Source organism: Akebia trifoliata, chromosome 7, assembly GCF_017979445.1.
Source record: "Akebia trifoliata isolate Shusen 1 chromosome 7, ASM1797944v1, whole genome shotgun sequence".
In the NCBI taxonomy this organism is placed as follows: Eukaryota; Viridiplantae; Streptophyta; class Magnoliopsida; order Ranunculales; family Lardizabalaceae; genus Akebia; species Akebia trifoliata.
In genome coordinates, this window is record NC_141381.1 from 28,991,671 (window position 1) to 29,135,849 (window position 144,179).

General features: G+C 34.4%; 4 protein-coding genes across 7 annotated transcripts; 2 read left to right on the plus strand and 2 right to left on the minus strand.

The window, feature by feature from the left end:
• Positions 1-5,424: 5,424 nt before the first annotated feature.
• On the minus strand, positions 5,425-7,956 carry LOC147398849 (dof zinc finger protein DOF5.6-like). Its single transcript, XM_086448181.1, has 2 exons — positions 7,642-7,956; positions 5,425-6,641 (listed from the first exon to the last, which is right to left on the minus strand). The coding sequence occupies exons 1-2, from the start codon at positions 7,690-7,692 to the stop codon at positions 5,772-5,774; spliced, it is 921 nt and encodes a 306-aa protein (XP_086304307.1). The 5' UTR covers positions 7,693-7,956; the 3' UTR covers positions 5,425-5,771.
• Positions 7,957-20,479: 12,523 nt separating this feature from the next.
• ATM (Serine/Threonine-kinase ATM-like protein) lies at positions 20,480-94,935 on the plus strand. Of its 4 annotated transcripts, XM_086448182.1 has the most exons (79): positions 20,485-20,777; positions 20,854-20,962; positions 21,094-21,237; positions 21,370-21,531; positions 21,623-21,818; positions 22,113-22,269; positions 22,348-22,487; positions 22,577-22,664; positions 23,131-23,234; positions 24,171-24,269; positions 24,750-24,806; positions 25,087-25,162; positions 25,980-26,054; positions 30,311-30,352; positions 30,512-30,582; positions 32,490-32,538; positions 32,925-32,996; positions 34,110-34,265; positions 34,363-34,452; positions 40,288-40,475; positions 41,306-41,912; positions 42,022-42,093; positions 42,262-42,426; positions 43,206-43,331; positions 45,991-46,118; positions 50,476-50,632; positions 52,019-52,065; positions 52,138-52,201; positions 52,415-52,489; positions 53,388-53,507; positions 53,805-53,990; positions 54,759-54,880; positions 54,981-55,050; positions 55,173-55,300; positions 58,542-58,683; positions 58,795-58,935; positions 59,107-59,205; positions 59,322-59,368; positions 59,467-59,662; positions 59,777-59,998; positions 63,003-63,074; positions 63,228-63,297; positions 64,864-64,975; positions 65,103-65,226; positions 66,839-66,982; positions 68,377-68,487; positions 71,699-71,746; positions 71,852-71,956; positions 72,161-72,247; positions 74,023-74,340; positions 75,656-75,771; positions 77,731-77,797; positions 77,910-77,984; positions 78,073-78,189; positions 80,249-80,413; positions 80,504-80,608; positions 81,358-81,509; positions 81,604-81,805; positions 81,886-81,933; positions 82,054-82,137; positions 83,317-83,400; positions 83,711-83,791; positions 83,965-84,048; positions 84,128-84,190; positions 84,414-84,554; positions 84,650-84,706; positions 84,866-84,925; positions 86,180-86,274; positions 86,384-86,492; positions 86,754-86,843; positions 89,303-89,382; positions 89,497-89,581; positions 90,806-90,852; positions 91,073-91,172; positions 91,830-91,961; positions 92,093-92,227; positions 92,308-92,373; positions 93,127-93,270; positions 94,617-94,935. In XM_086448182.1, the coding sequence occupies exons 1-79, from the start codon at positions 20,691-20,693 to the stop codon at positions 94,692-94,694; spliced, it is 9,129 nt and encodes a 3,042-aa protein (XP_086304308.1). In that variant the 5' UTR covers positions 20,485-20,690; the 3' UTR covers positions 94,695-94,935. The 4 variants fall into 4 exon arrangements, 1 of the variants encoding a protein (XP_086304308.1); XR_015180055.1 differs by lacking the exons at positions 83,711-83,791; positions 83,965-84,048; positions 84,128-84,190; ... (13 more) ...; positions 93,127-93,270; positions 94,617-94,935 and having other exon boundaries at positions 20,480-20,777; positions 42,262-42,441; positions 81,886-81,937; positions 82,058-82,137; positions 83,317-83,372; XR_015180056.1 differs by lacking the exons at positions 83,711-83,791; positions 83,965-84,048; positions 84,128-84,190; ... (13 more) ...; positions 93,127-93,270; positions 94,617-94,935 and having other exon boundaries at positions 20,480-20,777; positions 42,262-42,441; positions 64,876-64,975; ... (1 more) ...; positions 82,058-82,137; positions 83,317-83,372.
• Positions 94,936-125,107: 30,172 nt separating this feature from the next.
• On the plus strand, positions 125,108-125,932 carry LOC147398851 (uncharacterized). Its single transcript, XM_086446769.1, has one exon. It carries the CDS (start codon positions 125,108-125,110, stop codon positions 125,930-125,932), a length of 825 nt encoding a protein of 274 aa, XP_086302895.1.
• Positions 125,933-126,897: 965 nt separating this feature from the next.
• On the minus strand, positions 126,898-130,486 carry LOC147398852 (uncharacterized). The gene is made up of 2 exons (XM_086446770.1): positions 130,316-130,486; positions 126,898-127,374 (listed from the first exon to the last, which is right to left on the minus strand). Exons 1-2 carry the CDS (start codon positions 130,484-130,486, stop codon positions 126,898-126,900), a joined length of 648 nt encoding a protein of 215 aa, XP_086302896.1.
• Between the last annotated feature and the right edge of the window lie 13,693 nt (positions 130,487-144,179).

Consider the following 144,179-nt stretch of genomic DNA (forward strand, 5'->3'; position numbering starts at 1 on the left):
AAAACGAGACAAAATTGATATTTGAATGGGTTAAGAAGCTCATGTAAGCCTTCTAAATGAGCTCCCAACCCTATGATATTTTTGAACATGGTGTTCCGTGTTTCATTTCTCATACCAATTCCACGCTTTGGTCATTAAGTATGCGTTTGGCTAGGACTCCGTGGGTGCTTCTTGCTCGTGTGAGGAGCTAAAAGTACTTCGGCCCCAGTTTGGATAAAAATTTTGCACCGAAAGTTACTTCACGCTATAAGCACGTCCCGTGAGCATCTTATGTAAAAGTCACAGTACCCATGGCAGAAAAAAGTCTGTTGTCATACTAATGAAATGGGCCCATTTATGCATTATTGTTTGGAATTGGACGTAAACAGATTACCTGATTATTTGATTTTATAATTTTTCATAATTGATTTGATTTGATCTTACATATTCCAATCTAATGTTCCTATATCCACAATAAAGATTTTTTTTTTTTTTTTTTTTTTGTGTGGGGGTGGGGGTGGGGGTGGGGGTGGGGGTTGGTTTCCAGGTATATCTAGGGACAACCACGTGCAGTTTTTTCAGTGGACATCACGCCTTCCACATTAATGAAAATTGCAACCCCAAAGGAGTTGGCTTAGTGACAATTGGAGCCTTAAAAAGCACCTGAGGAAGGGTAGGTCAAGTGTTTGTAACCCCACAAAGAAATGAATTCCTTGGAGTCACACTTAGGGTTCAATTGACCCTTGATTCAACTAGTAGCAAGTAAAACTTTCAAAGGAGGCAGGGCGTGTGACCGTGGGATTAGTCTCACCCAAAGTCTTAGTTAAAGTTTTGTTCTATATAGACTAAAAATTTTAAAATGGGCTGATTTTTCTGTGAGGATGATCACTATAGTGGGAAGATCATCCTACGAAAAAATCAACCCATTCTGAAACTTCTAACCCTATAAAAAGTGATTTACAAATTAACGGTAAAAATTGACAATTCATGATTCTTCAATTTATAAATCGGGATTAGAAGTTTCAAAGTAAGCTGTTTTTTTGTGAAGGTGATATCCTCACAAAAAATAAGCCCATTCAAAAACTTTTAGGTCATATACGACAGAACACTTTGACTAGAAATTTGGGTGTTGAACCCGAATTATGAATTTCCCTCATGTCAATCTGTGCAAACTTTGCATACTTTATTTTATGCAAGGCCTTTGCATCAAACTCAAATCAGAACATCGTTGCGAACTAAAATCTAGAATCAAAAACCGTTTTTCCAAAAAATAAAAATAAAAAACTCATTCCTAATTAGTAAGTCGATTGGGAACTTGGGATATGTTTGTTAGAAGTCTTAGTAAGGCTTCCGGGTGCATCACAGAAAATCAACTATAATCAATTAACCCACACCGAGTAAGCTGCTATAGACAGTTTTCCCTCCACATGACATACCCAAACTTGAACAATGTTATGTTTTGAGAAGGAAAAGGATTTAGTTACAATTTAGGTAACCAGAACGGAAAGTTGATTTCAGATTGGGAAATCTTCAATTTTATGAGTATGGACCCTAAGGAAGCAGATCCTCTGTAGCACACATTCAATGCTTGAAAGAGCACTACATCAGCGATACAATTGGATCCGACACTAAAAATATTAGGAGTTTTAGTAGCCGATCATTTTTAAAGACATGGATCTGCATCAAAAAACACGTTTTTTTATTTTGATTTTTTTTTTTTTAAATCAGATCTAAGTCATGATCACAAGAGGCTGAGATGTAAATTTTTTTTCTAAGAATACCTCTCTCTCATCCATTGAAAGTGTGCTTCCGACTATAATCATTCTCAAAGGTAACAAAATTATATCCAAACAAACAAAATTTTATAAAATAATTTTGGCCTCAGCTATGGTTCAAAGGGAACACATGGTAAGATCTTTTTTAACAATTAAGGGCCAATACTACCCACACCCCATGGTGTAGCTCTCATCATCAATCGCTTATTAAGGCCTAGTATACAACCCATGGAGTGATTAGGGGGTATATGTAGGACTCACATGATGTGATTGGACACAATGAGATACACCCATGTATTATTTAGAATAATGAGGAAGTGACCTCAATATTGGACCTCACATTGCACGCCATGACCCTGATGTGAAAGTGTATGGGAATCATAGATGTTTTTTTCTCGAGATATGAGTGAAAACAAGTGAAAAAGCATTTATGGTTCATATCCACTTTCACGTCAAGATGTGCGATATGAAGTCCAATGTTGAGGTCACTCCACCTCGACTTTATTATTTATGAGACCCACATATATAGTAAAGACATTATTGTGAATCGTAAAAATTAACAAAATTAATCAAGAGACCACATTTGATTGATAATGAACCCATATCCCTCATCCCCAATTGGCCAACCAAATACGTACCATATGTGAAATTATTATATATATTTTTACCAAGTTATATAATCAGGTTGATAAATTTTAAAATTCCATCTAAATTTTGGTGAACATTAGAGATACCCCTTGTTATTTTTTCAAATTGAAAATGTAACCTTTGACTTGAATCTTCCATGCAAAACTAATGTAAGTTCACTGAAATGCCCTTACCTTCAATCTTTACCAAAAACACTATAATTTTTCCAAAACCCATCGTCTTCAGCTTCTACCCATCTCCTTCAACCATCAAAAGAATAAGATAGGGTTTTGCGGGAGATTGAAGTTTTTGGGACGAAAAAATTAGGGATTTTGCTAAGAGGTTGAAGACATAAGGTTTTGTTATAAAAAAAAATGGCATATGTCATGTGGTTGAAGATGAGTGCCTTTTGGTCAGTCTCTCATGCAAGACTCAAATCAAGGGGTATGTCATTAGTTTCAACACATATGCTGTGTATCTAAGGTTTATTAAAACTCAGAGAGTATGTCAAAATTATCTTCGAGGTTCGAATCTGGCCCACCGATAGAAAACAAAAACAAAAAATGTTAGGACCTTGATCTTGAGCTTGCAAAGGTAGGGTTGGGTTGAAAATTTTCCTACTCCCTAAATTCAGGCTGTGATGAAGCCCAACAATTCCAAGCCCAGCCCGACTGGCTAATATATTTTTTTATATGGTTAGTCGACTATATGATTTTATAACAAAAGTATGTAATACTAAAATATAAAAAATAAAATAAAACAAAGCTCGCTCTCATTTCTTAGCATTTTTTTCAATTAGTTAGGATAGAGATTGGAGCTCTATTTTTATGATAAACAATATCAAACAACTCCAAATATTTTGAAAAGTACGTGAATTATTTTATAAAATCCAAAAATCAACTCTATTCCAACCGTTTATTAGGGTCTTAGGCCCAATAGAAGTATAGGACTTATCTGAGTACAGCCCACCTCTTTAGCCCTTGGTTAGTACTCGACCAAGCCCATCCATTAACAGCCCAAGTCGTTTCTTTGGTGGTGGTCTTAATTTTATGTGTCTTGTTAATTAAAGTGCAAGAAATACACTTTAGAAATTAGATTTTGTATGGAAAATGTCCTTAAGAAAATCTTTTATTATCAAAATACCCTCGTATGCTTGATCCCAAGGTGTATTTATTGCATTTTAACGTGTGTGCTTGATAAAACTATAATTTTATTTCTCTCTACTTAAAAACATGAGTAGTGATAATCTGACTACCCCACGTGGCATACTCAATCGACTACGTGACGTGACAAGTTCGGGAACCTTAGATCTGTGCTCCTTGGGATACACGGTTCCCTTGAGATACACTTTTTTATGGGAAAGTGTAGCCGTGTATCCTGAGGATAAGGCTTAAACAGGTCGGTTTGGGCCGAATATGTGTCTACCCATATCCATATCTTGATTTTTTATTCAGGTCCAAATCTGGATCCGAATTCAACTCAAATCCTACTAGTTCAAATCATATCCGATTTTTTTACTTTCATTAAACCCATATCTGTATCCGACCCAATTGAATTATTTTATTCGGGTCGGTAAGGCCCGATAATTTCAACAATTACAAAGTAATTTATTTTTAAAAAAATTACTTCCATTAAACCCATATCCGAATCCAATCCGATTGAATTAATTGATTCGGGTCAGATAATTCCAAATCATTACAAAGTAATTTATTAAAAAAATGTAGCTTAAATGTACTTTGAACTCAAGACCTCTCATCTTTTGAAAAGAAACTTTGACCACTACACTTAAAACTTATTTGTTGATAAATGATAAATTAAAAAATATAAAAATAAAACATACAACATACAAAATAATATATCATTCGAATATAGGGATGGGTCCGTATCCCACTCGGGTTAAGGGATATCAACTCATATTTTAATTCAGATATACTTGAAGAAACCTAACTCGCTAAAAATCAAATTCAGATCACTTGAATTTCATATAAAATCCAACCCATTTTAAGCCCTACCTAAGGAGTGTAGATCTACAATTCTAAAAACATTTGGATTGGTATTTAGTTACACTGCATTGGAGTGGTAATATAATAGTTCCAAGAAAATTACCTTTCCACTGAAATTGGACACGTATGCAATGAAATGAAGTAAAATATAAATAAGAATAGAGTCGTGATTTTTTTGCTCCTCCTCTACTCACCTGATGTGGCATGTACATAGAATGATATAAATATGTGTAGTTGTGTGTCTCCAGGAAACAATTTATCTATGCACATGCCATGTCAAGAAAGTAGAGGGTGGTATTTTAGACGAGGAATCATTTATAATTAGAGACCTATTGTTGCCAAACTAACTTTTATTATTGCCACACCAATTCTTATATAAATCACTAAATAATTTTATATAGTTGGTGCAGTGTTGATAAAAATTGGTGAGGCAATAACAACTCTCTTATCATTATTCATGAGAATAATGTTTAATTGACTTTTAATATATAATAATAATAATAATAAAACATTTAAATATGACGTGGAATGTAAATAAAATCAAAGAATTTTTTCTTGTGCACCTCCAAGAAAAACATCTATGTTTCATACACATTAATCCACTTCACTTGAATGTAGTTGAGTGTTTTTTTTTTTTTTTTTTTTTTTTTTTTTTTTTTTTTTTTGGGGGGGGGGGGGGAGTCAAGTTATCACGACACATAAAGTAAGAGAGATTTTATTGCCACACCAACTTTTGCTAATGCCACTCCAATTCACATGTAAATCACAAAAAATTAGCACACATCTTGTGATGGCATTAGCAAAAGTTGGTCTGACAATAGAAGCGCCCTACCTAAATGACACAAATTTCTGAGAGATAAATGCTTCCCTGGAAGAATCAATTTCGTTCGTATTAGAGTCTGATCTGACACACTTCTTGCAATCAGTGGGAGGTACTTAAAGTACACACTTGAATCACATGCACTGACGCACTCATCACGGCTAACAGATTTTTCCTTCACTGCTCTCTCTTCTCTCTCAACAATCATATATAAAGAGAAGAACCAAGTACTAATTACTCACTAACACATTATTATTCTTATAAAAAGCAAAGTTATATCTTCCTCGTATAACAACACCAATAAAGCAGTACTGAGGCCTTGTCTTACTCCCAACAACCAAAAAACCCTAAATAGTAAAAAATTAAAATAATTAAAATTCAAACACAGAGTGAATTATCCTTTTTTTTCTCGTCTCTCATAATCCTAATTCAAACTCCTTTCTGGTCAAATCAAGTGAAATTGAAGACCAGAAGATCACCTTCACTAAAGCAAAAAACATAAAAATAAAATAACCTTTCCTTGAATGTACTTATATTAAAAAGTAGCTGGAAATTGGATTAGCTAGTCTAGATTAATGGGTTTGTTGCAGAAGATCCATAACTGTTCATCACGCCATTCCACGATCCCATACCGTTAAAATACCCGAACGAATCTTTCCCAATCTCAGAGTAACCTTGATCTTGCCAATCAAGGGACAAAATCTGCTTGTTTGGCTTCAATTCAAATGCATTTGGTTCCTCATTTGCTTCAAATGGAAGCATTAGTCTTTGACTATCCATAGAAGTCCCATTTTCCCAATTAAGTGAAATCCCATATGGTGAGCAAAGACCATGAGAATTAGAAGTAAACCCATGACCAAGTCCACCCACTAGACCCAAGTCATTGTTCCCCATGAAATCATGGTTTCTAGGATTTCCCAATCTGGTATCAAACTTTCTCTCCATGAAATCAACTTGTCTAGGATTCTCCAAGAAATTATCATGTCCAAGATCTCCATGATTCCCTAGTAAATTGGTGAAATGTGACAATTGTACATCGGGATACGAAAGATGTAGATCGGTCGCATCCGCATCCGCGTCAAGAGACAATGAATTGAGATGATGATGATGATGATGATGATTAAGTGGTTGATGATCATCATTTGACTTCTTAACAGAAACCCTTTTGTTCTTTCTACAGCCACCACCAACAGGTATGTTCCTGAGGGTCCCACCTTTGGTCCAATACCTTCTACATGTCTTGCAGAAGTATCTTGGTTGAGAGAGACTATAATTATTGTAGTAACAAAACTTGGTGTGTGTGGAATCACACCTTGGGCACTTGAGCGCTTGGTCAGGTTGGGGCCTCAATTTTCTCTCTAACATGGGTCTTGAGCATGTGATCATGTCCCCAGATGGTGGAGAAGAATCTATTCCACTTTCCTCGTGCACCGCACCCTAATGTCACAAAGAAAAAATAGAACAATTATAGATTCGTGATCTCGATAATGCGCTCTATCGCGCTATATTAGACACTTCATGTCATTTCAAACATCAAATCAGAATGTCAACAATGACAATATGGTGGAATTTATTATCGAAACACGGATACCGAGAAGATATTAAGAATTCTCATTTCCTACTTTTTTTTTTTTTTTCACCCTCATGACTTATATTAAATTTATTTGGTAATGCTTCTAAAGTTTGAAGGGAGGTAGTCCACCATTAAAATTCAAACTTCAAAAGTTTTATTAGTTTCTTTTGTTTTGTTTCAAATTTTAATATTCATAATCGAAATTTAAAAATTTTAAGCCAAAGATGGGGGGACACTGGATGAAACTTCTAAAGTCTGATTTCTAATTTTAAAACTTAAGGAGTGTTAGCAAACATAGCCTAGGAGGCCTATAACTCGTATAGAATCTACAATTTCACTAATCTCATAGTATTATTGCTGATTTTTACAAATTGAGCATTATTATACACTTAGTTTTGTTGTCGAGATTTGGTATTAAATATTTAAGTAACATCTACCCCTCAGGATAATGTTGCATAAAAATGGCCCTAATATAGTACACACCCCCATAGTGATTCCGTGTATGTCATGCAAATATTTTGAATACACCTCTATAATCTAATAATATACACTTAACCAATCAAAATAATAATATTATTGTTAATAATAGTAACATACACTTATACACACAAATATACTACATTTCTTTGTATTTGGTTAATTTACTGTATATTTTCATGAAGATAGTAAGAATGGGTTTTTAATATTCAATAATTCGAATATCACAATTAAGGTCCCAAAATATCTTTCCCATTATTAGCCCTTAAGACTACTCAGCAAAAAAAAACATGATAAAAATTTAAACTATTTCCCCTCCTCTTTAAAAGATATATAATGGATTAGTTTCTTTAAGTAAGATTCAAAACTAATGAAAACATGATTTACCTGTAACCATTCTGATGTATCCATGCTAACTTGGAGTGAAGTGAGACCCATTCGACAAAGTTGGTTACAAAGAATGGATATATGTATATAATCAGCTTTAAAGTTTAAACCAACGACTCCATTTTAACTTATTCAATCTTAGTAGAGAGAAAGAGAGAGAAAGAGAGAGAGAGAGAGAGAGTTCAAGGGTAGTGTAAGAAGAAAGTAGAGAGAGCGAGAAAGAATATGTGTGTGAAGGGGAAGAGTTGCAGATAAGAGAAGAGAGACAGAGAAGATGAGAGAATTTGGTTTGTATGGCTGCAAGGGGATGTGAATATGAAGGAAGAAAAAGTGGGCTGAGGGGACACTGGGCTGTGCTCAATATAGTCTTCGTCGGTGGAATAGTCTTTGTGGGACCCGCCTTGTCTGACAGGAGATGTGTTTCTTGACCCCACACGATTAACCTTCATCAGCACGCTAGTAGTCAACGGCTGTGATTTAATCCCTAAGTCTTGACATGTCACAGTAGGCTGAGCCGTCGTTTGTGTATTTGGATTCTCGTTGGGACACGTCAGAAATCACGGCGTCGTCGCCATGTGACGTGACAGAAGAAATTGGAGAATATTTGGGTCCTCGAAAAAGAGCAAACCGAAAGAGCACTCCATCTGGGCCCCACCTCTTAATAGTTTTAATTTTTAAAGACTTGAGAGGAGCGAGAAGAAGAACCCTGTAAATCTCTTCCTCCAAGCAAGGGATAGATTCCCCCTCGTTTCACGTGTTTTCCACATCCGTTAAATCTAGTCCTTAGATATTTGAAGTATCTCCCCTGAATTATAAAAATTTTGAGTCAACTCCTTAGACTTTTGACCCTTATGATTTCCATGAATCTGATACCTGGTTTTCCATCTCATTTGATTCACGAATAATATTGAGACAACTTGAATCAAATATCTCACAAAATTTAATATTTTTCTTATGAGTCGTATTTTCTGACTCTCCCTCTACTCTTGACGTGATATGTGCATAGAATTATAGATTTTTTCCTCACGATACACAATTGCACATATTTATGGGAATGTGCAATTGTATATTCCGACGAAATCTATGATTCTATGCACATGTCACGTCAGGAGAGTAGAGGGCGAGTCAATTTATCATTATTTCTTTCTTATATCTGTGAACTAAAAAGAAGAAGAAGAAACCAAATCTCATTTGTAGAGTAATGTCTTGTCCATGAACAAGACAGAGATGATTCCAACAAGTCGTTTTGGTCTTGAATGATTTTTAGAATAATGCTTGTATGCGTAAGAGATGACTCACCTGATCTATTTGGTCATGTAAAATACTATTAAGTCTCAAAAAATAAAAAATAAAAAATAAAAAGAACAAACAACTTACTAGTGATTTCTAGCTGCACGTGACTATCTTACCCATTCACCTCTAGGGATGACTCATAAATGATCATTTTTCATGATGTGGAAATATTATAAGTTATTAATGATAAAATAATTTAACAAATTAATTAATGGATTACAAATTTTCTTCTTATTTATATGTGTGTACCAAGATGAGCCAAATATTCAGATTTAATGGTCTAAACTCTAAAGATAGTGGTGTTCACCTACCCACCTAGCAATCAAAAATAGTAATGTTCTAAGGCCTATTAGCTACCATTTGATGGTCCCAGCTAAAAGATATTTTTTGCCCAATAATATATCCACTCAACGTGATCCTAGCTTCCTGTCTAGCCCATTTAATTTAGACCTTAGGGACATTATATCCTTTTCAATAATCAAATGGGTTGATTGATAGAATAAGGCGATCCTGGATTGAATGACTGATTCAATAAATAAATATTTGAGGAACCTTAGCTCCATTCATGTTGAGGTTATCCATCAAACAGGCAGTTGAGAGACTTGGGATTCCCAGGAAAAATGTATCCCTAGAAATGAACTATACCAATGGTTGGAAGAAAAGCATCGACCTTGGGAAATCTATGATGAACCCATGTCGTGTATTAGTGTATCCGTATTCAGATTCAAATTTATTTTATAGATATGGATCTGGATCCTATTGACTAATTAATATTGTATCCGAATCCAACTCAATTCAGTCGAACAATTCTGACTAGTTTTGTATAAAAATCAATTTTACTTCTTTGCAGGCATATAATGGTATTCTATTTTATATTTTAAAAAACTTAAAAATAAAGTTTTCAAGGTCATGTATGAATTAATCTGGGCTGACATAGGGATGGATCCATATTCTACTTGGGTTAGAGTCGCGTGAATCATATTCGACCCATTTTTTATTCATGTCTACTCCAAGGATCAAACCCGATAAATTTGATTTTTGGATCACTTGGGTTTTGGGTCAACTCCAACCCATTTCATGCCCTAGGTTGAGGATAGTGAAGATCATTGATTGAATACAAATAAGGGTAAATAGGTTAAAAATAATTTACTTTGAGGTTGAAGAGCTAGAAAATTGCGGATTTTAATTTTAGGAGAAAAGAAAACCAACTGTTTTCAATTGAAAATGAGGGCATTTAGTTTTTGGTCAACCTTTCTAACTAGACTCAGGTCAAGGAGTATATCATTAGTTTGAAACCATGGGTTATGTCAACTATTCACCCATAGACATACCACTCCATGTTTTCGCAAATATTGATTAGAGGGAACCAAGTTTTTTTAACTAATGACATATCCGTTGAACTTAATTAGTCTATGTTCTAAGACTAACAGAAAATTATCTAAATGTCCTCCTCTTCAACATCTAGCCAAGTGAAAAAGCTAGTGACATGAGGTCCAATCTTGAGTCATTCCAGCATGACTCTTTTTTCAGTTAACACTTATACGAAAGTGTCAAGTAATTAATTAATAAATAATGTAGATTTTTTAATTTCATCTTGGACTTTTGAGAGGAAAAGGACTGATTTTTCATACACAATTCCCATGATATTAGTAATGATCAGTTTAATCAGATTGCTCGATAAGATATCCATATTGGTTTTATGAATAAAAGTACAAATAGATAGCAAAATTGAGAGTAATTGTAGATTGACGCATTTTTATATGTATGTAGAAGGGCAAAAATAACTCGGTTATCTAATTGACCTGATAACCTTTAAAATGGGTAAATTGTTTTAATAGCCTCTAAAAGATTGGGGTCTCTATGACTTAGAAAAAGTGAAAAATATCCTAAAAACTCAAAATCAAATGGTCAAGTTTTATCTTAGGTAACATATCCTTGAGATACATGTTTTATCCCAATCATTGAATTTTTATATTTTAAAAATGGGGATTTTCATTCATTTTCGGAAGTCATCAAATTCTTATTCACGTCCCATACCAATTTGTTTGAATGACCCGAATAGTTTACACGAGTCACGCTTAGACGTCATCATTGCCAATGTTTTGAGTCGTGCCGGAGTAACATTGAAATTCGTTTCACACATTGGTGCGCACAGAATCATTGACGCTTCTTTGTTAGATCTCGATGAAAGTATTTATGATTTTTTACACACATCCACATCAGCAATGTGTGAAATGATGTCAATTTCAATGTTACTGCAAAGTAATAGTTTGGTTAGAGTTTAAGAGATCTTGTTTCAGACAAATCTCGAGAATAATCCATTTTAGACCTTTTGGGACTTGGAAGGGAGGGGGCCATTTTTGTTGTAATATCTGTCAGGGGTTGATGCAGATACTGGTAAAGAAAAGGTCCTTCAATGTAAATAAAATATGTGGTCCATCACCAACTCACCTTGATCCCCACCTTTTTATGGCACATTGTCCCAAAATACGACCAACTCTAGACCATCTTTCAAATCTAAAGCTACAATCTCTGACCAATTAAAACCAATTATCACTCAAATAATTCTCGCGGTCAGCAATTACGGACCCGTTATCGGCTTTAAGTTGTCTCCAGTCACTCGCAATGCACATTCTTCGAAGTGAAATTTCGTAGACTTTTAAGTATAGAATCATTAAGTAGGAGCCACGATCTTTGCCCCTGCAAGTGGAACTTTAAATCATTCGAGTCATGATTTAATAAGCCCTTTGGACCGTTCAAATTCTTTCTAAGATAGGGATTGACATTTTTTCAACATGACAGAATAAAATCCAACCACTTGACAATTTCTTTTTATTTGTTGAAATTATGAATTTCTAGGAGGGGAGATTTGTTGTGAACAAATGAGAGTACTAAGTGATTAGATTGAAAGAAACTTTAAATTTTTTTTGGGACAAAGTAAAGCTTGTTCGATCTTGTTAACGTGTATCAAGGGCACACTTTAAAGTGCAATAAATAAACTTTGGGAATAAGTATTTTGGGTATTTTGATGAAAATATAATTTTTTAGAGATTTTTTTCTTACAAAATTCAAAATTTTCAAGTGTAATTAATGAACTTTAACATGTTCCCATATGGCACATATTAACAAACTCTAAGTTTACTAAGCAAAGAGCCCTAAAAAAAAGAAAAAAGAGCGTGGAAAAATAGGGATAAAATGGTTTAGTGTCTTGAATTTTATTTTTTAAGTATACATGTGGCAATTTTTTAGTGATTGAAATCTTTTTTAAATATTTTATGTTGGTAACGATAAAGTATGGTAGAACATGGATAAACATGTAAATGTCTCGAATTTTACTCATTGAATATATATGCTATAATTTTCTATTGATTTAAGAGATTTTTTAGTGATTAAATTTTTTTAACACATTTCTGTTGGTAACGATAAAGTTTGACAGAACATGAATAAACGGATAAATGTCTCAAATTTTACTCATTGAATATACATGCAATAATTTTATGTTGATTTTAGAGAGATTTACCCGACTGGACTAATTGTTGCATTTTTATAACAAAAACTCTCTTGGAGTTTTGACAACTCCGAGGGAGAAGTTTATTACCCACCAAACCTTACTTTATCAAGCTTGTTACCCAACAAACCTTGGAGTGGGGATCCATGTCATAAAATTCAAATTTTTGTTATGTAATGTATGTTTGGAGTAGATCCTAACCACATCAATTTGTGACATTCAAAAACATGATATGATGCCACAGGGTTATAAAAGACTAAATTCTAAGAACTTTGGAGAAAAAAAATAGATTAACTTTTACTGTTAAATTTTAGTTTTAAATTTGGGAGTTTGGTAACCATCCATTTTCAACACGATTAATCAAGCTTAAAAAAGGTTCGCTCTTTTTTCTGTTTTTTTATTTTATTTTATTTGAGTTTTACCATGAAGTCTATAAGTTGGTGTTGTTGGATTTTCAATTTGATAATTCATATGGGCACAATGGCCCTCAGTAAGATGTGAAATTTTACTAAGCTGTCATGCTAGTCTCATTCATAAGGTAAGGTTATGTTTTGTAACAAACTTGCTAAAGTAAGTAAGAGAGTTTATGTAATAAAATTGCAACAAATAAGTCTGCTAAAAAAATTTTGTATTGATGTAATAGTTTAACACCTTTTTGTTAACAACAAATTCAAACCCAATTTCAAGTAATCAAATATAATCTTATTCAAATATAGTTGTTTAGCTATTAAATAAATTGTTGGGGTTCACTGACTCGTGAAAAGAACACAACATTTTATGTGGTTGAAACACGAAATCCAATTATTCTTATATATCATAAGAATGCATAATGTATCATTAGGATACATCTTTAATCTCGAAGAATATTGGATTTCATGTTTTAATGGTCAAGATTGTTAGAATTATTATTATAAAATTCACTCAACATAAATTTCATCGTCCAGAATCAATCACATATCTCAAGATTTTGCCATGCTTATGATTTAGAATTTAAAAGGTTGTATGGAAGTGTACCTTGTGACATTGAGTCAATAAACCAATTAGATAAAATCTGGAGGAATGTAATAAACTTCCCTCGCGCGAATTAAGGCATTCATTTGATTAGTAGACTCACATTCTTCTCTCTTTATTTGTTTGGATCGGTCAAGGTTCACAATTCTTGATGGATTAAGATTTAAGACCAAAATTACTAGAATAAGTGTTCTAATGTTTTTGGTTAATTCCTTAATAGGGGTGTTATTCCATTATTATATGGATGAGAATAGAGGACCTAGAGTTCCTCTTTTGTTAGGATTCCTCTCTAAGAAGGTTTCCTAATAAATCTCTAATGAGGATTCTTTATTTAATTTCATCGTACTAGGATTTTTCAAAATATTGACATTCTTAAATTAGAATCCATTAATCCATTTGATAGCTCTAATATTGTTATTCATGATATTGATTTGATTCAATATAATCATCAGGATGCAATTCATCCCATTGAATTTATAGGAGAAAGATATATAATCTTTATGGGATTTGATCTCAAGTTACTATGAAGTAAATGAAATGGACAATTTTGTTTTCTCCTAGAGGAATGCTAATTAGGGTTTAGAAAATTATTTTTAGGATCCTATTTATAGAGACTTTAAATACGAATAATACATAAAATCTCCTAATAGACATAATATGTGATAGTCCATAATTATTATTATTTTTGAATAAATTATAATTTTTCGGATTAATTATGGTTATTTTTGTATAATAGGTCAAGATCACGAGAGTCAAAAGGTGAACCATGATAAAAAAAAAGATGCGCAATATGATTAAAAATCGAAAATAAGACCACGAATCGAAAACCAAAGTCAACGGGCTCACAAACATCGTGGTGTGGTGAACACCTTGGGCGACGCGGTGATGTTAACAATATTTTCTCGAGATTCGTGTAATGGTGAAACTGCGTGATTTGTAATGTAATACATTAGGTTTCAAAGTCCTTGTAAACACATAAAAGTATTTTGAATTCTAAAGGAATCCTACTCTAGTCTCTATAAATAAGAGACTAGACCAGAGCCAAAAAAAAGATCTCATCTCTTCTGAGATCATCTTTCTTTTCTTGATTCTCTTATATTTTTCTAATTTTTTAAAGTTTACTTTCTGTTCAAACTTTGTAAACAGAAGGAGTATTTTACCAGATTTAAGTCAAGATTAATAAAGGATCACCACTTTTCTTCTCTCTTCTCTTTTTATTTTATTTTATTTTTATTATTTTTGCTATAATCTGTAGTTAGACTTTCATTAAAGAGGCGATGAAACCCAAGAAAAATCATTTTAAATAATTATTTGTTTCAATCATACTTTAATGTTTTAGTGTGATACCAAATTCTTAAGTATTAATCATTGAATATAATGTTTATTCTCATTATTTTGATAGTATAATCTTTGATAAGTTCAAGTTAAATTATGAATTGTTAGAGATTGATATTTAACCTTTTAATTTCGTCTTATTAAATATAATCACATAATTTATAATCAATGGTTGGATTAACAAATTTCATCTTCTGATCCAGTAACATTAGTTTTGTTAATTGGATTGAGATAATAAGTAAATAAATAAATTGATAAGGTGACTTGTTTTGGTGGATTTAACTGATCTAATTATTTACATTGTGATTTTTACTACTTGTTTATCTTAGGATAGTTTTAATTCAGTTTCCATTAATACTTTGAACCATGATTGTTTTTAAGTCAAAAATTGATGGATCAACGTTGCCTCTGCGGATTGACCCTTGTTTTTCAAAGTTTTTATATATTTTTAATTTATTTTTATTAATATTGATAATTTGCACCGAACAAATACGATATTGAAATCTTTTTCTAGAGCGAGATTGGTTTCTAAGATCACTTTCGAGTCTAGGCATTTTACTAGTTAGCCATGGTAAAGGTCCTAGATGACGTATTTTTTTTTTAAACGAGACCCTGAATAACATGATATGAAGATTATTTTATTTCCAAGAAAAGGTATTTATATTTTGCATGGTCCAACCATTGATCCCAAAAATTTATACAATAAATCAGGTAGATTAGTAGCGTAATATAGTTCCCCACCCATGATTTTGCTATCGTAATTAAAACACTTAAAAAAGTGTGTAGATCTTGTGTGTGCCACACCAAAACATGGTGTGATAGAATTTTTGTATTTTTAAAGAGTCAACTGGATTCCGATCATTAAATAAAATACTCTGTCTTAGGATTTTAGGTGACTTATGAAACGAACTTAGACATTTGTCCCTAGGAGTTGGAGTTATGATAGGATACTGAATACATAAATGAACGGAGAGGTTGAAATGAGGCTCATGTTTGCTAGTAGCACAATATGAACTTTTAGTCGATTCCTTTATGATGTAATTCTATTCTGCCAGAGCTTACATTTGTAGTATCCAATTCTACATCATTCTCTCCAATTAGAAACATCGACTAGAATGGATGAGAAAAAAAAAAAAAACACAACACCATAGGATGACCTGGATTGTTACATGGGGATAGATCTTGTTGTAACACATTATTGGTCACTCTGAATTGAGTAAATAGAAATAGTGTGCAAGAAATATAGTTGTAACTCCAATCCTTTTAGGCGAGTGTTGCAACTCTACCAAATGTGGAGTTTGTGAGTTCAATGAGTTATAATCTTATAATTCTCGACAATGAATTAATATTGGATAGTGAGAGTTAGAACACCAACTTCTTCCAAACAGACCCTAACCTATTACATTCGACTAAGCTCAACGTTTAATATTCTCTATTTTATTAAAAGAATGAGCTAAACCCAAGATTTTTAAATATAATACCTTGATTAAGATTGTCTTGTTGAAGCTAAAGATCTCGTAAGACTAATGAGTTAAGCGTTATCTGCTTTGTACCCCATGAGTACGATAGATTCACATATCATATTATTTATTCTTACTCACTACCTATCTGTATCATGCGCATGCGGTGTGAGCGAGACAAGTAAACAACGGCGCATTTGAAGCAAACGACATCCTCTGACATTGACGAATCTACTCGGGCGGTGGACAGGATCTTAATAGCACCATAATTTAACCCAATCAGGATTCTTTTTGTTCTTTGTTGGATTCTTCAATTATAATGATTGGTGTTTCTGGCATTTAGTTCTAATCAGTGCTCTGTGGGGCACACCAGTTCTTTGTGGAGACACACCAGGACACATAGCAGCCGACCAATCGACCCCATTCACAAGTATTTTGTCTCCCTCTTTGTTTCTTCTCAACTTGTCGCATTTGAAACTTTGAAAATAAGGACAAAATAGTTTTTGTTTGTTTCTCTAATTATTTATTTGATGTTATGTACAGATGTATAATAATGATTTGTACTCGGCTTACATTATCATGCCAAGATCATAACTTGTGTGTAAAGTTTGATTTAAATATTTTATTTTTTGGGTTAAAAAAAAAAGGTGTTGTTTGAACAGAGATTTAATGCCTATGACTTCATGCGTGGGAATTGAGTAGATGCTGAGTCAGCATCAGGATCTGATATTCAACCAGAGTTCAAATTTCGGTGGCAACTCTGAAAACCGTTGAAATCACTTTACATCTCTAATCAGAGACATGTAATTAAAAAAGGGTTCTTTCGAACAGACTCCTCCACGTTTTTTTTTTTTTTACTTTGACATATCTGAATTTTCAGACTGATGGAACACCCCTAAGGACTGGCAATGATCTAATGTCTGAACTGATCTGATTCAGAAAACATTGAAAAATCAAAATTTCGAATTGGATTCTGATTGAAATATCAAATCCAATACGATTTCGGACGTACTCCAATCTGCTCTGGAAAAAATCTGATCTAGACATATTTTAATATTTTTTTATTATTCATAATTACATATAAATATATAGATAGAATTGGATAATCTGACTATCCCACATGGCAAACTCAATCGACTATCCTGACATGACATGTTTGAGAATCGTATATGTGTGTTCCTCCGGATACACAACAACACTTCCCCATAAAAAAAGTGTATCTCGAGGGAATTGTGTATCTCAAGGAGTGCAGATATATGATTCTTAAACTTAACATGTCGGGTAGTCGATTGAGTATGACACGTGGGGTAGTCAAATTATCACGACTCATATAGATAACTCGTTTTAATCTTGTAATTGAAAAATGCTCCTTTTAAATTTTATATATTTTAAATCTTTTGAACATTAATCATTTGAAAAAAAAAAAAGAAAAGAAAAAAGACATGAGTTCAAATCAGATTAGATTAAGGATGACATGAAGCAGGTAGTGGGATCAACTCTCCGTACAACTTTACCAACTTAGCTAAGTTGGCACCTTTTATCTTGATAACTAACCTACTAAGTAAAATGACGATCAAGAAACGAACCAACAAATAATAAAATCCATTATAATTGACCCAAATCGGGTAATAGATTTCGAATGCATAGTGGTGAAAGAATTCATTATGTAGAAAATTACGATAATATGTGCTAATAATCTTCTTTTAATTTATAAATTTAAGATAATATGTTGGTTAACTTTTATTTTCATTTTGATTGATGAAGAGAATTGTTTGAAAAAACAAGATACACGCCATCAGTTTGTCAAAGTTTGCAATAATTGCTTATTTACCAAATGTTGCTATCAAAACTTGTGAATGTCTACCCATATTTTTATTTTCGTAAAGGAAAATTGTATTGTACCGTCATTATTTAGGTTTTACATTTGGTCGGTAAATGATGACCAACGAATTAGAAGTGAACCCTATCATGATCAAAGCACTTTTGTTAGCATCACCATCATATAGACGTCGAGGAAGGATCTTCGATCCAATCACTCACAATGAATACAAGTTGAACACATATTTAAATTTATAGCCGTGTGTTAAAGCAACGCCAACTATCCTTTAAAACTCCAAATATAAAGGCTTTAGCAACCGAACCAAACTCCAACCATCATTTATTTTGAAGAAAGCATCTTTAAAATCACTATTCACTGCTTAATATTTGAAGGGGAGAGAAATTTTAAAACTCCACCTTTATCACTATTTGTATTTTCCAATAAATCCCACTGTGTTCCGTTTTTTTTTCATGTAACATGATTTAAATGCCATTTTTGTCTCTTACAAGTTTGAAAGTCTTTTCATTTAATAGTTTAAAAATCAAACCAAATCAATTAATCAATCAAGCTCAATGAAAATTTGTTACAAATTATGTTTGATTGTCTTTGACTATTTAATCTTTGTGAAAAAAATGATTTTAAACTCATCATCTTCAATTCTTGATATATTTGGCAAAGTCATTTAAATTGAATAACTTAAATTATTTACTTCAATTGATTTAAATTTGAAACAAAAATCATTTTGTGTGGATAACAAAATGTGTGATCGCCAAAACTGGAAAATTGTTCAGATTATAGATTATTATTGGGAAAAAAATCAAGTGATTTTGGCAAGCTGTGAAATATGAGTTTCGGTCTTTTTTTTTTTTTGACCTCCATAAAACTGGGATAAGGTGTGTAAGTTTGAAAATGTAGAGGTATCTCAAATACACACCAAAACCTAGAAGTGTAGTTCTAAATTTCTCTATTTATATTTAATTCATGTACCTAGTTTGCGAAGAAAATGAGCCTAACTTGGGGTCAACAAATCCAATCTGTGCATTGGGTTAGTTTTGGGCTAATCTTTTCTTTATCGACTTGAGTCCAATATGGCAATTCGTAAGTCGTAACCTGATCAATGCCCACATCAACATATGTGTATACACATACACAAACATATGCTAGTAGGACACATGTGTGACATGGAAGGAGACTCACTCTCACATCCAATACCTAGAAGTCTATGTAAATCACCAATCATTTTTATAGTTGGGATGAAAGTGAATCGTGAGATCAAGGCCTTATTTTAGAATGCGGTGTGTTTTATAGGTGCAATTCTATGGAAGCAAGTCTGTTCTGAGGCCCTTTTGTAGTTTTGTGTAGAAGTATGGTAATTGCAAAATTATTGTTTGGTGAGGGGGATTATTTGGGAAATAACTTGTTTGGATATGTGATTAATTATATTGAAAATTTTGATTTTTTTTAAATATAGAAAAAACCTATTTTTCAGGAGTTCAGTAACTTGGTGTTAACAGGGTTTGAACCCATGTCTTTGTATCATCACCTAAAGACTTTACCAACTAAGCTAGTTGGTACTTACGAATTTTTGATCTTTTTGGTCTCCAACTTATTCATGAAAAAAAAAAAAAAATTCCTAACCATTAAAACATGAAATCCAATGATCATGTTAAACGTAAATCTCGACATGTATATCTATGGCAAATCTCAACTATTGGATTTCATGATTTCACAAATGATATAACTCTTAAGTTCCATTGGATTCTTGCAAATGTTAGAAGTAGTAAATGAATTTGAGCTACTTCTCATCTTTGACCATTGTTGTCTTCATGTAAGAGAGTGGAAATCGCCTCAAATGTTTTTTTCTAAATGATAATTTGAATCCCAAAAATACATTTTAGTACAAAAAACAGAAGCGCTTTCCAGATGCATACCCAAACAGGTACTTAATCCACATGTGGTCAATGGATTGGTTTCTTCTTTGAAATTATAGAACTATCCTTAAGTGTGGGCTTGGATCAAACATGGACATTCATCCAGCCCATGGTTCTGTTTATGAATTATTATTTGCTGATACAATGGGCCCGTGGCCTACCCTACTTGCACCCCGAATAATAATCGTAGGACTATCAATAATGAGCCTTTGTCCAGCCCAAGAACATACTAAAAAAGTGAAACATCACACATTCTCAAGCCCACAAACCTCATATCACCTGGTCTACTTTTTGTGTCCTTGATAAACAGGCCCATGGGTTGAATCCAAGCCTATGGTGCAAAAACCTTGAATCGAGTATGATCTTTGGTCGGCTACATCGGCCACCCAAATGTGGCCCAATCATGCGACACGTGGACGTGGGAGATGAAACTACGAAGGGATGTTCTTAACGACCCTATTTGCTCTCACTGTTAGTGGGCATAAAAACCACTTTAGGCTTTTAGCTCGGCTTTTTCCCTCTAAAACCCTCACTGAACCGATTTAGATTCTCCTCCAAAACCTCCTTCGCCATTTCCCGCCATTTCCCCATTCTCGCAAACTACCTAACAAAAGAGTTGCACAAACCCTAATTTTAATGGCTATTTCTTCACAAAATGTACTTTAAACCTCTAATCAAGTTGCAGACTAATCATGGCTACCTCAGTGACCGTTGTTACTTCAGGAGACATTGATCAGATCATCTCCAAGCTCTCATCCGAGAAAGCTAAAGCGCGAGAAGTAAGTTAAAACAGTTAAAGCTCGAGACATCGATTCAAATTCGTTCATTTTTTATTTGATTTTGATGAATTTTTAGGAAGGAATAAAGTTGTTGCATAGCTGGTTAGAAGGAGAAAGATCAATCGAATTCTGTAAATTTCTCAGTAAAAACACCGCGAAACTCAAGCCTAATGAGATTCCTCATCGTAAGTTTGAATTCTACTTGATATATAATCCATTTTCGTAGATTTTGACTGCGATACATGTATTCAGAAAGAAATTTGAAGATTTGAATTGTTTTTTTTTTCTTTTCCAATCCGTTGTTTGGTTTCCACAGCCGAAACATGGCCATTTCTTCTTCAAGTGCTTACGGAATCGATAGCATTGGAAATATCTGCAAGCAAGAAGAAGCCACCAAAATTGATTTTCGCAAAAACTCTTCGAATTTTCATTCATCGAGCAGAAGATCCCAAATTTTCAGGTTGGTAATGTTTCAATGAAATTACCCAATAAAAGAAGCAGAAAAAAATAAAATAAAAATTACTGCATAGGATGAAAATTGGTTGTTGTGAGTTACAATTGTGGCATTTTCTCTTCCATTGTTATCTATCAGGTAAGATGTTGCTTCTGCTGTCCGTTGTAAGGTCATTTTTCAATCACATATGTGATGTCTTAAGGAATGTCCCAAGCTTCCAGTCCGAATATGGGATCATTCTTCGGAATCTTTTAGCAGTAAAAGATTATCGCTTTCATATGAGGAAGCGAGTCTATTGTGGTGAGTTATAATTTTGGAACACATTTGCAATTCATCTAGATATTACGTAACATTTTGTCACTGCTCATATTCCTTTTGTCTTCTTTGGTAGGTCTAGTACTTCTGTACATGAGCAAGATGAAAACAAGCTTGATGGGGAAGAATAGTGTTCAATCCAACACTAAAGAGGAAGTATTTCGCTGCATCATTACTTTCCATTCCTTATTGGAAAACCCTCCTGGAGACTTCCCTGATAATCTTCGAGATGACATTGTTGAGGGATTTGTTGCAATTTTCTCTAATATAAGGTGCAGTATAAACTAACCAGCTTGGATTCATTTCGTTCCTGTTGGCTTGTTGGTAATCCTATCATGATTTAAAATGTCGGATTGTATCGGTCGATACGTATTGGTATTGGTATTGATCAAGACCAATATGAAACATTGACCCCAGAACATTGAATGTTTCGGGTATATATTGGAATGTATCAGTTTTTTCATTAATCGAAACATTCAATTGATATGGTATTTTAAACCTTGTTTGTGGAATTCACTTATCATGCTTACATGCATTATGTACGTCATTGTTGTGAAAATTATCAGGGACGAGGGAAAGGTTGCACGCAAACTTATCGAGTGCATTAATTCATACTTGTTAAAGGATGGTCCAAATTTGGACTGTCAATCGATGGAAATCCATTCTGCTGTGCAGGAGTTCGTGTTCCGTTGTTGGCTCACAACCCATGATCGTGTGTTGAAGGTGTCTTAATTGAACATATCCATATTCTAATCTTACTGTTTATAGTAGCATTATTTACTCAAGATTTCTCTTTTGCAGGAATCACTTGTTCTTTATGCAAGGTTGCAACTAAAACTAATTAGAAGTGGTACTGATGGGAGTCATCTGGTTGAACCACTTCTTGATGTTGTTGGTAAGGAATTAGATCAAAGCAATTTTACAAGCACTGCTATTCTCTGGTGAGTGTCAGTGTCTTCTCAATTTTATCTCTTTGGAGTTACATGGTGTTGCTCTGACTGTTGGTTATGCGAATTGGTACTACATCCAGGAGTGACACAGTTAGGGATGATAAACTTGGAACCTTGACGAGTTCACAGTGTGGTTTGATGGAGCTTGCAGCCTCTGTTTTTTACTGGGTAGTTATTCCAACGACTAGTATCTAGTATTCAATTTTTCTGCTGCAAGTTGTGGACATTGTAATATGCCTTTTTGGTCTTATATTGTGTCACAAAGATCTTGAATATTTCTGTGGAATCTCATTCGTTTTCTTTATCTGGTTTGAATTGATAACACTTAAATTGTTTTGAGAAGATATCTTGCGAAGTTAGTTTATTTATTTATTTAATTAAATTTCCACAATTTTTTTTCTTCTATGGAAGTCTCTTGTAAATGTGATTTCGATGGGTTCTGAGGCAGTTATTTAATAAATCATTTTTTGTATTTATTGGTTTTATATTTTATTTTCACATTCTTTCTATCATTTCACGAGATTTTCCAATAATCATGGGGAAAGCATAAAAGTTGAAAATTGTAAAGATTTCTTTGGTTGGGAAGAATCCATTGGAGAGTTTTGAATCATGCAAATGGTTTTCCTTTTCTTAGGCTTGTGTTAAAACTACCAAAGCACCATCTTCAGAGAAACGATCTAGGAGGGAGGATGCTGCTTCCCGTCTGAAGCAGGGGCTCATGAAAGGAAAATGGTTATGGTGAGTTTTAAATTTAAATTATTTATATCGATCAAAAAAAAAAATTTAAATTATTTATGCACCTTATGTCCTTGATATTTCATTCACGAATCTTTGATAAGCATTTTGAACAACTTTTGTGAAAGGGGATTTATTATGTTAAACATAAGAAGGAGATGTAACAACTTTGATTCATTATATGGTTGGAGGTGGTGTAAACGGAGTTGAGTTGATATCCATTATCGTTGTTGCACAATCCTGTATCTGTAGGAAGATTAGAAGGAGCTTCCTTATTTGTATAACATGGATGTCCAAATAATTACCTGTTACCCATGAAAGATGATGTTCTTTTCATCCATGATTCCAATTCTTAGTTTGATTGAATTTGTTTTTTGACAAACAATGCGCTATTGACCCTGGATCATTGAGCATTGAATGGCACCACATCCCAAAGTTACATTGATCACATGAATATTTGGTGAGCCTACATACCAAAAGTCTGGCTGGATATAGGAAATTTTTTTGTCAGATAATGTACATAGACGTATAATTTCAGTGATAAAAAATTGGTATATGTGCATATTGCAAATGCATAATCAACGAAGGCTTGTGTATTTTACTTAGGAATTTCTCTAAACCACAATAATTTTCTATCAATTATTTGGGTCGTCTTTTTTTTTTCTTTCTTTTTGTTGTTGCAATAATATTCACTGTTGGTTGATAGGAGAAAATTATTTATATTCATCCTTGTTTGAATTGCTTTCGGCTGAAAAGATGAGAATGTGCCTCTGTACTGCCTGTAATTATTACATGCTTTCTTTTATGATATATTAGATTTTTTTTATCCTTTAGAAGAGTTCTATGTCAATATAACTTGGGATGCATACATTCATAACTCCGCCTCTAAATATTCTGTTTGACACACTCCTTTGCTGTTACTTTCACTGTGTGCTACAGGAATTGTGCCTTTTGTTTTCTTATCCACAACTACCACTCCCGAATCTGTAAAAATCTTCTCATCTACTGGTTTGAGGGCATATGCCAAAGCTTTGAGAGGTATTCTGCATGCCGTCATATATGTCCTAAATATTTCACCTACATGGCTACATGTATCCTCTTGGTATAATTTTCTTTAAAATATTCTAGATGTATGCATTTGAACACTCATATTTATTTTATATTCACTTTATGCTCGCACTTCCCCTAAATTTAGGTTTACAGCATTCAATCACATGTACCTAAATATGTATGCATGTGTATATTCACCCATATGAGGATATGATTATATTCATTCATACCAAATGCGTAGAAACAAAAAAATGCAAAGAAAAGAAAAGAAAAGAAAAGAAAAGAAGAGAAAAGAAGAGAAAAGAAGAGAAAAGAAGAGAAAAGAAAAAAGGTTTAAGTGTCACATATGCATGTGCAGGTGCCCCTGCTGCCTGTATGTATAGTGTAGTTGTCAATGCAGAAACGTATGGGATCTTGTAAATTCTTCAAAATTCAAATCATTGGATGACTCGTGGGTTGTCTATGCAGGATTTTGAATGGCGGGAATTCAGAACATGCTTATGATGGTTTGCTGTGGGTTTTGCGGTATGCTGTCAATTTCATCGTAAATAGTGTATTCTTGTTTATTAAGTAATTTATTTCACTAGTCTTTAGAGCAGTTGGTTGGTACCTTTTGTTTTAACCAAAAAGAATTTGTTTGGAAAAAAATATAAAAAAAATAAGGGAAACAAGATTCTATGTACATCTCTCACCTTATACAATCAATTTGTCTAATCTTTCCATGCTCATTGTATTGTTTGTTACTTATACACTTTTATGGAATCCACCTTGTAGAGTTACCTGTTTCCATTTTTTCCTCCACCAGGAGCCTGCAGGAACTCTCTTCTGTGCGTTTGCCTCTTGTTTCAGTGGTGGAGACTTCACCATGCTCCACGAATGAGGTATTGACTGTTTCTTAGTTGTTCTATTTTACTTGGTTTTTGGCAACGGTAATAGAGTTCCCAATATAAGAATTGTCTCTTTATAAGCCACTTTTTGCTAGGTAGCACGCTAGATCATTTTCATCTTTTAACATATGAGAGAAGATCATAGACCATCCTCCCCTACCCCATTCTTTAATATGATCAAGCAGATATGCTAATTGTCAATGGCTCACTGCCTACTATTCTCATCCTTTAATCTTTTAAATAAAATCATCTTTATTGATAAAAAAAAAAAACTATTCTCATCCTTTCCCTGTTGAATGACATCAGCCACGTCACTTTCCAACTTCAAGGTACTGGAAAATTGTGATCAAAGGCCTTGAAGGGAGAGCTCTTACTTCTGCCTCTCTAGAATCAATTGATTCAAGACTTCAGTAGGCTTGAATAGGTTTTAGTGAAAGCCCGAGCAGTATTTCTAAGTTCAACCCTATAGGGGTGGACCTAGGTTTCCCAGAGAGCTATCGTCCAATTTAACTTGGTTCAACTATTCCTTGGTCTAGTACATCTAATCTTCTATCTACCTTTCATCTATTGATTGAAAATGATGTTGGTTCAGTTATTAAGAACATGTGTCATCCTAGAATTCTTCTATTACAATAACTCAATCTACTAGAATTCTCCTCTAGTCACAATTTTGTGTTGCTATCCATTTCTAGACATTTTTTATAGGCCAATAGTTAAAAAATTGTGTTTAGTTTTGTTCTTAAAATCTCTTCTTGTTAATTTATCAGTCACAAATACAAACTAACATTTTTTTTTTGGATAACATTTACAGCTTGGTAGCGGTTGGCATACAATATGGAACTATTTGATTCACGGGCTACCTATATTCAGTAATGTGACTGCAGTTGTAAGTTTTCAGAGCCATCAATCTCAGTGCTTGATTGCTGATGCTAATTCCCTTTTAGCTGTTGTTTCAATCGCAACATTTTTTCATTCTCTTGAAGCATCGGTTTTAATCAGATTAGGTTACAAGTGGGTGTGAATCACAATCTCCTAAATCCATTAAAATTTGAGAATATGTGGATCCTTTAACACAACTTCAAGGATAGAGTGGGAGTAAGTACACTTCTGGCAAGATGGGGAAAAGATAAATGGCATTCTTACTGAAATAGAAATATGGGACTTTAAGGAAGAGGCATCTGGTCTGTCCATGGAGAAAAGAACATAAACAAATAACCTTGAAGTTGAATTTCAGAAATTGACTGTGATGAAGGAAATTAGTTGGTGACAGAAATAAATGGCGAGGATTGAGGTGGTTGAAGGAAGGGGACAATAATAAATTTTTTTCATAGAATGGCTATAGCTTCCATCAGATAAATAGCAGAATATCTCACATGAAAATTAATGGGGAAATATTAGACAATGAGGAAAAGATGAGGGAGGTGTGTTTGAATTTTAAGAATTTATTCTACGATCCCCTCATAACTTGCTGACCTTGGACAACCTTGCCATTGATTGCAATGTAGACAAACAATTGTGGTGGGAGAGACCTATCGATGAGGATGAGGTATACTACTCTATTGTTGGTATGAATGGGGATAAAATACCGAGTCATGATGAATTCTTGATGGAGTTTGTAATGGTCTGTTGGGATATCATTGACAAGGATCTGATGAAGGTGATAAAGACATTCAAGAGGGAGTTTTCCTTGACCGTAGTTCGGATACCACCTTGCATTGTTTCCTAAGAGGATTGGGATGAGACATTTTTGATTGTCATCCTGTTAGTTTTGTTGGGGCTACATACATGATCATATAAAAGGTTTTGACTAATAGACTGAGATGCCTATCTCTTCGGTGATTGGTCAAGAGCTAGGAGCCTTCATAAAAAAAACACAAATTTTAGACGGTGCTCCTGCTAATAAATGTATTGATTCGAGGCTCCAAGAAGAGGTGTCGAGGTTGGTGTGTAAGTTGGATCTTGACAAGGCATATGATCATGTAAATAGATAGTTCTTCAAATACATGGTGTTGATGATGTGGTTTGGTTAGAAGTGGATTGGGTGGATCTGAAGTTGTTATAATGACATCATTTTTATTATGGTGAATGGGAGTCTAGTTGGTTTCTTTTGAAGCTTGAGAAGATTGAAATAGAGAGACCCACTTTCCACTTCTCTTGTTTAATAATTTCATATAAGCACCAAGGGGAATTATCAGAGGGGCAGTGGAGAATGGGGATTTAGGGGATTCTGGAGTGAGGGTTGAGGGACCGAAGATCTCTCATTTATGTTTAGCAATGATACTTTGATCTTCCTCGATGCTTCCATAGACCATGTTAGATATTTTAGTGGTTTGTTATGTTCTTTTGAACTTGTCTCAGGTCTTCCAATTAACCTGTAGAAGACTAAGCTATGGGAGGTTGATCAATTCCCAATATCTACATCTTGACAGATATATTGGGTTGCAATCTAGATGCACTATCAACATTGTACTTGAATCTGCCCCTAGGAGTGCCATATAGATGTAAAGCGAAATAAGACATGGGATCCTGTCATTGAGAGGTTGTATGGACGATAAAGCTCATGGAAAAGTAAATATCTAACTAAATGGGGAAAATGTACCTTGATAAAAAGTTCTGTTGCTTGTATCTCAATTTGCTTTCTATTTACAATTCATAGAAGTGTAGAAAAGAGATTGGATAAGGTGATTCGGGATTTTCTTTGGTATGATAAGTTTGAAAATGCAAATTCCCCTTGGTTTAGTGGAAGGTAATCTGTAAACCCAAAGAGAAGGGTTCGGTATCTGAAAGTTCAAAGAAATGAGTGTGGTATTATTGAGAAAATGGTTGTGGAGATTCGGGGTGGAACATTGTTTTTTTGTGGAAAAAGGGCCATCAAAGCTAAGTTTGGGGAGAGACCCTTGGGTGGGAAAATGGATAGCAAGGTAGCTTTTTGAGTGCACAGAGTATGCAAAGTTGTTTATAAGATTATCCTCGAGTTCAGGAAAAATATATCATTTATAGTGGGGAAAGGCAATAAAACTCTGTTCTGGGTGGATAGTTGGTGTGGCACAATGGCACATCATTCATTCCTGACGGATTACTTCCCAAATCTGTACTCTATATTGTCTAAGAAACAACTATTGATCTATCGTGGGACTTTGGCTTTAGAAAAAATTTCAATGATTGAAAAATCCAGAAGTCCCTTTTGTTGCCAGTCTCATGGAGTAACTGTCTAATGTAACCATATCCCTGAGGGATGTGGATCATAATTTGGGCAAACACTAAGGACAACACATTTTTGGTTGAATGATTCTTTAAATCCATAGTGCAAGTCTCATGCCGTCATGGTTTTTAAACTCGGTATCACGTCTCATCTCGTTCAGCTCCGATACCGAGTTGACTCGGACGATACGTCTCGTCTCGTTCGACATTGAGACAATGGTTTTTAACCATTTAAAAAATCTGAAAAAATCTGAAAAAATTCAGAAATAATTCCTATTAAAAAATGAACCCAAAAAAATATATAATTAAAAATAAATCGATTTGGGGGTGAAAGAATAGAGGGTTGAGGCTTTAACTCATTTTTCTCGATTAACTCGGACGAGATTTTGAAAATCTTGTCCGATATGTCCCGTTTAACTCGCAAGTTAATCATTTTCTGCGCTGTCTTGTTTGTATGGCCCGAGATATTAGAAAATATCGTTTGAGATGACTCGTTTATCTCACGATACGTGGTCGTGTTGTCTCAAAATTCCTTGTGAGTTGGTCTCGTTCAGCTCCGATACCGAGTTAACTTGGGTGATACGTTTCGGTCTCGGACGAATTTAAAAACCATGCATGCCGGTGGCTGCCATTTGGAGCAAAAAAAAAAATCCATTTGATAGCCTTTTTCATTTGGTCAGCTAGTACTAACAAAATCCTAACTCTTGATAATAGAAAGAGTTGTGACATAGTGTCAATTAACTTTTGTTCCATGTTCAAGGCATTTGAGGAGTGTAAATCTTATCCTAATCCATTATGACGTTGAGAGTATGTCATATGCTTTCCATTCGTCTATTTATTTCATTGCTTTGGATGTGTCCTCCATCAGTCTGATATCTTTTTGAAGACTACTTGAGAAAGAGTTTGGAAAAAAGGGGTGCAGTTTTTGATGTGACACGTGCAAGTGTTATATAAATTCTTAAATATCTACTTTCCTTCTTTACTAGATAATTCATGTATGCATTTATAAAACATTGGGTTTTATTAAGAAAATGAACTATTACAATGAGGGGAGGAGATTTCCCTATTAGAAGAAAACTTAAAACGAAAAAGAATAGAGGGCAAGAACCACAGCCCAGAAAAAGAGAAGTGATTGTCAGTCTAAATTAAGGAGATTGAGTTGTTGACAAGCACACTGACTTTCACCTATCTGAACTCTGCCATTGATACCATTCTATAAGATACTGTGTTTGCTTATCATGCCAATTTTGTGATTTTCCCTCAAAACCTTTGCTTGTCACTTTTTTTTAATATACCTTTTCATTATGGAAAAAAAGGATCCCAGAAGTTCTTATCTGTGTGATTAATTCGTTTGTTATGGGTGCATTTCAACTGTTAATTGAAATGTTCATTTTTTGGTGTCTAAGGTGAATCTAGCTGTTATATCTGCTGAGAAAGGAAAAGATCAAATAGGAAGATTGGTCTCACTAGTTTCTTACTTTAATTGCCAAAAAATATGTTTTTCTTAGCATTTCATTGCTCAGGTTTTGCTTTTCCAATTTCAGTTTAGTTTGTCACTGTTACCACCCTATAATATGTCACTATATGCACATTATTCCATCAGTTTGGCTGTTCTTATTTTTTGGTAAGTACAGGAATTTTTTAGGATTTGGCTTTGGATAGAGTTGAATGGAGGATCATAATTTATTTATCTGACCCCAAATCTTTGGGATAAGGCTTTGTTGTTGTATATAATTTATTAGAAAGAGGAAACAAAGTACAAATGAGCTGAGGATATCTACCAGCGATCAAGGATGTACTTTATTTCCAGTGTGGCATTTCTCTTTAACATGAGATGCATGTTGTTTTCCATGTATCTTTTCTTTTCTTTTTTGCTATTTTGGGAGGTAATTTTACTCTAAGCTACTGTTCTAGCATGTTACATTGTTTACTGTGGTACAGGCAGATGCTGCTTTGACACTTCTTGGAAACATTATTTCAAATGTAAGTTTTTGACCTTCTATGAGTTGGTCTTTTCTTGCTGTACTTGAGGATTCTTCACCTTCACATAGAAAGTCTCAGATCTTATAATAATATGAACAAACATCAGCATATGGGTCCTTTCATACCTTAAAAGTTCTAATGTCAACTTTCATCTTTCAGGATTTAATCGACATACCTTTTGTATCTCAAGATGTATGGGACCTCCGATTATTTAAGCATATGCCGTCAGTGTAAGTGCTTGACTTGGAGGATACCATACCAAAATTGCATAATGATGTTATGTGATGCACAATTTTTCATTCCCATCGTCTTCTACTCCTAGAAAATAATCAAGGAAAAGTTGTCAAGCTTCCAAACATACAATTTCACTGAAATGTTATCTAGTAAAAAGATGTTAGACATAGGGAAAAGTAGACCTGTGATGAGACGAGCTAAAGCATATGGGCTTCAAAGACAATCTCTTTCATTGTCCCATGGTAAAACCAACGAAGAAAGAGGAGTGGCGGTGGTAGGCTTTTGATTTTTGATGAGGATGAGGACCTAAAAGAGAGGGATGGGATCTACTCCATTAAAGAAAGCTGTCCCCAAAGAGTCCCTGGGAATGAAGCTATTTATGTCGGTCGGTGTCGACCGGGAGTCAAGCAATCGCTTCTGGGTCCCCATAGCCGATGTAGTTTATTAAGCATAAAACGGTACCCGGGAATAAAGTTGAGAACATCTGGAAAGTCTAAATGAATGAATTGAGCTGCTATTGCGGTAAGGAAAGAGAATTAAGAATTTCTTTCGACATCGACCTCAGTATTCAGTTGAGAAGGAACTCCTATAGGGAGGGGTAATATGTAGGAAAACTTATGTAGGACAACTTAGAATTGTTCGATTCTAAGGATGTTCTACTTGGGAAGGGTGGTGGAAAGGCTAATTAGAAGGTGATGAAGAAGAAAGAAAAATTATTGAAAGGTTTCTTTTTAAGAAAAAGTTTCCAAAATCTCAAATGACTATATGTTGAAAATATAAAAAACAAAGTTTTGCAATTACGATATGCAATTAGGGTTTGAGGAAGGTTTTGGGTATTTGGTTGGGGTTAGGTAATAGAGTATAGGGTAGATTTGGGGAACAAATTAATGATATAGGTGTTTGTTGTTCTGATAGGATTTGATGGGGATTAGAGGATTCTTGATGGATTGAAGAATCGAGAGTTCAAGATTTCTTGAAAATAAGAAAACATAAAAAAGATAGGAAAGATATAAGATTTGATGAAGAAGAAGATGAAAGAGAAGAAAATATATGATACCTTGGTCTCATACGATAATCCAATCATTGGAGAAATCTCAAAAAAGAGTTGTAAAATTTCTTTTATTCCATTAAATTATTAAAACCCTGTTACAATGCCTTATATGTAGGCTCTCTCATATGACTCAAAATCTTAATCCTAAAATTACATAACGATTGATGCTTTTGACCTTGAGAGGTGAATCTCGTGTAAAATTGATATCCCATCAGTATTTTGGCCATAACTTTTCAAAACTTGTTGGAATTGCGAAATGGAACAAAAATTGACCCAATTGAACAAGTTTTGAGGCCTGAAGAAAAATGACATGAATAGTACCTAAACTCATATATGACTTCTAAAAAAATTAAAAAATATCTAAAAATAAAATTATATAATCTAGAACAAATCTCAATAAAATAAAAGGGATAAAAAATAACTCCAGACCCAAACAAGCTACAACCTAAATAATTAGAAAATTTCTGTTGGAACCAGTTATTGTTGGCTTGATTTGCATTCCGCATTAAGAACAACTATGAGGCTTGGTAGTGTCCTCCAATTAAAAAAGGAGAATGTTAAAAGAACCACACAGGAACATTTGAAAGGTCAGGAAAAGTAAATTGTCCAGTACTATATGTTTGTTCATATGTAACAATCAATAGTAGTTCTTTTTAGCATTAATAATTACCATTTTAATTTCTAGATTTTCAATTATTGTATAATATTTTCTTTGTATATATGCTTAATTTAATTAATCTTTTGAAGCCTCCTTGAACCTTGTTGACTTAACTGTATAGAGAAGGCAAGAGTAGCTGATTATTATTATTCTTATTATTTGCTATATGATTTCATGTTGTGGCCCCTCCCCAGGTTTGCTTTAAACTTCATCGTGTGCTATTTTACAAGAAAAGGTTCTCAGGTACGTGACTTACTGTTATGTTATATTGGTCAGGACTGTGTCTTTTAGGAATAGAAGCATTCATCTATCTACCTATCCGTGTTTTCCATTTTTTATTGGATACATTTTTTTCGGAGAATGTGACATTGATCACATCTTTATTTTATCTAGGCTTAGATTCTCATGCTTTGACAGGGATGGGCCTTTTTTTTCTTTTTTTTAATACAGTTTTTTCCTTATTGTGGTGTCTTTCATCTTTAATCATCTGATCACATCTTTGACATCTTTTCCAATGCAATTTTCTTTCAATGCTTCTGTTCTCTTTGGATGTCCTGAAATACATTTTGAAAACTTTGGCAGTACATGGCTAATATCAATTTGCTGCTTTGTTATATATACTTATGTAGGGTGACCTTCGAGACATTTTACATCTCAGGCAAAATCTTTTAAGAGCAGCTTTGGGATTACTAAATTGGAAGGTTGGTTGCTTCAAAATCTTTTGGATTTGCTTTGTATAATTTTACATGATTGTTATAGTTTTTTGTTATTTCTTGTATTATTTAAAAACAACTGATTTTTGTGAATGTCGAATTTATGAAATTTCATTTTCCAAAGTCAAATATGATATATATTGTATAAGGGAACTTGTGAAGGGAGTGGTTATTATCTTTTGACCTATCCTGAGAAGCTCTCGCAATGTAGCGAATTCATAGATAAAATGTTTTCCATAGGGATCCTTTATTCATTGGGAAAATTTTCTGTAAAGTCTGTATCTTTTCTAATGTAATATTAACAGAAGTCACCACTAATTATAAAAAAATTCTTTTCCATCATCATTCAAACTATAGATTGGATTTCCATCATCACGACACACGATGCACCTTTCTCTATTTTCTCCTTTTTTTCTCTTCTTTTATTCTTTAACCCTACTTTTCCACTGTACTGGGAAGATTTCTGTACCAAAAGTGGACCTGATTGGCTCCGCATACCTGATCTATTTCATTCTTTTGGATGATCATCACTAACGGTCCTCAGAAAATAAAAGAAAGTGTATATATCTGATGGTCCAATACCCTTTCTTTCGTGTAGGCTCTAGGAGTAGACCTTCTATATATATATATTATAAAAGCACTTTCCAATACATATATTATTTTATTTATGAGGGACCAATTATGTGCTGTACATTTAGCATTAATTTTTCATAATTACAGTTTTTTGGGGATTGCATGAGGTGATGGCAGGGTTTTCATAATTGCATAATTGTTATGCATACTGATATGTTCTCCATATCCAATAAAAAAAATGCAGATTCAGCTTTACTACTTGACCACTGTGAGGTAACCTGATTTGCTACTTGCAGATGAAAGAATGCTTGCGTTTCTTCTTATCAAGTGCCGTATGCAAAAAATGCTAGCTTTTCTTCCTCTCTAAGGGTCATATTTATTTCTGTTTTCTTCGTCTTGCTCACTTCTGGAACTTTATTGCCTTTGCAATTTGCCGTCTTTTCTAATTTGAAAATCCATCTTAATGCCTCTTCAAGATTTGGGGCTACGTTGCAATTTTTATAAACAAGATTTTTTTTTCTTATATAGGAATCTTTTGTGCTGAACGAAAGTGTGATCACCATGTTGCCGGCAGCTATGTTTTCTCTTTGTGCTGGTTGTGCTCCATTTCCACATTGTTTCAAGGGACTGTCCATGTCACACACTTATATTGATGTTGCTGAAGCTGTAGAGGACCTGGTTAAGGTATGTTTAAAAAAGTTGCACTTACTGTCAGCATTTTACTTTGGATTTTCATACTGGCAAGGTTGAATTTGGCTGATCCACTTGACTGTGATTGCAGGCGGATAAACACAACAGTGAACTTCTATATGAGCTTTTTGAATGTTCTGTGGAAGTCGTAGCTAAAATTGAGCCTGGTTCTTGTGTAGAGGTGCTAGTGGTCCCTAATATTGGAAATAATGTTTCTTTAGTTGCTTATTTTAATTCTATGTAAGGGCATTTATGTCTATTTACATTTTAGGTTATATATATATATATATATATATATATATCTATTAAGCTCTCATTAATGAGACTTGAGAATCGCTTTCTAAAATTCTTCTTGGTATCAGAGCTATAGAGGATGTCCCAAATTCTCTTTGGGTTCTTCTCTTCGATTCCTCTTGGGACCTTGAATTCATTCTCTTCTCCTTTATTCCCAACATTTCTGGATCTTGAGACCTAATAACCTAGTTGAAGCTTCGTTAAAAGGTCTCCTCCTTCGGGGGCTTTTTTTATTTTCCTGATTCATACTCCTTTATCGCATGTTGCGATAGGATTCTTTTCTTAGTTTCTTCACATGCTGCAATTCTGCATTGTGCATTTTTCTACCCTTTGATAGGGTCCTTTTTCTACCCTTGCTGTCTTACAGAATTTTTTGGGGACCTACAACAGTCACAAGGTGCTGTATAGATTGGTGTGGCTGCTGGGATATAGGAGAGTGACATTCTAGACTTGCGGCAACAACAAATTGCTGTTTGTGTGTCCTATAACAGCAAATGTATTTTGGTTCTCTGGACCTGCAGCAACAATAAAAGTGCTGTGTGGGTGCCCTACGACTTCAAGAGCAACAACAAACTTCTTTTTTGGACATGCGACAACAACACATTGCTGTTTTTGTAATCTAAAACAACAGTAGTAACAGGAGTTTGGTCCTCTAGACCTGTGACAAAAGCTGAAGTGCTGTGTGTGTGCCCTATGACGGTAGTAGCAACAACAGATTTTATTTTTTGAACCTATGACAACAACATATTGCTGTATTTGTGATCTACGACAGCAGTAGCTCGTTGTACAGGTGCCTGCGATAGTAACTGGGGGCTACGTGAAGCTTTGTGACCACAACCAACCTATTTGGGTGACCTACGACAGCAACAGACTCTGTTTCTGACCCATGACAACATACTATAGCAACAAGGAAGCTTTTTTTTTTCTTTGTGTCTGGGACAATAGTGACCTCCCTTCAAATCAAAATTTAGATCACTTTATTCGCAAAAAAAACAATGACGTCGCATCAAGAGACCAATGACTCCAACATTAGTCTTGGAGTAAATCTGTCAGCCCAACGCATTACTGTACCCTATTAGATGGTAGGAACTTTCAGTCTTGGTCTCGGTCAGTTAGACTTAATTTAGGGAGTAGAGGAAAATCTGGATGGTTTGGGGCACCATTAATAAGCCATCTCTTATTGATCCAAAAATTGAACAATGGGAAATTGACAATTGCATTATCCTTGGATGGATTTTTAACTCCATGGAGCAGTGCATCTACATCATGTTCATGTATCATGAGATAGTCTCTTCGTTGTGGTTAGCCCTCACTTAGACATATGCGCATACTTGGAATGATTTGAAGATCTACGAACTGTATCGAGACATCGCCCAGACTACCCAAGGGACTCAAAGTGTAGCTAATTATTTTACATTCCTTCAGTCTTGCTGGGAAGAACTCTCTCACTATGAGTCTATGTCTGAGTTGTCTGCAGAGGCAGTTAGGTATGTGGTTACACGGATTACCAGACATCAGACATACCAGTTTCTCATGGGTTTTTGTCCAGAGTTCAAGGCACTTTGGACTTAGATCCTTAACACCACACCTTTACCCTCTTTATTCGAGACATTTGCGATTATCGATAGTGATGAGCGTCGTCGTGTAGTTCCTTCTCAGACTCAGGTCCCTGGGATTATTTCTGCTCCAGCTACAGATTAGATGGCTTTAGTAGCCAATTCGAGATTTTCTGACTTTCGTCCTCAGGGATCTGGTAGTTGAGGTCGTGGAGGCTGTGGCCTTGGTAGAGGGAGTAGCCTTACTTACAGCCATTGTGGGAAGATTGACCATGAAAATGCCAGCTGCTTTCAACTCTATCCCCATTTGTTGTGATCTTTTTCGGGACAATCTGTTTCCCATACTACAGCTGTGAAGTCATCATCAGTTCCTCCTATTGATACTCCTGCTTCCCCTGACACTATTGATTTACAACAACTTCAGACCTAAATTGCTGTTATTGTACGGGATCAGATCCATGCTCATACTCACTCATCCTCGACTGGTATCAGTTACTACGTCTCCAGATACATCTTTTGTATTTCATGTTACTCAGTGTAGCTCTGCTCTTCTGACTTGGGTAATTGATTCAGGTGCCTCTGATCATATGATCAGTGAATCTAGTCATTTTACTTCTTCTATATTTTCTGCTACTCATAAAGAGGTTTGACTTGCTGATAGGTTCCTTACTCTTATCCACAGGAAGGGTACCATCCCCTTATCTTTTGATTTTTCTCGACTCTGGACTTAATGTTCCTAATCTATCTCTTAACCTTTTGTCTGTGAGTAGTATTACCAGATCTCTAAACTGCTCCGTAACCTTTATTTCTAGTCACTATATTTTTCAGGACTCGACTTCGAGGAGGATTTTTGATAAGGGGTTTGAGAGAGATGGGTTGTACCTGTTTGGATCCCAACCTACTACTGTTCCAGCTTCTATGTTTCTACTCTCTGAGAGCTATATTTTTTCTTCTCAAACTTTAGATTTATTGCATGCTCGCTTAGTACATGCCAATTTTTAGCACTTATGCTCTTTATTTCCTATTTTAAAAATTTCTTGTAGTGGACACAAATTCCAGTGCTCTGTGTGTGAGCTTTCTAAACACACATGTATTTCTTATATTCCTCGCATATATTGATTTAATAAATTATTTGATTTAGTTCATTCTGATGTATGGGGGCATTCCCCTATTATTGCTTTTAATGGTCATAGATTTTATGTTACATTTATTGATGACTATTCTCGTTGTACTTGGGTTTACTTGATGCGTTCTCGTTCTAAGGTGCTCCACATTTTTGTTAATTTCCTTAAAATGATTCAGATCCAATACAACATCACAGTTAAATCTCTTAGGTCTGATAATAGAGGGGAATACATTTCTGATGGGATTCGATCCCACCTTCATGAGCGTGGTATACTTCATCAGTTGACTTGTCCCTACATTCCTGAATAAAATGGAGTTGCAGAATGCAAGAATTGTCACCTTATGAACATTGTCTGTTGTCTTTTTCGAGGTATGCATGTTCCCAAGTTATATTGGAATATGACAGTCCTTACTGCGGCCTTTCTCTTTAACCGCGTTTCGAGTTGCACCTTAGGCGGACAAGTGCCTTTTCATGTTCTTTGACCTGATAACACTCTTTTCCCCATTACACCCAAAGTCTTGGATGTACTTGTTTTGTTTAGGACAGGACTCCTCTACGAAATTAGATGACAAAGTCATTTGTTGTATTTTCTTGGGATACTCATCTATGTCAAAGGGGTATCACTGTTATGATCATCTTTTTCATCGTGTAATTTATTCTTTGGATGTTATATTTTTTGAAAATGTTTCTCTTTTTTCGCACTACATCATATTTGCAGGATCCTTCTTCTATAGTGCTATCCTTTTCAGTTTTCTCTCCACCTTCATCTCCTTTGTAAGACTCTTCTCCTTTGTAAAATCCATCTTTATCTTTGCTGCCTCTTAAGGTCTATTCTCATTGTCCTCACCCCTCTCCAGGCTTGCCAACCTCTTCCTTGGACTTAGATATACCCTCTTCTACTCTTACACCTATTCCTTCTATTTCTGATTCTCACTTGCCTATTGCACTTCACAAAGGTAAGCGAGGGTGTGTTACTGACCATCCTATTGCCTAGTTTGTTTCCTATGAGGGACTTTCTCCTTCTTATCAAGCCTACCTTGCTGCTGTTGATTCTGTTCAAGTTCCCCAGTTTGTATCAGAGGCTTTGTGAGATCCTAAGTAGATTGGAGCCATAATTGCTGAGATGGATGTTTTGTAAAAGAATCACACCTAAGAGCTTGTTCATCTTCCTTCTAGGGAACAGACTGTTGGTTATAAATGGGTTTTCACTGTCAACTATCTCATGGATAACACTATTGATCGATACAAGGCCCGCCTAGTCGTTAAGGGATTTACACCGACTCTAGGAAATGATTTTGGTGCTACATTTGCCCCTGTAGCTAAATTTTCTACAGTCCGCTTCCTCATCTCTTTAGTTGTTTGTCATTCTTGGCCTCTTTACTAGCTTGATGTGAAGAATGCTTTTCTGAATGGGGATCTGACTGAGGTTATTCATATGGACCCCCCTCCCAGATTTCGTCTTCAGGGGGAGTATTATGACAAAGTATGTTGCCTTATTAAATCTCTATATGATCTGAAGCAGTTTCCATGAGCCTGGTTTCAACATTTTTCTAAGGTCATTTTATCTATGGAGATTTCTAGATGCCATTCAGATCATACTTGTTTTATTCGTCGAGGAGTGAATGGTCGTTGCACTATTGTATTGGTATATGTAGATGATATAATAGTAACTAGAGGTGATGCACAGTGGATTGATAGGATTAAGATGATATTTGGTCGTGTGTTTGAGGTTAAGGATTTGGGTTCCCTTAAGTACTTCTTGGGGATAGAAGTGGCCTGTTCTCGCCGTGGTATTTCTCTATCTCAGTACAAATACACATTGGATTTCCTTCAAGACACTAGTATGCTTAGTTGTTGTCTTGCCTTCTCCCCTATGGATCAGAATCATCGTCTTCATGCTGAAGCTGGTGATTTATTATCTGATCCTTCTTATTAGGGATTTATAGGCCTCTTGATTTATCTGACTAACACAAGACCGGATTTGATCTTTGCGGTTAGTATGGTCAGTCAATTCATGCATGCCCCACGCACTTCTTATCTTGATGCAGTTTATCATATTCTTTACTACTTAAAGTCTCGTCCTGGTCTTGAATTTTTCTACGCCTCCACTGTTCAACCACATTTGTCCTGCTTCACTGATGTTGATTATGCTGGTTCTCTTACAGATAGGAAATCTACCTTTGGGTTATGTACTTTCCATAGTAATAACCTGATCTCATGGAAAAGTAAGAAACAAGGTGTGGTTTCCCGCTCTTCTGCTAAAGTTGATTATCGTACTATGGCCCTTGACATTTGCGAGCTTATTTGGATTAGATTTTTGTTGATGGAGTTAGGTTTTCCGGTCTCTAGACCTTCTACTTTGTTTTGCAATAACAAGTCTGCCATCATGCTTGCTTCTGACTCAGTCCTTCATGAGAGAACCAAGCATATAGAGGTTGATGTTCACTTTCTCAGGGAGAAAGTTCGTTCTGATACTCTACAAACAGTTTTTGTATCTTCTTCAAAACAACTTGCTGATATGCTTATGAAGTTTGTTGGTCCTTCTGTCACTAACTCTCATCTTGTCAAGTTGGGTCTAGTTGATATATTTGGCCTAGCTTGAGAGGCAGTATTGGAAATGTAGTTTCTTTAGATGCTTATTTTAATTCTATGTAAGGGCATTTATGTCTATTCAAACTATGTAAGGGCATTTATGTCTATTCACATTTTAGGTTATATATATATATATATATATATCAAGCTCTCGTTAATGAGACTTGAGAATCACTTTCTAAAATTCTTCTCCTAATACATTTATACACATGGTTCAAAGTATTGTGCTGTCTCGAAATGTTTTCGGATCATGCCAGTTTTGGCTGAGAACGGCATGAAATATTGACCGTCTGAGTGTCTTGGAATGTTTAGGATAGGAATGCTTTGGTCGAGACCATCTCGGTTTCTGTTGACCGAAACATTGTATTGAAATGAGATTTTATCCCTTGGTAATAATGCCTTTGATTCTGTTAGATTTCTAAGTTTTCTCGCATTTGATCATTTTCAGGCATCTCAATCTCAATGCCATAGTGTTGTGCGTCTTCCTCGTCAAATATGGCATCCACTAATGCATGAAATGGAAACCTACTTTCTTCTAGCTGTAATGGATAAGGAGACTGAAAAAATGCTTCTGCCAGATCTCTTCTTCCTATGTGCTCTCCTTTGTAATTGCATTTATGGTTCAATATTAACCAGGTATTATCATCATGTTTATTTGGTTACACTGAACTGTTTTTTTTTTAATTGTAATTTATGATCTTTGTGTTATAAACATTTTGTGACAATTTTATGCTTCCTTTCATCTGCTTCAGTAGACAGCTGAATGTTCTTGGAGTGTTAAATTGGTCATTAGAAGTGGTTGATTTCATTTACCACGAATTCTTGCTTCAGAACCTATTCCCTGTTATTTTCTTTCACATGTAAGTCCAGCATTGATCAATTTATTTTTTCTTGGGGTTCTACCATGTAAATCATGGTTGCTAATCTTTGTCTATTTAGTCCTACATCTTTATTGATGATGTATGATCATTCTATGGTTTGCTTTCATTTCTATCCTCATTTTCACTTTATCTCTTCGTGCTTGTGTGTTGCCTAGAGATGTCAACTTTAATGTACGAGTCTTAGATGGAGACAATTCTAGGTAAAGATTGTGGGCTTCTTCTGAGTTACCAACTCTTAAACAACCTTGGTGACGAGTGTGTTTAGTTGTTGTGGTTCTCAAAGGTGCTGTATCTTTGGACTCCATCCCTCACTGACTTCCAGCTTTCTTCTTGCTGGGTGACTTTGATGTTTTTTTTTTTGGTTTGATAAAACCATTGAATGATCATACACCATCAATCAAGATGTAGGACTAAATAGACAAAGATTAGCAACCATGATTTACATGGTCGAACCCCAAAGAAAAAAAATAATTCAATCAATGCTTGACTAACGTGTGAAAGAAAATAGCAGGGTATAGGTTCTGAATCATGAATTCGTGTCTTTGGTGTTTTTATTTCTCCTTTATGTGTTTCATATTCTTGCAGGTTAAGAGAAGAAAATTTATCCTTCCTCACTAAAATGTGCCAGCATTTGTATAACTTGCTTCAGCATGCCGTTTCTGTCATTGAGGAAAACAAGAATGATATTCAAAGTCGAGGTTGTTTTGGAGCTAGCCCATTTCCTGATGGAACAGTGTCTACTCTTGCTTCTGTTAAGAGCTTCGTTTGCTGTCCACTTTTCAGCATTTGGAGAGATCAAAATGTTATAGATGATGTCCTCTCTAGAGCTATAATTCAAGTTGTTGAGAGGCTTTTGAGGTCTCTGGCTAAACTATTTGAGGAATGTTTGGATGGCACAAAGAATGCTCAGTCTGAGCCAGAATTCTTTTCTTCTTCTGCAACATGTCCACAAAATTCTTGTCCACCTGATAGCAGTAAAGCTAGGATTGTTGATATGGAGTTGGATGTTAATGAAGATTCCACAGATATGGATGTTTTAGCTGTTAGTGGCCAGGGTCCAATTGGCATTCCCTTTTCTTCTTCCAAGTGGAAGTTCGACATGATTTCAGTGATTTCAAGCTTTTTCTTTGTTTTACCTGTTATTACATGGGAAATCATGTCTGATCTAATGGAAAAGGAAAATGACCATAAGGTGTGTTACGAATCAATGAACAAATTCGATGTTAGATTTATGTTTGTTTTGGTTGAAAACTTTCTGTGTTTTGGTTGAAAACCTTCCATTAATGTGATTGTTTTTACAGGTCCGTGAAAACATTTTATACTGTCTCTGTGAACACTTCTCCTGGTCCTCTTCAGCAAATCTTTCGGACTTGGTAAGGCTATTAGACCAAGATTTTACCATAAAACTTCAAATAGTTCTGTATGCTGAATTTTAGGCTATTCAATCATGGCTCACTTCAGGATTCCATTAATTACTTGAGCAGATTGCTGCTTATCAGTCTGATTATTCATGTTTTATGTTTCTCTTTTCTTCTTTTCAGGTCATTTCAATGAATAATATGATTGAATCACGAGTGTCAGCTAAGCTTCATTGTGCTAATATTTTAATTGCCATCCGGTCTTTGCTTGGTACTTTACTATCCTCGGTTACTGACAGAAAGGATAAAAATGTTAATCCATCTGTGCAAGGGAGGGCATCTGAGCAGGTTTCTTTACATGAAGTTGAGATTTGAGTTATCTCCTTTTGGGAACCTGATTTCTTGTGGTCTTTTTATATTTTCAGTATTTCTTGTTCTTGTTCAATATTTTGTGTTCAAAAAGAGAATTTTTTGTGGACTTGACTACTGTAGCTCCTCTGGACATATTGGGGCAGTTTTATTATATAATTTTGATAAGGAACTTAAAATCAGAAAAATGGAACAAGGAACTTAAAACCCTAACTTAGTGGTATAGTAACCTACCAAAGGGGAATGGAGAAGAAACACACAGCCATGGGGGCCAATGTTTAGTCTGAAAGTTGGGTGGAGAAAATTTATGATCACATGGATTGGTCTTTCCTTGTTTATCTTTCGAGAGGAATGGGCTTTGGGGAACAAGAGAAGAAGATGGGAATTCACATTTGCACTCCCCTTAATGATTAATTATATGGATTTGGAGATTTTTGGTCATATTAATTTATTACACTTTCTTTGAATCGTGCAATGCTTATCTATGGAGTAAAAAATAGATGAGATTAGTATTGATTGGATGATCATATTTGGGTTGTTATTTGATGTCCCTATTACACCTATTCTACTTTAAGAAAACTTTATTTGCCAAAAAGGAATGCAGTTTTTATTCATTGATCACTATTTGAGGACTGAGGTGTTATTGGATGTCCGCGTGACACTCAATCTGTTTTATGAAATTTTTATTGTCATTTCATGTGTCCTTTTTAGCATTGACCAGTTTATGTTTTAACTTCTGTCTGTTGTTTGATTTGCAGGGCTTAGTTTCCCTTGGAGATTTGGTAAACAAAATTGCTGAGGTCGATATTCTTGATTGGTCTGGACGTGTTTTGCTGATTGAATGCATATGCAATTTTGTTAAGCTCGATCCTCGCATTGGCCAGGTGATTCTATATCATATTTAAGACTCTTATGGAACTTATTTTGCTGTTTGACATTTGAATGCCTATATCTTTTTATATCTCATACATTGTTCAATGCCTCAGTTGGTTTTGGGATCAGCCAATGTGGAGTTTGATTCACTTAGGATGATCCAAAGTTGATACACTTAGAGGAAAACCCGAAATGAATGATACACAAACAGTAACTTGCCAGTCCTTTTTTTTTTTTGATTAATAAGAATTCATTTATTAAGAGGGTACAATCGAGATGACCAAACCAAGAAGGAGACACTATAAACAAGAAAAAAAAACAGGGCATAACAAAGCAAACCGGAGAGGAGGATTCCATTACACCGCAATAAAACAAACCCACTCCCATCTCCTCATGAGGTATTCGAAGAAAATCCGCTTGGTTTTCCTTAAAGATTTAACTCCAAGGGAATAGGAGACCCAAAGTAAAGATAATAATTTCTTGGACCAAAATTTCCTTATCTTAAAAAATCTGAGCATTCCTTCCTTTCCAAATCCCCCCAAAATGGAAGGAGATGATGCTCCATAACTTCCTCTTGAATGCCACAAGTCTCAAATCAAGAGAAACCCAACTTTCAATCAATTCTTGGATAGGGAGCACCAAGAGAGGCTGAACATGCTTGAGAAGTGAGACCAAATCTCTCTAGCCAAATGGTAATGAAGTAAAACGTGATCGATTGACTCCCCATCCATCTTACACATACCACAAAAATTTGCTGAAATAACACGCCTCCTGATAACATTTTCCATTGTCAAAATCTTCCCCAAAATAGCAGCCAAAATGAAGAAGGAAATTTTTGGAGGAACTTTTGGGCCTCAAACTTCCACCGTGGGAAAGTGCCAAAACTACACATGGGAAAGGCCAAGATATTAAGATTTCACCAAAAACATCCCTTTCCTATGAATCACCCAACGATGAGTGTCCAATCATTAAAGCCCCTCCTTAAACCAGTCCCATACCACCATACATATGCATATATGATTTAGATGAGTTCTACTTGAAAATAGTAAATAAACTAATTAATAATATATTTATTTGCTTAAAAGTACCAAAAAAATGGAAATAACTTTACATAAAACAAGTTTTGTGTATCTCATTTATACCCTAGATACATATGTATTGAAAGACGCCAACATGGCAAAGCCAAGAGGAACAATATGAACCAGGGGCTGTGAATTGCAATTCAAACATTGATTAGGCTTGGTCCTTTCCTTGATAGAGTCATAGAGATGATTCGAGCCATCATATGTATAATGTAAACCTGAACATAAAGAGCTTGTTAAGTTGGTCTTGAGATTCGATGTAAGGTCTTTAATTACTAAAAACAGATAAAAGTAAAATAAAGCTCAAAGCCAATTTAATTTTATGCTGCTATCTTTGATTTAGACTAGAAACTCAATGAGAAATTGAGGCATATCTTTTTCCTCCTTTCTCTTCTTAAAAACCGTTATAGTTGCTCGGTGCAGATTATCAATAAAAATAAAAGAGAACAAAATACTAAAAACCTTGACAAGCAAGGGTCGATCCACAATTTCCTTGTAAGATGGGATTGGGTATGTATCTTGAGGTGAGGTAGTGTTGGGTTGGGAGTCTTTGGGTAGTGATCGTTCCTTGTTTTTTCTTTTTGCTCTTTTTCTATATCCTTTGGGTTGTTCATCTTGACCTTCCTTTTTTCTCTGAATAGACTATTTTTACTTATAAAAAAAAGTTGATGGGTTTCTTGTCTATTTAATCCATCTTCTATTCCATGTTCTATTTTCTTTTTCTGTTTTTATTTTTTGGATGGTTTGTTGTCTTAAATAGGTGGATGAATTTGCTAGGGTTGGCAAGGCAGAAGAATAGATTCGATTGATTGTGTTTTTTGCTTTACTCATTTCATATTAACCTCTAGAGGCATTGATAACCTAAGATGCTTATGTACAAATTCCAGTGCAGACACTGATACAAGAAACAAGATATTTCATTTCCTTCAATCCAAGATACAGATACTGACACAGATAGCTTATCTAATATGTTTGTACTACGGTTTAATTTAGCCCTTTTAAGCTAAGTATAATTTTCTTTGTACTTGCATCATGTTAGATGTAATGCAACACATGATATTGCAAAGTCTTGCCCTATGGTTTGTTACAATATGATGTATATATTTTTATGGATAGATTATACAAGCAAATTTTTAAGAGCCAGTAAATTTAAGTTAAGAAGGAAATGAGAAAACAAAAAGGTTGAAGTACCTGTGAAATATTGGGTATCAGGGTCAATTTCATATCATGTGGGTATGGATATGCTATGTAGATTGAAGTATCTGGGTTTCGTAGTGATAAAATGATAACGACATTTATTCCTCTAACATGTTATTTCCATATAAAGCCTCATGTTAAATGGGCTTTAATTCACTGTGATTTCAAGGAAGTGCTTTCTTAGGTTTTTGTTTTATATTTGCAACTGGTGATGTATGGGGAGGGAACGGTGCTTTTTCCCCTCCTCTTTCTTTTTCTCATCTTTTAATCTCCCTTGGTAGGTCAGATTGACCTCCCGGTAGGTTACTTCGTAATTATTATGTTATCTTGATTCCACACCCATAAAAAAAGAAGAAGAGTTATTTGGTTACTGTGCTTTATTTCTGAACAGGTGATAATTGAGAGACTTTTTACGATGCTTCAAGACACTGACTATCGAGTCAGGCTCTTCTTGGCTAGACGTATTGGCATTCTTTTCCAGACATGGGATGGCCATGATGAGCTCTTCAAGGATATTTGGTGAGCATTAAATTACACGTTTCTTGGTTTGAATGGTCACTGTATAATAATTTATGAGTTAAGATCTTGTGACTCTTAGATGCCTTGGTTCATAAATTTGATGATTCCTTTCTTTCTATTGTGTACTGTCTACCAAATCTGCTCAGGCACCTGCTCCTATTCTCATTCACATTCTGTCTCCCTTTCATCGAAAATTTTCAGCTCGAATGGAGATAACTTAAATTGTATAGTTTTGATTTCATTTACATCTTTTGTCTAAAGAGAAGAAGAAAAAAACTGTCATTGCATTTTGGATTATAATCCTCTTTACTGGAGTCTGAATTCCCAAGACGAATGTTATCTATTCTGTACATGTAGATTTTGTTTTGTGTGCCATTGATCAAAATTCCTTCCTTTTCTTTTTTTCTGAGAGTGTCGATGCTGCCCATTTGGTCCTTTTGGAAGCTGGTTCAAAACTGTGATGATGGAATATAAGTTCGGTGAGATCCTTCTGCAAAAGATTGTTTTATCTAATCGTTACTCCTCCCCTGCTAGAGCTTTTTGGGATATGCAAGTTCCCTCCAGTGGCATTCTTTGTTTGGACTAACCATGTTGGATAAGATCGTCACTATTGAACACTTTATTAGCCTTGGTTTTAGAATCCCAAAGGTGTGCCAAGTGTTGAATTGTGAAGTAGTCAGTGGATCATCTTCTCAAACACTGTCCATTCTCCTGGGACGTTCGGATGTTTATTTGTGTAATTTTTGATCTGATGCACAGTCCCCAATAGGTGTTCCATTCATAATTTTGAGTTTCTTTCCCCCGAACCTTCCGAGGCATGCACAAAATTTCCCTGTTGACATAGTGATACTTAGTGACATCTTTCTTGTCATTCCACGGAAAGTTTTGTAACAACATACTGATTTCTTAATAATGCACTTTGGGATGGAAAAAGCACATACAATAAACAGGAAGATTAGACAACTTGGTTGTATGCTTTAAATCTTAAGCAACACCACCTTTCCCACTTTTGGATAAATAGCATGACTTCCATGGAGCCAACCTCTTACAAAATTGCTCAATGATTGGATCTCAAAGAGCTTTAGAACGACAGCTGACTTCTAACGAGTTTCGAAATATTGGAAAACTGCCTATGCCACACCTTGGGATTTTGCAATGTTCCCATTATTGTTTACCACTCCTTTCTTGATAACTTTACTCGTGGTCAAACTTATCCTTGATGACAAATCTGCTGCAAAACAACAAGATAAACCTGCCAGGAACCTTATCTGAGTGTGGGATGCTATGATGAAAAGTAATGTATCATCTGCAAATTGTAAATGACATATCATCGGACCATTAATGCCTAACCAGGAATTTACGATTGACGTGGGAAGGAAGTATGGACTACCTGTAATCTCACATAACCAATAAAATCGAGCTGAGCTTCTCACTTTGGGCAGTTAGCAATAATTTTTGTGTGGACTTCTGGAAATCTTTTTGGCAAGGAAATTTTGTTGCTTGGCAGGGAATTTGGAGTCATGGGTACATGACACATGTAAGATCTATTGCTCATGCAATTTAGGATTCTCATTTTGGTCAACCGGATGCGGAAGCTTTTACTTGAAGAGTGCTCTTGGCCTAGTGAATATTGCTTATTCTGGTGTTTTTCGGTGGTGGTTAAAATTGGCGTTCGAACTGATGGGTAAAGATAATTTTATTAAGAAACCAGCTTGCAAACTAATGAAGATCTTTATGCTGGAGCTCTAGTTTCCATTGCTTTAGATATCATTCTCCCCATAGCATTTGCCACCAACACAGATCAAGAGAGAAAACAAGTCACTTTTCCTCAAATGCTAGAAACTCATGAAATATCCAGTTGGAGCCTCATTTGACTGCATACCTTGTGCCAAATACCATCCTCCTTAGGATGTATTCTAAAAGCCATGATTTACATGATCGTATGCTTTATACTTGTCTGTTTTGCTCACAATTCTCGGGACTCCTTGGAAGCTACATATTCACTAGTGATAAGAACCCCATCAAGAATTTTCCTGTCCATAATGCCCTTTGTTATGGTGATATCACTAGAGGTGAGAGTAGCAAGGTTTAAAATCTTGTTTGGAGGCAATGTTTGGGTTAGGAGAAAAAGTGAAACCAGGTTGACCGAAATATTCAGATACATTCGGAGACAATCTGTAACATTTAATTTTTTGGAATAATGTTTTGGTTGAACATCGTTGAGACCAATGTTTTAGCAATAATCTTATACACACTTCCTACCTCATTGATAGGTCTTAAATCAGAGATATTTTTTGTGCCTTGCTTTTTTAGGAATTAAATAAATTCAAGTGTTATTAGAGCAATTATCAGGATTTGCATCTTTCTAAAATTCTTGCACCACCTTCATAAAATTCCTGTGTATCACTTCCTAGCAAGTCCTTGTATTCCTCTGTCAGTTTGATAGAGCCAAGGATCTAAAGGCCTTTCTGCCCATATAAGATCTGAATTGATGTTACTAAAATATAAGCCATCTATAGATGGTGGTCAGTTGATAGAAGAATCTAAGTTCAATTTAGTGTAAAATCCACCACCGTTTCCCTATCTTCCTCAATTCTTCTAAATATCTACCATAATTTCTCCTTGGCTTATTGTTGCATCTTCCTTGAGCATTACCAATCCATTGGAAACAATGCACCCTTCAACCATTGTACCTTCGAATGCTATCTCCATTTTTCTCCTACAACGTAAAAGTTTTTGGTAGTCCACCTTAAGAGTAATCTTCTTACTTTTCTCTTTCAAGGACTGATTCTGCCCCCTCTTCCATCGATAGGACTGATTCGGTTCCTTTCTCCGTCTATCGATGATGGCTATCTCTTCCATAATAGATTTCATTTTGAGATATTCTCTTCATAATTTCATTTTGAGATATTCTTTAACTCCTTCCTTTGAGTGACTGTAACTTCTTATTGAGCACTTACCTAGCTCTTCCTTCCAAAGAAAATGAATACCACTGTTTATTTTGTCTAGGAAGTATGGAACCTTAAGCCACATTTATTCTTGAAAAGTAAAATGGATGGAGGAATATTGGTACAGCCAGAAGGGAACATGATCTGAGCCTTCCCTCCCCCCCTTTAAATCACGAGCTTAGAAACATTATAAAAATGATCCTCCGAGCTCCTAATTATCAAGAATATATACAATAAAGGAACCTTTTGTGCACAAGGTACTTTCTTCCTAAACCTAATTTTTCTGATAATTTTTTTTTTACTTGTCAAGAACGGAGGGAAATTGCTTGAAAGGATAATATTGGAAGAAATACCAATTTAGGGCAGTGATAAATAAGGCCTCTAAGGATTGTCTCCATATAATATTTATGGATAAGAGCCTCTCTCTCACATTACACTTTTAGTTCTGATTCCTTCCATTCAAACTCTTTTAAGAACACAACAATATTTTGTAGAAAAAGCGCAACACTTTTGTTTGTTTTTTTTTTCTTGAAAATAAGTTTTGGTTCTTGTCTTGACATTTTGGGTATTTCCAACGCACACACAAAAATTGTAGACTATGTTTTTTAAATAGTATAAATGGTAGTGGTGGGTACGAATGTAGAAAAGTAACCTAGGGTTTAGAGAGGATAAAAGAGAGAGGTGAAGAGAAGAGAAGAGAAGAGGAAGAAAATGTACCTGAGAAAAAGTACTTTTTTAATTCCTTTCATTCCTATTTATATTAGAGACATGATAAGTAGGAAAAGACGAAAAAGGACATAAGGATAAAAATAAACATATGTAATACCATACAACAGGAGCTAAAAGTAGGATTCGAGGAAAAATTGACTTAAAAACAAATATTTTGTTTTATGTAAATCTTTAGGTGTCATATTTTCAACCCACCATCCTTGCTGGGGATTCTAGTAAACTTCGTTTGTCAGTTACCTCAACTTTAAAAATATTGTCCTTTTCTAGATCCCCCTCCAAAAAGAAAGAAAGACAAAGTAAACTGAATAAAACAGGAAAGAAAGATAATGATAAATGAACTTGTTGTAGACAACTTACAGTAGTACCGTGCTGACCTTTTCTTCAAGTATGTGGTAAAAGGCGATGCAGGTTTGTTACTCAGTTAAGTTTTGTATCAATGGATTTATGCATGGCCTGAACCCCAAATAGGCTGTGCAGCTGTGTTTATTTTCTTCAAAGTATTGTTTATGTTGTTCTGTTATTGTTTTGGAATTCATCTTGTAGTTCTTTTTAAAATCTCTTTTGATTGTATGAGGATGGTAAGTTTTGAACTTTTTTTCTGAAACGTTGTACGACTTTCCAATTTTACCTAGTCAAGAGGCTTATTTCCAGTACTGAATTTACTTACCCTATTTTTCCAGTTCCAACTTTGGTGTCAAGTTGGTGATGTCCTCAAAAGAAAAACTTGTTACGGAAAGGGAGGTCTTAGCTGCTGGTCCTCAGACCCGTCCAACAATGGAGACTATTATTGTTACTCTAGCACATGTTGCATTTTATAGTGAAAAGATAGAAGTAGAGGTACTGAAAAATGCTGTTGAGGTTTGATGCATGATTACAACCTTTGGGTTTCTTTAAGTTAATATTGTAGACGAAGCCTAATCTTTGTTCCTATTAGTGCAGGATATTGTTTTTCGTAAAGCATTCTTCTATTGTGCATAATTTTGAATCACATTTTTGTTTTTTAGAGGGGGGGTGGTTCAAATTATACTAGAATTTCTCTACATGTTAATGTAATTAAAGAATTTATGAATAACATAGGAAAATAAGGCCAAGATGGCTTCCTTACAAAAAGGAAAATAAACAAAGTCACTCCCTAACATGGTACACCAATTCCCACCTTAAAAAGGAGTCCTCAAAAAAGACCTTTTGAACTCATTGAAAAGTTTGCACAAAAAAATAAAAACCCTATAATGGAGTTATTTTCCTTAGATAATGCTCTTTCTCTTCAAAGATTATGCTGTTTATTACTTTCCAGAAACCTTAGCAAATAGCAAAAGGAGTTAAAGACCATATGATCCTCTCTTTGTGCGACAATGCCCTAGTCTGCTTACTTTGGAAAAAGGGCTGTAATCGAGCTTGGAAAACACCAAGTGGTGTGGAAAAGATTAAGGAAATGCAACTAGACCTCCCTAACAAAAGAATAGTGAACCAACTGATGATGAACTGATTCTGTATTGGATTTTCATGGAGAAAAAAATTTCACTATGATAGTACTCCTAGCAATAATTTGGTCATTGTGAAATTTGCAACCATTCCTTTATCCGTTTCTCTGAATTCACTTTCATCTCTGTGTCATCATTTCTTACAGTTTAAATAAAATATTTTTCTCCATATTTTCGTTATTTCCGCAATTTCAATCATTTTCTTGTAGATTGTCCGCAGTTCTATCTTCAAATGTTTCTACAAAATATTTCCAGTTTCCAGGCTGACTGCAATAGACATCGAGAATGAAAATTTAAATTTCTCTTGCTTATCAAAAGAAAAAAAAAAAAAAATTCAAGTTTCTCTAGTTAGATTAGATAATACAACTACTTATGTAGCCATTACAAGCCTAGTCATGGTGATCCATTTTATATAAAAATGAAATTGGGAGGTAGATGCCCAGTTTTTTTAAATAACTTCACATAATAATGATGGTATAAGGAGGGCTCCTCCATGACCTGCTGTTTTTTATTTTTCTTCTGTAATAAATTTTTTCTACCTATAAAAAACCTTCTTAATAGCATAAAGATTTAGTACATAGTTCTACACGTGTGAGCTAAAGAGTGTAACAAATTACAGCAACTATTATATTTCATGACTTCGTTATAGAATATTTATTTTGATATTACCTTTTCTTTCATTCTTTATTTCTCAAGGATCTATATTGTTGTTTTCTTTAGTGACATCCTATGGAATTTGCAGGCTATTTTCATGATATGTGTAGCTGCAGCAATCAATCCTTGCCAAAGGTATCATCTTTCGCAAATTTTGCTTACATACAAATCTCTTGGTTTATTTTGATTCCTGTTATTTTTCCACAGGGAACTGGTTTATGCAGTACTTGACAATATTTCAGGACGCCTTGAGTACCCAACTAGGTCAAAGGTGAGAAATGTTTCTTCTCTTTACCAATTTTTTTTGCTTATAGTGAATGGATTGGTTTGGAAACTTTCAGATTTCATGAGACAGATTGAATTGCTGTGTAGTTGGACATATTCATATTCTAAGTACATTCATTTAAAAGTTTTAATCAATAATTTGTGGAAGTTCATGTGGTTGTTTCTCACTGCATTTTGGGATGTTTTGAGTTTTTTGCAGTACTTGGAGGAACTTTTGGGAGTGATTCTTTTTTCTTGGGTCTCTTGCGGTGTTAGCATAGCGGCACTTGTGGAAGTATGTGCATTTTTTTTTCTGGACACTTTCAATTTGATGGTAACAGTGAATAGAAAATTAACAATTTAATGTGTTATGCAATGCAATATTCTGTTATTTATTTATTTATCATGTTGATCATCATTGTTGTCGGCAAACTCTTATCCCCATTATATGGGCTCTGCTCAAGGAATCTTGTTCCTTCATTTTGTTCATCCCCAAGCTTGGGTGTGGATTTGTTCCCTGTGTGGTTATTGAATAAGATAAAACATGTGGTTCAACACATTTTACATATGGGATAGGCTGATATGAAGCTTATTTGTTTAAATGTCTCTCTAAATCTTTTTGAGGCATTATTTCCATTTTGAGTTATAATTCTGTTATCATGTGATGGAAATATTTTACAAATTGTGAAAATGATGAAAAGATTGTGTAAAAAAGGCATTGAAGTTCTTGGAAATGATAATATTGACTAAAAATATGGCTCTAGATAGAATTTAATGGTGAAATTGGATTCGTGTTACCAACCCCAATATCTGGTTTGAGGCACAGATGATGATGACATTTAATGAGAAATGTAAGACTTATTACAGCCTCCATCCACACAATATTTTTAGTCATCATCTTTTTAGAGCCTTCAAATGCGCTGAAACAGTCTTCACTTGTCCTGTCAATGGTCTTAGTTGCACATACCTGTTAATAATAGTCTTAGTTGCACTTGCTTATGCAATCTCAGTCGACTTTGCTTTATATATTGTCCTATGGGTAGTTGGAAATATTTTTAAATTAAAAAAAAAAAACTGTTCATGAATCTTTTGTGTGATTTTGCATCTTTGAGCAGATTTTATGTTTTTTCTTGTGGTGTCTAATAGTTTGCTTGATTTTTGTTATTTGACCATACAACTTATGTTCATTGCAGATACGTAGTCTTTTTGTTCTTGATTCGGAACCTAATTACTTCATGCAATATTGCTGCCCATGGCTTCTTCCCGCACTAGTTTTGAGTGGGAACACCACTAATGTAAAGTGGATTGCCACGGTAGGAAACTTGGACTTCTACATGTACTCTCATCATAGCTTTGGAGCTATATTCTTTATAGTCTTTTACTAAATGTTGGATTTGAATAGAACTGAATAAATTCATTTTTGAGACAATTTTTTACACTATTGAACTCGTGTCTTATGTGAAATATCCTCACTCTGGAGTAGGGATGTTTTATTTTTCTTTTTCTTTTTATTTTTGTAACAGTCAGTATTCATTTCCCTTAGCTCATATACATGTTTCCTTATTGTTGGTGCACTTTTATTTTACTGATCTGTAGTTTATTTTCAATAGGTTGTTGGTCAACCATTGGCAGTTCTTGCAAAAAACCAATTTGTGCCAATTTTTGCAGTATGTATGGCATTGCATTGCAGTAAGAAGCCAGGGAGGGTTAATGGAGCACTGGTACTTCAGGATTCACTGTTACATATTGCAGAAATGTCTGAGCATGAACGAGATAGCCTCATTAAGAAACATATGGTTTGCATTTTCTTCCTTCATAGAATATTTCAGAAAATGTAGAAATTGGAAGAGAATTTTGATGTAGTGCTTAACCATTGCTTTTAACAATTTCTTGCTAGATTGAAATAATGAAGTATTCATTTGAATAGCCCATGTTGTTAGAGTTGGAATTTCTTTTGTGCAAACATTATTATATGCATTACAATAGGAAATAAAATTCAAATAGTTGTACACGTGGTTCTATTGTTTTTTCAAAGAAATTCATTAGAAAGTTATGATGAACGTATCTCTGTTGAAAGAAGCTCACCAAGAGTTCTTGCATCATAGTCTCCTGTTAGTTGTACTGACTGCTAGTCTTCCACTGGCTTTTACATGTTCCTTGACAATTTTCTCATCTTATTGAAGAGTACGAACGATAAATTTAATAAAAATTCTAATTACTAATTAAAAAAAATACAAAAAGGCTAACATATCTATACTGCAATTTTGAAAAGAACACACCATGAGGCATCACTCGTGGTGAGGCTTCTTTTGCCATCTTTTCCGCCCCCAAAAAAGGCTCTATACTATCAAAATATTATAATTCTATTAAGTGTAATTTTGCAATTTTATTCTAGGGTTATTCTAATAATTGCAAAGTTTTCCTATTTTTTGATTTTAAAAAAAATATTTTTTCTATTCTTTAAAGAACAAAAATTTGTGCTACGCTACTGCATATGCTATTCTTTACTAGATTGTTACCTTCCATTTATCTTGTTCATCTTTTTTTCCTGCTGTTGTTTGTAGGTATCGATTGTCAACTTCATTTTGTCACTTTCCTCTTCTGCTTCAGATCCTTCAGTCCCTTTTTTTTCCAGGGATACAATTGTTCTTACAATACAAACGGTCGTTGATGGATTCTTGGAGATGTACTCAAATTTCTCTTTTTCCACTTACAATTTTATATGTATTGGTTGATGTCGATGAAGATCTCATGTTCCAGTGTTCTATTTTACTTGATTTTTGCAGGGATGACCACCCTACAAATGTTGGTATTGTTGATAAAATCAACATATTTCGTGCTGATAGAGTATTTATGGTGATATTTAATTTCCATCTATGAAACGTTTTGTCTTCAATGTCAACCTGCCAACTATCCTTTTATTTAATCCTATCATTGTTATTCATTTCCTAAAATTGGCTACCATTGCCATTTTGCAGTTTATAGTAGAAATGCATTACAAAATTTCTGCAGCAGCTCATTATAGGCACAAATGTCAACGATTATCTGGAATTGAGGTGCTTATCAGTATTCTTGGGCATAGAGCTGCAGTTTCAAGCACTTCTAAGTAAGTAGTTAGCTCAGTTATCCTTCAATCTATTTAATTGCAACCGTGGTTCCAAATTCCATATTTTCTCGTAATGTCACTGTCAAGATGTCTTGGTCTCGGTGGTGACCAAAAAGAGACATTGGACTTTTGTCTCAGGTTTGTCTTGGATTGTCTTTGTATTTCTCATAAGGTATTGAATCAGACACATAACAGTCTTGGGTTTTCCCTTGATTGAAGCAATGCCTTGATATGAGATTTTGAACCATGGCTACAGCCATTTAAACCTTTGAAATTCAAGTAGGTGTTTGTTCTTTCTTTGGCATCTATTGCTTCAGTGTATTGAATAATTTCCAATATGGCTTTTTAAAATATTGCAGTGTTATGCATTTTTTCTTGTCTATAATTTATGTGAATGTATGTAATACATTTGGTACTCGCAGTATGTAAAAAAAGAAAGTATAGTTTTGGCTGCCTCAATGTATTATTTATTCCAAGAACTTGTCAGGTTATATTATATTATTAATTCGGGAATATGTTCTAGACTTTGTTTTATTAATTTTACGCGTACAAATTCTATCCACGATAGTTCATTTTCTATCCTTTTTGTTTTTGTTAGCTTAGTAAGAGGATTAAAAATAGAGTATAAACAATAACCGTCTGATTTTGGTAATTGCTCAGATATTTTGGGATGTTCCAGAAATAAAAGAAACCATTACAACAATCAGTCAATCTACTGACATTTATAATTTTGAAACTTTTTCTGCAATGGTTTGATTTGTTGAGGCTATTGAACCGATTGGCTTGTCATTTTATGATGCGAAATGGAAGAAAAAAAATGAAAATTTTGAGGTTGGGATATGTGGTAAGTATTGCAAGTTTTTAAAAAGTTCAACCTTGACGTCTTAGTTTCTATGAGATGTGCTTGATAGTTATATGGTTGTGTTAGTTTTTAATTTTACTTTTGACATATCTGACTAGTGTATTCTAAAATATTTCCATAACCGTAATTGTCAAATTGATTGAAACAATGCCAGTGTATTTCCATTCACACTGTATATATATATAGGGTAGCGTTCAGCAGACAAGGTTGGGAGAAAAAAATGGTTCTATATGGCTTAAAAGTTTCGGATTGGGCTGATTTTTTGTGAGGATGATCTCTATGGTCAGGAGATCACCCTCACAAAAAATCAGCCCAACCTGAAAATTCTAACCCCATCAAAAGTGATTTACAAATTAATGGTAAAAAAAGGACGGTCCGCAATTCTAAACCACTTTTGATGGGGTTAGAAGTTTCAGATTGGGCTGATATTTTGTGAGGATGATCTCACTATAGAGATCATCCTCATAAAACATCAGCCCATTCAGAAACTTCTAACCCATATAGGACAATTATTGTCTCCCTAATGTTGTTTGTCGAACGGGACCCATATATATATATATATATATATATATGGGGTAGCGTTTACTGGACAACGTTGGGAGACAAAATTTGTCTTATATGGCTTAAAAGTTTCGGATTGGGCTGATTTTTTGTGAGGATGATCTCTATGGTGAAGAGATCATCCCCACAAAAAGTCAGCCCAATCCAAAACTTATTACCCCCTCAAAAGGGGTTACAAATTAATGGTAAGAAATCAACGTCCACAATTCTAAACCACTTTTGATGGGGTTAAAAGTTTCAGATTGGGCTGATTTTTTGTCAGGATGATCTCCTCACCATAGAGATCATCCTCATAAAAAATAGCCCAATCTGAAACTTTTAATATAGGAAATTTTTTGTCTCCCAATGTTGTTTCCCTAACGTTGTCCCCTGAACGGGACCTATATATATATATAGGGTGGCGTTCGGAGCCCCGAGAGCCAAACATTGTGCCAAACATTTTTTGAATGTATGGGTTAGAGGTTTCAGAATGGGCTGTTTTTTTGTGAGGATGATCTCTATGATGAGGAGATCATCCTCACCAAAAATCAGCCCATTCTGAAACTTCTATCCCCATACAAAATTGGATGGTCCACGATTCTTCAACTTGTAAACTAGGGTTAAAAGTTTCGGAATGAGCTGATTTTTGGAGAGTATGATCTCTTCACCATAGAGATCACCCTCACACAAAATCAGCCCATTCCGAAACTTCAAGCCCCTATTTTGAAAAATGTTTGGCACAATGTTTGGCTCTCTTTAGGGCCTCCGACATTTCCCATATATATATGAACTCAATTAATAATATTGGTAGTTTGTTATATTAGTAGTTTACGGAATAAGACAGTTGATGGAAAACCAATTTCATATAGCATGTGGATATGAAACTTTTGAGCGTGAAAGTGTGAATTATTATACTCTTTTTTTTTCCCTTTCCCCCTTCTTTTATGAGTGTTTTTCCTGATTTTTTTTCTATATTTAAAATTATGTATCTATTTAGTTATAAATGCTTATGAGAATTAGAATTTGAGGATTTGGCTAGAGAAATTTCCACACATTAACGTTTATTACCTTTGTCCAGCCAGCCTTGGGGATCTGTATGGCCTGTGGTTTTTTGCTTATGGGATGGGCTGGCCCTGTTGCACTCCAGGCCTGTCCCTTGGGTTCCCTAAAGTTACTGGGATGGCTTCACAAATGTTTGCAGACAGAGTTTATTGATTTACATATTGACTACTTGATTTGTTGTTTTTAGTTTCTACGATTTTTTTAAACATAATTTCTTGATCTTTCAATTGCATAAAAATATCCTTTTTAGAATGGGCAAATATTCTTCAACCATTTGTACGGCATTATGTATCATCTATGTTTTTCTTTTTTAGACCTTCGGGGTATATGTTTCTAGTTATAACCTTGATAAAGAGTTTCTTTCTTCGTTTAACTTCATCATTTAATAATTGAATATTTATCAAAACTATTTTTATTTCTGATAGTATGTAACTGTGTTTGTATTGTTATAATCATTAATCACTAATAAGTAACACAAGTATAGAATGTGGTGTTGTTTACGTGATTTAATCATTATTTTTCAAACGTCAAATTAAACAAGTGTTCTGAATGATCATGTGAAAAAACAACAAAACACACAAGTGTTCTTTGAAATGCTGGATAATTGCAGCTTCAAGTTTTACAACCTACATGAATTTTCCTTGCACCTTCAAGCTTAATACTTCATATATATTTATATTTTTGATACCTTGGGTATCTGAGCATTTAGAGCACCCGACTAATCCCATGGGGCATGCATGTTATATGATTTCAGATTTAATTTTTGGGCTTTTGCAGTTACCTGTTCAACTTAATTGGGCAATTTATTGGTTGTCAAGCTCTACAAGATCAATGTTGTCTTATTCTATCGAAGTTACTTGAAGCTTTTAAAAATAGAACTACAAAAGATGTAACCAGTGTGCTAGGTGAACAACTTCAGGTCTTTTCATCTGCCATTTAGTCGTTTAGAAACTATGCTTTAAGTATTTCTAACCTAACTTCTTAATTTTTTTTTTATATACTAATCGACTGTTAGTTTCTTGTAATGCAGTTTTTGGTATCAAAATTGGTTGCATGTTGCATTCCTTCCGAAAATAGTGAAGGAATTTCTAGCATCCCATCTTCTCAAGTTGTATCTTTGCTTCACCAGTTAACCGTGGATTCAGATCCTTCTATTTATGATTACATCCGGGTATGTTTAGATGGAAAATGATTTCTTTGGTCTTTTTATTACTTGGCATTTGTATGTGACTGTTTATTAGCGTGATCTCTCTGTCTTTCTGAACAAATATAAACATTTTGCACTTCTATTTTCTTAAAATTTTAGTGGCATACTTTTTCCTTTGATTATTACCTTTGTCAGGAATTGGAACCCTTTCCCGAAATTGATTGCTTTGATGGGATACGGAGGTTTCATCAGGAACTTTGCAAAGCCTACTCTCCAAGGGACCACTTTTTGAAGGTAACTAGGTTTAGACATCAGACAAGATTATATCATCTTATCATTTAATGAGGATCATGTTCTTAAACTTTACTATTCTTTACTTTCCTAACTTGCATGATGTGCTCCTTTTTTAGTTTGTCAGGCGAAGTGCTCATCTTCCTCAGAGATTACTTTTGTGGAGGTGCTTAGCCTTTCTTTCTTATTTGATGTGAATTTCAGTATTTATGGATTTGTCATGTAAACTTCAGATTAACATTTTCATTTAATTTGTTTTTACAGTCTTCAAACACTACACAAAAAATTAATCATGGGAGAAATTATTGGGCCGGAAAAGAATGTGGAAGACAGGGTGGGGCAGTTAAATAGTTGGCATTGTCAACCTGAAATTGTATCTGCTGTATGGATTCTAGTCGGCATCTGTGGTTCGAATGATGCGAATAATATTAGAGCATTGGTGTCCGACTTCATTTCTAGGGTATCCTTGTGATCAGTGTTTTACATATTTTATTTATCCTTGCTCTAATGCTTTATTTGTATGCATTTTGGATTTGTGAGGCATCTTTTCTCTTTTTGTAAATTGTGTTTGCAGGTTGGCATTGGGGATCCACATTGTGTTGTTTTCCATTTGCCAGGAGATTTTAGTCAAGTGCCTCTTTTCCAGCTACTTGGTCATGGTGGTTCTACAGAAGTCAGTTTTTATACCGATACTGGCATACCAGAAGAACTTCTGGTTACACTTGTTAGGCTGTTAAAGAAGTATTTATTGGATGATTCTGTTAAGATAATTGATATGGCATCACGAGCTCTTCAAGTAAGTCCATTGAAATGAATTTAGCATTTACCTTCTCTTGTTAGGCTGTTAAAGAAGTATCTATTGGATTGTTCTGTTACGATAATTGAATGATATCACAAGCTCTTCAGTTAAGTCCATTTAAATGGATTTAGCATTGAACTTCTCTTGAAGGTTGTCATAGACTATTCTAATGCTGTCTTCATGGAGCTGTAAAAATTGTGTAGTATTCCTGGTGATTTGGTTGTAAATTAGACTTCTTAATATGTAAATAGAGAGTTCCACTAATTAATAAATTGTGGCATGTCAATGCTACCATATAATTTACTTGCCACGTTGGTCTAATTTTGTATTGATATTTCTTGTTTGATTAGTGAAATAGTTTGACTTTATTTCTTCCCTTCCTTTTTCTAATGTTTTTTCTTCAAGTAATAAGAATGCCATGTGTAATTTGCCCCAGTTCTTTTTTGGTGTTTCTTTCTGTCTTCCTATGTCCACTTGGGAATTGCTTGAGAGTTGGGCCAGTTTGACCTTGGCTTCCCTTCCTTTTTCTAATGTTTTTTCTTCAAGTAACAAGAATGCCATGTGTAATTTACCTCAGTTCTTTTTTGGTGTTTCTTTCTGTCTTCCTATGTCCACTTGGGCAGTGCTTTAGAGTTGGGCCAGTTTGACCTTGGCTTCCCAGCATTCAAGAGGAAGCTGTGGAGTATCATCCCCTTCACTATTTGCTGGAGGATTTAGAAGGAAAGCAATGCTTGGGTGTTTGATGATAGGGAGAGACCATGTTTTGAGACACTTATCTCCGTATTGGGGTTTTATTTTCTTTTGGAGCAAGGTCTTTGAGGAAGCAACGGGAGTTTTCTTTGATGATTTTATGGGGAGATGGGATTGGGTGTGCAATGGAGTGGTGTAGTTGGGTTTTGTGTCCCGGTTGTTTTTGTTTTCTTTGGTTTTTTGTTCTTGTACCATTCACAGTCCTTGAAGTGTATGAAAAGATAACAGTGCATCTTATAGCTAACTCCCTCTCATGGTCTATCAATTAGTTGCATTTATCCGATGACACGAGTTCTTTTATGTAAATGTGCAATTGATGTGCTTCAGTCTCTCTATGACATCCATAACTTTGGCCTGGGTTTATGGCTATAGAAAACAAGCTTATGTTGGTTGAAATTATGATTTACAGTGGTATTTTACTTTAGTATAAATTTACAGTAGTATAAATTTACTATAGGCATTGGGGATGGAAATACATCAAATCTAGGAGTTAGAGGAAACCTACTAGGAATTACATGAGAGGAAGCCAAGCCTTCTACGTATCCCATCTAAATACAAAAACTTCAAATAATATCTATCTATAGTTATTGATTTAACTTTGCCAACTTATACATAACAGCTTTAGTGTTGAGGATAATATCTTGGACTCTTCCACCAATTGAAAATCCTCCTATTTCTCACATTTTGTAAGCTCCAACAAACTGCAAAGTTTTTGTCTTCCTAACGGCCAACCTTCAAGTGGAAAAGCAAACATGGACCAGCACTAGAAGACATCTTACGCTGTGAACCCATATAAGAATTAGACCAGACCTTTCCATCCATGTCAGTTGAATAAGGATATGGTCCACAGCTGCTCAAAGGGGAAGGGTCTTAGTATAAAAACCTTCATTACGAGGGTGAATAGGTCTTTGATTTATTTCAGAGAACTTTCTTCTCCTTAGTGATGATTGAATGTTTAAGTTATATTTATATATGTTGGGGGAGTTATATATAAATAATAAGGGTAATGAGGGTATTTCTTGGACTACATGTCGTGTAAATTGGATTTTGGGGTTGGGTGGGGAAGGTGGATAAAGGTACGTGTGCCAACTGCTTTTGTTTCAATATTCGGAAATGGGTCACTAGTTGGATTCCTCCAAAGTTCTAGAGGGTTAAGACAAGAAGATACATTATTGCTTTTTAGTGATTTTAGTTGTAGAGAATTCTAGTAGAATGATGGGCAAATCAGTAAAAGGTGGGTTGATGAAGGATTTTAAACTTTGTGGATTCAGGGTCATCTTAAATATTTTAGCATTTGAGATGTTTCAAAGCAATCCCTGGTCTCTTAATTAAGTTGAGTAAGAGTAAGATCTTTGGGATTTATGTTTGCGGCGTTCTTGGGATGATCAACTGTGTTGGATTCTTGGGATGATCCACTGTGTTGAATACTTCCAAATCAGTCAATCACAAAATTGAATGCTGGTTCGCGGAGGCTTTGTCTGGGAGAGGAGAATTTCTATGGAATATTGTGCTGGTCCCTTTGGAAGGAAAAAAAAAGTAGAATAGTGCTTGAGAGGAGGAGAACATTGATGCAAGAATAATGATGATCAAGACTTCTTTTTTAAATGAAATTTGGGAATTCATCTTTGCCTGATTTCTGTGGTCTTTGCTTCAATGATTTCATTTCTAGATGGCAAAACTATTTTGGGACACTTAGATTTGTACTCTTATTTTATTTTTTTTATCTTTTCTCTGGTGAGATATTCTCTCATTGGATATATTGTTTCTCTGTCTTTATTTATAAGATTTTCTTTTTATGGATTACAGAAACCATTGGCATTCATTTTACGAGTTCCTTACTAGAATTGCATTGCTCATGTTTTGTCTTGCTCCAACCCATCTTAAAAGAAAAACCTTGTTTTATCCTTACGTAGTTTCTATCTTGCATTTACTCCATTTATAGTTTCACCAACCAATGAAATAACGTACACCAAGGGTCATTCCTAGAATGTGAATAGTTAATCCCTCTGTAACTTATAATAGAAAGCATGGACTTAGGACTTGGTTGGTTGCTTTAACCACTGGCATGTATATGTTTTTGAGATTTTTCTGTTTTATAATATACTCATTTTACTTATTGAAAAGAAAAAGAAATTATTTAATCAAATTTGTTCCAAAATTGAAGTTATTCTTGTTAATTTTACTCTGTATGATCCTATATTGTGAAGTCTAGTTGCTCAGGAACGCTTAACAAATGATTTGTTGCCATCAGGGCATACTTTCAACTGAAAGGGGTCAAAAAGCCCTATTATCATTTGATTCTTATGAGAGGTCTCTTATCGAGGTATGTTAACTTTAGTCCATGATCATAAGTCTATTTGTATTATGTTGCCAAGTCATTAGGATTTTCAATTTTTGATCATGTAACATACTAAACATCTTATGAGGACTTTGTGATTGGAGTTATGTTTATAATTTTTTTGTTACATTATTGTAGGTTCACTCGAAGGGTGTTAATATCGAACTAGTTGAGAAGTTGTTATCCAACTCAGAAAGAAAATCTAGTGGTAAACCTATGTTTCTTTAAAACTCCTTTATTTTCGTTTAGTCTTTTTAATAGGTTTAAATTCTTTTCTCTTCTTAATTACATTTTTCTTAAATTCTCATTGCTCGTGGAGCGTCAAACTAAAATAAGAAGTTATATGCAGAGGGTAGCTATTCCATTCAAATGCAACTAGAAGAATGGTGGCAAACTGTAGAACCTTTGATCACAATCGCACTAGGTTTCTTCGAGGGAAAACTGTATAAATTTTCCTTTTTTTAATATTATAAGTAATGAGTAATATCATGTTGAAGCATACAAAATACAAAACTTCACATAGGGAAAATGCGTTCTTCAATTTTCTGGCCATATTTTATTGAAAATGCATCAATGGAACTAAATAGGCTTAGTGTCAAGGTTTATTTCATGGGCCTCCTTTTCCTTGCCATAAAATATTCTAGTATTTCTCTTTCCCTCCAAATTGAGAACATCACAGATTTCAAATTCACTAAAGAAAGATTCTCAAATGTGTTTATCAAGATCACAATGTTGATGATTGACATATTCATCATTGGATTTGCATATATAGCACAATAATAATAATAATATTTTTTTGGATGAATGTAATGATTAACAATAAGGATTTAACCTAAACAGCATTCCAATAAAAAAAAAATTCTTTTGAATGAGTTTGGAACCCTATGCAAAGTCAGCTGGAAACACCATAGTTATAGTACAGTGTAGAAGGTAGAAAGATTTAGCAGAAAAGATATGATCCCAGCTTCCTATTTCATTCCCCTAGAGAAGACATATTTTAATTGTTAATACTATTCAATAGATTGATCTCCCACCCTGTGTTATGTCCTCACCGTTACAAATAACAAAGATCCATGCCGGATCATTTTCTAACTAGTAAGGAAATAAGTTAAAGAAATTGCTAGTTGAGAGAATTTCACCACACCAAAGCCTAGAAGAGCTCAGTTTTGATGCTACTTTTGACGCTATTTGGTCATTCCCTTCCCTTTCAAATGCTGGAAATGAAGATGTTGCTGATGAGCTCAAGTCTGGAGGTTCATTGGTTGTTGTTAGCTCATTGGGATAAGAGGGATTGGGAGAAATGGATGGAGATTAGCTTCTACTTGATGGCTTGCAGATGGATCCGTTAATTAGTTGGGATAGCCCTTGGAGTAGACTTGATGGAGCCAGGTTTGGTTTATTAGCTTGCCCCTCGATCAGTGTATGATTGTCATTCTTAGTGTGAAAGTTCTCACTTCCGTTATGTCCAAAATCCAAACTTTCAGACTTTAGGGTTTATGCTATGAGAATTATTTTTAGGTGGGATCTTATGATCTTGGAGGTAATTGGTGTTTCCTCATATTCTTTTTCTTTTTCATCTTTGACTTTGTATGTTATATGTTATTAGGTAGGTCTCATGCACATAGTTTTCCCTATTTTTAATTTTGTTGAGAATTTGTGCTACTGAAATTTTTTTCTATATTTGGTTGGTTTTCGTACCTTTTTGTGTGTTTCTTACCTGGTTACTGCACTGACTTCTTGTACTTGTATCTTCTAACAAATTTAATACCGGAAGTGATATCAATAGAGGATTCTTTAATATGGAAGACACATGGAAAGACTTATGAGATGTGGATTTGCCCTCTCGTTTACTCACTCATCAATTATAGCAATGATACGGTTCTAAGGTACCATATTCACTCTCAAATCAGCATGTTTAGCAATTTCCAAAAGCCATCATGTGGACTTAGTGAATTATTGGTGTTAGTTTTTTGATTGACGAATTGATTCAAGAGGTCTATTCTCCATTTTCAGATTATGTCAAGATATAGCGTCATTGAAGGCTGAAGTGGCTGAGCTTTTATTCTCAAATGTCCTTGCTAATCTAGCTGGAAGGAAGGATTTGGATGTTAACCTGTGCAAAATAATTTCATCACAGGTTTTATTCACTAGCAATTTAACTAAATTTTTTTTTTGATATTCTGAATTTGTTTCCTCCTCTCCCTTTTTAACAGCTTTATAGGTATCCCGTAAATCTACTCATTATGTTCTGCTTCCTTGTCATATATATGTTGCAATATTCTAGGTAATTATATAAATGGAAAATTGACAGTTAAATGGACTTTGAGGAGTAGGATTTTTTCTCTATCTTCAAAAGTAAGAGCTCATGGAGATATGGCAGTTAATATTTATTCCACACTTCCGTTTCATGCTTTGTTTGTGTTCTTCCATTTACTAAAACCTTGAGTATTTAGGGGCCCATTAAGTCATTCTTGTCCTTAATATATGACATGGTTATTGTTGATTTATTGGAGCTGAAAGATATCCTATATAATTATGAATAAGATTAGAAGGCCTTGAAGCCCTGAAGTCATACTACCATATGGCCATTTCTGCCACTTTTAACTTTAATGGAAATATTAGAATTGGGCCGGGTTCTGGTGACTCATGAGAAAACACATGATCCAGACTCTGTAAATACAAAATCCAACGGTCAAGATTTATATCTATCCCAATAACACACATCTTGGGGATACTTGTAGCAAGGATAAATCTCATTCGTTGGAGTTTTTGTTTAAATGGTTCTAGATCATGTGTTCTTTCCATGAATCACTGGAACCTAACTTTATAGAATTATATCGTATCGTACTGTCTCATTCCTATTATCATCTCTTACTAGAAAAAAATTGAGTTTCTTTCAGTGATGATTTAGTAGTATTCTGCTAAACATCGTATTTTGTTTAATCTGAGCATGAAGCATCATTTAAATGTAAACATTTTTACATTGGCACTGCAGTAGTGCTTCTGAGATATGTTCTATATTCTTCCTTATCATGTAGTATTTCTCATTCCATCGCTTCCCCCTAGAGTGGAGGCATTTGGTTGGTTGGTTGGTCAGATTAGATAAAATCTAAACTGTGGACCACCTTGTCAACCGTAAGATAATTGTTTCAAATAGATGCATTATGTGTGAGGAAAGTGAGGAGAATATGATCCACTTAATCGTCTATTGTTAATTAACTATGGCATTGTGAAGGTTCTTTCCCTCGATGTTTGTATCATTTGGATTTTTCCAGGAGAAAATTGGGGAAGTCTTCTCTTTGTTGTTTGGTGGCCATGTTAGTTTTTAGGACGAAGGTGCCTTGGGAGGTGGGTCCCTACTTCTTTGTTTGGGCATACAAAAGGAGGGATATTGAAGAAATATATAAATTTCATGGCAATTCAATTGTAGATGTTTATGATGGTATTATGATGCTACTGCTGGGGTAGTCAAGCATTCTAAAAGAGTGTTGGGCATTGTTTTAAAAACTGGATTGGACCAGTGGTCCATCCAGGTTCCACTGAATTTTGTTATAAATTGGTTCCGGTCAGTGAACCACCAGTTTTTGTGAATCGTTTTTATTTTTTATAAAAATAAATGGAGGTAGTTTAAGGAAAAAGCTACTTTTATTTTATACTTAACATAGATTGAGATTTTTTGTTGAAGGAAATTGGCATATTTCATGGTTTATTGTGCATTAAAAGTTACTGTATGTTTGCTTAATATACAGGTTCAAGAAAATATCTTTACCGAGTCCAATGAATTGTTGAAGTCAATTCAGGTTATGTTGGATGCACTAAATGAGCTGAGATTATGTCATGTAAAGGAAAGAGCAGCCCCTTCTTCAACATCACTGAGCCGTGAAAGTTCAAAGGTGATTTCATACTAAACAACCTTCTTAAATGTCGCAGATGTTATTCTGCCATCCTCCATCTGCATGTTTTAGTTTGTTCGGTACTTAAAAATGGTGAAATTGACTAATAACTAACAAGATGCACTTTTTTTTTCTTTTTCAAATGCACTAGTTATAATAATTCACTGTGACTTTACTTGTGCTAATGTGTGTTGAGTGTTGTGTTATCCGCCTCTGCTCCCGGGTGTCATGTGCTCACGTATCGTGCCCTAGTTTGACCCGTGACCCTCTTATATTCATAGTTGCACCTTCCCCATTACATCGGTCTTTTGGGGTAAATGATTGTTAACATGGTATCAAAGCGCTAGTTTCATATAGGTCATAGGTTCGAGTCTCCTCGAGGGAATTTCCACCCTTATGGGTGAGGGTGGTGTTGAGTGGTGTGTTATCCGCCTCCTCCCGGGTGTCACGTGCTCATGTATCGTGCCCTAGTTCGACCCGTGCCCCTTATATTCATAGTTGCGCCTTCCCCATTAGATCGGTTTTTTGGTGTAAATGGTTGTCAACAATGTGGCTGGTTAAAGCTTGATGACACTATGACCCTTATGTGTACAACAAATAATTCAACCTTGAATTGCCCCTTGTTCTTGAGTTTTTGTTGGAGTTCAAGGATTTTAACCTGGGGTTTAGGTTGTTCTTGGGGGGTTTGGAAAATGTTTTTTTCAGCTTTGTAAGCTCTGTATTCTACTTAGTTGAGTGCTTCACTCTTGTATTAGCAAGTTGTTTTAGTGATATTGATATATGTTTAAAACCAAAAAAATCTTATGCTAACCATGCTTACACCGAGCTCTTCAAACTTGATTCTACATATAGAACCAAAGGGATTGGCTAGGGACGTCTGTAGCACATTTTCTTTATGTTATACTTGTATTCGATCATGCCTATAAGTGTAGTGAATGTTTTCCAACCTAGTTCAAGAGTTCTCAGTCTAAGGTGGTTTGGTTACTACATTTTGCAGTTTGTTGGATTTGTTGAAAGAAAAGAATGTAATCATTTTGTGTGTGTGTGTGTGGGGGGGGGGGGGGGGGGGGGGGGGGGGGAGAGAGAGAGAGAGAGAGAGAGAGAGAGAGAGAGAGAAGAGGTTTATTTGATAGTTTCTAATATTAATGTCCTCCTCTGCCACTAATTTTTGGTTGTCTGACTTTTTCTTGAGAGTTTTGAATTAGGATGGGATGTAATTGTATATGGTTGGCATCTCATCTTCTCTATGAAATATAGCCTTTGATGCTCTTCTTCTACATTGTATTCTTTGGATGGATCATCTCCTTTAATTTGAATACTTGTAAACAAATTTACTCACCATGATGTCGTTATGCTGTTGATCTACTAAAGATAATAATACCATGGTTGTGCAGTATGATAAGCCTTCCAGTTACAGCTCAAGGTCTCGTTCCATGTCTGAAAAATCTAAAAAACCATCAGCTGTATCAAGAGCAATGGTAATGTCTACTTCATTATGGGAAAAGGTAAGGTTTCTTATATAATATTTTCATTTTCCTGTTTTGATCTTTATCAATTCTTTTAATCATAGTGGTTGTTAATCACTGTAAGAATTGAAGTAATACTATTAGTGGCTTGTTATACTAAAATTCTATGGGTTGGAGGGTTATGCTTTTACAAAAGTAAATAATGACTAGAGAGGACATAAACATATCTTTTCTTTTGATCGATAAAGATGATCTTATTGAGAAAAAAGAAAACAAGGGGGTCGAGAAGACCCACCCAATACAAAGAAAAAAAAAAACAAGAGAGCAAAGCACGAAAAAAACAACAATAAAAGCACGACCAACAATTACTCTCGCGACAAGGAACACACCCTATTCCATCTCACAATAAAGTCTTCAAAGAAGATCCCCTTGAATTCCTTGTAAAGTTTGCACCAAGAGAACATAAATTCCAAAATAGAAAGAACTAGTCCTTCCAACGTGGATACTTTCCCTTCAAAAATGCATTGGTTTCGCTCTTTCCAAATACCCCAACAGATCACAAATGCAGCCAAGAACCAAAGAATCCGCTCAGATAACAAGAATGAACCTCCCCACGACAACCAAACTTCCAAAGTTGACTTGACGGAATGAGGGAAACAGCCCACTAGACCGAATAAAGACATGAAATGCGACCAAATGTGATGAGCTACCCAGCAATGAATGAAGAGATGATCCACTGTTTCCGCCTGAGAGCCGCACATACAACACTGATTCGGAGAAATAAAGCCTCTTTTGATTAACTGATCCAACGTTGCGAGTCTCTCCAAAGCCGCCAACCAAAGGAAACAAGATATCTTAGGGGGTATCATACCACCCTAGACAACTGAGTGAGGGAAAGTAGATGCGCTCTTTGGAGCAATACCATTGTACAACGGTTTAACCGTGAACCTTCCATCCTTAGTACCTTCCCACAATCTCTTGTATAACCCATACCCAAAGGTAGCCCCAAATACGTGGTTGGAAGAGCCCCCATCTGGAACTCGATCAAAGCCGCCACTACCTCTACCCCTTCCTCTACGCCTACCGCAAACAACTTGTTTTTGCAAAGATTAACCGGAATACCTGATATCGCCTCGAAACACCCAAGAATGCCGCTTATGAAGCTCAATTGTCTCGGCGAATACTCCAGAAAAATTAAAGTGTCATCTACAAACTGGAGATGAGAAATCATAAAGCCACCCACGCCGGTAGTAAAACCTGTAAACTCCCCCTCGACTGCTGCCTTAGACTGCATTCTTTCCAAAGCTTCCATGACTATCACAAATAAGAAAGGCAATAGCGGATCTCCTTGACGTAGGCCCCTAGTACTTCTAAAGTACCCAGTTGGAGATCCATTCATCAAGATCGAAAATGTAGAAGTGGAAATGCATTTCATGACCCATCTAACCCACCTTTCCCCGAATCCTATTCTCCTCAAAAGATACTTCACCAGATTCCAGTTCACATGATCATAGGCTTTTTCTAATTCAACTTTGCAGACTAGCCCTGGATTTTTTACTTTTCTGTACACAATACATTCATTTGCTATAAGAACCCTATCCAGGATTTGTCTCCCTGATACAAATGCCCCTTGAGCTGGGCCAATGATAGTGCTTAACACAGTCTTAAACCTAAAGGCCAAAACCTTTGAGATGATTTTATAAACTAAACTCACCAGACTGATCGGTCTAAGATACATAATGTTTTCTGTACCCGATACTTTAGGAATCAAGGCTAAGAAAGTACAATTAGAACCCAGATCTAAGAAACTATCTCTGTAAAAGTCCTCGATAGTTGCCATCAGATCGCCTCTCACAGTCCCCCAACAAGCTTTAAAGAAACCTAGAGAGAAACTATTTGGCCCCGAGGCCTTATCGCTGGCTAACCTGCTCACCACTCCCCACATTTCTTCTAACTCAAACGGTCTTTCAAGCCAACTCTGATGTTCTAGGGAGATGCTGTCAAAATGTAAGGAATCTAACGTGGGTCTGACCACATGATCCTCCGTATACAGATTATTATAGAACTGAACCACCCCCTCACACACCTCCTAAACGCATAACCAGACATAAATTATACTACCCTTACTATAGAGACTTCTAAATGTTAGGAAAAGGCATCCAGATTTATAAACCAATGAAATTGTCTAAACTAAGAAATGTCCTAGCATGCTTTGAGGCCACACCTACATTTTTCACTAACACTTTCATTTTTTAATTATATCTTTCTTAGTCCATGTCAACATCCCATTTTTGCTACAAGCATGATATTAACTTGTTTTTTGATTGCTCAATGTTCAGCGCTATAAAGCATAGCCGGTCTTCCTGTCATCTTATAAATTTTTCCTTTTAATTTGATTAGAATGACTTGGTTGAATAGCATGCCGAAACATGTTATCAGATAGAGATTATTTTTATTTTATTATGTTCATCCTTTTGAGACTTTTCCTATTTATTATGTATCTCTATTAATAGGATTGAAAGAATAAAGAAATGTTACTAAAAAGGACATGAACATAATAAATAAAAATAATCTCTATTTGATAACAAAGCATATCTCCAATTTAACCTTCTAGCTCTAAATCTATGGACAGCATCATCTCAATCTTTCCATCCTTATGGGTTACAGAACCAAGGTAACTAAAATGGTCGTTTCAGGGTATTTCTTGCCCTGTCCTTGCTATGGGTTTCATCACTAAAGTTGCACCCAAGATACTTTGTCTTGGTTGTTCTTATTCTAAAGCCCTTGGACTTAGAATCAGCTTTCCAAGGTTCTATTTTGTGTTGATTACCTCCTTCATCTAATCAACTAACGCTATGCCACCTACAAATAACATACATCAAGAGACCAACTCATTAATGTGAGCAACAATGTTATCTATAACTAGAGCAAACAAATAAGGAGTCGAAGTCAATGACAAATGTAAACCAGTTGTGATTGGGAACTCATTTGTCTCCTCTACATTGTGACTTTTTCCCTGATCCCTGAAGAATTCCGGTTGTACTTCCAATTATCAATACAAAGAAGTTTAGCGATTGACTTTTGAGTTCTCTGCCAGTTGAATGATTTATATGATTATTGTAACTGATTAAGGCCAAAATTATTGTTGTAGGTTCTTTTTTTCCTGATTCTTAAAAATCGTTTACATATTATTTTTAGTTATCAAGTAGTATTGAGTTTTATTTATTCTTAAAAGTTAATATTTTGCAAGGTGTATTGGCTTTCCATCGATTATCTTCTGGTTGCTAAATCAGCAATTGTGAGTATCAAACTCTAACCGCTGCATTTGTATGCCCTAGTATTCTTGGTTGGCATGAGATGTATATGATAACATTTTCTCAAGTTGGATATATTTAATTGGCAGCATTGTGGCTCCTACTTTACCTCCGTTATGTATGTTGAGCATTGGTGTGAAGAGAAATTCAACAGCCTCTCTTTGGGAAACCCTGACTTTTCTCCTCTTGAAACGGTAAGTATAGAAGCTAAATGCATAAAAGAAAAAGTTTAGAAGCTAAATATTATTTATTTTGGTACAAAAAACATCTAGAGAGATTATCGAGGAATTAGATAATTGAACTAGATGGGAAAACATGACAGCTTATTGTTTTATATTATCTTACCAATTTATTTGAAAGAATGATTGTGTTAACTACCTCCTGTTTGATTTTTCCAGCTATCACCTCAAATTGAAATACTAATTTCAGCAGTCACACAGATCAATGAGCCTGACAGCTTATATGGCATCATCCAATCACATAAGGTTAATCCATACAATGCTGTAACTTCTTATTTACTTGTGGTCACAGTTGGCTGCTGCCAAATAGTTGAATACAGTTTTGTGATTGATTGACTTGGTGCAATGATCTTTCGCGTTGAAATTTTTGAAATATAATTGTGGGACATAAAGCTTTATGTTATTATTATTATTAGAATAATGCTGAAGTGACCTCAACGTTGTACCTCACATCGCACTTTCCTGACGTGGAAGTGTGTAGGAACCATAGATGCTTTTCATCGAGATACTAGTGAAAAAGCATCTATGGTTCCTACACGCTTCCAGGGCGGAGCTAGGATTTTCTTATAGTGGGGGCAAACTATGGTTAGTTGTATAGTTGAAGAACATGAAGATGAATGGTTTTAGGGAGAACTTGAGAGGTTTTTGGTTAGAAGTTGATGAAAAGGATATTTAGGTCATTTTCAATTAGTATATGAGAAGGCCTGGTCAAGAGGCAATGTCATCAACAAAAAATTGAAGGGGGGCGCCGGGGGGGGGGGGGGACTGCAAAAATTGTAGGGAGGTGAGGATGGGGGGGAAAATGGGGAGAGAGGTGAGGGAGTGGGGACAAATAGGGCATGTTATTAGTTGAAAATATAGGGTATCTCAAAGTTCTGTGGGGGCAATTGCCCCCACCAGCTCCTTACTAGCTCCACCCCTACACACTTCCACGTCAGGAAAGTGCGATGTGAGGTACAATGTTGAGGTCACTCCAGCACGACTCTTATTATTATTATTATTTATGTGATTCTTAAGAGAGTCGTATTTTCTCTGAAATGGGGAAAGTACATCTAAGGTGCAACCCAACCTAGGCCGGATTTGGGCTGGTTTGATGCCTGATCTTTGGCCCTGTTACTCTAATGACACACCCTAGGTACAGACACTTCATGAGCGACTGGATGTGCCTCTATCATTCATGTTTATTTCCTGTGATTCAGTGGTGTACGCTCATTTATTTTGCTCCCTCATAAGCCTATAAATGGATACAGACATGCATATTTTATGAATGCACACCTTATACTCTTGTGGTAAACCTTAACTTGTGAGATAATATCTGTCTTAGTGCCTTACTATCTGCCTGTTTATTGTGCCTGCTTGCATCTTTGCATGTAGAAAAATATGTGTGTGCCAAGGATATTCAAGAGTACATGCCTCCTTTTATGGTGTATCTTTTTTTTTTTTTCTTTTTGAGGGGGGGGGGGGGGGGGGGGGGGGGGGACTTATGGCTAATGATTGTGGCTGCCCTTTCTTTGTTTAAAATGGAAAGGTAAGATTTTACTTCATTTCTTCTCATGTTTTAGAAATAATCGTGATACAAAACGTGTTTGGATATTTCCATGACTGAACATTTTCATAGAATTTGGTTCTTTTCTTGGTTTTAGATTTCATAATCTTCGAGATATTAGAAATGGTTATCCTTGTTTTCGTTTGTTTTTCTCTTCTCCAAAAAGTCAGCGTAAGTTGAAAAATCGATCAAAGTAGCTTCAGGCATCTTTTGGGTATGCAAAGGCAGTCCAGGTTCCTCTTCCTGGTTTTGTGAGATTGAGGAACAAAAGTAAGCAGATCGACTGGAATAATCATACCATCATCCATGATAATCATTTTCTGTTTCAAATTTCCTCAATACAAATTATTTTGTGAGAAGTTTTGCCATATTGATTAAGATCCTTATATAGAACTTGTACATAAAGCTTACTTGATTGTGTGCATGAATTATTTCTTAAGGTTGTTTTTTCTGATTTGCTTATACCATTTAACAGTTGCCTTCTCAAATCATTACCTATGAACATGAGGGAAATTGGAGCAAAGCTCTCGAGTATTATGATTTACAAGTAAGATCTGTAGCAGGCGTACAAACAGATGGCATTCCAAGCAATTTGTGCCAGGAAAAATCTCGGGGAACCCATCAAACTTCCTTTTCCAAATCACTAGATGAGGTGAGGCGAAGGAAATCTTACAAAGGGCTGATAAGATCCTTGCAGCAAACTGGTTGCACTCATGTGCTTGACTTGTATTGCCAAGGATTGACCTCTCAAAAAGGCCAGTTTCAGGATGATTCAGAATTCACAGAATTACAGGTTTGCATCATGTTATAACTTATTGCTAGATTAGCTCTATGTTGTCTTTCAATTTCATTGTCTATTTTGGTCAGCTTGGAAATGAAAATATTTCAGTTAACGTAAAAATTAGTACAGTTTTCATGGAAATGTTGTTAACATGATGGAAATATCAAAGATTTTTATTGAAAATATAAGAAACTATAATACAGATCACAATATTATGAGTCATAAACATACAATAAGCAACCATATGAAGTGTGAAAAATAAAGATCAACAATGTTCCATTGCACGTACGCTTAAATATTTGAAAGCCCGAGGTGAGAAGTAACAATATTGTACACAGAAATGTGAAGAATAATGTTAGATAGCCACATGGTCCTTGAAATGTAAAAACGCTTGCTCAATGGACAAACTATTTAGTGCTATATTAAAGTATTATTATGTTTTTTAAACAAAAAAAAAAAAAATTAATGTATCCAACTAATTAGAATGTGGACATTTGTATGTGCCTTAAAATGTAAATACTTGCTTAATGAACAAACTTTTTAGTGCTATATTCATGTACTAAATGAACTATATTCATTGTACTAATTAGAATGTGGAAATTTTTTTGTCTTAATGAACAAATTTTTATTTTTAAATATATATGAGGAAGATATTATTATAACCAACTAATTAGAATATTGACAATTGTATCTACATGCTTTTATGGATTTACTAATATGTTAGCAATACATCAATATAAGATGATTTAGATTCCTAACTCATACTAATTCATTTATAGTATTAATTGAATAGTATGCATAATTTTTAATTAGTGATTTAATAATATTATATTTGTAATTACAAGTGCCTTTTTGCAAGAAATTATGTTTTGTTATTGTTATGAATTTTATCAATTTTTGTAATAAATTTTCAATAATGAATATTTTGGTAAAAGTTGATCAAAATATTTCCACCAAAATCTAGCTTTCAATTTGATTATTTCGTTTGAAATTCATTATTCATCAAAATATTTCGCGAAATGAATAGTGATTTTCACTGAAATATATACAAGAGGAAACTGCCAGTTAAATTCATGTCATAGCTTATGGAAATGGAAATATTTCTGTATATTTCCTGCAAATATGCCAAAATTTTATTTTTTATAAGTAAATAGTTATTAAGGAAGGAGGTAGAGAAGACCTACTAAATTACAAAGGGAACTAAACTAACCATAACCCAAACACATAGGCTCCCAGTTAAGTAATTAACAACAAAATCTTTAAATTTAATACTATTCCTCTGATATGTTTGACATTTTTTTTCCCGTTTTCTCTGTATTATCTTCAGTATGAAGCTGCTTGGCGTGCTGGAAACTGGGATTTCTCGTCACTTAATGTGGAAGTTGATTCCTCATCTTCTAGAAGACACATTAAAAACAATTATTTTAATGAAAACTTGCACAGGTAGTTCCTTCTAATTCATTAGTTTAATATTTTGGCACTGTGATGCTACACATCCTACTTTTGAGTTTTTTCAATGCATGGATGTAATTTCTGGATGGTGAGTAACAGTAACTGCTGCAAAAAGCTTTTAAATCCTGCATCTTGCTTCTAATCAAGAGGGGCTGACATATAATTAATCAACTATAGTGCTGCTATTACTGTTTTTGGCTTCACTTGGCTCATTTGTCATGTTTCTATTCCTTCTTTTTTCATAGGTAAATGCACATTATAGTAACAGTGGTCAAGATGACCAACAAATTACAAGTACAAGAAGTCTTATGAATACCACCCCAACTAAACTAGGACAATCTACCAACCCACTCCCCTCTTCCCCATAAAATCATAAAAAAGAATACACCTTTGAACTCATTAAAAGATTTACTTGGCCCATTTTTCAGTTTTCTGTTACTTATTCATTTAATCTTTTCTATATAAGATTTTATTTCTGTTGTCTGACAATTTAAGCCCCTAACTTTATCCACAATTTTTTTCCTTTGTATAGGGAATTTATTAGAAAAAACAAAAGTATTACAACAAATCCAACCTGAGAGGTCAAGATGGCCTATCAAGGGTGGATCAAAGAAGAAAGCGATAAGCATAGGAGTCAAAAAAACAACTCTACGAAATATCTAAGAATCTACGATCACTTAAACATGAGATCTTTTATGGGAAAAACCATATTCTGAAGAGTTGCTTCATTCTCAGCCTCTAAGAACCCCCAAGGAATAATCCTCCAATGCAGGTGCCTACCATGAGGAAATGACTGAAGTTTTTCAACTCTGAAAAGCATCTAAAAGAAGAGGCCCCATATTCTCTTAGCCAGATTACATTGATGCAAAATATTGTTCATAGATTCATATCTAGCTTTACACATTAGATAAAAACCAACACTAATCCACTTATGATGATCAAGTGATCTACATTTAAGGTTTTATTCAGAAGTGCAGACTACTGAAAAAAACACCGTCTTAGAAGGTACCTTACCACCCCCAGACAGAGGAGTCTGACGAATCTAAAGTAGGAGTGGACTGTATGATGTAGTAAAAAATTCTCACTGGGAATATACTATTCTTATAATAGGCCAAAATCTTTTTGTCTTCATTCAAAGGAGATATGAGAGGACCTTCAAGGAAAGAGTGCAAGCAAAAGTAATCATCTCCCTGAATCATCTCTCAGAGAGAGAGAGAGAGAGAGAGAGAGACTCAAAAAACTCCCCACACTTCTGTTTTTGTTCCGTTCAGGGCTTGGAGGAATGATTACCCTTATTCTTATACAAGGTTGAATGGGATGATCTAGCCATTCAACTGAGGTTTGATGGGGCCATGATTAGTAGACCGTTGATCAAGGCCATGATGAGACTGGAATTATGATTTTAAGGAACTGAATCAAGATTGGCATTTGTGACTGCTGTAGGGAAAATTCATATTTATGTAGGACTAGTAATAGGGACCAAATATTTGCAAAATAAGGTTCAGCTATATTTTATTGATTGTTTTAATGGATTTGTTTTAGGGAAGTAGTATGAAATGAAATCAAGCAGAAATTTGAGTTAAATTTGGAATGGAAAATCAGGGTTGAAAGGAGGTTGCTATAAAACAGAAAAATGGAGTAGAGAAGTTGTAGAAGAAACAGAGAAGGATAAAATTGAATGAAAGATGCTTACCACTTGAATGAGCACCAAGACAGCCTCTATAAGTTTTCTTTTGTTTATGATTTTAAAACTAAAATATAAAATGAAACTATGTTTAGAAAAACTCTTCTTTTCAGATAATCAAACAGATTTATCAGCACCAATGAATGATTATGTGACCACTCAGTCTTATAAATGTTATTAAAAAGAATGTTTCTACTACTGTTATTCTTGTTAACTTGTTACTTATACAACCTTTTCTTTCTTTTCTTTTTTTCTTGAAATACTAGTTGCTTGAGGGCATTGCAAGAGGGAGATTCCAATGAATTTCTTATGAAGCTTATGAATTCAAAGCAGGTGATAATATTGCATTGCGTATTTTTATTTCACTTAAAGGTCTTTTTCTTTGACTAAACACTGTTCTCCTTTAGTTATGAACCCGTTCATATTATATTATCCTTTATGATAGGAGCTTGTGTTGTCGATTCATCATGCAAGCAAGGAAAGTACTCAATACATCTATTCGTCAATTATTAAACTTCAGGTACATAATCTTCGGAAGCATGTAATTGCAAGCCTCTCAATAACTGCTCATGAAATTTTTGGTTGTACTACTTTCGCTCTTTTTGCAGATTTTAGACCATCTTGGCATGGCTTGGGATTTACGTTGGAAGCAATCTCAACAACTAAAATACCATCCAGAGAAGCAAAATATTTTTAATGAACCTGTTATTCCTACCATGGATCAGGTATTGCTTTCAAGTTTATCCAAACTTGCTTTCACTTTTTGGACTTCATTGTAAGATTAGTAACCTTCTCATGTCATGCCAATTTTATAATAATTATTTCACTTCTTGATGTATAACCACATTGATGATATTAACATTGTAGAGGTTCTTGATGATGATTATAAATTATTGTCACTATACTCTCTATTAGTATTTCAAGGGCCTCACTTGATGTGTAGCATTCCATAACCTAATATGATTTTGTTTTTGGTCTATTTATAGTTTAAATGTAAATTATTAATGTCTAGTCTTTTTTTTTTTTAATTTTATTTCTATATATATATCAGGATTTCTCACATCCGTATTGGGATGGTTGCACTCCTTGACCACACAAAGTTTCCCAACGTACAACATGATCCCATTAACTTTTGTTTTGATATCCACCATCCAGGCGAAGACCTAAATATGAAGATGGAAGTGAGTCCAAATTATACCCAAAGTACCTTGCAAAGAATATAAATGTTTGGAACTGCTCCAACTTCGAAGATCTTACTCTTTTTTAAGTTGATGGCCAAACCAGAAATTGCTTCAAAACAATCAGTGGATCATAGATGAATCATAGCTAATAGATATTCACATCTATAAGGATTAGAGTATCAGCTGTGAACCGAAGGTGGGTCTCCATTGGTTCTTTGATTGCTAATGCAGTAAAGCCCCAATTGAATCCACTTTAGACAATAGGCAACTCAAGGCTTCTGCAACTATATTTTTTTGATCGATAAAGCTTCTGCAACTATCACAAATAGAAATGGTGAAAGTGGGCCACTCTCTAAAACCTCTAGAACTTCTAAAATATCCCACAAGACCACCATTGATGAGCAATGGAAAGGAAGTCGACGACACACATTTCATGATCCACTTATCTCCAAAGCCCATGTGACCCACACATTCGAGAAACTCCCAACTCACATTGTCATAGGCTTTCTCTAGATGAATCTTACAAACGATCATGTATGACTATATGTAAACTTTAATTCAATACTTCCGTTCGTGATTGGAACCCTATTCAAAATTTGATGTCCTTGGAGATCCCATGATTATAACCGATGATGCTCAACAAAACCTCCTTAAGCCTTGATATTAGAACCTTTGAGATTGGCTTGTACATGGATTCCACTAAGTTAATTGGTCTTAGATCAATGATATCCTTTGCACAATCCTCCTTTGTGGTCAACGTGATGAAGGTACTATTTTAGCAATAATAAAAAATTCTTTGCAACAAGATTGAGGTCATCATAGATGATATCCTAAGAAGCTTTCAAGAATGCCATAAAATCACTCTGCCCCATGATCTTTTTCCTCATTCATTGTAACAATGGTTTGGCAAACCTCATCAATGTCAGATGACCTTTGCATCCAAGTCTGTTGCTCCATCGAAATCTTATAGAACCCAAGATAGTCCAATGTTGGAGCAATCTCTAATCTAACAATCCTCTAGGAGACGAATTGGAAATATACCAGGTTTGGAACTGGTCAAACACAGAAAAATTCAGCAAACATCAAACTGGCTAAAAAAGATGTTTCAAACAAATTTAGCGATTTCCCAATGGATGGGGAGATTGTTGACTGTTTCACTCCTTTACACCTAGAACAAAATTCAACAGTACACCTGGAACAAAATTCGACAATAATTCTTTTGAATAAATTAAATTATTATGGTAAATATTTTGTGGAAAGAAACAAACCACACAAAGAAAACCACTTTGGACCGGACCTTGGAAGCCCAAGCAATTGAGACCAGAAACCATGCCCAATCATGTCATGTTTATAAGTTTAAGTAGGTTGTATTTTGTATGTATTTTATCAGATTTTGGTTTTAAGATCCAGGTACTTTGTAATAGGTATTGTATCTATATCGTATACTTCTACTTCAGCAGCATCTCTTAACCGTATCTGACATGCCAGACAAGTATCTGGGTTACATAGATTCTAAGTGTAGCAGTGAAACTAATTTCTGTCTTCTATTTGCCTCCAAAAAACAATGATTGCCTGAGTAATGATATTTGATTTGTTAATTCAGTTGGAGTGGCTGAACACGGATTGGAGCTTCATTTTAAAACAAACACAGTTACACATGAATTTGTTGGAACCATTTGTAGCATTCAGGCGAGTTCTACTTCAAATTTTGAGTTGCAGGGACTGCACAGTACAACATCTTCTGCAATCTGCTTCCACTCTTCGTAAGGTTGTCATCACTGTGTAGAAAATGGACATTTCAGAATTCAGGGAAAGGAGACCTCTTCCTTTTTTCTAATATGTTTTTGATAGCTTGCAGGGATCCAGATTTTCTCTAGCTGCTGCAGCTTTGCATGAGTTTAAGTTTCTCACTGCTGGAACTGAAATTCAACATGAAATCTCCTACACATGTTCCCTTGGAAGGGTACATAAAATTCCCTTGTATTTTTTCCATATTACTCTTGAACAGTAAAAATTGCAGTTCTGTTAACAGAATGTATAAGTCATAAGCAGTTATTTGAACAAGTCAACAAGTTATGAGATTCTTTGGTACTTTGGTATTCTAGGTACATGGTAGGTCCATCTGTTTTCATGTTGGGGTAATTTTGTCGTGCTCATTGTCCCAGCCTATTATGGGAATTGATAATCATTCATCTCAATATAAAAAATGAAAAATAAAAATAGACAATAAAAGACATTTTCGGAGCAAGGACTCTTCCGCTTTATTTCCACAAAATACTGAAGAAGTGATAGCTAAGCTTGAAATTCAAACCATGGTATCAGTCTATGTTTACTTAGGTACATCTGATACATGACCAGGGCATGTCATGGACACTGAATTTACACATGAAAATTGAAGTGTGCAAGTAACATAGATATAAACAAACAAGATAGGACTCCAATGACTGGTTTACTGAATCATTGTCTTGGATTCAAGGAAGCTTAAAGTTGTATCCTTCATTCCCGTATTGTCTGTAACTGTATTTGCTCATCTTAATTTGTTCTATAAAATTTTACTTCTGTTACGTAGTATCTTAACCACTCGGGGATCTAGATTCTGTTATTGCTTCCTACATGCCTCTTTTGAGATCTTATTACATCACTCAGGTCACAAGAACAGACCCTTTCACTTTGTTTTCTTGATTATTAACTTAAATATTTTTATAAAAGCAGCTTGAAGAAGCCAAGCTTCTGCGTGCACAAGGTCAGCATGCGATGGCTATCAATCTTGCAAAATACGTCTTAGATCATTATCAGTTGAATGGAGAGGCTTCAAATGTATATCGCTTGGTTGGGAAATGGTTGGCTGAAACACGATCTAGCAAGTAAATTTTAAATGATATTTTACCGTCAATCCCCCATACAATTGTCTCAGAAATTCTAATTTCTTCTCATTCATTAATTATGATGACTGTGCAGCTCAAGAACTATTTTGGAACAGTACCTGAAACATGCAGTGGAACTCGCTGAGCTTAACAAGAGTGCAGACAAGAAGTGCATAGCAAGACAGTGCCAAACACATTTCCATCTTGCACACTATGCTGATGCTCTATTTAGGAGTTACGAAGAAAGGCTCACCTCTAATGAATGGCATTCTGCAATGCGATTGAGGAAACACAAGGTACCTGTTTGAAATAGGAAATTGATAATTTATGGTAATGTTTTGCATTTCATTTATGTGGTTGTTACAAACTGGTACAGACAAAAGAGTTGGAGGCACTCATTAAGCGACTAAAAAGTTCAGCAAAGGCATGTACCATCTTTTTGAGTCACTTTCTTTTGGTGTATCCCCTTTCATTATATACCTACGAAAAGAAAGCATCTTATGTTATTGTGTTTCAATTTGGCTTTTCCCGTTGTGGTTCTTAGGGAGAGAAGACTGACTATTCAGCAAAAATACAAGAATTGCAGAAGCAGCTTGCCATGGACAAAGAGGAGGCTGAAAGATTGCAGGTCTTTATCAGATACATGATTTTACAATTTTGTATTCTTTTACATTTTTGTGTCTCTTTTTGGAAGTTAGCATTCTTTGGAAAATTTATTGTTCATGATAATGATGTGCATTTTGAAAACCATGATTTTAAATATGTTCTAAGAAAACTGATGGCCTGGAACAACTGATGTAAAAATTGTTTTATTTCAGGGGAAACCACCTTTAAGGTCGGACTTTTCTATGAAATATTTCATGAATATATATATATATAGGATGGCGTTTGGAGGCACTAGAGAGAGCCAGACATATTTTCAATGTATGGGTTGGAAGTTTCGCAATGGACTAATTTTTTGTGAGGATGATCTCTATGATGAGGAGATCATCCTCACAAAAAATCAGCCCATTCCAAAACTTCTAACCCCATCAAAAGTTGTTTACAAAAATTGGGCGGTCCATGATTCTTCGAGTTTTAAACTAGGATTAGAAGTTTTGGAATGAGCTGATTTTAGGTGAGGATGATCTCTTCATCATAGAGGTCATTGTCACAAAAAATCAGTCCATTCCGAAACTTCTAACCCCTATTTTGAAAAAAGTTTGGCACAATGTTTGGTTCTCTTTAGGGCCTCCAAATGCTTCCCATATATATGGGTTGGGATCCGTTGATTCCTAAGAATGACTCATGAAAAAAAACACATGATCCCAACCCTTTAAACACAAAATCCAATGGTTGAGATTTTATGAATATCTTGATAACACAAAATCTCGGAGATACTCATCCCGAGGATAAATCTCAACCATTGGATTTTGCATTCAAAGGGTTGGGATCATGTGTTTTTTTCATGAGTCAAGGGATCCCGACCCTATATATATATATTGAGAGAGAAAACAAAAGAATTTTGTATCGTTGTGAGAAATACCTAATCAGTGGTGGATATTATATATACCCCATTGGTGTGAAAAATGAAAACTTGTTAAGCTAAGAAATGTACCTCATCAGTGATAAATTATAGTTACTACTGCGGTATTTAATTAAACTAAATGGTATTTCAATTATGTTAATATTCAGAAATGTTTTGGTGACTTCATTATCCATTCATTTTTATTTTATTTCAATCTGTAATAGATATTGGACTTATACTGCTTTAATGTTTGGTAAAACAAAGTATTGGTTGAAAATTATTTATCTTCCTACCTCTCAGGATGATAGGGACAATTTTCTCAGCCTAGCATTGAAGGGATATCAACGCTGTTTGGTCGTAGGGGACAAGTACGATGTAAGAGTGGTATGTTCTTATAAAAAACCATCTATTCAAGTTAAATGGAAGTATGTTGCAAATGAAAAACAGCATTCAGCAGTGAATACTTTGCCAAAAAAACTTTGGAAATATGGTGTATTCTATGTGTGATTTGGGATGAAATTATGAAATATCTATTCGTGGTATTTAATATTCTCAAATGATAATTTCTTCTGGAAGTATTGGATTTCTGCAATGAATAATAACTGAGCTGCAGTGCCTTGCTTCATCTTTTTCTTCATTTAGTTGGATCGTATAAATATCATGTAAATGGAGGTCTATATGTATTTGCTTTCAGGTCTTTCGACTTGTTTCCCTGTGGTTCAGTCTCTCTTCTAGAGAATCTGTTATAAAGGGCATGCGCATTGCTGTAGATGAAGTACGTAATGAATCTACTATATTGGCTTTTTTATTGATATTCAAGATTGAACTTTAGAAATCCATTTTAAATTTAAATGGATAAATTTTTAAGATTCAAGGGCTTCTTTTATGTTGTATATGATATTATAATTGTAATTTAAATTTTATTTTCCGGTCTTAATGTATTTTCAGATTCAATCTTACAAGTTTATCCCACTGGTGTATCAAATTGCCTCAAGAATGGGTAGCACAAAAGATGGGAAGGGTCATTTTCAGGTACAAATGTGAAGATTTCTTTGTCTCCTTGAAAGAAGAAATAGGAAGTTTTGATTAAGATATCTCTTGGTTTGTGCAGCTTGCTTTGGTTACTCTTGTGAAGAAAATGGCCATTGACCATCCATACCATACAATCTTTCAGGTATCGAAGTTAAAAATAAAATTAAATAAATTCAACTTACCTCATCTGAATCTGATAACTAAGATCATAGATGCTATATAATGCACTGCCTGATTTCTCACCACCCAGGCAGCCTGCTTAAAGTAATGTTCAATTGAACTTTAACTTGAAATAAACAAATAAAATGGATGATGAGAGTGTTCCATAATCAAGTAATGTTATATCTGCATCATTTTTGTATTAGCTTTTGGCTCTAGGAAATGGTGACCGTGTTAAGGACAAGCAGCGTAGTAGAAACTCGTTTGTGGTCGACATGGATAAGAAGTTTGCAGCAGAAAATCTCTTGTGTGAATTATCTTTACGCCATGGAGCTGTAATAAGACAGGTACTTTCCATCATCAGACATTTTAGTCGTTTTCATTCTTCAGGAACTCCATTGATCACATTTACTTCAACAAAACTGCCTTCTTGATTTTACAGATGAAGCAAATGGTGGAGATTTACATAAAACTTGCTGAACTAGAGACAAAGAGAGAGGTTAGTGAAAGAGTTATTTCCTATCTGAAGTTGTGGTTGGGTGCTTTTCCTTCTTTTTTTACTGTCTTGATTATGTCATTGACTTATTAATTTCAACTACCAATGATCTGATGTCGAGTTTTCTTGTACCCCAATTATCTAACCATATTATATGAGCAGGATACTAATAAAAGGATATCGCTACCAAGAGAAATCCGCAGTCTTCGTCAGTTAGAACTTGTAAGTGCAACCGCACCCTCTATAATGGAAATTGCAACGCTATATGTTTATAACTATAACCAATGTTTTGAGGTAATATTGGTTAAAATCAGGAGTGGAGCCAGGGGGCAAGAGGAGGTGGTTGCCCCCCCACCCTCTCAATTTTAGTGTCTAAATCACTCCTCATTTTGCTAGCATACCCCATTGACTGTGTTGCCCCCTTCTCCCTCTCACCCTAAATTTTTTGGCTGATTTAAACACTCCCTCTAGCATTTGGTGAATATTTTATATATACTGTGTTTTCAAATTGATAATCTGCCCCATTTGACCTTGTTTGCCCATCCCCTTCAATTTTTTTTTGGGTTATTTAGACACCCCTCATACATTTTGATGAATACTTGAGATACTTCTGTGTATTCTAACTAATGATATGCCCCCTTTACCCCCTAATATTTTTTGGGTGATTTAGACACTCCTCTACATTTTGGTGAATATTAGAGATATCTTCTATGTTTTTAAACTGATGACATGCCCCCCCTTTGACCTTGTTCTTAAAATAACCCAAATACCGCTATTTTCAATCTTTAACCAAAAAACCATAATTTTTCTTCCTAAAACCAGTCATCTTCAAGCTCTTCAATCTCTATGATAAATTAATTTTAATCTATTTAACCTCATCTTCAATTCATCATTTGGAACCTCACCTTAATCCCTCGTAGAAAATCCTAGAATTTTCTTTCAAAAAATCTCATCATCTTCAACTTAAAAAATCCATCTTGATTTTTAGGTTTGAAGGTTAAGCAGATTACTAAGGTTGAAGGCTAGGGTAAGAGATTTAACCCAAGACATTGAAGAAGATTGATTTGGGAAGATAAATCAAAGAATTTTTGGTCTCAGGTTAAAGTTAGGGTAATGAGGTCATTTTGCCTTAATCTATTAGAAAAGACTGAGGTCAAGGGGGCATGTAGGCATTTTGGTGTATATTTGAGGTAACCAGTGTTTTCAACTTGAAGACATTACCCCCATTCTTAGGTATTCTCTTGTAGACTAATGCAAAATGACCTAAATGTTGGTCATACTAGTTAACTATAGCGCCCCCCACCCCCCACCCACCGTATCCACCGCCACTAAGAAACCCTTGGCTCCACCCCTGGTTAAATTATAATATCTAGAATGTCTCAATCAAATTTGACTTGTCCTATAACATCTGATTTTTTTATTTTCATAATAAAAAGAACCAAACATTAAATTTTATGACTTACATCTACTATTCAGGTACCTGTAGTGACAGCTACATTTCCAGTGGACCGTAGTTGTCGGTATCATGAAGGATCTTTCCCACACTTCAAGGGGTTGGCGGATTCTATCATGTATGTGGAAGTTATAAAGCAAACATTCTTATCTTCAGTTTTTGTTATTGGTCACTACTCAAAATCTTCATGGTTAAACTTTTCTACTCATTGTTTGCGAGTTCTGCAGGGTAATGAATGGTGTAAATGCTCCAAAAGTAGTTGAATGCCTAGGGTCAGATGGTCATAAATATCGCCAACTTGCCAAATCTGGAAATGATGACTTGCGACAAGATGCTGTATGAATGCAAACTATGTCTTTTCTTATTATCCTTTTGACAGCATGCCTAGTTTGAAAATGCAACAAGGTTGAAATGTGACAATGGCTTGTCAAAAGTCATTTTCAAAAGTTAAAAACTCTAATGAAATTTTACTTGGTATATTTTCATAATATTGCTTCTTCTTTTTTTTCTTTCTTTTTTTTGTGTGTGTGTGTGTAAGTGTGCTACAAAGAAGCCTCTTGGATATTTAATAATTATCACGGATGGATGGTTATGCAGGTAATGGAACAATTTTTTGGTCTAGTTAACACTTTTTTACAAAATCACCGTGATACATGGAAAAGGAGAATAGGAATACGTACATACAAGGTATCTTCATTTCTTCAGAAGTTAACAAAAACGCATTCAAATTAAAGTCTCAGTTGGTCCGTTTTTGGGTTTTTGATTCTGCAAACTTAGCAATCATTGGGTTTTTCAATGTTGCAAGAAAAGCTAACCATGTATTCTATAGCTTGGCTAACCATTTTGTCATATGGTTTTCCATTTCATGATATGACAAGTATGCTTTGATGGTTTTGTATCTATTTCTATGTTTTTTTTTTCCGATGAATTGATTTATCATGTCTAGAACTGAATGTGAGATTTTTAACAATTTAGAAGTGTCTGATAGGGCCTAGCCCATTGTTCAATTGGTTGACATGTTATAATGCAACTATGAGGTCATGGGTTCAAGTCCAGTGTACCTATCGAAAAAAAGAAGTATGTCTGATGTAATATTTTGATTGATTAAAATATTAATGAATTCCTTCTATGAATTACAGTAATAGTAATTTTTTATATCATAAATGTTTCTGAAGGACTGAATTTTACAATCAAATTGAGTCTTGATCATTTTGTGGAATAGAAAACCCATCAGCTAATGCCATATGGCTAATCCTCCAAACATCAGAATGAAGCAAAGAAAACAAAAAAGCCTTTTATTCAGTTGTAGTGGATAGGAAATTCTAGCATGTTTAGCCCATCTAAGATGGACATTTTCAAGGATTGTGAGTTTTCTACGAAAGTAATATATATAGTGTGAACAGTTGGAGATCATGGTAGAGAAACTAAAAGATTGGGAAGGAGAGAAAATGGGAACTATCTCACAAGCAAGGGATAATAAAATCCATTTATTACTCCTTTCTTTCTTCACTTACTTCTTTTTACCTTTTTTTTCTACTTGTCTTTCTTGCCTTTTTTCCCCATCTCAACATAAGAGAATGAGGGTAATGCCAAAAGCAAATGCTGTTGTAACTGAAAGCAGTGGGAGAAGTCTATGAGGAGACTCCAGGTGTCACCTCAAGGTGTGACATCTGTCTTTTGGACTATCGGCGAGATGCCAGGAATCTTCACAGGGTGAAAAGTCTAAGTCATCACTCCTTCTGGGGAGGTATGGAAAGATGTTATCATTGCCTCAAAGAATTGAAGGATGCCCTGAAAATATAAAAAGGCATGATAAGTATCTGTCTGAAAAGAAAATGGCACAAAAACAAAGAGATACGCTTAACTAAGGGAATTTTAGAAGCACCTGAACATTATCCTAGATTCTTGATAGGGGGAAGTTTTGGTGACAAAAATATGATTTTATTCCCAACGTACAGTGTCATCTGGATACCCATTTGGTGGAGACACCTGACCAGTTAAACACGTCAGTCAGCAAGATCCTGTAGTCAAATGTGCATGGATAACAGGAATAGTAACTTAACCACAAAAATTGAAGGATCAGATAAATATCTCGAGGGTCATGGAAAATCCCTCGAATAAGAATTCAAATAACAAAAAAATGCATTCAATTTTTCTTAAATAGACTGTAATATTGTATCATTCACTGTCTAATTGGTGTATTCGAGGACTTGCAGAGTTCTAATCTTGGTTCATGGCACATTTCATGAGGTGTGAGAGAAACCTAGATCTCTTCCCTTACTATTCTAGGTTTCTCTATAAATTCCCAATGCACTTCATAGAAATTTTTGACATTTTCTTCCATTTTCAGAACTTGTAGGTTATTCTATAGTTCAACTGGTCCCAGTAGAGTTGGTGTTGATTCTAACAATAAGTCCATAATAGTAACTGGTGATGTGAGAGCTTTTAGGTTATTCTTATGTTCAGTATGTTGGTTGCATGCAGCTGTAAATTTTTTAGCAGAATTAGCAAGAATTTACCTACATCATTTTTCCTCAAGGAGCACACATCAACAGTCAATGGCGCTTCATTCTCCCTCCTTTTAATTCTTGTTTTTGGCTTATATCTCTAAATATCAGGCAAAATGATGAAAATTTACTTTATTTGTTAATACCATTTCTCTGCACTCAATCTGGTTTCAGCCTCTGGGACATGATAAAGCATCTACCAGATTTACTTAGAGGGATGAAAATTTTCCCGATCTCCATCTACCAGATTTACTTGGAGGGATGAAAATTTTCCTGATCTCCATCTCAATGTCTTTGTTACATACTTGAAATGTGTGTTTTTGAATGAATTTGCCTACACTTATAAATGAGTTGACTCTTACAATTTGGCGTATAAACATGAATGTAAGATCCATTTTAGTTTGTTGAGTTTTAAACATTACTTCCTTTTTTCTGAAAGTAAGACTTTCCTACTTCTTATTCAAAAATTCAATTATGGTTAATGCATAGAAGCTTTTATAACACATTGCAATTATTGGTTGACTTCATCATTGCGTAGATGTTTGTTGGCAAATGCATTCAGAACATCCATTTTTTGGTTTTGTAGATTCTTATCCCCTCCCTGCGGTTTAGTTATTTTTTTCACTGTTAATGGAACAGGTTGTTCCTTTCACTCCAAGTGCTGGTGTACTTGAATGGGTTGATGGAACCATTCCACTTGGTGAATATCTTTTAGGAAGGTAAGTCAAATCTCAAGAGGTTACTGTTAATGGAACAAGTTGTAAAGTGAATTTTTTTTTTTTTTTTTGAGAGAGTTGCTTTGAACACATTACTCACGTCTTCATCTCTTTCAGCTCACGGAATGGCGGGGCCCATGGACGTTATGGTACTGGAGATTGGCCATTTCCTAAATGCCGGGATTACATGACAAAAGCAAGTGTATGCTTCTGTTAACATTGGATAATTTCAAGAATATAAAGTGCAATAAACAGAATATAGATTTGGATCAGACATCTCTAATACTTCTCAACATCCAACGAATATGTCTCCCAGATTTTCTGGAAATGGTAAAACTTAAAAGAGTATATTGCTCAAGCTTAGCAAAACAAAAAAAAGTCAATATTGCTCAAAATGTCCAGGTGGGGCCCCAAGATATTAGAGCCCCTTATTGTTTAGGGAAAATGAAATACAAACCAATCATTAATTATCCTAAGCATATAATCATTTAAATTTTAATGTTTATCATACAATACAATTATATACATGGATACACCCCAAAAAGTAAATATTTGAAAGAAAAAAAAAATCTTTTCTTTGTTTCTTGCTCAAAAATGCAATTGCAATGCTGCCTGAGAATAGGCTGAGTTTGTAGGACTACTTGTATGCTTTCAACCTTGGTGACCGATACCTGAACAAACCACAAACATCTGTTTCCAACCTAAATTAATCCTCGTCACCCAAATCTGTCTGGTGGAAACAGCAACAACAATAAAAATAGAAAGAAGAAAAATACTTTTCTGTACCGAGAATTGTTTTGAACTAAAAGGAAAAAAGCTCAATATTGACAATGAAAACAAATACCCAAATGGCAGACAATGCTCTAAAAAGATAACTTCTGACTTTAAAACCCAAATCTAATGAACTAATCGTAGGTTTTCTGAATCCCATTTAGAGCAAGAAAATACAAACCCTCTTCTACCAGGGTTTTACATACTAAAAGTTAACTAACAAGAATAAGGTTCACTGTTGGTTACATGATATTCCTACAAATGATCTTTCATAAACTTAACTAACATGAATAAAGTTCACTGTTGGTTACATGATATTCCTACAAATGATCCATCATTAAACTAGACATTAAAGTTACTAAAAAAAAATGACAACTCAATCCAGAACATGAGGTGAGAAACAGTTGGCTCAGTCATGATGATTTCCGAAAGACCCTGCAGTGTACAGTCATGATGATTTCAGCAAGAAAAAACTGTCAGAAAGATTGGTCCATACCCCCCCCCCCCCCCCCGGCAACCCTGCACCCCCACAAAAAAAAAAAAAAAAAAGGCATCAGAATGCAAACCAAAAAAAGGGAGCTGAAAATAGAATGTCCCGGAGGTTTTATTTTTCACCTTCATAAATCATATTGATGTGTGATTTTGTTTCATACAGGGAGAGGAAAAGTGCAAAGCATACCAGGAAGTCTGTGAGAACTTCAGGTTTATCTTTTTAGTCTACTTTTCCATCTAGTAGTGTGTATTGGTATCGGCCAAGTTCGATGCAAAACATTGAATCGGGTATGTACCGAAATGTATTGGTTTGTATTGGCCGATACCATATCAGTTTTTTCAGAAGCCAAAACATTCAATCGATACGATATTTTAAACCATGGGGGAGGTTCGCTAGAATTAGTTCTTTAAGTTATCACAATTCATGCAGGCCTGTCATGCACTACTTTTTCTTGGAGAGATTCCTGCAACCTGCTAATTGGTTCGAGAAGAGACTCTCTTATACACGGAGTGTAGCAGCTAGTTCAATGGTTTGTGTATTCTTCTTCTTTTCTTGTGACATTGACCTCTAACGCTGCACTTTCCTCCTGGATGGTTTCCATCTTTTGTTTCAGCATTCATGAATTGTTATCCTGTTCTGAAAACATCAATGTTTAAAAAACACGGTTTCCTCTTTGAATCAAAATGCACACCTTGTTAAATGGTATTTTTTTCATTACATTAGGTAAATCTCTTTGTATGTTGTTTGTTTTACTTTCGTTGTGTCCGATTCATTAGTGCATTTAAGAAATTTCACAACCCACAACCATCCGGGTTTTTTGTCCTCTTCATCGGGGAGTTGGTCTGGCAGACATTCAGAACTGCAACCATTGTTCTAGAACATGGGCTGTTGAAACCTTGAACCAGTGTATTAGTTTGCTACATATTAATTTGACGTCCTAAATGGACCTGAACTTCTGTAACTTAATATTTTCATGGATAGCCCCAGTAGTTGCAGATACCTTTTCAGTATAGAAATTCCAATTTCCTTAGTCTTTCCCACCCAGTTTTTATTTTTTATTTTTTTTATGACTAAGTATGTAGCGGTGCTGCATAACTAACTCTAAGTCACTCGTGACTCATGAATATTGAGATTATAATATGGCTGCTGGGAAGTAACTGTAATACTGCCTGTTTCATGAAATCAGGTGGGTTACATAGTCGGACTTGGAGACCGACATTCCATGAATATTCTCATTGATCAAGCCACTGCTGAAGTTGTTCATATTGATCTCGGTGTTGCCTTCGAACAGGGATTGATGCTCAAAACACCAGAACGGGTTCGTTTATTCTATGCTTTTGTTCCCTTTTTCATGTAGCACTTGATTTCCTTTAGATGATAGAGGAGTTCTGCGGATATAAGAAAGCTTTCTTTTATTACTTGATGAATTATTCTGGACATTTTTGGCAGGTTCCATTTAGACTGACGAGAGATATCATAGATGGTATGGGAGTCACCGGAGTGGAAGGTGTCTTCAGAAGATGTTGTGAGGAAACCCTCTCTGTTATGAGAACAAATAAAGAAGCACTTCTAACCATCATTGAAGTATGATAAATCAACACGTCCTTCCTGAACAAACTGAAGCATATGTTCTTGTTTCCTAACAAATCTAAACTGCACTGCAGGTTTTCATTCATGATCCACTTTACAAATGGGCGCTCTCCCCTCTGAAAGCTTTGCAGCTTCAGAAGGTATTTCTAAAAGTTTATTCATCGATGTCATAATATCACCAATAAAAGTTAATTGCATATCTAACATTCCTTATAAATTTTTTTCAAATTCCATTGACGGGTTCCCTTTTTCATCATATCGTTTATTCTTTCTGCAATTAACCCATGAATATTGAAGATAATCTATGGTTTTCTCAAGTTATCTATTGATGATTTTAAGTCATGTAAGCCATATCCTTATTGTGTGTCTTCTAAATTTCCCACTGATTATCTATTAAATGTATCATCTTGGACACATGGTTTTGAGTATCTATTTTGAGGAGCAGAGCACGATCTCTGGATATTGATATGTTTTATTGATCTCCTGTATTGATAAACATTCTTGACCGACACCCTGTATTCTCCATATTCACTTATGTTTTAAAAAAAAATTGAAAATGACATAATGACACAGACAAATGTATCTAACTTATCTTCTACATATCAAAAGTAATTAAGTTGTTAGACAGATTAATGCATCATCATCTATGCCTTAGCCCAAATATTGGGGACAGCAACTTCAAATCAACTTAGAAACCCTACAAAAAAAGATCTGTTGAAACTACCTTGGTATGTGATTTACATGGATGTATTGTACCCATGCACCATGAAACAAATGATGCACTCCAAAACTGGTGTATTGAGCTATACTACGAATGATGCATGAAATGTTTGAATCAAATTATATGTTTACACACTGCCAAATTGCTTCACATATGCAATCCATTGTCACAGGAAACGGATGATGATATTGTGCCAATTTTAGAAGATTCACAAGATGTATATGAAGGGAACAAGGATGCTGCACGTGCACTGATGCGTGTCAAACAAAAGCTAGATGGTTATGAAGAGGGTGAAATGAGAAGCGTGCATGGTCAGGTAAATGTTCAAGTTTGCTTATATCAATGCATAATTTTCAAGTTTGTGCATACATATTTCTACTACTGTTGGGCAGCTTTGACATGGTGCCAGGCCATCTCAAGGCAATGTTTTGGTTGGGGATAACTGAGACAGTCTCTACTGAAACATATTCCGAGACATTCTGAAACATTCTAAGACAATCTGAAACACTCCTGAAATGTTCAGTGTTTTGGGTCTATGTTTTGTTGCAGTCTTGGATGGAACTTTCCAAAATGATATGAAACTTCAAACCATGGTGCTAGGGACCAATTGGTTGTGTACCCTAGGCCCTAAGCTATGGTACTTTTTATGGCTATCTATGTAATTCATTCAAGAAGACCATCCAAAATGGTGGGATGAGCATACTAATTCAGGTATGTTCAAGGGGTGCAAAACCAGATTTGCACAGATCCTCATCATCCACTCGAGTCTGACTTGTATCGCTACACACAAACAAAATGGTGTTAAAAAGTTTATTTCACCACAATGCCACTTGATTTATCCAACCTGCATGCATCATTTGGGGTATCTTAAGACCTATAAATGGGTCTCTAAAACATTTTGTGGTATTTGCCAAAGAAATAAGTAGACTGTGGCACCCCCTGGTCTGTCACCACTGCTACATATACTGGTTCGGATGAAATTACCATGGATTTAGGCCTTCCGTTATCTCAAGGTACAAGTGTCATTTTTTTTTGTAGTTGCGGATAACCTTCTGAGGTATGCAAAGTTTGTACGCTTCTCACATCCCTATTTGGCATGAATCATTGCTAAAAAATTTGTTGACCATGTCTTCAAACTGCATGGTATGCTGCAATCCTGCATTAGTGATCAAGATGCAACCTTTGCAATTCATTTTTGGAAGGAATAATCTTTCTACTTTATGGTACACATCTCCATTTGAGTTCAGTTTATCATCCTCAAATTGATAGATAAACAAAAGTGGTGAATTGATGTCTTGAGACAAACAATGGGCGGTGGTATGGTATGATATGAGTCTGGTGTGGCAGCAGATAAGGATGTGCAGCTGATCTCAAGAGTCCTTATCTCACTTTTTTCAAACTGCAAGAGTCCTTATCTTCTTTATGATTATATAGAGTTTTAAAATTGTTACAAGTTTGAATAACAATTATCTCATGTAGTTGAAAACTTGAATTTGAATATAAAGAGATGAAGATCATCATCAAAGAATTGTGATTCAGTCAGGAGGTTGTTCGCCCTCTTAAGGGAACTCTTTGATGTATTCATTTACATCATAATTCCATACATCCGTTCTACTTTGTTTAATTTGTGTATTTATATAAGGAACCTTGTTGTACATGCAGGTCCAACAACTCATACAAGATGCAATCGATCCAGAGCGTTTGTGTCAAATGTTTCCTGGGTGGGGAGCTTGGTTGTGATTGCAAGCATAATCACCTTTAGCAGCTACGGCACCCAAACACAATGTAGAGGCGGGGGGGTTTTTGGGGGGATTTTTCTTTTCCCTCTACTGTAAATTGAGACTGTTCTTGGATGTCGTTTTTTTCCTTGGTGTGATATTCTGGCATAGTTTAAATGTATATATGTGAAGCATCCCGTTTAAAAGGGTAAAAATATTTCTTAACCTAATATAAGGATATCATACACATCTGTTTATCGTCCCATTCTAGTCACAATTTGAGGTTTTGTCCATCAAACTGGTGGTTGAGATAAGAGGCAAAAAAATTCTTTGAGATCAGATCTTATTTTTTAGTGATCTTGGGAATCCCTAGCATCTCAACTGTCAGTTTGGTGGAGAGCCTCAATCGTGGATTATAGAGGCTAGTGTTTTCCTGTTCATTGATACACGGAAAATCCTAAGCTGACTTCATACGTCACTGCACTCGACACTGTGTTGATGTGGTAGCGTACACTTAACAATAGATTTTATTTTTCCATCTCCAGAAAAAATGTATAATGATGAATGCAAGCTGTTATGGTATGTGGCTGACGTGGCAAGGGCATGGAACTGTACATCTTTTTTCCTGTGTATCTGATGAAAAAGATCTATGGTAGAGTTGTGATGAATGCAAGTGGTTTTGGTACACGTCTGACGTGGCAAGGACACATAACCATAGATCTTTTTCATCAGGAAACACAGGGAAAAGATGATCAGTTCTGTGCCCTTGCTACGTCAGCCGCATACCAAAACCGCATGCGTTCATCATTATTCTTAGTTGCAATGACAACTGAAACCATTTATTTTTAAAATTACTTTTAAGTTTATTCATGACCTGTAAAATTTGAAAATTTTGCTTATAAATTTTCAAATTTGAAAATCCACTCTGCTGTTTAATATGTTGAGTCATGCTGGAGTGAACTCAACCTGGAACCTCATATCACACTTAATGATGTGAAATTGGATAGGAGTCATAGATGCATTTTCACGTCATGAAGTGCAATATGAGGTTTCAGTTTGAGGTCACGTTAGCATTATTCTCATATGTTAGCAAAATAACAACTTGATTCGTTTATTTCTGTAAGCTAATTTGAGTATTGATGGTTCACAAATATTAAATATTTCTTCGTAATGAACACTGAGAGCGTTAAAAAGACATTACTTAACGACGTTATCTTAGATTTGTCATTCTAATATTTTGAAACTGATTTTTTTTTTTATTTGAATTTGAATTTGAAATCATTATTTACCAATGTAATTATAACATCTATGACACAAATCTAATGTGTGCTAAGACATTGGCATGATAGGGACCACAAACATGATCTAGAAGATCTAATTTAATCGAATCCGCTAACTGAATCCATATTCATATAAAAAATTATGGGCATTTGAAAATCACATTTAATTTTTTAGAAATTTTGACTTAGGTTCCCACGACGATAATGTAAAAATAAAACTAGAGGTATTACAAGAAAGCAGTTCTTGTTGTGCATGCACGTATCATGTAAAATTAGACTAACATTTTTGTTTACACGCGTCACGTGGAGGGAAAATCAACTATAACCGATCATTCCACATACCAAGTGATTGGCCATGTCTAGTTTCCCTTCCACGTGACCCACTTAGAAGTGTTGGTCAGGCTAGGATCCTAACTAACATTGTAACAAAGAATGAAAATTCAACGAGCCAAAGCCTTTGAATTTTAAAAATCAAATTTGGACCGTTTAGAGACAATGAAATTCTGTGTTCCCTTGATTTGACAGTCAAGAGTTGTCAAATTTCTCCCATCCTCTAATAATTTGACTGATTTGACTTTCAGAAAAAAATTTTTGACACCTTGATCCGTTAAATATGAGTTTTTTTTCAAATTGTGAAAAATATTGCATATTTACCATTTATTTTTCATCTTGATATCATAACAGTTTTTTTATTCTCTGTATTTCAGGTTTTGACCATAAAAAGACGACTCCTTAGTTCCAAAATTTTCATAAAATTAATCAAAACTTAATCTTAATTAAAGAAGAGAAGCAACATTGATTAAAGGGAACTCTAGTAAATTCATTTGCTTCAAATTTATTAACAATTAAAATTTTAAATAAAATATGAAATTATTCTATCTCATTTATTCCGTGGACCCGAGAGAACCAAACCTTTACCTAATGTCACCGCTACTGAAATAACACATAGATTGCTGTTTTGGGGAGCGATTGTTTGCTCACTGGCCCACACCATTTTTTGACATGTGGTGTTGATGACATAGACCATAATAAAAGAATTTTTCTCTTTTCTACCTATGATAAAAAATTGAAATTTTCCTACAAGATCACCTTGTGGCATTCAAAAATATGATTCAATACAGCAGTGTTGTAGTGGATAAAATTCTATGAATTAAAAAAAAAAAAAAGTTATTTTTCACCTATATAATTTAATTTTAAATTTGAGTGCTTGGTAGTCATCCATTTTCAACATCATTGATGAAGCTAGAAAAACTCTTTTTTACCGTGAGATTTTTCATGAAATCGTGATGGCTGTTGTGTTAATTTGCCAATATGATAGTCCATGTGGATACCATAATAATTTTAAAGATTAGAAATTTAAAAATTAAGATTGCTAGACATTGGATGTGTGGGCAGGAGAGACAAATTTCTCTCTTACGTCATCAGCACACATGTCAAAACAGTGTTGGGCTGTGAGCAAACAATCACTCCCATCTTAGGTCCACTATGCCATTTTGGTGGACCCACACATCAAATGATCAGTTTGATCGGAGATCATTAACCCTTACAAGTTTTACAGTTCACCATCTTTCACTCTCTGATAACTAGCGGCATGTTCCTCCGTTGAAAAAACGTTAATGGCTGTCTAACTCGAATTCCAAGGAAATGTAACTGACGTTACTTTTTCCCATTCCTGAGATAATCCACTCTACTTAAAACCCTAAACCATCAACTAGTCCTTCTCATTCTCATCCTTAAAAGCTCAAAGTTCTTTTTTAGCTCTCTTCATCTTATTTTTTCACTCTTCTTTCTATTATTTTTCATTTTAAGTTGCCTAAACTCGTTTAGAACACCATTAGAAAAAAGAGAAATCCATCTCTAGTTCTAGTCCGAATAAGCTTCAATCCAAAATATGTACTGTGTTTTTATATATTTTCCATTTTGTACAAAACCCACTCATCGATTTATTTTTTTCTTTTATTCAATTTTTTGCTCCATCGTCTCGATCATGGGCACTATAGTCAACTTCCTTCTCTTCACACATTAGAGAGGAACCGATTTAACCGACTAGTCCAAATAAGGAGTAAAGAAGCTCGATTGGCTAAGATGGTCATAGCTATATGGTTATGGCTAGGAGAGATCGGTCACCACAACTTGATCAAAACTGTCTTCTCCAAATCTGATCCTATGCTTGATGCAGCATTCAATGAAACAGTAATCTGTCTCAACTGTTTATCATCGGATGATGCGACGCAACATACCGATTGTAGCAAAGATAGAAAACAAAGAAGATAAAGCAGATCAGTAGAAAGTTATGTGCTTCAGCAATACAGTCTACGTGCACAGGAGAAGAGAGAGGAGATGTTCTTATTCATTGTGTCTCTGTTTTTTTTTTTCCTGTTACAATTAAGAATAAAGCCAAGAGTTCTATATATATATATATATATATTACAATTAGGTTTCCTAAGAGATCGGAAACCTCCTAACCGTGTTCGTCAAACAAGAAAACCTCATAACCGAATAGAAACAAATCTTCCTTGATTTCCTCTCAACTCCAATACTCCCCCTCAAGTTGGTGTGAAGATATCAAGAACACCCTACTTGCCAATGATATCTTGAAATGAAGCAGCTGGAAGTCTTTTGGTAAAAATGTCAGCTAGTTGTTAATGACTTCGAACAAAGGGAGTACACATGGTGTTGGCTTGAATTTTTTTTCAAACATAGTGACAATCAACTTCAATGTGTTTTGTTCGCTCATGGAACATCGGGTTAGAAGCGATATAAATTGCAGCCTGATTATCACAAAACATTTCTAATGGTTGGGACGACTCGAAACCCAAATCCTGTAACAATGCACAGAGCCAAATAATTTCACTAGTAGTTGCAGCCATGGCTCTATACTTTGCTTTAGTACTCGAGCGTGCAACAATACTCTATTTCTTACTTTTCCAAGTTACCAAATTACCTCCAACAAATTTGCAGTATCCAGTTGTAGACCGTCAATCAATCGGACATCCTGCCCAATCTGCATTAGTGTAGACCATAATTTAACTATGACCACTCTTTTTCATCCATATTCCTTGTCCAGGAGATCCCTTCAAGTACTACCAAATTCTTGTAACTACATCCATATGATTAGTTCTAGGCGCATGCATAAAATGACTAACCAAGCTAACTGCATAGGAAATATCAGGGCGAGTAATTGTAAGATACATCAACCTTCCTACTAATCGTTGGAATTGGCCAAAATCAAACAACAAGTTACCATCCAAGTCAATTTTTCCTACTCTTTCAGTAGGAGTGATTGCAAATTTTACACCCATTTTTCCTGTCTCATATAACAGGTCCAACACATATTTTCTTTGATTAAGAAATATACCTTTTTTTTTTACTAAACAATCTCTAAACCAAGAAAAAACTTTAGAATCTCCAAATCCTTAATAACAAATTGCTTATGAAGAACAACCTTGAGTCTGAGATTTCAGTTTGATCATCACCTATAAGTACTATGTCATCAATATAGACTAGAACTATAGTAATTCCTAAAGTAGTCTTTTTGATGAACAATGAAGAATCGATGCCATTTTCGTAAGAGCCCACTGCTTTCAAGTACTTGACTGAGCTTAGCGTACCATGCTTGAGGTGATTGTTTAAGGTCATAGAAGGCATCATGTAACTTGCAAACCAGTCCTACACGAGATTTTTGAGGGTGTCTACGAGAAATACTCATATACGCTTCTTCTAAATCTCCATGCAAAAAAAGCGTTTTTAACATCTAACTGGAATAATTTCCAATCATTATTCATAGCTAGTGACAATAAAACTCTGAAGGTATTCCTTTTTGCGATTGACGTGAATGTTTATTTGTAATCTTCTAAACATAAGTTGGAATAAATCCTCTTGCAACCAACCTGGCCTTATGTCATTCAAGAGTGCCATTATTGTTGTGCTTTATCTTTTAAATCCAAGGACATCCTACAGTCTTCTTCCTAGGAGGTAACGACACCATAGACCAAGTTTTGTTCTCATCCAATGCTTGGAGCTCTTCTTTCATGGTTTGTTTCCATATCGGTTCAAAATTAGCTTTTTGAAAATTTTTAGGCTCTTCACGACTCGATATAGTACTTAAAAAGGCTAAATGAGATTGAGTTACATGATCATAAGTTATACGGTCTTGTATAGGATAGGCCATAGTATGATAAGTAAGATAGTCCTTCAATATTCCAAGAAGACTAGTTTCCCTCTGAGTTTTCCTCTGAACTACTTTCTTGGATGAGGTAAGATCAATGACTACAACTTCAGTAGGGGCTGAGTTAGGATTAGCCACCATAAGATCATCTTCTTCTATGTTATTAACCTCATTGACGGAGCTAATGATCGTTGAGATAATGGTCGGAAGCGGTACCAAATCTGTCAAATACTCCCCTTTGGATCGATTCCTAGACTCAAGTTGAAAATAAGGTTCACCTTCATTAATATGCATATCACAAAAAATCCCCAACTTCTTAGAGACAGGATCATAGCATTTGTACCCTTTTTGTGTAGAAGAGTATCCAATAAACACACACTTGATTGTCCGAGCGTCAAACTTTCGCGAGAGTAGCCTGACGATGGACATAACATACACATCCAAAAATCTGCAAGTGGGAGATGGTTAGCTTACGAGTCAACAAGATCTCTAAAGGAGATTTGAAGCCTAAAATGCAACTGGAAAGCCTATTGATGAGATAAGTTGCTATTAATACCCTGTAAGACCAATATGGCTTCGGAACGGTTATCTGAAACATTAAGGCTCTTGTAGTTTCCAAAACATGTCGATTTTTTCTCTCTCTGTTGTGAGGTACCCACATAACTAGTCTGATGAATAATTCCTTGGTTGTGAAAAAAGATAGGCATTGGACCTTTTGCAAATTCAGACCCATTGTTAGAGTGAAATTTTTTAATTTTCGTATTAAACTGATTAGTCAACATATTATGAAAATCTTGAAAAATAAAGCACACCTCATCTTTAGATTTTAAGAGATATATCCAAGTAGCACGAGACTTATCATCAATAAATAACACAAAACATATGTAGCCATCATAAGAAGTGATTGGGGTAGGGCCCAACAAGTAAGAATAAATCAACTCAAAAGGTTCAGCAGTAACTAACTTAGAAATAACAAGTGGCAAACGAGTTTGCTTTGAAAACGGACAAACATTACAAGTACTAGATTCAATAGAAAAAGAAGGAAATAAAGATGTTAAAATATGGCTGGATAGATATCCAAGCCGTTGATACAAGAGATGACTCTCAGACATATCACTAGTATGGTAGGCTTTATTGATATGTTTAAGCAGATAGAGACCATTCGAATAGAATCCTTCACAAATCTTCTTCCCTGACACTCGGTCATGAAAAATAACAGTTGTAGGAAAAAAATGACATCACAGTTTAATGAGTTAGTTATCTTCCCAATTGACAACAATTGGGTATAAAACAATGACACAAGAAGGGATTTAGAACTGGGTGAGCTAGAAAAAAAAGTTATTTTCCCAATGTCTTGAATAGGTACCATGGTTCCATTAGCTACGAAAACTATTTGATTGCTAATAACTGTTTAATTGTTAATATCTTCTCCTATAAAAATCGTGAGTCATTTGATTAGTGGAGTCAGAATCAATGATCCAAATATTATTATGAGAAGAAGTAAGAAAGGCATGAAGATTACCTGACGCATGAGTACTAGAAGAGGGATCAGATTCTGAGGGAAGATTCTTATTGAGTTGTTGTAGAAGATGAGTGAGATGATTTAATGAGATAGAGGTCTTAGTGACTGCTATTTGCTCTATTTTATCAGTATTTTTGTCAAAAGTTTGACGAAGATGAGGGTGAAATTGCTAACAACGATCCTTGATATAACTTGTTTTTTCATAATGATTACAGCGATAAGTATCTCGCTTAGGCTTGTGTCGGTTATATTTTTTTCCTTCATATTAAAGAGTTTCTTCCTGTCATCTTTTCTAACAAAGAGAACACTTGCTTCAGCTTTATCAGTATGAGGATTTGATTTATTGGTAATAGCTTTTTTTTTTAGTTTCTTCTCACTGAATAGTAGAGTAAACATTAGACAGAGAAGGAAGAGTCGCATTCATGAGAATATTACTTCTAAGATTCTCATAATCAGACTTGAGACTATTAAGCAAGGAGAAAATCTTATCTTCTTCAACCCTCTTCAAGAGAGTCTTAGCATCAATAGTATGCGAACGATACATCTCCAACTTGTCCCACAATTTTTTAGATGCCCAAGATGTTCTATAACAGTTTTTTTTTTTTTTTTTTTGCCTTGTTCTGCCGTAGCAATTTCACCATTTAATTCAAAAATGCGTGCAACATTATTTTGATTACCATACAGTTCCGCCATAGAGTCCCACAGTTGTTTTGCAGAATCTGAGAAAGTGAAGATCTCTGTTATCCGTGGCTGCATCAAGTTGAAAGCCAGGATTTCACAAGTTGATCGTGTAGATCCATTCTTTAAGCTTTGGATCTGCAGCAGTCGAATAAGCAATCTTGACGTTAATATACCCAAGTTGTTTTTTTCACCAAAAGACAAGGACACAACTTTAGACCATGAAATGTAGTTGGGACCATTCAATAACATAGATGTCAGTCTCCAACCAAGTTTCCATTTGAGTCCACCATTGTTGAATAAAAAAAAATCTCAAAAAACAAAAAAAAAAAAAAAAAACAAATCACCAATAGTGAACAGATTCAAACACCCATTCTAATACCATGTAGTAAAGATAGAGAACAAAGAAGATAAAACAGATCACAAGATAATTACGTGTGTTAGCAATACAGCCTACGTGCACAGGAGAAGATAGAGGAGATGTTCTTATTAATTGTGTGTTTTTTTTTTTTTTTTGTGTTCTTTGTTTTTGTTATAATTAAGAATATAGCCAAGAGTTATATATATATATATTACAATTAGGTTTTCTAAGAGATAGGAAACCTCCTAACCATGTTTCCTAAGAGATAGGTGTAGACATCCCATTTTTGCATATGCCTAATTAGACAATTTGTCCCCCAGTTGTAGTGAATTCCTAATAATGAGTGCAAAGAACTCGAAGGCTTGTGAGTGTTGTCCCTAATTTCTTCCATTTCTAATCCTTTCACCTCCCTTACTTGTTACGACTCGACATAGAAAATTACGCACACTTAGAATTGCTACACCTTACACTCGATTGAATAAGTATGTAAACTTAAATTTGCTACACATTTCGATAATCTAGAGACTTCACGATGCTAGAAAAATGTGATATTGAGACTTAGAAATAATCACGTTGGGACTGAAAGAAATCTCATACCAAAATTCATAAAAATTTACAAAAATCAATAAAACGACAAAAATACCCCTCATAAATTTAGGACTTTTGAAAAATCTCGAAAGTACTTTAATTGTATTCATAATATGATTTCAAGTCTAATAAGATCCAGATCGAAGAAAATAGAGAAATTTATGAGAATTCACAAAAATGACCGAAACGCCCCTCATTGTCTAACTTTGACCTAGAGACCTTGATTCTTAGGAAAACATGATAGAAAATTATCAATAGGATTACGAGCATAGAAAATTCAAATTTAATCAAAATTTAATTAAAAATTCAAATCAAAAGTTAATCAACCAATAAATTCAAAATTAAAATTCAATCGACCAATTGAATTAAAATTCAATTGATCACTTGAATTAAAATTCAATCAACCAATCAATGTTAAAATTAAAATTAAAATTAAAAAAGCTAACCAACCAATCAAATTGAAATTCAAATTAAAAGTTATCAACCAATAAAATTCAAAATTAAAATCCAATTGACAAAATTAAATTAAAACTAAAATTCAATTGGCCAATCACAAAGTCATCAACAAGGGATCATCAACGGAGTACGAGTAGCATGGGCTCACCACTCCCATTCTCTTAAAAGAAAAAAAAGGAAAGAAAAAAAAGAAAGAAGAAAGAAAAAAGAAAAAAACACATGTATAAAAAAAGAGGAAAGAAAAAATAGAAACATTTTGATTATAAAGGCTCTCTTTAGCTATTCTCTCTCTCTCTCTCTCGGTTCTTCATGTTGTTCTCTCCTATGGCATGCTGGGTCCTCTTCTCTTCACGTCTCTACTCTTTAATCTCTCTTTGCCCACGTTCTTCTACTCTTCTCTCCCATTTCCTTGGATAATCCACACAACAAAGAAAAAAGAAGGGTAAAGGAAAAAAATAAGAGAAGAAAAAGAAGATTAAAAGAGGAAGAACCACTTACCTTATTTATAGTACGAAGCAGTCCCATGACCCACCTTCTTCCCCCTCTCTTCCATTTCATTACAGCAGACCCACCTCACAACAACATCACCATCTTCTTTTCCCTTCAATCACAAACAATAGCCCTTGAACCCATACTTCACTTTCCTCTTCGTTTTTCAGCCCAACCGAACATTACCCAACAACAGCCCCAGAAACGTCCTCATTTCAGCCATTGAAACAGCCCCAAAGCTCACACATTTTCTACCATTAAAATTGACCTCAACCCTCACGTTTTCTTCCATTAAAATTGACCTCAACCCTCACATTTTCTGCCTTCCACTTCCTCACATTTTTCCAGCCATCTTTCGGCTTCCTACTCACTTAGCATTTTCTTGGCCCTCTTCTCTTTCTTAACTTCATTCCCATCATCTTAGCAGTCATATTCTTGCATCCCTTCCATTACAGATTTAGCCAAGGCATATCACTTCTCCAACAGCAAAATCACGATTTCATTCTATTCTATTTTGTTACCTCTCTCAAGCCGTTTCGCGTCGCATCTGAAGGAGTCCACCGCAGCCACCATTCTGTCGTACAGGTAAGTTTGGTTTTATTTTTGTTTATCATCTTATTCTTCTTCTCCTCGCCTTCGTGTTGATGATCGTCCGACATTCACTAACGTGTTCATAATGGTTATCACATATACATAACTTTTTTTTATTCAAGAATCTATGCATATATATATATGAATTTTGATTCACTGATTTGACATATGTTTATCACATTTAGATTCAAAAATTTCGCACATATTTATGAATTTTGATTCTTTGATTTGCCACGTGTCCATGACGTTTTGATTCAAGAATTTTTCACATATATATGAATTTTTAATTCACTGATTTGCCATGTAACCCTAATACTTTGATTTTAAAATTTTATATATACGTGATTTTTTGATTCACTGATTTGTCATGTGTTCATAACATTTTAATTAGAATTTTATGTGTATGAATTCTTGATTCCTAGGTTTGCTATGTGTTCATGAGGTTCCCAACTTAGAAATTTGACGTGTATGAGTCTCCAATTCATCAGTTTGTTAATATGTTCATAGTTTTCTTGATTTGATAATTTTACATGATTTTGATTTTTACTACTTTTGAAATTCATGTATGTTCATAATTTTCCTAATTTGATAATTTTACATAATTTTGATTTTTGTTAATTTTGGGATTCATGTATACTCATATTTTCTTGATTTATCAATTTTACATGATTTTGATTTTTTTCTAATTTTGAGATTTATGTATATTTATATTTCATTAATTTGGTGGTTTTATACGATATTGAATTTTGCCGATTTGTTGAGTTTCCATGTGTCCATAATTGCCTAATTTGGAATGTTTCATATTCATAATTTCTATCTTGAAGAATTCATTTTTGAAATTTTCTAATTTGAAAATTCATAAATTTCTATTTAAAAAAAATTCATATTCATAAATATGCAATTTAGAAATTTCACATTTTTTTGTGATTTCTAAGTTGGGAGTTTTGCATTTTTCTTATTGAGAAATTTCATGTTAATGAAAATTTATGACTTTCTAATTCAAAAATCTCATGTTTTTTTAGTAATTCTCTAATTTGAAAATTTTATATTTATAAATTTCTAATTTGAGAATTCATCCCATATTTGCAAATTTCTAATTTTAAAAATTTAATATTCCTAATTTGAAAACTTCATAAATTACCAATTTAGAAATTTCACATTCATAATCTTTTAATTTAAAAATTGTTTACAAATTCTTGATTTGGAAAATATTTGCATATGTAGATTTTCAATTGAAAATATTACCATGTGAATTTTAGAAAATGAGGTGAAATTAGGGTTTTTTCTTTTTTTGGAGAAATTCGTGAGATCATGTAATGATTGGGAAAATTTTAGTCGAATGATTAGTTTAGCAAATTCAATATAAATTGATGATGATTGAACCATAGTTTAATTTGAATCTTTGCATGTCGATTATAGGATAGTTTGGGATCGTAGTAGAGACCGATCACCTCAATTAGGCGAGTTCACTGCCTAACACCTTCCGAAATTTGTAATCTAATCCCTTACTAATTTCTTTTACTCGTGGATCAACCCGGTCCATTTTTGGAGTTATCTTTGGTTCCTAGACCTAAACTAGGTGACAACTCCCAATTCTCAGAAAATCCTCATTTGACAATCGGACCTTTCTTCGTTATTTAGAGACGATTTCAATGGTGACTCCACTAGGGATATGACCATGTAACAGATTCGACTCGTTTTTACTAAATAGTACAAATAAGTCTGATTGGTAAATGGGGGGATTTTCTAAGAATTAGGTGTTGCTAGGTCTTGAAACCAAAAATAACTCCAAAATGGATCTGGATTGGTCCACGGATAAAAGAAATGGATAAGGGGTCAGATTATGGGTTTCAGAAGGTTTTAGACACTGAACCCGCCTAATCGAGATGATTGATCTCTAATACGATCTAAAACTATTATATGATAAACATACAAAGATTAAAGTCAAATTACTAATCATCATCAATTTATATTGGATTTGCTAAACGAATCTTACGACTAAATTTTTTCCAATCATTACATTATTTTTCAAATTTCACACAAAATGAAAAAAACTTTGAAAAAATCGTAATTTCATCTCGTATTCTAAAGTTCATGACAATATTTTTCAATTAAAAATCCACATATGCAAATATTTTCCAAATCAGAAACTTGTAAAACGTTTTCTAATTAAAAGATCATGAATGTGAAATTTCTAAATTGGCATATTATAAAGTTTCTAAATCGAAAATATAAATTTCCCAAATTAGAAACTTGTAAACATAATTAATTCCCAAATAAGAAATTTATAAATATAAAATTTTCAAAATAGAAAATTATCGAAAAAATATGAAATCTCCGAATAAAAAAATCATAAATTTCCACGAAGATGAAATTTCTAAATAAAGAAAATGCAATACTCCCAAATTGAAAAATCACAAAAGAAAATGTGAAAAGTTTAAATTAGATATTCATGAACATGAACTTTCCGAAGACAGAAAATTATGAATTTTCAAATTAGAGAGTTCCAAAAATAATTTTTTCAAAATAGAAATTATGAATACGAAACTTTTCAAATTAGGTAATTATAGACATACGACAACTCAACAAATCGACAAAATTCAATTTCGCACCAAAACCACCAAATTAATGAAATATGAGTATACATGAATATCAGAATTAGCAAAAATTAAAATTATGTAAAATTGTCAAATCAAGAAAATATGAGCATACATGAATCTTCAAATTAGCAAAAATCAAAATCATGTAAAATTATCGAATCAGGAAAATTATGACCATCCATGAATCTTGAAATTAGCAAAAATCAAAATCATGTGAAATTATTAAATTAGAAAAATTATGAACATGTTAACAAATTCATGAATTGGGGATTCATATATGTCAAATTTCTAAGTTGGGAATCTCATGAACGTGTATAGCAAATTAGTGAACCGATAATTCATACACGTAAAATTTTTGAATCAAAACGTTACGAACACGTGGCAAATCAGCGAATTAAAATCCACATATATGTGAAATTTTGAAATAAAAAAATTAGGAACACATGGAAAATTAGTAAATCATCAATCCATACACACATGCGAAATTTTTGAATAAAAAATTCATATCTATACGCAAAATTTTTTAATAAAAAACAAAAAAATCAGGAACATGTAACAAATCAGTGAATAAAAAATTTATGCATATTTATATAAAATTCTTGAATCCAAAAGTTAGGAACATGTGATAACCCTTATGAACACGTTAATGAACGTTAGACAATCAATACAAAATACACAACAAGAAAAGGAGGAGAAAGAAAATATAAAAATAAATAAATGAACAAAAATAAACCAAGCTTACCTCCCCGATAGAATGGCAATCGAGTATTGTTCCTTCAGACTCGACCCGAAAGACTTACAAATACTGTGGTAACAGCGGAAAGAGTCAATACTGCTGCTGTTCGACCGTTCCAAAGAAGCAAAAAATTGAGTTGACGTTGTTGCTGTTTGATACTTTAATAGAAGGGAAGAGAGATGCTGCTGTGAATGATTTTGGCGTTGAAAAGAAGAAAAGGGAGATGCTGCTGCGGTTGCTGTCCAGGTAAGATAGGCTCTTCCCTTTTTTCTTCTTCTGCTTCTCTTCTCTTTCTCCTTCCTTTCTTTTGTTTTTGTCTGTTTTTCTTTTTTGTGTTTGTTTTTTAAGGAACAAGAAAAAGGGAGAGAGGAGAACGTGGAGAGTGAGAGAGAGAGCTGGAGAGAGGTTTGGGGACGTCCAGAGAAGAGCCAAGTAAGTCCCTCTTCTCTCTTATTTTCACTTCTCTTATCTTTCTTTCTTCTTTTTCCTTGCTGTCCAGAACAGAGAGAGTGAATTTAAAGAGAGAGAGAAAACAACGTTGAGGAGCAAAAGGGCGTGAGTCCAGTAGAGAGGAAAGGAAAAAACATCGGCCACTTCAAGAAGAGAATCGATGGGTTTTTAAAGCATTTAAATTGCTATTTTCGTCATTTCTATTTTTTGTTCGATTTTTATGGGAACGTCCCATAAAGATTTTTTTCTTCTTTCCTTTCTTTTTTTTCTTTCTTTCTTCTCTTACGCTGCTTTCTATTTTATTTTATTTTTTATTTATTACGTCCTTATTAAGAGTATGGGAAGTGATCCCACGCTACTCACCTTGTTGATGGTCCCCCATTGATGAATTTGTGATTAGTCAATTGAATTTTACCTTTAATTTGGTTCTGTCGATTGGATTTTAATTTTGAATTTTATTGATTGATAACTTTTGGTTTGAATTTCAATTTGATTGGTCGGTTGATTTTAATTTGAATTTTAATTAGATTTTGATTAAATTTTGTTGGTTGATCGAATTTTAATTTTTATTTGATTAGTTGATTTAATTTGAATCTGAATTTTTAATTTATTAGTTGATTAACTTTTGATTTAAATTTTAATTGATTGATTAATTTTTAATTTGAATTTGAATTAGATTTTAATTAAATTTTAATTTTTAGATTTTTGATGCGCATAATCCTATTTATAATTTCCTATCTTATTTTCCTAAGAATAAAGGTCTCTAAGTCAAAGTCGGACATTGATGGGCGTTTTGATCATTTTTGTGATTTCTCATAAATTTATCTGTTTTTGTTGATTTGGATCCTATTAGACTCAAAATCATATGTTGAATGCAATGAATGTATTTTCGAGATTTTTTGAAGGTTCAAAATTCATGAGGGGTATTTTTGTCATTTTGTTGATTTTTGTAGATTTTTACAAATTTTAGCGTGAGGTTTCTTTTAGTCCCAATGTGATTGATTCTAAGTCTTGAGGTCACATTTTTCTAGCGTCGTGAGGTCTCTAAATTATCGAAATGTATAGCAAATCTAAGCGTATGTACTTGCTGCATAGGGTGTAAGGTGTAGCGATCCTAAGCATGCGAAATTTTCTATGTTGAGTCATAATGGGTTAGGGAGATAGAAGGACTAGAAACGGGGGAAATCAATAACAGTACTCATAAGCCATCAAGTTCGTTGTGCTCATAATTTGGAATTTACCATAATCGAGGGATGAATTGTTAAATTAGGCATATGCAAAAATGGGATGTCTACAAATATTCCCATTTGGTAGAGGGTGAAAACAAACTAGATGGCCAATCTATTGTTATAGATAGTGCGACATCCGAATGCAAGAGCCAGTGACAGCTCATTTTACAGTCTGATTCGACAATTTGTCAAGGAGTCTAGATCCTTGAGGGTAGGCTCTCCTTGGACTAAAACTAGTCAAATCCTTGAATTTTGAAAAATTATCCTTGACTAATACAAATGTAATGAGAGTGCACATGTGTGCAAGAGGGTAATAATAATTTTGAAAATGTGTGCCTCCATTCTGTACATTCATGATGGTAGGATAACAAAATTAATAGTGAAAAAGTGAGTAAAATATAGATGAAACTTGAGAAAAATTAAAATTAAACTGAGTAAAACTTGAGAAAATTTGAGTAAGGGTCTAGGCATAATTTGAGAAAGGGTCTAAGTATAATTTGAATGCCCTACTCTACTTGTTCGGGGTGAAAGAGTAATGAACTTATTTTTTTGGAGTCCTACTTTACCTACTCGTGGTGAAATAGTATTGAACTTAATTTTTAGAAGTCTTACTCTACCTGCTCAGGGTGAAAGAGTAATGGACTTATTTTTTGGGGAAACTACTCCACTTGCTTGGGGTAAACAAATAATCACGATTCATGTTGGGATTGGCCATGTAATTAATGCACCCAAAAAAAAAAAAAACACCATGATTTAAAGAAAAGATTTTGAAAAAAGGCCATCGGTCAAATTTATATTTTTAAAATGACTTTAAATTTTTTTTCTAAAAATATTACGCAACCAACCGAATTTGGGCGACAATGAGGATGCTAATGGATAAGGTGGCGTGATGAGAATGACTGCTATGTTGGGGTTATTAGAAAGGGACAAAGGGTTGTGGTGTAGTTAGATAGAAGAGAAAAAAAAAAACAAAGGAAAAAAGATAATGGGGATTGGGAGGTTCTGAGAGTCTGTGAATGGGAAGGGTCTAGGCTGGCCGAGAGATTGAATGTAGTGAGGAGAGATATCTACTATAACATGGGTGAGAAAAGAAATCTCTTTTTTTTTTTTTTTCTTTTTCTTATAATTCTTCTCTCCTTTTTTAGTTTTTATTTTTTTCTTTCTTCTCCCCCCTTTCGATTTTTTTTTTTTTTTGATCGATGCCCTCTTATACATTGTTAGCTCCCCTTTATATATTTTCAGATTTCCAATTCTGTCAACATGCGTTTTAGAATTAAATATCTTTGGACAACAAGGTGCTAAGATTTGTTATGGATTTTATTTCCACGATTTTCCATTCATAGGTGAATCGTGAGGTGTAGAGGATATGTGATTTTCTCTCTGATCTCTTTCTCTTTTCATCTTCACTTTTTTTTTTTTGCTTAGGTGAACTAATGAAATTTCCATTTCTTCTTTTGTTTCCTTTTATATTTTTATTTTTCTCTTTTACTCTTGGCGGAATCACGAGTGTCCTTATTTTTTGTTTCTATTTTTTTTTTTTTTTTATTGAAGGACCATGTGCGTGCATGGAGGGGAGATCCTATGCTTTCCATGCACCTATATCATTTCCTTTTTAACCGCATCTTAGCTGTTAGGTCGTCAATATTGACGATTTGATTGGTTGATTTTTTTTTTTTTCTTTAAAAGATTGTTTTGAATTTTCAATTGATGAATGATTGTGGCTTTATGGTTTATGGATAATGAGTCTTATCGTATGGTTTGAAGAAATACTATTGGCACCTGCCATTTCGTCTCATGTGTTTTTGTCTTTTAAATTTCGATGTAACAAATAAAAAACTTTAAAATTTAACTGATGAGAACTCAATGCGACCAATTTCAATTTTTAAAATTTTCTTTGAAATTAAAGTTTCAATTTTTTCGGTTTAGGATTTTTTTTTTTAGTTTAATTTTAATTTTGGTTCTAAGTTAGGATTTCGATTTCTTGACTGTGGCTTAAATTTCACCATTTCATGTGATTGAGGGCTGTTGTTTTATGTTGTAAAATGGTCATTTCATATGAATTTTATTGTCATTTTCTATGGCGAAAATGTATCATTCCGTACAACAGAAATCATCATTTCATGTGAAAAAATTTCGTTCTTCCAAGTGCAGGGTCTATAAATTTTCTCAATATACATGAACATTGTCGAAAGTTTATTTTCGATCATGTTTTTCTAGAAATTGAGATTTTCGAACGTCAAAAGACATTTTGGTCATTTTTGTAATGATTTATAAGCTTCTCTGTTATCATCGATTTTAGTCCCGTTAGACTCGAAATTACATTCCGAAAGTAATAAAAGTATTTTCAAGCCATTTCAAGGGTGTGGGACCCATGAGGGGTATCTTTGTTATTTTATCAATTTTTATGAATTTTGACATGATGCTTCTTTTAGTTACAATGTGATTATTTCTAAGACTCAAGGTCACATTTTCTTATAGTTGCAAGGTCTCTAGCTTACCAAAATATATGGTGAACTTAAGTGTACGTACTTGCTAAATCAAGTGTAGAGTGTAGCGATTCTAAGCGTGCGTAATTTCTACGTCGAACGTGCCGAGAAAGGAAAAAAAATAAAATTCCGAGGACCAGAAAAGAGTTGGAGAAAATCAGAAAAATACCTCTCATAAGCTTTTGACTTTTTGCATATTCTACGCTCATCATTAAGAATCCATAACAACCGGATGACGAATTATCAAATCTGGCAAATGCGAAAATGAGGTGTCTACAATTAATAATCTCTACCCTTGAATGTTGAAACAAACCATAACTTCATTCAATGCTCTGAATTCAGCCCAATTATTTGTCCCAATCACAAAGACTCAACTTGCAGCCTTTATCAAATTGTGGTGCTCATTTCTTAGAATGGCACCTCTGCTAGAAAGCTCTAGATTACAACTTGGAGCACCATCAACGTTAAACTTCCACCAACCAGGCTGCGGATGAATCCAGATCAACTTTAATACCTTCTTAGGCTGGGTAGTTGTTGAACGCCAATATTGATTACCAACTGAGATTCCTCCACAAAAATTGCTCTCTTATAAACCAACACCTTTTCCAACTCCAACAACCATTTCAGCACCAAGGAAATAATCGCTTGATTCGACTACTAAAAGACAACCTCATTATATTACCAAAGTTGAAAATGATTGTAGTAATTGATCGGGGGGATGAGCTCCATGAGGCTCCACTTTCCTAGCAACTTAGGACCTTACAGAGATGGAAGAAGTACAACAAAGAGATTCAAAACTTTCCGTTCATGACCGTACTTGGATTAAAGTGTCAAGATTCACATCACTGCTTCTCACACTAATAAGGATGGGTCATCTTCCAACAGAGCAAGTGGTAGTGGAGATCAACCATTTTTCTTGCATGCGCACGAGTGATATTTTTTTTTCAGGATTCATTCGTCTGATTTTGGAATTGATTATTCCTTTGAACGATAGCCAATTTTATCATTATTGTGACATTTCTATTTTACTATATTTTGTGAGCGACTTATTTAATTTGACCTACACACCATGAAAATATATATATATATATATTTTTCCTCATTGTTATTGAATTCGTAAGTATAGAAAACGTTAAATATGTTACTTATTTCGATGTAATTAATGCAACAAACAAAAAAAAAAATGCATGATTTAAATAAGAGATTTTGAAAAAATTCCATTGGTCAAATTTATATTTTTAAAATTACTGCTAATTTTTTTCTAAAAAATATTAATCAGCCAACCAATTGAATTAGTGTCAAAGCTGGTTGGACAATTTTGGCAAACTTTCAGATCCAATTATTGGCTGAATTTTTAAAACATTACTCACATGCTTTCATGGCGTCTTCATCCAAAGTTTCATGACTTGGATACATCTCCTCAACCCAGAAAATTTTGGCTCCCATATCTCTTCTTTCGAGAAAATCAACTCTATATAAACCCCCAGCCATCAACAACTCTTCTCACTCTCAATTTCAAAGTTCTCCCAAAAATCTCTAAGAGGGGTTGTTTTTTCTTCTTTTATCTGTTTTCCTTCTCTTCTCTTTCTGTTATTATTTCCAAATATTTGCGAAAATTCTTTTATAACTCTTCAAGATCGAGATGAAATATCTCTCTCTCGCTGCACTTCTACTGATTTTGATCTTCAAACTGTAGATTATTTTGTAGCAATCATGAAACCTAAAACTGTTTCATAGTTGTTTGATTTCATGAAGATCGTTATGAACTCTTCCCAATGATAAGAGGGAAACCGAAACTCTAGTTTCGCTTAAAAACACTCTAAGAACAAAAAGAAAATGATCTATGGTTCTTCTTCTAGTGGTGTTTTATGTTTAAATTCGTAGATCCTTAAATTCATTTGTAGACGTGTACTTGAACTCCGGTTTTTCTTTAATTTCCTCAACAAAAAAAAAAAAATTTTAAAAAAAATCTGTATTGAATCCCGTAATTAGTTTCAGCTTTGTAGCAGGTTGTGTTGCCGATTGTAGTTTTGTTATATTTAATTTTCTCAAGATTGTAGTTTTGTTTATGAACTTTTTAGGTTTTATTATTCTTTTGTTTGATTTCATTATTCTTCAATCAGCTAAGATGGAACCTAGGATTGCACCAAAGTCTGCATTTTCAGCTCTAATTGCTGAACTTTCGAGTCTAATAGATCCTTTGGCAACTAATTTGATCATCAAATATGAGCGTGATTACATAGTGAGTGTAATTTTTAACTTATCTTAAATCACTGTGTGTAGTTGCAAAAGAAGACATGGAATAACATACACACTGCAAAATAAAATAAATGTTTTAGAGAGATTTAAGAGGGTTACGTCCTTGGAGTTGTTCGATCAATCGACTCACCTCAAATATTAGAAAGGGATTCATCATTCTCTCCTCTCTCTCTGGTTTAGGTCTGCCTTAACCCAGATAATCTTTTTTAAAATAAAAAAAAATAAAAACCTGTCTCTAAACATTATCAGAAAACCCAATATTGAAGTCAGGAATTTCTACTTTGACCTGATTACATACTGAGTTGGGTTCCATTGACTCAAGCAAGCAACACACGATCCTGAACGTGTAATCACAACATTCAATGGTTGAGATTTTATGTGTATCTCAATAATAGATATCCTTATGATACTTATCTCGGGGATAATTTTCAACCATTGGACTTTTTGTGTTTTTACATGGTGAAGATGGTGTGTTATTTCTTGAGTCATTTCTTTAAGTTAATTAAATCCAATCCATATGAATAAACAATATTCACCGAGTCCCAAAAATGGTTGGGGATCAAGGACTACAACCAGAAGGAACGACGTGAGCTCAACAAATTAACCATAAATTAGATGGAGTCCTCCAATGGGCGTTATCAAGATGAACACAAATGGATCTGTCAGAAAATGGTGCTGGATTTGGTTTTATAACAAGAAACAATAACGGAGAAATGGTCATTGTTGGTTTTGGTCGCTTGAATCATACAGATATGATAGCTTTTGAAATGGATGCTAATCGTGTAACTATTTAGATTGCAGAAATGTAAGATTGAACAAATAATGAGAATAAACTTTGGGAGTAATATTCGTTTCACAAGGACAATGGAAATTCAATTTTTTTTCTTTGAATTGAAACTAAAATAGAATTTTAAAACATATTAGAAGAATTACAACTAATAAGTGAATTAAAAACTCAAATGAAAGCAAGAATAGATATTGAAAATAATGTAGGAAGGGTTTAGAGAGATCAAATTAGCCTTTGCAAGTCATCCTAATACTGAATAATTCTCATTTTAACTCAATTCACGAAACTATTAGTTTCAATATTTTGGCAAATTAATATAATTTATGGCTATTTGGGACAAATAGAAATTTCATTGTTAATCATCTTTGGTGTAATGACAATCCCAAAAAGTGATTTTACGGTACCTTATCAGATGCAATGCTCAAAGGCTTGAATCATCTGAGTATGAGAGGGTACTCGGATATATTGTAAATTTAGATTCACTAGTTGTTGTCCAAGGGATTAAGGATGAATGGAATACTCCATGGAGATTAATTAATCTCGTTAGAGAGATTAAAAATGCAATGCGGAGCTTTAATTCAATTGTGCTGGAATTTTCTTGGAGAGAATCAAATAAAGCAACTAATTGGTTAGCAAGAAGAGAAGCTTTAAGTGATAACTTGTGTATTTTAGATTCATCAAATGTTCCCGTGGATTTGTATAATATCCTCATTGAGGATCTCAATGTTTGTTATCTTCGTCTTTAGCTGCTTTTAATATATAAGGGTGGGGTCCTTTATAGCCTCCGCTTATTGATAATAATAAAAAAAATATCTTAATCACATACTGAATACAAAACACACTTCTGATCAATAATATATGTTTGCATCTGTGAAATAATATTGATATATAAATGTATTTTCTTTTCATATTATATAGAAGTTGCTGCAAATGTGTATTGTAGGCAAATAAAATCACCCCACAATATTTTCTTCATATGGTGAGGCAGAACGTCGAAGACCATACCTTGCAAATGATCAAAAGAAGTTGAAACAGGGAAATGATGCCGACTCCTTAAGTAGTAGACCCTGAAGTTGCTGGGTCGTCATCTTAGATGCACCAAAGTTCTTGTGGTGGGGTTAACATGTCTGGTACTGGTGTTGTTAGAAAAAATAGAACTTGAAAAAATTGCTCTGAAGCACGTAGTTATCTACTTTATAGACAACAGACGCCCCCACTCCGATTGAACACGAAGATGCAGATAGGTTGCTGGTGAACTTGTCTTCAGGATACAACAAAGCCCAGTTCTAACACAATTGTATATTTCCTCAAAATTTGTACTATTTTGAGAAAATCTGTCACACAGAATCTCGGATACACGAATGCCTCTTTTTGTAGAAAATTTTGAATTATTTTATTTTAACAGAATTGATCTCCATGAAATAGATAACAATTATAAAAGTCACACCCATTCATAAATGGTTTTTGAATCTTAATAGGTATGAAACCCATTGGAACCACTAGGCACCTATTCGGATCAAGGAATCCGTTAAGCACCCTTAGGCCCCTTCGACACCTTTCGGATCGGCCTTGGTGTCTATCCAAAATTCGACGGCCCTATTAAATATTTAATTTCTCTCTCTCTTTTCTTTCTTTCTTTCTTATTTTATATATATATATATATATATATATAAATAAAATTAAAAAGAATTATTAAATTTCCATATAGCTTGAAGCCATTAGGAGCTCTCAAGGAGAGAGTCTTTGGAATGAAGAAAGAGTTGAGAATATGTTCTTATTTATAGGTTTAAGAATCCTTCCAAAACATTTAAAAAACAATGTGGGATTTACAAAAAATTTGAAAAAATGAGCTAAAAGAACTTTTACAAATTTCAATCCATGTGAAATGATATCAACCAATAGAAATGTTCTTTTTAAAATACTTACTTTTCTTTAACAAAAAGTACACCAACCATAAAGTAACTTTCAAATATCATTTTAATATAAACTAAATTAATTTTATTTAAATCAATTTTTAAATAAATATTAATCAACATTTATTTTAACAATCCCCCACTTTATTCAAAAAATAATTAATTAATAGAGGCAAACTGGATGTGTATCAGAATGATCATAATAAATATAATCATAGGTACCTAACGGTTTGATCCTTTGGTTTATATATATAATTCAAAGTTTATAAGATATTTAAGTAGCTTATAGCTTTGAACTTAAATTCTATGTAATAAATCGGTATTATATATACACTTATATAATCTAACTCATTAGTGACAAGGAATAGCGCTCTGCAGTCAAGCGCTTAAATCCTGATTTTCATGAGTATTTCAGAGAGATGACTAATTCTCTGTTTAAAGTAGTTAAACTTTTATACTCATATAGGTGAATTTGACATGAGTGCTCTTGTAATTTGTTTAACACCCAAGCTTAAAATAGCCTATAAATTCATTAAGAGTTTAACTCATCATTTTCACATTACAAGATATGTACACTGAATAACATCATAGGGATAGCCAATATAAATATTGTGTGCACTTACAAAGACAGTAAAGTAGCTTCTTATCTCTTTGAACTTAGAAAATGGGATCTCCAAATCTACTAAGTTGAGGTTCCACTACTCTGTCTTTATGGATATAGGTTTTAGGCCCATCCCCCTCGATGTTCTCAAAACTACCTCTTTAGGTAGTGCTTTTATTCACGAATCCGCTAGCATTTCTGAAGTTGGTACGTACTCGAGCACGATCACCCCATCTGTCGAACAATGTTATATTTAAGGCCTATATACCTTGATTTACCTTTATATTTTCTATTTCCTGAAATGGCTAACACAGCTTTATTATCACAATAAATAGTAATTGCATAATCCTGAATAGGAGTTAATGGAATAAAATTAATAAAACTTCGAAGCCATTCTGCTTCTTTTACCGCAGTCGATAATGCTATGTATTCTGATTCCATACTTGAAGCAGAAATACAAGTTTGTTTCTTTGACCCCCACGATATCGCTCCTCCTACTAAAGTATAAATCCAACCACTTGTAGATTTTGAATCATGAGAATCAGAGTTCCATCTAGTATCTGAGAACTCTTCTACTAGTTCAGGTTTACTATTATATTGTAAACAATAATTTTGAGTACCTTTTAAATATTTCAGAACCCTTCTAATTGCTTCCCAATGTTTAGGTCCTGGGTTACTTGTAAATCTACTCAATACCCCCATTATAAAAGTTATATCGGGTCTTGTACATTGCATTAAATACATAAGACTACCAACTATTTTAGAATATTCTAATTGAGATTCTGTTCTATCCGTATTCTTAAATAATTTCTTACTTGGATCACACGAAGTAGGAGAATGTGAACAGTCAAACATATTATATGTTTTCAACATTTTTTCAACATAATGTGCTTGAGATAAACTAATGGTTTTATCTTCTTTTATGATTTTTATTCCAAGAATAAAGTCTACCTCTTCAATGTCTTTCATATCAAAAGATGATTTAAGATAATTTTTAGTTTCTACAATTATATCAATATCTGTACCAAAAATTAACATATCATCTACATACAATGACACAATCACATAACTTTAATTTATAACCTTACTAGAAATACATCTATTACACTCATTTGATTTAAAATCAAATTCTTTTATTTTCTTATCAAATTTATCATGCCACTGTTTTGGTGATTAATTAAGACCATATAAAGATTTATTCAATTTACAAATCAAATTACTTTTATTTATTTCTACATAACCTTCTGGTTGTTCTAGGTAAATTTCTTCATCTAAATCACTATTTAAAAATACAGTTTTTACATCCATTTGATGTATATATAAGTTATGAATAGATACTAATGCTAAAAGAACTCTAATAGAGGTTAATCGAGCAACAGGAAAAAATGTATCAAAATAGTCTATTCCTTCTTTTTGCCTAAAACTTTTGGCTACTAATCTTGCTTTAAATTTTTCTATACTACCATCTGGTTTTAGTTTCTTTTTGAAAATCCACTTATGTCCTATAGTCTTACAACCTGGAGGTAAAGATACTAAATCCCAAGTTCTATTAGATTTAATGGATTCTATTTCATCATCCATAGTTTCTTTCCAAAACACACTATCTAAAGATGTTATGACTTCTTTGTAAGTCTTAGGATATGTTTCTAAAACATAGGTGTAAAAATCTGGACCAAAATTATAATGTGGATTATTTTTTGGTCTCTTACTTTTCCTAAGTTCTAGTTCTCCATTTTCTTGTCTTTTTCCTAATACTTGTTCAGAATGGGTTTCATTTTTAAAATCAGAAACATTATCTTTATGTTGAAGATTTTCAAAAAATTGTGCTTCTACAGATTCGATAATAACATTATCATTTAAGTTTAAAAATTGATAAGCTTTACTATTTTGAGCATATCCTATGAAAGCACACTTATATGTTCTAAAGCCTAATTTTTTAATCTTATCATCTGGTTTTCTAACATAGGCTAAACAACCATAAACTCGCAAATATTTTAAATTCAATTTTCTATTTTTTCACAGTTCATATGGTGTTTTGTTCACTTTATAATACAGTACTATATTTAAAATATGACATGCAGAATACAAAGCTTCACCCCATAAATTCATGGGTAAATCAGAATTTATTAGCATAGAATTTATTATTTATATTAATGTCCTATTTTTACGTTCCGCTACACCGTTTTGTTGAGGTGTTCTAGAGGCAGAAGTTTCATGTATAATTCCAAAATTTTCACAATAAACAATAAAATCGTTATCAAAATATTCCCCTCCTCTATCACTTCTTAAAATTTTAATTTTCTTTTCTAATTGATTTTCTACTTCTGCTTTATATAATTTAAAAACTTTAAAAGCATCATTTTTGTTTCTTAACAAATATATATAACAGTATCTACTACAGTCATCAATAAAAGTGATAAAATATCTTTTACTACCTCTAGTTAGTATCCCATTTAATTCACATAAATCTGAATGCATTAATTCTAAGATAGTAGAAGTTCTCTCTATACTACGATGTGATTTCTTTACTATTTTAGAGTGAATACATATATGACATTTATCATTATTTTCTTTATTAAACTTAGGTACTAAGTTTAAATTCATCATATTCTTTATAGCTTGAGAATTTAAATGTCTTAATCTAGCATGCCACAAATCAAAAGATTCAACAATATAAGCAAAAAAAATTTCATTGATTACATTCAACTTAATCATATTGTTTACAACATACCCTTTACCAATAAAAATATCATCTTTGGTCAAGATCAGTTTTTCAGAATGAAAACTAACTTGAACCCATTTTTGTCTAACATATAAGCAGAAATTAAATTCTTCTTAATTTCTGGAGCATGTAGAATATCCTTCAACAAGAGAATCTTTTCATAAGTAAGTTTGAGTTCCACAGTACCGGACCCTGCAATCTTGATGGTAGAAGAATTTTCCATGTAAAGTTGTCATTTATCTTGAACTTTGTATGATTTGAAAGCAGATCTATCAAATGACACATGTTGTGTTGCACCTGAGTCGATCCAAATGTCCTTTCGTTTCAACCATATTTACTTCAGACACAACGGCAACCACTACATCTCCTACCATGTTAGATTTGGTTTTCGATTTTTTACCTTGACGTTTTCTACAATCTCTTGCAAAATGTCCTTTTTCCCACACACATAACAGTCGCCTTCATTCTGATAAATTTCTTGAATGATTTTCTATTGGTAAAAGGCTTGTTGTATTTTTTTCTTTTCTTGAATTACAGACTCAACTATATGAGCCTTAATTGATTCAGAGTGATCATCCTTTTTATCTCCGATCTTATTTTATTTTTCTATTTTTAAACCTTTGAAAATCTCATCTAGAGTTTGCAAATTTTTATTATGAGACAGGATTTTTCTATAGTCTTTCCAACTGGGTGGTAATTTGGAGATTATTGCACCCACTTGAAAACTTTTGGGAAGTTTAATATTTTCTTCCTTCATCTCAGTAACAATAAATTGCAACTCTTGAACTTGTTCAAGAATAGGTTTATTTTCTGTCATTTTAAAATCAAAGTATTTAGAAACTAAAAAAAATTTTGTACTCGCATCTTCGGTTAAATACTTCTTCTCTAGTGAGTCCCATAATTCTTTAGCAGTTGTGTACTTGCAAAACGAGTTGAACAATCTGTCAGTCATTGCATTGAGTACATGATCTCGACAATCCAGATCATCATCTTGCCATTTTTGTTGAGCGTCGATTTGTTCAGAAGTTGCATACGTTGAAATAGTTGGACATGTTGTTGTAAGCACATAAACGACCTTAAATTGACGGAGCATAAATAACACCTTCTGTTGCCATCATTTGAAATTCGACCCATCAAAACAATCAAGTTTTACAAGGTCTTGATTCATAAACTTGATGTTTTGTGCTATTAGAGCAATAATCTGTTGTCTATAAAAACAACGTAGATAACTACGTGCCTCAGAGCAATTTTTTCAAGTTCTATTTTTTCTAATAGGTGTGAGATGTTTTGTTTAGAGAAATACATGAATAAATTGAACTGGGTCAATTATTTAGTTGCTAATAATACTGTTTGGATTTTGTTGGATGGAAAATGTTTGTAGTATGGTCTTCATATAACTTAATAAAACCTCACACTTATATGGCAAATGCTGAACTAACTTCCTTCGACGCTGCACTGATGTGGCAGTGTTGAGAGAACCATAGATTTCTTTCGTTCTCTCAACATTGCCATATCAGTGCAGTGTGGAAGGACACCAGTTGAAATTTCGATATTTTGCATCATTTTGTATCATGTATGTATAATGCCAAGACCATAGAAATCATGAAAACATCAAAGACTGTACACTTCACTAATTACTTCTCTTTGGGAAAAGTTCGACATTGAAGATTTGAGAAAATTTCCATCTCATGTGGATGTTGCCAAAGGAAAACTTTTATAAAAAATATTGTCAATAACAAACTTGGATCCATCAAATCTATAAACAAGTATTTGACGCAGAAGTAGCAGCGCCTAATGTTGTGTATAAGGGAATTTCTAGTGTCAAAGACCATTTCATTTACATCATAATTCCTTAGAACCGTTCTACTTTGTACTCCAATCACCAGCTGGCCCCACCTGTTGGGTTAATTTAAAGAACCAACCACATTTGGTAAGTTGGTTTTTTCAATATCAAGGTAAATTAGTAGAACCCCCCCTTTGAAACCGAATAAATTAGCAAAAAGTGTTAAATTTGGAAACATGATACATGTGGTGAAAGCGCACCAGTGTTTTATCTTTCATATTTAAATCCTATGGATATGGGAAATCATGTTAGTGCAAGAATTTTCACAGCCAGTAGGGCCCACTTAAGATATTAATTCAAGGCTGATTTACAGTGAAGATGGTCTCATTGCCCTTGCGAAAGATCAAGCATCTGTTCATTTTTAAATTTTGGTGAAAGGGATGGTCAAATCTTATTTCTTCAATTCCACCTTTTGATAATGATAATGATCATCGAATTCTCAAGAACACACACACACACACACACACTTGGGAAGCATTCCAAAAGAAAGCCAAACAATTTTAAAATTAAGGGTTCAAAGTTTCGGAATGGGCTGGTTTTTTGTGAGAATAATGGTCTATGATGAAGAGATCATCCTCACCAAAAATCAGCTCATTCCGAAACCTCTAACCTAGTTTACAGGTTGAAGAGTCGTGGACCATCCAATATTTTTTAACCACTTTTGACGAGATTAGAAATTTCGGAATGAGCTGATTTTTTGTGAGAATGATCTCCTAATCATAGAGATCATCCTCACAAAAAATCATTCAGTTCTGTAACTTTTGACCCATAAATTGAAAAAATGTATGGCTCTCTTTAAGGCCTCCAAATTCCATACTCTCTCTCTCTCTCTCTCTCTCTCTCTCTCTCTCTATATATATATATATATATAGAGGGTCAGGTTCAAGGGCCATATGAGAAAACATATGTAAAAACTTTCATTTTTAATAAAATTTTAAAATATGGGTTAGAAATTTTGGATTGAGCTGATTTTTTGTGAGGATGATCTCTATGATGGGAAGATCATTCAAAAAAAAAAAAATCAGCCCAATCTGAAACTTCTAACCCCATTAAAAGTGATTTAGAATGTGGACCGTCGATTTTTTACCAATTTTTATCACTAATTTGTAAATCACTTTTGATGGATTTAGAAGTTTCTGATTGAGCTGATTTTTTGTGAGGATGATCTTTTCATCATAGTGACCATCCTTGCAAAAAATCAGCTCAATCCAAAACCTCTAACTCTTATTTTGAAAAACGAAAGTTTTTTTATATGTTTTCTCATATGGCCCTTGAACCGCCCCCATATATATATATGGGAAATGTTCAGCACCCTAAGTTTTACCACACACTTTAACAAACGTTTTTTGTCCTACATGGGTTAGAAGTTTTGGAATGAGCTGATTTTTGGTGAGGATGATCTCTATGATTAGAAGATCATCCTCCCCAAAAATCAGCCCATTCCGAAATGTTTAGCCCCATGTTTACACGTTGAAAAATCGTGGACCGTCTATTTTTTGTAAATCAATTTTGATGGGGTTAGAAGTTTTGGAATGAGCTGATTTTTGGTGAGGATGATCTCCTCACCATAGAGATCATCCTCACCAAAAATCAGCTCATTCCGAAACTTCTAACCCATGTAAGACAAAACGCATTTGTTAAAGTGTGTGGTAAAACTAAGGGTGGCGAACGGGACCCTATATATATATATATAGGGAAATGTTCAGCAACAAACATTTTGGCAAAACATTTTTCAAAACATGGGTTAGAGGTTTTGGAATGGGCTGATTTTTTGTGAGGATGATCTCAACGGTGAGGAGATCATCATCACCAAAAATCAGCCCATTCCAAAACTTCTAACCCCATCAAAAATGGTTTACAAAAAATGGACAGTCCATGATTTTTCAACTTGTAAACTGGGGCTAGAAGTTTTGGAATGGGCTGATTTTTTGTGAGGATGATCTCCTCACCGTAGAGATCTATGCTTATGTCTACACTGCCACATCAATGCAGTGTCGCACAAAGTCAGTTTAAAAATGGCCCTTTATACATTTGTTGCAATGACAACCGGAACCATTTATCTTTAAAACTACTTTACGTAATCATGGTCAGTGAATCATTAATTGGGAAGTTTTGCTTATTTGGAAGTTTTGCTTATAAATTTTCAAATTTGAAATTCTACTCTGTTTGTTTAATATGTTAGCAAAATGACAACTTGGTTCATTTATTTCTTTAAGTTAATTTAAGTATCGATGATTCACAAACATTAAATATTTCTTCGTTATAAACATTGAGAGCATTAAAAAGACGTTACATAATGACGTTATCATAGACTCGTCATTCTAATATTTTGAAACTGATTTTTTTAAAATCCACTCTACTATAAAACCCTGAACCATCAACTAGTCCTTCTCATTCTCACTCCCAAAAGATCAAAGTTCTCCTTTCTTAGCTCTCTTCATCTTATTTTGTCACTCTTCTTTCTATTACTTTTCGATCTGAGTTGCTTAAAATCATTTAGAACAAAGAGAAATCCATCTCTAGTTCTTGTTCCAACGAGCTTCAATCCGAAATCTGTACTGTGTTTTTATAAAATTTCCATTTTGTTCAAAACCCACTCATCAAGTTTTTTTCTTTTATTCGATTTTTCTCTCCATCGTCTCGATTATGGAACCATCTCATCTTCAAGTATTCACCATGGGCACCATAGGCAGCCTCCTTCTCTTCCACACATTAGAAAGGAACCTCTTTAACCGACTTGTCCAAATAATGGGTAAAGAAGCTCGATTGGCTAAGATGGTCATAGCTATATGGTTATGGCTAGAAGAGATCGGCCACCACAACTTGAATGAAGCCATCTTCTCCACAACTGATCCCATGGTTGATGCAGCATTCAATGAAACGGTAATCTGTCTCGACCGCTTATCATCGGATGATGCGACGCAGCATACTGATGCCAACGACACACCCGTTCTGGAAGGATTTTTAAATGAGCCCTTCAACAGTGGATTCTTCCATTACCATGAAGCCATCGCGAAAGCTGGTATCGTAAGAGTAATAAATAATGTTTGTAACAAAATATTTGGTGATAATGCAGCAAAAGAAGTTGTTACTGGACCATTTCACGAAGGATCAAGTGGGCCTGATGTACTATCGGGATCGAATGATCACAATGGTGTAGTATCACGGGCTTCTTTGGGACGATCAATGCTAAATCCAGAGGCAATACCATTCTCACCGCACCAAGTACCAGCGGATCAGAGATCTATGTTCCTTACATTCTCCCGAGGATATCCATTGGAAGAGGAAGAAATTATAGAATTTTTCAGCTCAAGATGGGGAGATGTGATAGAAGAAGTGACCATTGACCGTACACATCGAGCCACAACACCTCTATATGGTCGAATTGTATTCAGCTCGGCACTTGTAATTCCGCTAGTTCTTAATGGCCAACAGACAGCAAAGTTTTATGTAAAAAATCGTCATTTATGGGCACGTATATATGTGCCTAGGAGTAACTAAGTTGTGGCTGATCTTCCAGTTATTTCTTGGAAAACTATATGTTTCTTGGAAACTTGAATGAATAAAGTTCAATTTGTTGGCATCCTCTTTTGAATTAATATGGTCAAAGAGGAAAAAAAATAAAATTGGATGGGTATTATTGAGGAAGGGATAAAAAAGGAAAGACAATAAAGTTGTAGGCGCATTCTAGTCCAGGGAGGAAGAAGATGAATGATAATAAAGTTGGAAAGCATTCTTGAAAAAGAAAAATGAGGAAAGATAAAAAATATAAAATAATAAAAAATAAAAACTTTAAAAAATTTCTCAAGATTCATACGAGTATTAATTCTAACCCCTCTTTATGCAATGGGAGTGGTATTATTGAAAAAATGGTAAGAAATGAAAGATAATAAGGTTGGAGGGATAGTCTTGGAAAGAGAGGTAAAAGGGAAAATAAAATAAAATTGAAAGGGTATTCTTGAAAAAAAAAAATGAAGGTAGAAATTTTTTTTTTAATTTACTCAAACATTCATGTGAGTATATCCAACCAACCTCTTTATATGGAGAGACAATAAATTTGAAAGCGATGAAATGGAAAGACAATAAAGTGGGTAGTGTGGACCCCACTTCACTACAGTTGGACGGAACAATTATCTCTCACAAAAATATAGTTGAGTGGGACCCACAATTGTATTTTATTACATAAATAGACTAGAGTTCACATGTGCCTACAAGCACAATAGTGGGGTCCACTTATGGCGGATAAGAGTCTCTTCAACTACAGTGGTGCCTTTCTTCTTCACCCCCTTCAACTTTATTGTCTTTCATCTCTCTCCCCTCCCCTCCCCTTTTTCAATAATATCCTTCCAATTTTACTATCTCTCCTCTTCTACCCTCTCCAACATTACCATCTTTTCCTATTTTACCCCAAAGAGGATGTTTGTGTCGTACGCATGGGCACTCTAGTATATAAATCATTATTCCCACTATGGATAACGTTTTAGACATCCAATCGCTGATAGACTCATTTTCCATAACAAGGGGAGACAAGAAACATCAAGTAAAACTAACAAGCATCTATCATGTAAAGAATGGTTCGCCAAAGCAACTGCGGTTGAGTTTCGTTCCCTCCACGAAAGTTGAATCTCCCAAGTAACTCTAGATAAAGCTATTCTAATACGATGCATCTCTGACTCCAACTGCCAAGGAAATGATCCACCTCTAAGTGCTATAATCAGAAAATCAGAAGCCGACTCAATTAGTAATCTCGAGCTTTGAATATTGAAACTAACCAAAGCTTCATTCAATGCCCTTAATTCAGTCCAATCATTTGTCCCAATCCCAAAGAACCAGCTTGTAGCCTTTATCAAATTGTGGTGCTCATCTCTTAGAATCGGGCCTCTGCTACCAAGCCCTGGATTACCGCTTGCTGCACCATAAACGATAAACTTCCACCAACCAGGCTGCGAACGAATCCAGATTAACTTTAATAGCTTATTAGGCTGGGTAACTCTTTGTTGGACGTCAATATTGACCACCAACTGAGATTCCTCCACAAAAATTGCTCTCTAATAAACCAACACCTCATCCGACTCCAACAACCTTTTAAGCACGAAGGAAATTATCGGTTGATGGGAAAGAATGTGTCCTTCAAAATGGCCTAATTTCTCTCACTGAACACACTATAAAGGCAACCACGACATCATGAATTGTAATGCCTTTAATTGAGGAGAAAAATAATTGCTCCATTCCAACAAAGTTCTAACTGACTCCTTTCTCAATTCGCATAAAAAAATATTAAACTGAAATGGTTCCACACCTTCTTTGCTAGAACACATTGAAAAATAGATGATTTACAGTTTCCTCCCTTTTAAAACAAAAGGGAGATCGAGATGGAATAGCTAGACCCCATTTTTGCCAACAGAATCAATCAGACATGCACGATGAATGTTTCTTAAAAAAAAATGAGGGCTTAACGTTTGATTCGACTACTAATGGAGAACCTCATTTTATTAACAAAGATAAAATTAATTGTAGTAATTGACCGGTGGGGACGGGCTCCATGAGGCTCCACTTTCCTAGAAACATAGGAACATACAGAGATGGAAGAATGTACAAAAAATAAATTCAAAACTTTCCGTTGTTGAGATTCGCATCACTACTTCTTGCACTAATAAGGATGAGCCATCTTCAAACCGAGCAAGTAGTAGTTCTTGCATGCATATGAGTGATATATATATATTTTATTTTTTTTCAGGATTCGTATAATTTCGTCTGGTTTTGAAATTGATTATTACCCTGAACGGTAACCCATTTTATCGTTATTGTGACGTTTGAACCCAATTTTTAACTTCTGTTTTACTATATTTTGCGATCGACATATTTAATTTCATCTGCACACCATGAAAATACATATTTTTTTTTCTTCGTTGTTATTGAATTCATAAGTATAGAAAACATTAAATATGTTACTTATTTCTATTATTTCGTACAATTTAAGGACAATTACATTAACCATCATCGTTGAAAATTTATGCCGTATATATGGGATTGTTTAAAATTATATATCTTGTTTCTCCATTCAATTCTAAACAAATAATCCTGATACATGTTGGGATTGGTCATGTAATTAGTGCAAAAAAGAAAAAAATGCATGATTTAAAGAAAAGATTTTGAAAAAATGTCATTGGTCAAATTTATATTTTTAAAATGATTTTTAATTTTTTTTTCTAAAAATATTAAGCAGCCAACCAAATTTGGGCGACAATGACGACGTTAATGCCTATGGTGGCGTGATGAGAATGACTGCTGTGTTGGGGTTATTAGAAAGGGAGAGAGGGTTGTGGTGTAGTTAGATAGAAGAGAGAAAAGGGAAAAAGGAAAAAAAAGATAATGGGGATTGGGAGGTTCTCTGTGAATGGGAAGGGTCTAGGCTGGCCGAGAGATTGAATGAAGAGAAGAGAGATATCTACTATAACATAGCCGAGAAAAGAAATCTCTTTCTTTTCTTTTTTTTTTTCTTTTTCTGATTCTTCTCTCTTTTTTTAGTTTTTTTCTAGCTTCTCCTCCCTTTCGATTTTTTTTTATCGACGCCCTCTTGAACATGCAAAGCTCCCCTTTATATATTTTATGATTTCCAATCCTGTCAACATGCATTTTAGAATTTAATATCTTTGGACTACAAGGTGCTAAGATTTGTTATGGATTACCAACCGGGGTTGGGCTTGATGGTAAGACTGGGTGTGCTCCCCAGGTCTTGTCTTCGAATCCCCTTCCCACCACCCTGTGTGGCACTTAAATGGGTTTGGGTTAGTCCCCTTAAATCTCGTATGGGGTTGGTCATGCGGGTGTAGAGGATACAAAAAAAAAAAAAAGATTTGTTATGGATTTTATTTCCACATTTTTCCATTCATGGGTGAATCATGAGGAGTAGAGGATATATGATTTTCTCTCTGATCTCTTTCTCTTTTCATCTTCAATTTTTTTGCTTAGGTGAACTGAGGAAATTTCCTTCTTTGTTTTGTTTCCTTTTATTTTATTTTTTTATTTTACTCTTTTTCTCTTGGGCGAATCACTAGTGTCCTTATTTTTTGTTTCAAATTAATTTTTCAAAAAACTTCTTATAACTACATTTTCGATAATATATATATATATATATATATATATATATATATATATATATAGGCTAAATGTTTTTTTTTGCTCATTAAAAATCAATAATATTATTTATTTTTCCTCCAAAATTTTGACCATTTAAAGTCCTTATTCCTGCTCATGATTTTCCAGTCGCAACTTGAGGTTCTGTCCATCAAACCGACGGTTTAGATAAGAGGAATGTTTTTCTTCGAGATCAGATCTTAGTTTTTAGTGTTGGGAATCCCTAGCATCTCAACCATCGGTGTGATGGAGATCCTCAATCGTGGATTATAGAGGCTAGTGTTTTCCTGTTCATTGATACATGGAAAATACTAAATTGACTTCATACGTCGCTGCACTCAACACTACCTTGATGTGGTAGCGTGTACTTAACCATAGATTTTTTTTTCCTTTTATCTCAAGGGAAAAATCTATGCTTATGTCCACATTGCCACATCAATGTAGTGTCATACAGAGTTAGTTTAGAATGGCTCTTTATACATTAGTTGCAATGACAATTGGAACCATTTATTTTTAAAACTACTTTACGTAATCATGGTCAATGAATCATTAGTTGGGAAGTTTTGTTTATTAATTTTGAAGTTTTGCTTATAAATTTTCAAATTCGAAATTCCACTCTGTTTATTTAATATGTTTTTTTTTTTTTTTGGTCGATTAATGGGGGATTAGGCAGACCCCCAACCAGAAAGAAAAAGATTACAACCTATCATAGGCTTGCCCAGAAGCATCCTTACATATAATGTCTACCAACCGTTGAGGGAGGTCTCTATGCTCAAGAATAACTCTGCCTAAAGAAGGAAGGAGTGAAGTAAGAAAGTCGGCAGCTTTGTTGCATTCTCTATAACAGAAAGTGAAATCGAATCTTTGGAAGTGGCTCCCTTTTGTCTTAATGGCTTTAACAAGCCCTCCTCTCTCCATGGGATTGTTCCATCCCCCTTAATGCATTCGATAGCCACTTTAGAGTCAGCTCTGACCTCTAACACTTGGATGTTTTCATGTTTTCCTCTTTCGCCATTGTCATTCCCTTGAGGATTGCTTGAAGCTCATGGTATAAGACTGTCCCTCCTTGGTTTTGCTCCGCTAGAGCTTTCACCATTTTTCCGTTGCTGTCTCTGATAATAACCCCTTTTCCTCCCTTATCACCTCTTAAAGACCCATCAGTGTTAAGCACAAACCAATGCTCCGAAGGCTTGATCCATATGCATTTCAAAGGCACTCTAACCATGTACTGAGGGCTTAGATTCTATGAGTCATTAAAAGCTCTAGAATAAGGGTTGTCTTCCACAAAGGCTTTGATGCTTTGAAGTCTCATTTTAACATCTTTGACTATCATAGTCTCTATAAGCTCAGAGGGGTTGTAGTTGTCTTCGAAGACCCTCCTACATCGCTCAGCCCACACATTTAATATGTTAACAAAATTACAACTTGGTTCATTTATTTCTTTAAGTTAATTTAAGTATCGATGATTCACAAACATTAAATATTTCTTCGTTATAAACATTGAGAGCGTTAAAAAGACGTTACATAATGACGTTATCATAGACTCATCATTCTAATATTTTGAAACTGATTTTTTTTAAATCCACTCTACTATAAAACCCTGTACCATCAACTAGACCTCATTCTCACTCCCAAAAGATCAAAGTTCTCTTTTCTTAGCTCTCTTCATCTTATTTTGGCACTCTTCTTTCTATTACTTTTCGATCTAAGTTGCTTAAAATCATTTAGAACAAAGAGAAATCCATCTCTAGTTCTTGTCCAATGAGCTTCAATCCGAAATCTGTACTGTGTTTTTATATTTTTTCCATTTTGTTCAAAACCCACTCATCAAGTTTTTTTTTCTTTTATTCGATTTTTCTCTCCATCGTCTCGATCATGGAACCATCTCATCTTCAAGTATTCACCATGGGCACCATAGGCAGCCTCCTTCTCTTCCACACATTAGAAAGGAACCTCTTTAACTGACTCGTCCAAATAATGGGTAAAGAAGCTCGATTGGCTAAGATGGTCATAGCTATATGGTTATGGCTAGAAGAGATCCGCCACCACAACTTGAACGAAGCCATCTTCTCCAAAAATGATCCCATGGTTGATGCAGCATTCAATGAAACGGTAATCTATGTTGACTGTTTATCATCGGATGATGCGATGCAGCATACCGATGCCAATGACACACCCATTCTGGAAGGATTTTTAAATGAGCCCTTCAACAGTGGATTCTTCTGTTACCATGAAGCCATCGCGAATGCTGGTATAGTAAGAGTAATAAATAATGTTTGTAACAAAATATTTGGTGATAATGCAGCAAAAGAAGTTGTTACTGGACCATTTCACGAAGGATCAAGTGGGCCTGATGCACTATCGGGATAGAAATATCACAATGGTGTAGTATCGCAGGCTTCTTCGGGACGATCAATGCTAAATCCAGAGGCAGTACCATTCTCACCGCACCAACAAGTACCAACGGAACAATGATCTATGTTCCTTACATTCTCCCGAGGATATCCATTGGAAGAGGAAGAAATTATAGAATTTTTCAGCTCAAGATGGGGAGATGTGATAGAAGAAGTGACCATCGACCGTACACATCGAGCCACAACACCTCTATATGGTCGAATTGTATTCAACTCGGCACTTGTAATTCCGCTAGTTCTTAATGGCCAACAGACGGCCAAGTTTTATGTAAAAAATCGTCATTTATGGGCACGTATATATGTGCCTAGAAGGAACTAAGTTGTGGCTGATCTTCCAATTATTTCTTGGAAAACTATATGTTTCTTGGAAACTTAAATGAATAGAGTTCAATTTGTTCGCATCCTCTTTGGGATTAATATGGTCAAAGAGGAAAAAAAACAATAAAATTGGATGGTATTATTGAGGAAGGGATAGAAAAGGAAAGACAATAAAGTTGTAAGCGCATTCTAAGACGAGGAGGAAGAAGATGAATGATAATAAAGTTGGAAGGCATTCCTGAAAAAGAAAAATGAGGAAAGATAAAAAAATAAAAACTTTAAAAATTTTCTCAAGATCCATACGAGTATTAAATTCTAACCCCTCTTTATGCGGGGGATGATGGGAGTGGTATTATTGAAAAAATGGTAAGAAAGGAAAGACAATAAGGTTGGAGGGATAGTCTTGGAAAGGGAGGTAAAAGAGAAAAGAAAATAAAATTGGAAGGGTATTCTTGAAAAAAAATGAAGATAGAAAAAAAATTTAAAATTTACTCAACATTCATGGGAGTATTTCCAACCCTCTTTATATAGAGAGATAATAAATTTGTAAATGGGTGAAATGGAAAGACAATAAAGTAGGTCGTGTGAACCCCACTCTACTATAGTTGGACGGAACAATTATCTCCCACAAAAATATAGTTGAGTGAGACCCACAATCGTATTTTATTACATAGATAGACTAGAGTTCACATGTGCCTACAAACACAATAGTGGGGTCCACTTATGGTAGATAAGCGTCTCTTCAACTATAGTGGTGCATTTCATCTTCACCCCCTTCAACTTTATTGTCTGTCATCTCTCTCCTCTCCCCTTCCCTTTTCAATAATATCCTTCCAATTTTGCTATCTCTCATCTTCTACCCTCTCCAACATTACCATCTTTTCCTCCTTTACCCCAAAGAGGATGTTTGTGCCGTAGGCACGGGCACTCTAGTATATAAATCCTTATTCCCACTATGAATAACGTTTTAGACATCCAATCGTTGATAGACTCATTTTCCAGATCAAGGGGTGGTAAGAAACATCAAGTAGAACTAACAAGCATCTATCATGTAAAGAATGGTTTGCCAAAGCAACTGCGGTTGAGTTTCTTTCCCTCCACGAAAGTTGAATCTCTCAAGTAACTCTAGATAAAGTTGTTCTAATATAATGCATCTATGACTCCAACTGCCAAGGGAATGATCCACCTCTAAGTGCTTTAACAAGAAAATCAGAATCCGACTCAATTAGGCCCCGTTTGATTCAGCTGCCTGAATCTGCTGTCAGAATCTGCTGTCAAAAGCTGAAACACTGAAAAACTTGTTTGTTACAGCTTCGTAATAGTGCTGTGCTGTTGACCAGAATTTGGTAATTATTGTTTGATACAGCTTCTAGAATCTACTGTTTAGGATAAAATGACCAGAATACCCTTAAGGTTGATAGAACACTCAAAATGCATAAAAATTTATCAGAATACCTTTATAAATATATAATTACATTATATATATATAATAAATTTATATTAAAAATTTATAAAAATATTTATTTTAATTTTAAAAAGTTTATAATTCTATAGAAATTTCGACAGCATCTCCTCTTAAAAATGGACATATAAAATTTTTCTGATAAACAAAATACCTGCATAATACGCAATCCAACCAATAACAAAAATGGAAATAGGAAATGACAACTTAGTAGAAAGGAAACACAAATTTTAAGTGCTCTGGAAGACTTCCGACCAATAACAAAACGCATGACTACCCCTCCATCCTTAAGTATCCTTATTGCGTCACTTGCAAACCACAAGGATGTGTTAATAAACCGTAAAAATGCAATGTGCAGATTTTTTTTATATATTTATTTATTAATTCTAATGAAATCTAGAACTCAAAAGCTTGTCCCCAAGTAAATCTCATAAACAGCCAATAGACAAAGCTTGTTTAATGTGGTAATGTGTACAAATTTTCTAACTCACATTAACACAAGATGGAAGAACACAAGCACTTATGCATTGTCAATCATTCTTAATTAGGGAAAGCATACCATTCATGCATAAAAGCACCTTCCGAACCAGATACTTCAATTTGAAGCATTGGCCGAGGAGATAAATATGTCAACTCACCCGCCTCATATGAAATTCTTATTATAAAGTCAAATAAGTCTTAACACAGGCCAACTTTTAGTCACATGTCATCCACCCAGTCAAAGTTCCCATGGGAGAGTCAGGGTAACACTCAGGTTAAATAATCTTTTGAGATCTCAAAATTGGAAGAAAAAAATTTATAGGGCTGCAATTTTGATAACAGGTCAACATTATAATGCATCACTTATATGGACACATTGCAATTTTCAAACACAAATCGAAGCACCCTGATGTAAGGGTGGAACAAAATATTATGTCACACCAAAAGCACTAGATAAAAGAGTCATAGTAAGTTTAGAAAGTTTCTATTTAGTCGATTCATTGGATAGTCTTGGTGAATCAGACAAGAACAAAAATATCCTTGTAAATCTAAATTTAAAGACCAAAAAAAAAAAAAACAAAAACACACAGAGATTTAGCTACAAAACAGAGTAATTCAGCACTATGCACATGGATCCCTTAGTAACAGAGGCAAAAATGAACAAAACACAATAGAATATTCAATATTTTTCTAAAATATCAGATCAAAAGTTAACTATGTCATCTAAATTTGCTGAAAAAGATAAAACAGAGAGATCCAGAGTCCAAGAGTCGAATTCAAGATCAAAAATTGCGAAAGAAATCGATAAACTACTAGTTCATGGATCAAAATAACTCAAATGAAATTAATCTGAAACTAACCAAGAGATTTAATCGAATTTCAACTGAAAAAAACTACTAAAGTTGATGCAAAACGAGATTAAAGTCTTAAACATATCAAAATAAAAAACTCTACCAAGATCCAGAAACTAAAATGGAAAATTGGAGAAGTAGAAACGATTAGAGTGCCTTTGGAATACAATCCTCGAAGAGAAAACATGTATTTTTTGTCCTTGATTTTAACGATTTCGTTGGTCACCAACTCTCTCCATCTTCTTTAATAGCAGTCGTAGTCGACACTCGACGCATTTGATTTTAACGATTTCGTTGGGAACGACATAAAAAGTTAAAGAACACAACTAATAAAAATAATATGCTATGTGATCACCCTTTACTATGCCTTGACACTAAGCAAAAGAGAGACAAAATCTTCCTTGAATAAAAGCAACACAAGCAGCCCCCCTTACAAGCATACCTCGTATCTTACTTGCCCGTGTATCCACAAAGTTGTGTTAAAAAAAAAATTGTTTCTTTTATTCAAAACAACAACGCTACCAAGAATTTGGATTGAACTCAAACCCAAATTTTACTCTATCAAAGAAAATCTAAAATGATCTTCACTATGAACATAATTATTCCCAAACAAAGAACACGATTGATTAAAAAAAAATTGTTTATTTTATTTAAAACACCAGAACCACCTAGAATTTGAATTGAACCCAAACCCAAATTTTACTCCATCAAATAAAATTCAACACAAATTTAACAAAACCTTCACTACGAACAGAATTATTGCCAAACAAAGAACATGATTGATATATTTATTTTTATTTTTAAAAAACCAACTACAACTACAACAATATTGTGTTAGAACAATTGTGACTTCAAACATCAACACCACCAAGAATCTAGAATGAACCCAAAAACCTAAATTCTACTCTATCAAAGAAAATTCAGCAAGACCCTCACCATGAATCGAAATTATAAAATTGAAACCCAATTCTTTCCAACCCAATTTAGCATCATCTGCCGAATCTTGATAAAATACCGAAATCGTGATAAAAAACAACCAAATCCATGAATCTGACAAAGAAAACAAATCAAAATCTGTAGAAAAACTTACTAAAACTATTTTCAACAAGATCATTGAAACTGTGACCATCGCAGTTGTAGGTAACCCGAAATCACGGAAGAATGGAGGTATGAAAATTATCAGAGCTCGAAATCTTACCTATTCGCAAAGAAGTTGAAGCTCATCTTCCATCAAATACTGACCTTCTTAAACCTTTGAAATCCACAGATCCAGATCCATGGCGCGTGAGAGAGAGAGATAAGAAAGGATTGAGATGAGAAAGATTTAGTTCATGAGATGGAAAGATATATATAGAGAGAGAGATGGATGAACTCAAGTGGAGATAAGAGAGAGATAATGAGATATGGTGCAGAACATAGAAAGATGGAGAGAAGAAGAGAGGGAGACGAGAGATGAATTTCCAAGCACAATAGAGACGAACAGCTGTGCGCATCTGTGTGCGATTTGTGTCGATAGAGAAGAGAAGAAGAGAAGCGGAGAGAGAGAGATCTGTGAGGGAGAGAGAGAGAGAGAGGTGTGCGAGAGAGAGTTCTGTTCTGTCGATGGAGAGAATAGAGACGAACAGGCAGGGGTAAAACGGACATTTCAATCGAACCGTTTTTCGGTGTTTAGCTTCACCCGCAAACGCGAAAAAAAAAAGCGGGTTTTAACGGCTTCTCGTATTTGCGTTTAAAAACGCAGTTTTTAGACGCAGCTTCTTGTAACAAACGGGGATTTTAGACCGAACCGCAGATTTTCAGCGCAAACGCACTGAAATCTGCGTTTGGAAGCGGAAACAAACACCACCTTAGTAATCTCGAGCTTTGAATATTGAAACTAACCAAAGCTTCATTCAATGCCCTTAATTCAGCCCGATCATTTGTCCCAATCCCAAAGAACCAGCTTGTAGCCTTTATCAAATTGTGGTGCTCATCTCTTAGAATTGCGCCTCTGCTACCAAGCCCTGGATTACCACTTGCTGCACCATCAACGATAAACTTCCACCAACCAGGCTGCGGATGAATCCAGATTAACTTTAATACCTTCTTAAGCTGGGTTTGTTGAACGTCAATATGGGCCACCAACTGATATTCCTCTACAAATCAGCCAACCAAATTGAATCAGTGTCAAAGCTGGTTGGACCATTTTGACAAATTCTCATATCCAATCATTGGCTCTATTTTTAAAACATTACTCACATGCTTTCATGGCGTCTTCATCCAACGTTTCATGACTCTTAAAAACACTCTAAGACCAAAATAAATTAATCTATGGTTCTTGTTCTAGTAGTGTTTTACGTTTAAATTCGTAGATACTTTATCATTTTAGATGCAGACTTGAACTTCAATTTTTTTTCTTTAATTTCCTTTTTTTTTTTAAGTCTGTTTTATCGGATCCGGCCCATAATTGGTTTCAGCTTTGTAGCAGGCTGTGTTGCCGATAATTTAGATACACTTTTTAGGGTTTATTATTCTCCTTATTTTATCTCAAGATTGTACATTTGTTTATGAACATTTTAGGTTTTATTATTATTTTTGTTTGATTTCAGTATTCCTCAATCGTCTAAGATGGAACCTAGGAGGGCACCAAAGTCTGCATTTTCAGCTCTAATTGCTGAACTTTTGAGGACTATAACCTGAGGGAACGATGTGAGCGCAACAAATTAACCATGAACTAGGATCTTAGTCACAAACTGAATACAAAACACACTTCTGGTCAATGATATAAATTGGGGGACTATGATAGTGGGTTGTTGTGGTAGTCCTCCCCGAGATTAGTCATGGTGCTCGCAAGCTGGCCCGAACACTCGGTTAGCCAAAACTAAAAAAAAACACACTTCTGGTCAATAATATATGTTTACACCTGTGAAATAATATTGACATATAAATGTATTTTCTTTTCATATTATACAAGAGTTACTGCACATGTGAATTGCAGGCGAATAAAATCACCCAACAATATTTTCTTCATATGATGAGGCAGATTGCCGGAGACCGTGCCTTATTAATGGTCAAAAGACTTCGAAACAGGGAAATGATGCTGGCTCCTGAAGTAGTAGACCCTAAAGTTGTTGTAGGATATTATGATTCTGGTTTGTTGAAATAATAAATTATAAGCAATAGTATATTGTAAATAATTCGAAGAAATTGGAAATACTTATCGGTGAGTGAGACACGGAGAAGTCGTTGTCCTTAAAATCAATTTCGCCCCCTTAGGGATGAATCCTCAATGCAGTCGATTTCAGGCGTCTGGTTTCTAAGATTCAACAGTCACTGTCTGCTAAACTGTGCACTCGAAAATAGTAGATCTTCAACGAACTCAATTAAATTGGACTTCAGAGAGAACAGGAAAGAAGAAGAGATATTAGAACGTGAGGCTTAAATTTCGAGATTTGCACCCCCCCTTGCGCTTGCATCGTATAAGCACACACGTACTAAGATTTTCTGCTGGTTGGCTCCAAACACAATGGGCTACAATCCCACAGTACTTTGGGCCCCCATGTGTGTGCGAGGGCCAGTCTCTTTCTCTTTCACACTCAAACAAAAAAGAGAGAGGGGTCATTAATAAATTGAGAACTTTTCTTGTATTTATTCGATGTGGGAATAAATAATTGAGGAATTGTCTTGACAACTCTCATAATAAAAAAAACAAAGAAAATCTTTGACTTTCAACTTAAATAAAAAAATGATAAAAGGAAAAAACTCTTTAGTTTATGTTTCACCAAATAAGGAAAATTCTACTTTTTACAAGTAACACTTAAGAGTTCTTGAGTTCAAACCTTATCCTCAAAATATAGGAATAAACCTATGAATTTTACACTTAAGATACACCAAAGTTCTTGTGATGGGGTGTCTTACCATGTCTAGTACTGGTGTGAGATGTTTTTTTAGAAAAATAAATGAATAAATTGAATTGGGTTAATTAGTTAGTTGCTAATAATACTGTTTGAATTTTGTTGGATGGAAAATGTTCAAGTATAGTCTTCATATAACTTAATAAAACCTCACACTTATATGGCAAATGCTGAACTGACTTCCTTTGACACTGCATTGATGCGGCAGTGTTGAGAGAGCCATAGATTTCTTTTATTCTCAACATTACCACATCAGTACTGTAGCGTCGAAGGACACTAGTGAAATTTCGATATTTTGCATCATTTTGTATCATGTATATATAATGCCAAGACCATAGAAGTCAAGAAAACATCAAAGATTGTGAACTTCACTAGTTAATTCTCTTTGGGAAAAGTTCAACAAGAAAATTTTAGAAAATTTCCTTCTCATGTGGACGTTGCGAAAGGGAAACTTTTATGAAAAATCTTCTCAATAACAAACTTGGATTCATCAAGTCTATAAACAGTATTTGACATAGAAGTAGCAGCGCCTTATGTTGTGTATAAGGGAATTTCTAGTGTCAAAGCCATTTCACAATGATATTTTTTTTATTATCAGTAAGCTGGGGTTTGGAGGGCCCTCTCCTTTTAGTATAATCAACTAGCGAACATAATTGCATGTTACATCATCTGTTAGTGTATTCGCCAACTCTCGAGGAATGGATGCATCCTCAATTAAATGAAAACCTTCATCCTAAGCGTAAGGTGAACTAAAAAAATCTGCTGCCCTGTTCGTTTCCCTCCAATAAAATCCGAATGAGGTTCTTTTATCAAGGTAATTGTAACCATGTTAATTTAACAATTCTTTGGTGGGGTTATTTCGGTTCAATATTTCACATAAACCCCAAGAAGTTTTGGAAAAAATTTGGGAATTATACAAATGATATTTTTGGGGTTTTTCTGCAAAACCCATCAACTTCAACATCATTAGTAACCCTATCTTGTTCTTGTGATTCGATGATCAAAATGTTAGAATCTTGAGGTTGAAGAGTTGGGGTGGGGACGAGGAATCAGCAAATCCATGAATTATTCATCATCACTTACTGGAGCAAAATTTGATGCCAAGCCCGGCGCAGATGAGACAAATGCATGAACAATAGAAAACATTAATGCCAATTGAAAAGGAAAAAGAAAAAACTGGCACACAAAAATGAGGGATAACCTCAGATCAATCTTTTTTTTTATTCGTAAACTCTAAAAGAAAATTACATTTGGCAATAAATAAAAAACAAATTTAAATCTACTCTCAGAATAACTTAAATCTGTCTCCATTTCTATCAGAAAACAATTGTTCAAAGCAAAAAAACCCTTCACTTGCAGGAACTTAACATGCAAGTCAACTCCGTAAACAAAATAAACTAATCTGTCGCAAATTACAACTAAACGTGCAAGAAATTAAAGCAGAATAAAGTTGAAATGGTTCTACGTGGAGACTTTCATCAAATTTTCATCTCAATCATGTCGTCCCGTTCTATGAACATAAGCATTTATGATTGATGGTAAATCCATCCAAATTATATTCGAACAAAAAAAATGCATTTATGACTTGCAATGTAGTACAAATGTTGTGTAAATGTCTTGTATGCTATTGTGCTAAGCAGAGTTGCGGTGGCAATCGTTGGTTTTCTATTTTTCAGAGTTCTTACTTGGAGAGATTTATAAGTTTTGATAAATATCAATTTTATAAATAGAGATATCTAAGGCTGTAAAACAAAAAGAGAAAATAGTGGTTGTTCTTGTTCTTGTTTTGTTCTGTGGAGGACGTTGGTGATAAATTTGGGGGTCCAACTCAAAATCAATTGACAATGAGTGAAGAGACCCAAGAACTTATAATGAGAGAGACAAGGCACCGAACCACGTAAATCCTTGTGTTTGTGTGATTTCTGTTTTCTTTATTATTTTGATTTTTCAAAAAAAATGGTTATAAAAATATAAGTAAAAGAAAAAGAATAATAAAAAACAAAAAAACAAAAAAACAAAAAGTAAAAGAACAATATGAACTACATTGACGAGGTTTTAGATTTTTCAATCAACTAATAATGCACTCATATAAGAAAGTGCATAAAATTCAAAGATGCCAAAATTTAAAACAAAATCCATAGAAGCATCAATGAGCCTAAAATCCTTTGAAGTTCGAAGAAAAAATACTTTAAAATAATGAATGACGATAAAATCAGAGAAAAGCTCCCTAAACACATCAATGAGATTGAAATTCTCTAGTTATAGTGTGTGTGTGTGTGTGTGTGTGTGTGTGTGTGTGTGACACTATCAAGGCATCACATGCATGCATGCAAAATTTTGTAGTCAATTATGAATAAACCCTAAAAATCCAAGCACTTTATGTTGTGATTTGTGGAGCCTGGTAGTATTGATCAACAAGAGGGTTCAAGCCACACATTCATGTTGGTCAAGCTCCGCGGTGAGCTTGTTGGGGGGTTTGATGGGGGGCCAGCAGCCCTCCCAAGAGGATTGAAGGGAGCAGATCCTCCGAAAGAAATTTTCCCAATAGTATTTTCAGGAACATACCTCAATCTAAAAGGAACCACGTAAAATCTCTATGTTTCTTTGTGTAATTACATCTTGTAAATGATTTTTCAATTTGTTTTCTTGTTTTTATTGCACTTGTTTTCTTAACACTTTACACCTCAATAGAAAACCCATCAAATGCATGTAGAAATCTGATCTCATGTTCTATAAGGTACATGATTGTCTAAAATTCTGATTTGTAGAATTGGAAATAAAAATTCTAAATTCTAAACTTATCTCTTTAAACCAATTTGGATGATTTTTCGTGAAGATTAGAATGTGATTAATAATAATTTATTTTTTATTATGATTTACTTCAGTTATTTTCTATAAAAATAAGTTCATGTAATTTAATATTGAATTAATAGAATTCAATTCCTCTTTGGAGGGATGTATGTGTTAAGGTCTGTGGAACTCGATGATACTGGTCGTTAAAGGTATTTTGTAATTTTATTAATTCGTTACAATTATTTACGGTATTTTTGGGAGAAACATTGTAACCTTTTTTTTTTTTTTGGCCTTTGAGCATAATGGAATGATTGTGGTTCCGTGGTTTTTACCTGATTTATGATTTTCTATGTAATAAATCTTATGTTATGATTAATTTTTCTTTGTTTATTGCTTTCTTAAATTATTTCGTGTCGTCGTCGACGGTTGGAGTTTTTTCAACAGTATACTTGCTGACTCCTTGGATATTATGGTTAAAGGCTAATGATTTTCTGACTCGAGTATTTTCACCATGGTAAGGGCACAAAACCATTGATCAGTTTCTTGTGTATCCCGAAGCATCCTGAAAAAACTGATTAAAAGTTCTGTACTCGCCACATCAGACCAAGTGAAAATACTCGAGTCAGAAAATCACAGCTGGATGGTTAAATCAAGCTCCATTTCTAAAGGAAATGAATTTATTACTCATCAAATCCGAAACAATGTTATGGTTGGTTGGATCAATCACCACATTCAACAAGTTATGTTAAAAAATATATAAAAAACTTTGTTGAAATGGTCATTAAGCACTGGATGCACAAATTCAGGTCGAAACTCGCACGAGTTATTCTCCTCATTATTTAGTTAATTTGACACGTCTCCTAGATTCAAAATTTTAAAACTTTCTCCCTTGACCATTGACTCCTAGCAAACTCCACAGTCCATACCACCAAACTTTGATAAACTTCAACCTTTTTTTTTTTTGTTTTTTTCTCTGATCCAACAACTCTTTTTCCTTAGAAAGAGGTAGGTGTTTTACATTTTATTAAATTAGGTTAAGTCAGAAGTCAACCAGAAGGAAAGTCTAAACTTACTAAGCCAAAAAAAAGAAAAAATATTAAAAAAAAGTGGAGGTTGGGGAGCAAGTCTAAACCTTTTTTATATCTAAGAAATCCCCACTGAATTTACCTTGAACGTTAATTTAGGGCTGTCAATGGGTTGGTTTGGGACAGACCAAGTATAAAGAGTAAGGCTAGCCTTACAAACTTGGTAAGATTTCAAATCTTACTAATTAAGGGTTGTTGAGCTTACCTTTTTGACATTCAAAAACATGATCTGATGCCACAAAGTTCTATTAACTTTCAAAAAAAAAAATTAGAAAAAAACTTATTTTTCATCATTAATTTTAATTTTAGGAGTTCTGTAACTGTCCATTTTCAAAACCTTGGATAAAGCCCCAAAAAATTATTTTTTTGACTTTTTTTTATTTCTAGATCTTAGTTTTTCCATGAAATCTAAAAGGCTATGGCGTTGGATTGCCAGTGTAGTTTTCCATTTGAGCTCAACGATCCTTAGTAAGAATTGAAATCTTACTAAGTTATTAAGAAAAGTGTTTTTCAATAATAAAATTACTAGCCCTGCTCACCCCGAACATATTCCATTTCCTAAATGGGCCTCTTACAGTACCCAAATCTGGTCCATGTCGGGATGGGCGAACCTGACCCATTGGCAGTCCTATAAATTACTATCTAGTATAATCATTAGTGACGTATTAATAGTTGGTTATATAATATTATAAGTTGAGCTATATAATTTAATTAATTAAAAATAAAATTACAACATTAATTTGAATTTAAATTTGGATTGATCAATTTCAATATCTATTTATTAATTTAGAAAATCCTACATAAAACACTAAATAAAGAACCAATCAATTTGTATGTAAACGCTAGAAAGATCGTAACCAACTCATCGAACTTGGATGCATAGCATTACAGATATCTGATTTACTTGAAGCATGGTATAATAACATTTTATGTTGAGCTATATAATTTAATGAATTAAAAATAAATATTACAACATTGATTTGAATTTAAATATCTATTTATTAATTTAAAAAATCATATAATAAATACCTAGTTCATTTTCACTTAGAAACAGATAAATTAATTTGTATGAGAGCTCTCGTATCCAACTTGAATTATCATTAAATTTGGACGCATCTTTAGCATTAGCGATCCAATTTAGGTGAATCATAATAATATTTTCTCATCTTCATATTATTTTATTCTCTATTTTTAAATTTGACTATAGTGACAAATTAGGTTGTAATTAATGCTGTGATCACCTATAATAATTTGGGTTAAAATTACTTAAAGCATCTTGATGGAGGGATTTATTTCTAAATAGTCTCTAACTTAT

What these genes read in the sequence shown, in the direction of transcription:
- LOC147398849 (XM_086448181.1), bottom strand. Translation starts at nt 7,692, where the DNA reads ATGGGTCTCACTTCACTCCAAGTTAGCATGGATACATCAGAATGGTTA. An exon ending in ATACATCAGAATGGTTACAG is followed by an intron (nt 6,642 to 7,641) that starts GTAAATCATGTT and finishes TTGTGACATTAG; the next exon opens with GGTGCGGTGCACGAGGAAAG.
- ATM (XM_086448182.1), top strand. Translation starts at nt 20,691, where the DNA reads ATGGCTACCTCAGTGACCGTTGTTACTTCAGGAGACATTGATCAGATC. An exon ending in TCAGTAATGTGACTGCAGTT is followed by an intron (nt 26,055 to 30,310) that starts GTAAGTTTTCAG and finishes ACTGTGGTACAG; the next exon opens with GCAGATGCTGCTTTGACACT. An exon ending in GAGCTCTTCAAGGATATTTG is followed by an intron (nt 46,119 to 50,475) that starts GTGAGCATTAAA and finishes CTATTTTTCCAG; the next exon opens with TTCCAACTTTGGTGTCAAGT.
- LOC147398851 (XM_086446769.1), top strand. Translation starts at nt 125,108, where the DNA reads ATGGGCACCATAGGCAGCCTCCTTCTCTTCCACACATTAGAAAGGAAC.
- LOC147398852 (XM_086446770.1), bottom strand. Translation starts at nt 130,486, where the DNA reads ATGGAGAGAGGAGGGCTTGTTAAAGCCATTAAGACAAAAGGGAGCCAC. An exon ending in GAGACCTCCCTCAACGGTTG is followed by an intron (nt 127,375 to 130,315) that starts GTAGACATTATA and finishes ATTCGTTCGCAG; the next exon opens with CCTGGTTGGTGGAAGTTTAT.